Here is a 121,896-nt window from a genome sequence, read left to right as displayed (position 1 = left end):
GAATACAATGACTAGTAGTACAGTTTGGCATCATTACCGTGATTCCTGCTTGAAGGGCCAGCAGTTTTACCCACGCTTGCTTTTCCATCAGTGCAAATGTCAGTTTTGTGAAAAGGGCAAAATAATGCCTTCATATTAGTATGGCGATAGTTTTGGCGTTGAAAGGGTGTCGGCGACCCTTAGGAGAACCAGTGGTCAATATCAGTGGTTCCCAATGGGGCAGGGTAGGGGGACAATTTTTCTCCCAGGGTATATTTCACCGAGGAAACAACTGGTTGCCACAATTAGTGATGGTGGTGGCGGATGATAATGACATCTGCTGTGTAGAGACTAGACATGCCGCCAAGCACCTTACTGTGCACAGGATGCCCTCTTCCCCCTCAAAGAATTAGCCAGTTCAAAATGTTAATAATGCTGAGGTTGGGAAAGCCTGATCTCCAAATATGGGTCTCCTTTTGCACAAGATATTAATAGCTACATGGATAAACTGACAATATTAGTTGCCCGTGTTATATTTGCCCACTTATTTATATTCAGGACATGACCCACAGATACATTCCGGCCATAATTCTCTCATCTGGGTTCAACTTACTTGTTCCTTCCGAGGTGAAGCCCACAATTCAGCTATGACCCTCCCTGATACGCACCCAATGAGTCCTTTCTAATCGTTTTGTCTCTCTGTTCTCTGCGTCTAGGAGGCCCGATCAGCTAGGTTGCAAACCCCTTTAGGGTAGGCCCGTATCTTAAGCCTCTGAATTCCCCTCAGAATCGTTTTCCCGGCCCCTTGCTTGCTCTACCTGCCGCCTGGAAGCGCCGCGGTACAGCGGCGACGGCTCTTTCCCGCGCTCCTCCGCCGGCGCAGGCGCGTTTGCCCGCTCCTGCTGCCGCTAGAGGGCGCTCCCGGCCGAGTGGCCGCGACTACAAATCCCAGAAGGTAACGCGGTGGGGCGGCCGCAGTGACTTCTGGGATTTGTGGTCCTGGAGGAGGGCTTGGCGGACGAGAAAGCCTGAGAGTCTTTCCTTTGCACGATCTAGCGGACTGCTGCCCCAGGTGTGGGCCAAATCCGCACCTTGGAAACCAGGCATCAAAGGCAGGCAGGTAGGCAGTCGTGCGTGCTAATTTCCGCTTCCGGTGGGCAGTGATGTAAACACGGGACCACGGGAGTGATTATTAGGTAGCTGGGGCTGCCGAGTCGGCGGTGGAAGCGGAGGAAGAAGAGGAAAACGAGGCGAGTGGGTGTTGTGTTAGGGAAGAAAGGAGCTTGAGCAGTCATAATTGAAACTCGACAGGGTCTGGCACAGCCGGGACCCTAAGGTTGGTCCCTAGGGACAAGCTGGTCTGGGGTCGGGCCCTCCCTCGCAGCGCCGCCCGGGAGGCGGACGGGACCCTGTGGCTTTGACCTTCCCTGCGCGCCGGGCGGGGCGGGCCGGAGCCTGCCTGCTCCCCGGCGTTTGTGGTGTCGGAGGCCGAGCGCGGGGCGGGGAACTCGCAGGTGGCGTCCGGCAGCCCTTAGGGGTTTCTTTTTATGAACATCTTTATTATTGTTGGCCAATGAAGGGAAAGTCGCTAATACTGGTTTCTCTCATGCGGTGGTATTTTTGGGCAAATTGTTCGTTGAATTCCTCACCTCCGAATGTATCCCTTTACCCGGAAGGATGGTGCTGTGATTTCCCGATCGTGTTCATCCAGGGGTTTTTCGCCTGCGGTGCTGCATCCTCGGACGCAGTTCAGATAAACATTCTCGGGTTTGTGGCTGGGGAAAATGTCAACAGTTATCGAGCGCCTACTATAGGAATCATTGTACTAGTACACGAATGTAGAACACGGTGTCGTTGTTTAGAATTTTTAATGGCATTCTTTAAATAAAATTCTGTATAAAATGTTGAATTTGTCTGGTTTCATGAGTTTAACATGAAGCCTGTATGATTGTGACTTATCCCTATGGTTTCCTAACCTGGTGAAAAAAAAGTTAAGTCTAGGATGTTGGTGCCTGTGCATCTAACTATAGATTCAGGAAAGCCTCCTTTATAACAATTTTTAATTTCATGTTCAGATAGCCACAGAGGAACAATAAACTTGTACTATTTACGATATCTGAATCAACTCAGTGTTAAATTTTCCAAGGCAGGAAGTGTGGCATATCTTTCAGGATTCTCACCTCTTTTTAAGCTTGGCTAACTTTTATCTTTCAAAAGTTCTCCAGGGGCTGGGCTGTAATCCTAGCACCCTGGGAGGCCGAGGCAGGTGGATCGTTTGGGCTCAGGAGTTCGAGACCAGCCTGAGCAAGAGCGAGACCCCATCTCTACTAAAAAGTAGAAAGAAATTAGCTGGACAACTAAAAATATATATATAAAAAATTAGCCGGGCATGGTGGCGCATGCCTGTAGTCCCAGCTACTCGGGAGGCTGAGGCAGTAGGATCGCTTAAGCTCAGGAGTTTGAGGTTGCTGTGAGCTAGGCTGATGCCACGGCACTCACTCTAGCCTGGGCGACAGAGCAAGACTCTGTCTCAAAAAAAAAAAGTTCTCCAGGAAGCCTGACGTGAGTGTCCCTTCTCTGACATCATAGCATCCTTTGCTTATTGTCTTGTAGCACTTATCCTGTATTGTAATTGACTGTACTCTTGTGGTCTTCAGACAGTTTTGAAGAAAATATCGAAATGTGCCAATGCCCTTGGTAACAGAGTCATGCTTTTTAACCTCAGTGAGCCTTTGATACTGTTTGATACCTCTTCTCATCCTTTATTGTTTCTTTTCCTAATCTCCACAGTGTCTATTTCACATCTTTTCCATTTTTCTCAAGTGCTGAGATCCATTTATGTTCTGTTTACTTTGAACAGATGAATAGCCTCCTATTTCTTGCAGAAATGTGAAGTTTGGGGCATGAAATCCCTCATTTTCCTTTCCTTCCACCCCTGAACTTTCCTATACTTTTTAGTCAGTATTAACTTCTTTTTTGTCTGAGAGGAATGTGTTTTTGTCCCTCTCTTCAAGGCTAAACTTCTCAATTGCTAGTGTCATCAGGCCTCCTTAAATCCTCCTTCTGTCCTTCTAGAGCCTCTGGGCTCTAGAAGATCTCAAGGGATTTGTGGGGGAGACTGGTACAAACAAACACCTGAGATGATGGTGTGTGTGGCTTTTTCATATATGGTTGAGAACCACCACCTGGGTGGGGCCTTAACATACGTTTGTTCTCAGAAGTTATAACAGTGGTTTGGGTTGGAAGATGGGAAGGGTAATGGGAGTCTGAATGACCTATTTTTAAAAACCTGTTCATCTGTCTCTCCTCTTTTCCTTTCCTCCCCACTCTATCCTCTGCCCCTAATAATCTACAGACCTGAACGATGATTTTTAATATAATTTGCCTTCAGTAAACACCAGATTTCTGTTAGTAGTAACAGGGTTCCCACGCTGTCTGATGCCTCATGTTATTATTGTGGAAAAAAAGTTCCATTTGGAACTTAAAGCCAGAAAACTTAATCATTCTTGTTACAGTTAGGGACAGTCATAAATACAAGACTTTCTTATCTTGTCTAGATGGCATCAGAGGTCTTCCTAACAATCCATTCTCCCAGGCTGTCCTCACTCTGTGCTTCTGAACTTCTGTGCCATAGTATCCACACTATGCACACTTACATTTTCAGCAGTTTCCTGGTTCGTCCCCCAAGATATTTGCAGTCATATTTAAACATAGGGAATTCATTCACCTATATTGTAATGAATCTGGGAGAAGTTTTTTTAAAAATCGCTTCTGTGGAAAGCATGTGGTTCACCTATATCAGCCTGTATATTTCTTTCTTTCTCTTTTTCAGGGGTCGGGGAGGCAAGACAGGGTTTTGCTATATTGCCCAGGCTGGTCTCAAGACTCCTGGCCTCAAGCTATCCTCCCACCTTGGCCTCCCAAAGTGCTGGGTACAGGCATGAGCCACCAAGCCCAGCCTTAAATTTTTAAATTATTGTTATTTTTTAAGAGAGCCTGTACGTTTCTTGATTGCTGTGATTTATTGGTGCTTCCTCACATTCATTAAGAACTTAAGTGAATGACTCACAATATTTTTACCCCTCCAAATTGTGCCATTATTGTGGCCCTTTCTATGTGAATGACCTCACAGCCACCCTCTCTTTCTTTGTCTCCTTCTCCTAGAGGTTTGTTTTATTGTGCGCTGCTTTATTGCGCTTGCAAATATTGCTTTTTAACATGATGAAAGTTTGTGTCAACCCTGCCTCAAGCATGTCTTTCAGCACCATTTGTCCAACTCCATGTACTCACTCATGTCTTTGTATCACATTTTGGCAAATCTTGCAATATTTCAAACTTTTTCATTATTATCATATCTCTTATGATGATCTGTGATTAGTAATGTTTGATGTTACACTTGTAAATTATTTTGGGACGCCATGAACTGCACTCATATGTGATGGTGGACTTAATAAATGTTGTGTGTGTTCTAACTTCTCCACTGACCGGCCATTCCCCCATCTCTCTTCCTCTCTTCGGGCCTCTCTATTACCTGAGACACAACAATGTTGAAATTAAGGCAATTACCAACCATACAATGGCCTGTAAGTGTTCTAGTGAAAGGAAGAGTTGCAATCTCTTACTTTAAATCAAAATAGAAATGATTAAACTTAGTGAGGAAGGCATGTCAAAAGCCAAGATAGGCTGAAAGCTAGGCCTCTTGTTAGCCAGGTTGCAAATGCAATGGAAAAGTTTTTGAAGGACTTTAAAAGTGCTACTCCAGTGAGTACAGGAATGATAGGAAAGCAAAACAGCTTTATTGCTGATATGAAGCAAGTTTTAGCAGTATGGATAGATGATCAAACCAGCCACATTTCCTTAAGCAAAAGTCTAATCTAGAGCAAGGCTCCAATTCTCTTCATTTCTGTGAAGGCTGCGAGAGATGAGGAAGCTGCAGAAGAAAAGTTTCAAACTAGCAGAGGTTTGTTTGTGAGGTTTAAGGAAAGAAACTGTCTCCATAACATTAAAGTGCAAGGTGAAGCAGCAAATGCTGATGTAGAAGCTGCAGTAAGTTATCCGTAAGATCTAGCTAAGGTAATTGATGAAGGTGGCTACATTAAACAACAGATATTTAATGTAGATGAATCAGCCTTCCATTGGAGGAAGATGCCATCTAGGACTTTTATATCTATAGCTTTTATAGCTAGTCAGTGCCTGACTTCAGAGCTTCAAAGGATAGGCTTACTCTCTTATTAGGGGCTGTTGCAGCTAGGGACTTTAAGTTGAGCCAGTGCTCATTTACCATTCCAAAAGTCCTAGGGCCTTTAAGAATTATACTAAGTCTACTCTGCCTGTGTTCTGTAAATGGAATAACAAAACCTGGATGACAGCATATCTGTTTACATCATGGTTTATTGAATATTTTAAGCACACTGTTGAGACCTACTGCTCAGGAAAAAAGATTCCTTTCAAAATATTATTGCTCACCGATAGTGTACCTGGTCACCCAAGAGCTCTGATGGAGATGTACAAGGATATTCATGTTGTTTTAATGCCTGCTAATATAACATCCATTCTGTAGTCCATGGATCATGAGTACTTTTGACTTTCAAGTGTTATTTTTTAAGAAATACATTTTGTAAGGCTATAGTTGCAGTAGATAGTGATTCCTCTGATGGATCTGGTCAATGTAAATTGAAAACCTTCTGGAAAGGATTCACCATTCTGAATGCCATTAATTGGTATGAATGTTATTAAAAGAAATGTGAAGAATAAAAAAGAGAGAGGAAATAATGCTAAGAGCAAAAAATAAAAAAAATAGATGCCATCGAGAACATTTGTGATTCATAGGAGGTGGTCAAAATAGCAACATTAGTAGGAGTTTAGAAGAAGTTAATTCCAACCCTCATGGATGACTTTGAGAGATTCAAGACTTCAGTGGAGGAAGGAACTGCAGATGTGGTGTGGAAATAGCAAGAGAACTAGAATTAGAAGTGGCACTTGAAGATGTGAGTAAATTACTGCAGTCTTATGATAAAACTTTAATGGATAAGGAGTTATTTCTTATGGATGAGCAAAGAAAGTAGTTTCTTGAGATGGAATCTACTCCTAGTGAAGATGCTGTGAACACTGTTGAAACAACAACAAAGACTTTATACTGCGTAAATTTAGTTGATAAATTAGTGGCAGGGTTTGAGAGGATTGACTCTAATTTTGAAAGAAGTTCTACTGTGGGTAAAATGCTATGAAATAGCATTACATGCTATAGTGAAATTTTGTGAAAGGAAGAGTCAGTTAGTACTACGGACTTCATTGTTGCCTTATTTTAAGAAATTACCACAGCTACTCGAGCCTTTGTCAAACACCATCCTGATCAGTCAGCGGCCATCAATATCCAGGAAGGGCCCTCCACCAGCAAAAAGATTAGGACTTGCTAAAGGCTCAGATGATCGTTGGCATTTTTTTTAGTGATAAATTATTTTTAAATTGAGGCAAATACATTGCTTTTTTAGACATAATGCTATTGCATACTTAATAGACTACAGTGTGCTATAAACATAACTTTTGTATGTACTGGGAAACCAAAAAGTTTGTGTGACTCGTTTTATTTCGATACTCGCTTTATTGAAGTTACCTGGTACTGAACCCATGCTGTCTCTGAGGTAGGCCTGTGCTTATGCTTCACTTGAGCTATGTGCATCAGTGATGAAGACCGTGATATCTGCTAAAACTTATTTACTATTTCATTTCTCTCCCTCCCTTATTCCCACGATGTCCATTCTTTGGTAGTTTGATAAAGACCTCTGGTTCATTGCTTTAACCTGTTTCTCTAGTTCATCAGTAGATCGTAATCTGCTTGGAGTCACAGACTGCTTTAAGGAGGTCATGAAAGCTTAGATGCTCTTCTCCCGAATGCATACAGGCATAAAAAATTTACATATGGGCTTACATAGCATGGCCGGCGACATTAGATAGTGCTTGCTTTACTTTCTCTAACGGGGAAGCAGTGGATAACAAGAAACTTAACTGTCTCTGCCTCTATTTCTAACAAACTTAAGTTCAACCTTTCCTTACAAAAAAAGGAAAATTTTATTAGTCCTTTTTTAAAAAAATTTAATGTAAAATTATAGCAAAAAAAGGAACTTGAGCTATAGTAACTCAGCTGGAATAGTCTGTGGCAGCAGCAGCAGAGAAGAGGTTTAATTTAGTTGATTTTCTGTGGTTCTTGGTTGTTTGCTAGTCTCAGGGTGATGGAAGCTGTACATTTTTTCGAAGAGAACAAGAAGCTGCTGGAGGTTGGTTTTCCTGGCAGCAACCCTTGCAAACAAAGGATCTGAGATCTTTTCACTATCCCAAGATTTCAGTGGGACTTACTTTTGAACGATGTACAATGTTCAGTCATAAGTGTGACAAAAATTGACAAGCCGGAAGTTTATGTACTCAATGAGAGTAGCATGTTTGTTTTCAAGAGATGTTTTATTTTAAAGACATATATTAATAGTACCACCCTTTTGCCAAAAGCACTGGTTCCCCTGTTGAAGCTTGCTAGGGATTACAGTGGGTTTGACTCAATTCAGAGCTTTTATTTTCATAAGAATTTCGTGAAGGCTTCTCACCAAGAGTACCCATATCAGAATTTACAGGAAGAAATAGAGTTTCTTAATGTAATTTTCCCAAATGGAGCAACATTGTATGGGACATATGAATTCTGATTCTTGGTAATTATGTACTCTGGATTTCCCAGAGGGTTGGGTAGTTAGCCAGATCAAACCCTGGAAATTCTGATGAGTGAGTTTGAACCAACAGTTATGGACAATTTCTACACGAAAGATGGTGTTATTGCAAAGGATGTCACGTATGAGTGGAATTAGTGACCTGATACCAGGTTCTGTCGTTGATGCTGTACTGTTTAATCCTTATGGATATTCAGTGAATGGAATGAAATTGGATGGAACTTATCGCTCTGATCAAAACCAGAATTTTCTTATGTTAGCTTTGGAACAAACTTAATTCATACCTCCTATGGTGACTTGGTCAGCAAAGTTTGTGACCACCTTGTTTGTTAATCAGAGTTCTAAGTGTTATACAGTGCTTCTTTCTTCACCCCAGAAGATTGAAGGTTTTACACATCTTGATTGTCAGAGTGCTATATTCAGTGATTACAATTTTGTTTTTACCAGTTTTGGTAAGAAGCAGCAACAGCAGAGTTGATTAAGAAAAATGAAGAAAAAACACTAAAGGAGAACACACATGGAAGATGGTGGCTGCTTTCCAGACATTGACACCAGGGGCCATGCTTTCCATAACTACCACCTTGTAGTTGAGAAAAGCCCCAGATGTAATGATACTGTAATCATTTTGAATTATATGTACTATTATATCAAGGAGTTAGATATCTTGCATGAATGCTCTTTTTTGTGTTTAGGTATTGTGTGCCACTCTTGCTGTGAAATTGAAGTGTGCATGTAGAAAATAACCTTTTACTGTATGAAACTTTGCAATACTTTGCAAAACAGTTCAGTTTGGTTTATGCACAGTGTAATATTTCTGCAAGTATTGTCCAAAATTCCCCAAGACAAGGCTTTCATTCTCATTGGATGTTGGCCTCAGCCTAACCATCTGGGACTGTTCTATTAAATTGCTGCCAGAATTTTACATGCAGTTACCTCCACTTTCTAAAGTGTATTCTTTACTAGTGTTATTGAAACCAATTTCTACTTCATATAGACTTTTTTTGCAACAGCAGTTAAAGTTTTTCTTCCACAAAATTTACATATAATTTATATACAATTTCAGGAATTTCTCAGTATCTTAAAGCTCATCTATGCGCCTAGTAAATTCTTAGATCATTCAGTTAATCCCTTTTCTAAATAACTGTTGAATTCTTCCAGGATTTTCTTTAACTTTGTTCTATTAATTATTCTCTCTTTTTATCCTTTACATTTGTATATCATTGCAAATTTACAAAGCAGTTCAACATCTGTTATCTTATTTTTTGTTTACCCGATAATTCGGTGACTTAAGTCATTTAGCAAGTTTGAATCTTTTAAAACCTTTTTATTATGGAAAATCTCAACATATATGAAAGGAGAGAGAAAAGTACACTGATCCCTATGTATTCACCACCCAACCTCATCAGTCATCACTTCAAAGCAATCATATTTCATCTTTACTGCATTCCTCACCCCGACTGATTACTTTGAAACAATTCCTAGATATCATATAATTTCATATGAAATATTTTAGTATATATTTTTAAAAGATAAGTATTATTTTTATAAACATAATCACAATACTATTATTGCACCTAAAGAAATATAGCAGTAATTCCTTAATGTCATCAATTATCAAATCTGATATCTCCTATTGTTCTCTCCCCATTGGTTTTTATTTCTTGAAGAAACCAGTTTTATTTTTCTTTAGTTTTCTGCTGTCTGCATCTCTGATGTGTTATTGAGCATGTTTAACTCTATCCCATGTTTCTTATAAACTGGTAGAGGCCTGATCTGATTTAGGCTTAATTTTTACAAGAGTACCTTGTAAGTGGTGTGCCAGTTCCATAAGGAGGTGCATAAAGTCAAGTTGTTTTTCTTAGTGGTGTTAGCAGCCATTTGGTGATTATTGCCTAGATCCACTAATTAGGGATTAAAAAATGGTGATAGTCTAATCCTGTTATTTCTTCTTTACCTATTAGTTAGAATACTTCTATAAAAGGCCAAGTTTGTTTTAAAGCTGTTTCTTTGTAATTTTCCAGAATGGCTTCTTTTGGGTGGAAGAGGAAGATTGGTGAGAAGGTCTCAAAGGTCACTTCCCAGCAGTTTGAAGCAGAAGCTGCTGATGAGAAGGATGTGGCTGAGAATGATGAAGGTAACTGGCTTCATGCCGTTAAACGTAGGAAAGAAATTCTCCTTGAAGGCTCTGCTGAGAAAAGTAAACAGCTGAAGGATGAAGGAGCCAATTTGGCTGAAAATAAAAGGTATGTTTTTAGAATTTTCTCATGGAGAACAGTTTATATTTTCTAGCTCACTGTCAGTAATGGGATGAAGAGTCATGAATCTGATAAACCCATAGTTTTAAAACCTGATCTAGGTGCTAAACTAATCAAAGAAATAAGGTGTCTGAAAATCACATGAAAATTGTCATTTTCAGGGATTGTTTATAAAATAGTTTTCAGGATGCTTATGTCTCTGCTTTACTATCATTTTTTTTTTTTTTTTTTTTTTGTCTAGAGAAGAGTAAATGCTAAGTCAAATATAACCCAACTCATTGGTTAGTAGAAGATGGTCTAATGTCTGGAAGTTTTCTCCTTGTAATATTATGTACCAGATGAATTAGGCATTTCCTGAACAGCTTTGAGAGCATACCTATATTTTTAAAAAATAGGTATTCAGTTATTCTTTGCCAATTACTTCTTAATTATTTTAGTAAATATGATTTGGTGCACAGGAATTTGTAGTAGCTTCATTTATTCATAGCCCTTCTTTAGCTAAGCTCTAATACTGCCCTTATATGCACCCATTTCTTTTTTCCTTTCTTCTTTTTCTTGCTTTTTTTATTTCTTTTCCCCTTCCTCTGCTTAGATCTTTAAGTGGGACCAAAAATCATTCTTCTACAAATTAGTGGGGAGAAGACAAAGTTTTTAGTAGATTGTGTTAACAAAACTGGATTACTATGTAGTGGAAAATAAAACTGAATCTGTATCTAATACTACACACAGAGATGGACCTTAGAGGGATTAAAATCTAAATGTGAAAGGTAAAACTATATAGTTAATAGAAGAAAATATTAACCTAGGGTAGAAAAGGACATTTTTTATTTTGAAAAATTTCAAATCTGTATTAAAGACTAGTACAGTCCCATATTCCCTTTATCTAGACACAGAAATTCTTATATTTGCTCTGTCTTCCTACACACGTTCATGTGCACGCGAACAATTGTATATTTACAGGGTTTTTTGCTGGTCTATTTGAAAGTACGTTGCAGGCATTATGATACCTACCCCTGATTCAGCATGTTTCTGCTAAGAATAAAGATATTCTGTCACCTAAAATACCATTATTAAACTTATGAAAATGAATAATTCCATAATCTAATACCAGTTTATATTTAGGTTTTTCCAGTTTTCTCCCAAATGTCTTTTAGAGTATATAGTTTTTAAAACTAGGATCTAAAAAGAGTTCACACATTGTATTTGGTTATTATGTCTCTTTAGTGTCTTTTAATCTACTTGTGGCCCCTACTTTTATCCCCCATGATATTGACTTTTTGAAGAGTCCAGACCAATTTTCTATTTCATTGTTTCCTTGATATGTCATTTAATTTGTTCATCTTATACTTCTTGTAAACAGAAAATTAGGTGTGGAGATGAGATTTAGAGTCTAAATGTTTTTGGGAAGAATATGCCATAGATAATGTTTGTGCTTTATAGTGCATCATATTGGGAGGTAAATAATATCGGGTTGCCCTGTATTAGTGCAGCCATTGCAAAGACATTGTGCCTGTGTCTGTCTGTTTGCTGTGTTTGATGTCTTTTGAGAGCCATATTTCTATAGAAATCTTAAAGCATTTGTTCTTGGTAAAGAAAATATGTTAGGAAGATTTGCACTATGTGTATGTATGATTTTTAGAAGATGATATGACCAGCAGGGAGTAGTATCTTTGGTTGGGATAAAGTACTCTTCAGATGATCCAGAGATCTAAAATCAGGCCTGTGTGCCTTTGACTGGTAGCTTACATGTGTTATTGAAGAGTTTGAGAAATTAAAAAAAAAATGAAGTAGTGTTAAGCAAGAAGCACTTTTGCTTTGTTCTTTTTTCTCTTCTTTCTTTTATTTTAAACTAGTGAAGTAGTTATAAGATTCCTTGTTAAAAATTCTTTTCATAAATGAGTCAAAATTGAGGAACTGACATATAGTTTCTAGGTCTGTTTTTGATTCCCGGATATTCTTTTATTTTTAATAGAATGGTTTTATTTTAAAACTATAATATTAGTTAGCATCTCAAATTGGGAGTGGAGGGTAGAAAATAACAATCAAGATCAATTAATCATAGCAGCCCAATGTGAGATTGTGAATTTTAGGCATAAAGATTTTTCTCTTGAAGAACTTTGCAAGATTGACCATTCTGTCTTAGTCAGAAGAAAACCAACTATAAATTTTCCCCATTTATGAAATCACTTTCAGAACATTCATAAAACGTCTTTAGAAATTCCTGTAAATGCCTGTTAAGAGTTCATTAACTTTGTTGTTTTTCTAGACCACACTAGTGTGTAGAAGGGAAAAGCTATTCAGTTATTGCCATGGGATTCCCTCTGAATTTCCTGTGGTAAAGGAGAGAGATCAACTTTGTAGACAAACAAAATAACTCATGTTTTCTGCCTGCATGTCAAAACATTGAGTCATGTCACTAGCATCAGCTGGATTGGATGATTTATTTTGGATGGATAACACTGTGAGATGATTAAGTTTTTTGCCCTTCAGCATTTGTTTTGGTGTTATGTATACATAGCTTTAGAAAATAACTAAACAGAATTAAAGGAATCTAATGGAACTGAGTAGTTTGGCTACTCTAAGTCAAACAAAAATAGATATAATAGTTTAAAAATATCTAAGAGAATATTAAACTTGGTTGAAAGAAATATAGGGAAGAATAGTGAAGTTAAATTAAAAAAATAAAACTCACTTCCTATCTACCAAATCAATGTCATCTTAAACCACTCTCATTTTCACTACATTTTAGCCACATTGGCCTTCCTTGTTTTTTTGAACACAGTTATATAATTTTGTGTTATAACTCTTTGTCTGAAAAGCTTTCCTTTCCTGATTGGTTTTTTTTTTTTTTAATTAGAGACAGAGTCTCACTCTGTTTCCCAAGCTAGAGTGCAGTGGCAGACTGGCATGATTACAGCTCACTTCGGCCTCAAACTTATGGGCTCAAGCTATCCGCCTGCCTCATCCTCCCGAGTAGCTGGGACTATAGATGCATACCACGACACCTTGCTAACTTTAAAAATTTTTTTGTAGAGATGGGGTCTTGCTATGTTACCCACACTGGTCTTGAACTCCTGGCCTGAAGCTATTCTCCTTGCTTGACCTCCCACAGTGCTGGGATTGCAGGCATGAGTCATCACTCCTGGCCTATCCTATTTTCCAATACTTGTTGTCTTGTCCTTCAAACTTTTGCTATCCTATTGTCTTCTCAGTGAGCCCCTCTTTTAATTACCTAGTCTGAAGTAACATCCCTGTACTCTTTTCAAATCACATCATGTTTTATTTTCTTTTAGTATTTCTCCCTTTTTGAAGTTACCTTGTATACTTAGTTATTTGTTTATAGTTGTTTCTCTTCTGTAGAAAGGTAAGCTCTAGGACAGTAAAGAATTTATCTGACTTGTACTATATCTTCAGGTTTTAGAATAATTTTTGGCACTTACTAGGCCCGCAATGAATATTTATAAAATGGCCATATTTTTTGCTATGTTATGGCTAAATAGGTTTTTGTGGGCTAGCTACCGCTTGCTGCATTTTATCTATAGAATATAAATTTTTAAACTTCCAATTAGAATAGCTGTAGTTTACTGCATTATACCTATAGAATACACACTTTTAAATTCCAAATTAGAATATGATATTCTGAGAATATATTTTATTTCATACCTTAACCACTAGGTGCCTTTGGAATAGAATTTTCCTACCCTACCCCTGCATGAGAATATGGCGCTTAAGAATTTCTCTATTCTGAGTCTCATTCCTTTAGCCATAACCTGTACTCTCCCCATTCCCCCATTGTTTTGTGTAAAAAGGCTTTATTTATAAATGAGAAAACAACAACAGATTTTATAATATAATGATTAAGGGCTTGGGCTTTAGAGCAGGTGGCCTTGTTCCTTATCCTAGCTCTTCCATTTACTAGCTTTGTAATATTAGGCAAATTATTTAGCCTCTCTGTGTTTAGGTTTCCTCTTCTGAAAAAAATATTTACCATAATGTTGTGGTAATGAATTGAACTTACATGTGTTATATACTTAATATGGTACCTGCCACATAGTAAATACTCAATAAATGTTAGCTATTATTATTATTACTACTAGTATAATCTCAATTGTTCCTTGATTGGTTATATATTTTTTCACTTGTAATATTACTTGCCTCATGGAATTCTTATGAGGCTGAAATCCAATGATGGATAAAAAATACTTTAAAAAATTAGGTGTGGATTTCCACTTGTAGCCATGAGAGAGTATTTAGAGCTAGACCTCGACAGCAAGAAAGTGTGGACCAGCTTTGAATTTGGAATTGGTAATAATCCTTAGAGAGGTAGAAAAGAAAGATCCTCTGGATGAAATGCTAGAGAAGGAGAGAGGGAGGGAGGTTGATGAAGAGGAGGGGACGTCTTTTACTTTCTGGGATATGTTGTTTTCCCTCCTTGTGATTTTCTTCTTCTTTTTTTAAAACCCTTAATATTTCTTCATTTAGTTTTATTGAGCACTTAGATGTTGAACACATTAAGTGTAGCATGATCCAAATGTGCTGATAGCATCTTTCCTCCAAAGGAGGCACAGTTCTTTACTATGACTATTTACTTCATCAGTAAGGAATTATAATTATTCTTGGAAAAATTGGTTTGCAATTGAGTGGTTTTTAAATTCAGAAGTTTTACCTTTTAGTATTCATAATTCTTTATAACAAAAGACTTTTTTACTCTCCTACCCAACCCCTAACTCTATGCTTTATAAAGATACTATAAGATGAGTATAGTGGTTAAGAATGTGGATTTTGAAGGCAGATCACCTCCATTTAAATCCTGGATTTATCATTTATACCTGTTTTGGGCAGGGTATTAATTCTTTCAGTAATAGAATATTGGAGGATTAAAGAGCAAGTACATGTAAAAGAGCATAGCGTGCCGCCTAGCACCTAATAAGCACTAAGTAAATGTACTTTAGCTATTATATTTTAAGATTTTATATGTTATTGGTATATTTCCTATGGTATTAAGATTTTTTTATAAGTTATTTTGTTCGTATATCTTTTTCTAGAATTATTACTACACACACAGTGACTCTGAAGAATCAAGTGTGAGTTCTAATATTAATATGTTGGCTTTTAAGATTTCAGCCACTAGATGGTGCCATTTGATTGTCTAGCTAAGTGGTCTAATTTTCGTCTGTTAGTGTTTATGTGTGTGAAGCAGGAATATAATTAGAATTTACCACGAATTTTTGCTCTTGTCTAGAAAAGTATACTTAGCAAAGTAAATTTGAGAGTGATGTAGCTGTGTGACACACATTGTACACATTGCCAGCATCAATGTATTTAATGACAGGGATTTTGCCTCATATTCTGTGGAAAAAACCAGATGTAATTAGTGTAGAATGCCTTTATTTTCTCATCAGCACATCTTCCAACCTGACTGTATCCGTACCATACTAGTTGTCTTCACTCTGTTGTAAGGAGGTGCCCTGCTCTTATCAAAGGCCCGGCCCTCTGCTCTGTTCTAGACCCCATCCCATCTTGCCTGATCAGAAACATTGTTTTCAAAATTATCCCTTTTACATCATCTGTTTCTCCCTCTCTCGGCTCCTAGTCACTAGTATGCAAACATACACTGAGATCATCCATTTAAAAAGGTTCCTTGACTCACGTGCTCTACCATTTCTCTGTTCCCACTTTACTACAAACTCCATTTCTTTAGGAATCATCATCTCAGACCATTCTAATCAGGTTTCTGTTCCTACAATCCCTTGAAACTGCTTTTAAAGGTTATCAGTGATCTCTATGTTGTCAAATCATTCACCAGTTCTCTGTTCTAATTTACCGTACTTCTCATCATTCAGCATAGTTGACCACTCTCTTCCTAAATACATTCCTCTCTAATTGTCTGTATCACCACTCTCATGCTTTTCCTTTTGTTTCAGTGTCCACTCCTTTTTATTCTTTGCTTGTTCCTTTTCTATTGCTTATTTTCTAAATGTTTATAGGCTACACTGTTTAAAAAGTACTTCTCTTTTCCATAAGCTTTCTTTCCCTTCTTAAGTTTATGTAATTTCCTTTATTCAATACCATCTCTATACTGATGACTACCAAATATATGCTTATAGTACTGCCCTTCCACCTGAACTCCAGCTTCTTAAATTTCAAAATACTTGCTTTATACCCACTTGGATGTCTAATTAGTATCTTAGACTTAGCATGTACAGAGCAGAACGCCTGATTTTTCTCCCAAACATCTGGTGCTTTCCAGTCTTCCTCATGCCAGTAAAAAGCACCACCATTTACCCAGTTAAGCCCCCAAACCATGAGTCAACTCTGCTGGTTTATGTGCCATAAACCAGAGATAATCCAGAGGTAATCAGCCTCATTCGCCTCCATCTTCCTGCCCTTGAGACAGCACACATTGTCCTTGTGGCTGTAAAGCCCCAGCTGCTGCTGCTGTCACAGACCGGAGAGCCCCATGATATGATGCTGACTGACAATGAAAGACCGTCACACCTTGACGCTGGCCGGTAGATTGGACCTGTAGAGGCTCTGGAATGACTGAGTCACACACTCAGATTGTAAGTGGGTTAAAAGCCTTGTGGGACAGACTTTGACTGGTAGGAGACAGGGTATGGGAGGGAGCCTGCAGAAAAATTATTTTTCCTTTTTCCCCTCAGTGGACGGTTTCCAAGACACAGTGGTTTCACATGATCTCTCTGAAGAAGTTCTACAGAATCAACAGTGATCTGTGTTTGTTTTTGGAGCTATTGCCAGCTTAACACAACCTTTGTATTTCTTCTTCTTCTTTCCTGCCTTATTTCTCTTTTTTTCTCGCTCTTGCTTCCTTGGGATCAGACCCCCCAACAATTAGCTAGTAAACTTTGGCCTCAGGGTCTGTTTTCCAGGTAACTCAAGATAAGTCATCATCCTAAATCCGTTTCTTGTTTCCACTGTCCAGATCCAGTCCAAGTTGTGTCAACTTTACCTTTTCAGCATATTCGAAATCTCTTTTTTCCCACCTTCTGTTTTCACTGCTGTTATCCTAGTCTAATCTGTGGTCATCTCTTACCAAAATTACTTTGGTAGTCTCATAACTGGTTTCTCTGTACACATTTTTATACTCTTAACAGTCTATTCTTTTTCCATGGACATGCCCAATCGTTCCAGAATGTAAATCAGTTCATGTCTCACTATTGCATAAAACTCTACAGATTCTCCATCACACATCCAGTTAAATCCACACCCATAACCATGGCCTGGTACATTCTCTGTGATCATGGCTTTGGCCCACCTCTCTGATTTCTTACTTCCCTTCCTCACTCTACTGGTAGCTACTCTGGTTTAATTCCTTTTCTCAACATGTTGTTTGGTCCTGCCTTAGGCTCTTGACCTTTGTCTGGAATGGAGTTTCTCCAGATTTTCAGTTGGCTGACCACTTTTTGTCATTCAAGTCTCAGCTCGAATGCCTTCTTAGAGAGACCTTTACTGATGACGCATTCTTAGTAGCCACTTGATCACTCCCTATCACATTCCTCCATTTGTTTTTTATCATGGCACTCATATTTCAACTTAGTTTGTTGTCTTTCTCTCCCTGTCCCCTTCCCACTTGCATATGCTCTAGAAAGTAAGATCTAGAAGAATTATAGGGACCTTTTATATCTTATTGAATGCTGTATCCTCAGTACCTTGTATGCTACCTGGCCCAGAGTAGCTGCCCAGTAAATATTTATTAAATGAATAAGCTGTTAACTATATAGCTCATTGAATTTGAAGCTACAATAAATTAGAAATCTAATTGGGAGCAAAGTAGCTAAACACTCTGACGTTTCTATCTGGTTAATGAGTGTGCTATCTAACTTCTTTGGCTTGGACACCAGCTGTTCTTTACCTCAGTGTATGGTATTATCTCACCCTGCCCTTTTGTAATCCCTGGAACTGTTCACTTTGCTTCCTTCCTTGTGCTGGTTCAGTTGCATACTGTTAAGGTTGTCCTTAAACTGGCTGAATCAGACCTTGGTCATTTATTAACCGAGTGACTTTAAACCAAGTTTTTTATCTTTTAATACTTCCTATCCAACAGCTGCAGTAGGGCTATGTCTGTTTAGTCTGTTCCAAACTGAAGTTGAATTAAGAGATAGGCTGTAGAAGGCATTAGAGACCTTTGATTTATTAGGTGCCAAGTTTCCTATGATCCAAAAATGGAGGACCTAAGTGGTGGCACCTTTATTTGTAGGCCAAGAGAAGTAAACCGAGAAGAGAAATGAGAAATGGGGTGGGGGAGGAATTCAGTAAGCTGATGATAGTGAAGTAAATGCCCGCCATTTCTTACTTTACTTTAGCTGGTGGAAAACACCTCATTTGTCCCTTTAAACTTTGTATGCCCTGTGGGCAACAAAGCATGTTTCATCTAGCGATGCCTCTGCTAGCAGAAATGGTTATGTTTTCAAAGTAAAAGTAGTGAATTGGAGAAGAGAGGATGTTTTCCTTTTTTCCTCAAATCTGTGTTCCTTTGTTTGTCCATGTGTGTATATTTGCATGTTTGTGCATGCATGCATGCCTGCCTAATGAAAAAAGGAAACTAGTAATGGTCAGTGTCATCTTAAACCTCTTAGTTTGTTTTGTACTTTGGGACAACTTAAGTTCAGGTACATAAGCAGCTTTGTGCGGCAGGAATGGGGTAAGTTTTCCTATTTCTCAGCAGTAGTGCTAGTGGTATTTTGGTCAGGACAGCTCTTTATTGTGCAGGATTGCTCTTTGCCTTGTAGGATATTAACATTCCTGACCCACTGCCACTAGTGCCTCTAAATCACAGTGGCAACAAAAAATGTCTCCGTAAATTTCCATAAATGCCTTCTATGGGGTAACTGTCTCTGGTTGAGATAGAAAATAGGACTGGAAGTAAAAAGGATGTTTGACAGATATGACAAGCTTGTAACAGTGGTTGGGCCAAGTAGATCAGGAGTTGGCAAACCACAACCTATGTTTGTAAATAAAGTTTTATTGGGACAAAGCTATGCACATTTGGTTATGGGCTGACTTTATACTACAGTGGTTATGACAGACTGTATGGCCCACAAAGTCTAAAATATTTTCTATATGTACCTTTACTATGTCAACCCTTGCTCTAGAGACCAAAGACCCTCAGCCTTCCTCAAAAGCCACAAAGACTCTTGAGACCTTAAACATCCAAGGTCTTAAGTATCCTCTGCTATACCTAGAATTCTAATCTCTTTCAACCCATATTCACCTTCCCCTAGTCTTGGGATTTCTTATAATTTTTATACCTGAACTGATGGTATGAAACAAAGTAAGAATTGAGGTGTTTGCTACTCTTTTAGGATAGGATAGAATTTGTTTTTACTTATATATATATTTTTTCTAATACATTATCAGCATGCTATCTCCTTTTCCCTCTTTTCATGTCTTCCATGCGTCTCTCTGCTGCTTTCCAGGACTTATCTTACAGAAGGTAGGAAAAATAGATAGATAGGTAGAATTTGTACCCAGAAATGTTCTGGGTGCTATAGAGAATATAAACAAATCTACCCTTTGGTTCCTGAACTCATTAGTGAAGACAAGACAAAAAAATACATGGAAGAATTAGAGAAAAGTTAAATGGGGAAACATCATTGGGGTTTTTGGAAAAAGCATTGTCTTATATTTATAAGAGCTAGCTTTAAATCCTGGCTTTTGCAAGATTAATACCATGTGCCTTTGAACTAACTAGTCCTGTAGCAATTCTCAAACTTTGTTTCTTCATCCATAAAATGAGAACAGGTAATGCCAATCTTAATAGGCTTTGAGTCCTAAGTGGATTAACTTTTTGTGAAAATAATTCTGTGTTAAATAATTTTATCGAAAATGCTTTGTAAAACATAAAATGCTTTAGATACATTAATATAAGTGTTACTATGTGGTCACTTGAAAGGTACTCACCATTAGTGGGCTGGAGACACTGGAAGAGGTTTTCATGAAGAATGGAACATTTAGAGGATAAAAAGCCTTTGAATAGATGAAGAGGGGGAGGAAGGCAATGCTAGAGGTGCCTATGTATGTGCACTAGGGGATCCATCAACAAAGGCATGATAAGTGGGTAGGAACAAAGGATAAAGACCCTGCTGAGTAGAACAAAGGCGTGATAAAAAAAAAGATTGGACAGATAAGCTAATGCTGAAAGAAATATATTTTTTACTATTAAGTCTTGCAGAATTAACTTCTGTTATATTTGTTAGAAAATTATGAGTGGAAGGATTATTCTGAATGAGTAAGTTAATTTACCAAAGAAGGTAGACCATGGGAAATTTCCAAAATTTTTCATGTTGTGTCTATAACATTTGGAAATATTGTTTTGAGAGGCTTGAAATCACCCACAACAAGAAACATAAACACTTTCTTCTTTGGTGACATAGTTACTGCTTTTAGAGGTTTTCATTAAAGCTTAGTAGATAATGGCACCAAAGGACTAAATTTCTTTGCTGTTGTATATATTTTTTGTTAAGAATGATAAAGAAAATAGCTATAAATCAGAAATGGGTATTAAACTATAGTAAATATTAATATTATTGATTGACATGTACTTTTTTTACCATTATCTGTTACATATTAACCCATTTGTCCTGTTTCCCTAAGTGTACCCTACATGGTCATGTTTGTAGTAAGTTGTTGGACTTAATTTGCTAATTCTTTAGAATTTTTCATTTATCTTAGGAACTAGAATGTCTTTAGTGATCAGTGGGGTTGATTCTCATTTAGGACAAAAGTATGCTTTATTTTTATTCCTAAATTCTCCAAATATGCTGAAATGCCCAAGACTCTTAAGATTACATTTCTAATTGTGGAATTTAAAATTTTGGGTTAGGCAGTGGTAGCTGTTTTCTGGACAGGGCCTCTTCTGTATTGTCCCAATCCATCACACAAAGACTGTGGACTACTCCTGGTGTCTGTCTTATTCCTTCAGAAATTATTATGTTAGGTGCTATTGTGTTAGTGCTATTGCTGTGTATATGTACCGTGGTAAGCAAAATACCCATCACACTGTATACATAGAACTTTTAGTTTTATCAAATACAGAAATAAATACAAAGTTTAAAATTATTCTATAAAGAAAAATAACAGGGTACCAGGAGCCAGTATTCACCAGAATAACTTGATGCCTCACAGGCTTCTCTAGGGATGCAAGTGATTGGGTTTTTCCAAGCGAGGGGAAGGAGTCCCATGTATTCTTTTGTCTTTTGCATTCTTTGTGATTTTATAATATATTTATCATTAAAATGAGGTAGCTTGCTATAGTCATGCTGTTTATTTTTAATGTTTTGTAGTACAAATTATTCCATGATATTGAATTTAATTCTTGGTGAATTCAATTTTCTAATATTTATGTGTATGCTAAATGGAACAAGTAATATAAGTGATAAGGTATTTTAAATTATCCCTGTATCTGAAGTCAAAATAAGGAGATTAAAATTATGACTTCTTACTTGTTCCAGAAAATTAACTGTCTGGTAGGTATAGTAAGGAATAGAACTGGATAATTGCTTTCAGTACACTAACACCTAAGAAATGTCCTGCACTAGGCAGAAGTTGCATCATTATTTTAATTTGCTTTGGAAAATGACCTTTATTCAATGTGTGTCACCTTCATGTAACGTCAGAGCTCCTTCTTCTTGTTTCCAGAGTTAATTACTCTGCCCTAAATGGTTTCTTCTTGTCTGTGATAAGAAACTTTTATGTTTCTTTTGTATGAGTAAACAGTTTAAATTATTACTGAAAGTGGAATTATGACTTAACCAACAAGTGATAGCTATCAAAACTCCGAGCAGTTTAGGTTTTATTTTAAAGTATATTTATATTTTTTCCCTCACCTAGTAAAGACATACTGGAACTTGCCAGTCTGAGCTTTATCTCAACACTTCTTCCTGATACAATTCCCTAAATATGACTGTCTTCAGAAAATATTCTGTTAGGAAGCATATTTTTTCTCTTTCATTGATTTTGCTTCTTTTTTCTTTCTGAGCCTGTTAAACTATAGGAAATTAGGTTCTTTATGATGAATGCTTATTGTAACTGCACGTTATATTGTCTCTGCTTTCTTTAGAATGTTACTCCAGATTCTACACAGAGAGATGCAAAATAATGTAGAGATTTTCTTTTGGTTTAATTCAGGAAATTGATTATTGTTAAAAGTTGGAAATTGATCTAACTGCACTACAAATCGGATGGTTTTCAGTCAAATTAGATCTATCTGAAACTACTTTCAGTATCATAATATTTATATGAAATCTTCCACAAAATCAAGAAAGTAAACTAAACTTTTAATTTCAAATATTGTATCCTAAGAAAAATCGCTTCCAATAACAGAATTTAAACTGAATTAACTAGAAAGTTATTTCTGTCATTTAGCATTTTGGGGCATAATTCTTATAAATATTATTAGAAAACACTATAAAGTAAAATGAAAACTTTCAAGTTCTTGACAACATAGTTTTCAATAAAGTAGTAAAATAATGGATCTTAATATTAGCTACTGATTTCTTAAAAACATAGCTGTGTAGGGATAGCTTTTAAATTTTTTTGTTATTTCCACATAAAATTATGTGTTACAAATAAACAGTAGAAATGCATTATGAGATTACTGGAAAGTGATAATTATTTGTGGTTAGTTACATTTTGTTTGACATAGGACACTCATGGTATGGTTATCTAGGGAAAGAACATTCCAGGCAGAGGGAACAGCGGTACAAAGGCTCTAGGGCAGAAGTATGCCTCGTGTTTCTAAGGAATAGGAAGGAGGCCAGTATGGCTCAAGCAGGGAAGAAAGGGGCCTAACTAAGGATGAGGTCACAGAGAGAAAAGGGAGCCAGATCTTGTAGGGCTTTGTAGGTCATGGTAAGAACTCTGGCTTTTGTTCTGAGTGAGATGGAGAACCACTGGAAGATTTTGCAGCCTGATGACTTCCTCTCTTGTGCCCTTGGCAAACCTCTGGCACACTATAGTCCCTCCTGTTACCTAACTTACACGTCTTCTCTGTTGAGCTCTGCACAGCTGTGTCCCCACTCTGTCAATTTCCCACTTTCCAATTCCACAGAAAGAAATCTGATTGACTCAGCTTGGTTGAGCCAGGCCATGAAAATTATAAATTGCCAACCAGACAGTGGATTGGCTGATCTTTGGTTATATGTTTGTCTTTAGCCCAGTCAGCTGTGTTCTGGGTGGAAGATCATGTGGTCTACTACCCGACTCAGGAGGGAGTGTGGTTGGGGCATTTAATGACAGCAATGTCAAGTGTTGTCTCATATATTGTACTTGTAGTCTAGTGCTTTGGAATACCTTGAAACATGATCATCCCCCTTTCATTCTCTATATCTTCTCCACTCACCACTTCACCCCAAACACACAAACACCAAAGTGTGAGAAGGAGATGTAGGAATTTTTTTCTTTTTATTCATTAATTCATTGTATACTTATTGAGTGTCCACAGTATGCCAGTCAATATGGGGACAAAGCAGTGAATGAAGTGAACTAGATAGTCTTGCTCTCATGGAACCTACATTCTCCATCCGTGCTCTAGATGGAGAGAGAGGTAATAAAGGAGTAAATAAATTAACAAGAGTTTTGGTAGTTGTTATAAAGAGAGGGCCTTCTGAAGAGATATTTGAGCTGAGACTTGTTTGCCCATTTAATTATCAGTAGCCTTAAATTCTTAAAGCTGATGGTGCCACACTTAAGATTATAATATTGTTTACAACATTTTATAACAGTTTCTAGAAATGTTTACTCATTTGTATTGTTTAGAGGTTTGTTTTTAGTTCTAAATTTTTGAAGGGAAAAAATTCTATTTTTTCCTTAGAAAGATTTTGAGGATAATTAGTGTTCATGTACATGTTCTCTTATTACTTACATAGTTTAAATTAAAAGTAATTATTCATTTTAAATAGAGCTTTTAAAAGAGAGAAATTGAGTGTGCCCATGCATGTGTGTGTGTGTATATTTGAATAGTAGATGAGGATTGATGATGAAGGACATAGGAGGCTACTGCTTTATTTGTGTTTCAGTCTAAGAATTTTCCCCATTTTCTATAAGACTAAAAATAAAATTTTAAAATCATAATAATTGTTGTTAAACATCTAGGCTAGTTACTAGAGGACTAAACAGCCCACATAGGATTTGTATTTTACATATAATGTTATTGTATTAAATGGTGTTAGTGTCATAATGTGATTAGATTTTTTTTTTTTTAAGAAACAGGCATCTCGCTGTGTTGCCCAGGTTGGACTTGAACTCCTGGGTCCAAGCGATCCTCCCACCTCAGCCTCCCAAGTAGCTGGACTACAGGCATGAGCCACCATGCCTAGCTTGAATTTTTGATTAGAAATTGCTAATTCTAAGAAACAAGCCAACTGGAAACTGTAAATTGCGTTCCTTGTAAATTTGGTAGATTATGTTAATAGATAGTCTGAAGGGGCGTAATATAGACAAGTAAATGTGTTTATTTCTTCCCTCTTTCGCAATTAAAGGAAATCAGTGAGAATGATATCTTGAGTTAAACAACCTTCCTTCTAAGATGATCTCATTTCTAGTCAGTTTTTTATCAATATAATATGCAGATTATACTTAACTACTAAACACAGTTTTTTCCTTCAATAATTATTATTCATGGCCCACTTCCTTCTAAAAGGGCAGTGTAGTGGCCAAAAGACAGTTTTTAGTGTCTAACAATAGAAGATTCATTGAATAAGTTATGCGATAACTGTGCGTTGGAATGGTAGTATTCAGCCTTACGCTATAGGGAGAAGCATTTAATGATTTAAAGACATGGGTAAAATGTCTTGTGTATGTGTGTGTGAGATGTACAATACTTTAAATATATATATAAAATATATATATAATTACATAATAAAATGTTAACTATATTAATTGTGGTTGTCATCTTTAGGTGGTAAAATGGAGTGTCTTTTATTTGTGTGTGTGTGTGTGTGTGTGTGTGTGTGTGTGTGTGTGCGTGCTTTCTCTATTTTCTGATTCTTCTCAATTTGTATATCCAGGAAATGATTTTTATATCAAAACAACTGTCATTTACTCAGGCACAGAATACAAGGAAGAAATGATTTAATGACATTTTGTGTTTAGAAAAAAGAATTGAATACACAGTATTAGCTAACAGTGTGTTTTAATTTCCAACATAGATTTTCAGTCTTAGGCTGCCTTAATAGATACAAATATGCAGATCAGAGAAGGAGGAAGTCCACTGGAACCTGTGCAAATCCTGTTTTCCTCCTTTATTGCTTTGTCTCTTACCCATAAGCTGTGGTTTTATCTTTTTGAGTCTACCAGGATCATTCACCCTTTCCCATTCCTTCTCTATAGGCTCCTTTTCATCTTCTCCTTTGTTAACTTTAGTAACAGATGATGTCCTTGCATCTTTTTTTCTATCATCTCTGTTTTTAAAAAAGTACCTTTCGCTTAAAGAAGGCTGCATTATTTGGGAGGCAAGGGAAGCACATTAGGAAAAAAAGGGCTGTAAGAATGGGACGCTTGAGAGGTTAGTATAAGAATCCAAGCAGTATGATCTGATAAGTGGTAATCATACAGAAGCAACTAGTCAATGCATTTTTTATAATCTACAGTATTTTAATAGAGTAATTGGAATTCATAAATATTTTTACGCCCCCATCTTGGATGACATAAATAATTTTATGGTACTAAAACTTTAATAGCACCTGAAAAGATAACTTTAAATGGCGTACTTTAAAGTGTACTAGACAGGTTCTAAACTACCATTAACATGTGAATTATCTACAAATAACTGTGAGCCTCAGATTCCCACTCTGAATAAATAGGAGCTAACAATTGGACACAGTGGTTTAGGCAACTCATGCCTGCTACCTCCTAAGCACAGAGTTCACGTGTGCCATCTGCTTGTGCCTGTGAAGGCCAGGCTAATGGACGTAGTCTGATACTTTGCAGATGTGTTCAAGTACATGGAAAGTAGACTAATAGAGGTAGCACATAAAAGCCATCGCTAACTCAGAGGGAAGGAAGAGAACTAACAGATAACCGCTAATGAGACTGCATGTCTCCACCATTACTTCCCACTTTGGGGAGCCTGGCTCTACACAGGTGCTTGAGTTTGGCAATAATCCTTCATGGAGAAATAATTTCGGTGCAGCTCTTAGAGATTTGATTTGTGACTTACGAGAACATTATTGATGCAGGCAGAGCCAGGGAAAGTACACAGAATGGTGGTAGCACCTCATAAAAATGACATGAATAATGCAATAGCATGACTAATGACACGAAAGATGTTCATACTGTGTTCAGATCATTGGAAGTTGTTCCTGAAGTTTGAGTAGTCTTTCACTCAGAGTTAAATAGAGTGTTCAAGCAGATGTGTCCTCAGGACTCAGCAGAGCCCTCTGTTAAGAAAAAAAGATATTTACAGTTGTCCAGGTGACAGTTCTAACAGACACCTCTGCATATTCAGGTATGATTTGCCTGGAAACAAAAGCTGCCAGCCTTTGTGTGGTGAACATTTAGCTTACATTTGTGTATAGCCTGCTACTACAAAATAGCCTTATTCATCGTCACAACCTATAATGGCAGTCAAGGCAGGCTTTGTAAAGCTCACTTCCACCATGCCTGCTCTCACCCCTGCTGCTAGCCATGGAGTTGGCAAACTTATTCTAAGGTGCCATTGTCAAGTGATACAAAACCTCAGAAATGATATTGCCCATTTGTACTGTTTACTAGTAAAGGAACTCAATGGCAAGGTGAAAACACAGGGAGAGAATGTGCTTTTTTTATGTACTTTAAATTTGTATTTTACCTCAAGTTCTGTCTTTATTTCTTTTCTTTTTTTTTTTTTTTTTTTTGAGACAGAGTCTCACTTTGTTGCCCGGGCTAGAGTGAGTGCCGTGGCGTCAGCCTTGCTCACAGCAACCTCAGATTCCTGGGCTTAAGCAATCCTACTGCCTCAGCGTCTCAGGTAGCTGGGACTACAGGCATGTGCCACCATGCCCGGCTAATTTTTTCTATATATATTTTTAGTTGTCCAGATAATTTTTATTTCTACTTTTAGTAGAGACGGGGTCTCGCTCAGGCTGGTCTCAAACTCCTGACCTCCAGCAATCCACCCACCTTGGCCTCCCAGAGGGCTAGGATTACAGGTGTGAGCTACCACTCCTGGCCTGTCTTTATGTCTTTAGTTCTCTGGTCCCTGCTTAAATAGTAATCTATACAGATCAGCCCACATTTTGGTTTTTATATTTGGTTTAGATCTTTACATATTAGGTAGGAAATTATGCACAAAAACACATACATGGGAAATGAAATGTCTGGAAAACAAATAACAGGAAGTGATTTAAGAGAAGACAGTACATGATAGGATTGACTTAATATACTATGACAGAACCAGTGTTCACGACCCTGGTTTCTTATTAGCATAATCTGGGGAGCTTTTAAAACATACATATGCCTGGGAAGCAGTGGGTCCTGCCTGTAATCCCAGCACTCTGGGAGGCCAAGGTGGGAGGATTGCTTGAGGCCAGGAGTTTGAGACAAGCCTGAGCAAGAGCGAGACCCCCATCTCTACAAAAAATAGAAAAATTAGCTAGATGTGGTAGTGCGTGCCTGTAGTCCCAGCTACTCAGGATGCTGAGACAGGCGAATCACTTGAGCCCAGGAGTTTGAGGTTACAGTGAGCTATAATTACACCACTGCACTCTCGCCCGGGTGACAGAGCAAAACTCTGTCACAATTAAAAAAAAAAATGCCTGGGACCCACCCCAAAAGTTTCTATTTTAATTGGTTTGAGTCAGTGACTAGGGGTGTGTGTATTTGTGTGTGTGTTTGTGTGTGTGTGTGTGTGTTTGTATGTGTGTTAACCCCTCATAATCTCCCTAGACCATTCAACATGCAGCTAGGAATGAAAACTGGTGGATTATATATTTTCTGTTTACCTCTAGGGAACAGAAATAGCATTGAGGGAAAGGTACAGAGCAGAAAATTTGAACTTATTATAATGAAGAATGTTCTAGTAATTAGAACCTTCTCCTTATAGAAATATTCACATATACATGGATTAACCACTTGTGAAGGATGCTTTGAAGATGACTGCTTTGCATAACATGTAGGACTTGGTTGTTCCTTAATTTAAAAAAATGCTGCTGTGCTTCTGCATATTTGGCATCAAGCGTGCTAAGCTCAACTTTGGTCATACTGACTTTGAGCTGTCTGTGGTGCATCCTAGGTGGAGATGTTAGTTGACTAAATGGCTCTGGAGCTCAGAGAGAGACCTGACTGGGAGAACATCAGTAAAAGAATGGTAGTGGAAATTATCATCTCCATATTGTTTTTTGTTCATTTCATCCATTTCTTATAAGCTTACCATGTTATTACTAGTGATGAACAAAACAGATACAGTTCTTGCCCTTACAACCAAAGATTCTTCAGCCCTCATAAACTGAAGAATCTTTACAAAATTACCTGGCAACTTCTTAAACTGTCATCTGTGTCAGCTAGATTGCTGTAGCAGGGCCATGGTTGCAACTGGATTGTAAATTTCTCAAGAAAAGTTTTTCCTAATTCATCTAAAATGAATGAGAATATTTGCAGACACTGAGAGAATGAAAGAAAGAGAAAATCTGGTGGGGATTTCTAAGCCCATAAAATAAAATAAAATCTTAGAGAAGGATCTCTAAGATCTGTTTTATTTATAATTTGCTTTTTTCTCTTTCGCTGTTTTTTTCCCTTTATCTCTTTAATTTTTCCTGCTTTTGTAACATCATTATTATCAGTTCCTGAGTAGAGAGATTCTTTTTTTTTCATTTTTTTTTTATTTCAGCATATTATAGGGGTACAAAAGTTTAGGTTATGTATATTGCCTATGTCCCCCCACCCCCTGAGAGATTCTTGATAAACAATTTTTTCCTAGTACCAAATTTTTAAATTTGGTCATATACTCTCAAAGACTTATTGAAAAAATGATATTAATGTCATTTTAACAACTACAGATACCGGGAAGCAATTCAGAAGTGGGATGAAGCATTACAGTTAACCCCAAATGATGCTACCCTGTATGAGATGAAATCACAGGTAATAATTATGAAGAATTTCACTTTCATTATGAAATTGCACTATGTTTGTTCGGGGAGCAATGGATGAACCCAAATAGCGTTTCCTCCCACTTTCTTCTTCAAATACTATTTATTTGGGAAAAAGTACTTCATTGTTATTTATGGCTCTGCTTTAGGCACACAATTAGAAATTAATTTGCCTTCACAATGAAGTTTTATTTCAACCTAACTATTGTAAGGTATGAGCAGATGGATATCTTTTAAAAAGTCACAGTAATCTCTTAAATAATGAAAAGTATCTGTTTTCCTTGTGATTTAATTGTGGTAGACTTAGCATTAGCTCAGTTTTCTTTAAAATGGGAACGGGTTGGTTTCTGGATGAGGTTTCTCTAAAAATGGCTTAGTCCTTAGCAAAAGGTCAGAATAGATGCAATTTATTAATAGTTTAAAAATAACATTTGTACCTTAAAAGTACATTTCTAATATTTTGTGGGAAATCCATAAAGAAAACCTCTGAGCATTTGAATTAGGTTATCTAAGAGACTTTAAAAGTCTAAAACATATTTTAACATTGAACATATTTTTGCCAGGGAATGGTTACAATTCAGTCTTGATCTGCACACCTAACAAATATTTTTCAAATGATGATCTAAAACATTTGACATGCCCTTTATCGCTTTGACATTAGTTTATCCAGGAAAAACCCAAATAAATTATGTCTGATTAATCAAGTGCTATGAGGTCCTTCATTTGGATTCCTTTAATTTTTAATCTTACATTATATATATTAACAGGGTTTGTAGTGAACTGTATGAAGAGTTATTTAATTTGGAACCTGATAATTATGTTTGTGTCACAAATTTTTAAAAATGTTAATGGTCCCAAATATTACAGATAAAATTCAGAACCTTTCCCACAAACTAAAGTGGAGGGTACTAGAACTGTCTAATTTTTATGATTTATATGGTTTGAAAAGCCTAGTGGTGAGTAGGCCTGTGGAGTGTTTGAATGATTTTTATAGCAGAAAGATTGTTTGTTAGTGACGGGATGGCTGGTTGAACAAATTAATTTGCCTAGTTTAACAGCAAGTCTTGGGGTTCCCTAAAAATTGGATCGCGTAAATAGAGTAAGCAATGGAATTGAGAGTTCATAAGCTCTGACCCACCATGGCTAGAGTATGACCACTTGGTTTTGACCAGATGGACATAGGATTCAATGACTGGGAAGGAAATAGTTTATATTTTTATAGTTATTTCAGGAGTGAAAAGAGGACTATGTAATTCTTGACCCTGAATGGCAAAGGAAGGGGGTAAAAACCACTAAAATGCTGTTTACCAGACTAAAAATATATTTTAAACAATGAAAAGGGTTGTTTATATATGGTTATCCATCAGTACTTTGCTAGTTTATGAATGTTACTGACAGGATTTTACCTCCTTTCTGGCTTATAGGTCCTCATGTCTCTTCATGAAATGTTCCCAGCAGTACATGCAGCCGAAATGGCTGTTCAGCGAAATCCACATTCATGGGAGTCTTGGCAAACTTTGGGGCGTGCTCAGCTTGGATTGGGAGAGATAATCCTGGTAAGGAAGCCAGATTATTATCGTGCTGAAATTTTAAGTTTATTTTGATATTTTTTTGATCAACTGAACAAAAAAGTAAATAGCCATTTATCAAATCTTTGTGAAAAATAGGCCGGGCGCGGTGTCTCACGCCTGTAATCCTAGCACTCTGGGAGGCCGAGGTGGGTGGATTGCTCAAGGTCAGGAGTTCGAGACCAGTCTGAGCAAGAGCGAGACCCCGTCTCTACTAAAAATAGAAAGAAATTATCTGGCCAACTAAAATACATATAGAAAAAATTAGCCGGGCATGGTGGCACATGCCTGTAGCCCCAGCTACCCGGGAGGCTGAGGCAGTAGGATCACTTGAGCCCAAGAGTTTGAGGTTGCTGTGAGCTAGGCTGACACCACGGCACTCTAGCCCGGGCAACAAAGCGAGACTCTGTCTCAAATAAATAAATAAATAAATAAATAGCAAATTACCTCTTAAAGGTATTATTTATCCATAAACACAGATTAAAGCTGTTACCAAACATCTTTTCTTTATTATAAACATCAGTTATATCAGGATCAGAATATTTGTCATCATGGGAAAAAATTGACAAAAAACATTGTCATTTGGTAAACCAAATACAAATAATGTAATTTAAAAATGGGTAAAGGATCTGAATAGATATTTTTCCAAAGAAGTTATACTAATGGCCAAAAAGTACATGAAAAGATGCTCAACATCATTTACCCATCAGGGAAATGCAAATCAAACCACATAGAGCTATTACTTCACATCTCCTAGGATGGCTGCCATAAAAAACATGGACAATATCAAATGTTGATGAGGGTGTGGAGACATTGGAGCCCTCGTACATTCCTGGTGGTAATATAAAATGTTACAGCTATTTTGGAAAACAGTCTGGCAGTTCCTCAAAAAAATAAAACATACAGTTACCATATGACAGCAATTTCACTCTTAGGTTCATACCTGAGAGAAATGAAAACATATCTTCGTATAAAAACTTGTACACAAATGTTCATGGCAGCATTATTTATAATGGCCAGTAAGTGGAAACAACACAAATGCCATCAACTGATGATTGGATAAGCATAATGTGGTGTATGCATACAGTGGAATATTATTCAGCAATAAAAAGAATTGAAGTATTGATACATGTTACAACATGGATGAACCTTGAAAACAATATGGTATGTGAAAGCAACCAGACACAAATTGCATGATTTCATTTATATGATATATACAGAATGGGCAAATTTATAGAGATAGCAAGTAAATTAATGGTTGGCTAGGACAGGGGTCTTGGGGAAAAATGGGAATGACTGCCAGTAGGTATGGGATTTTCTGGTGGGGTGATGAAAATGTTCTAGAATTGATTGTGGTGATGGCAAGTATTTAGTAAATATGAATAAAATTACCTTTTAATATTTCATTAGGTATTACCTTTATACCATGAGGAAGTATTTATTTTTAACTCTTTTTCATATTCCTAGGACAATTTTTTTTTTCAAAGAACACATAAGGCACAATGCCCCTGGTACCTTATGGGCTAAGCAAATATTTCCGTGCCCAGTCACACTTTCTGATTAATGTACTGATTTTTGTCTTTGAACAAAATTATCAAGATTTCATTATATTTTTGATTGTTTGAAGATACCCAATTATAAAGGTATACCACTGAAAGTTTGATAGCTTTTAAAAAAATTTAACAAATATTATACTCCAAACTTGCAATGATTTCCCATTATGTAAACTTCACACTTTTTGGCCTGGCATTCTTGCTGCAATTTAAAAACCCATCTCCCATTTTTCATTGACATTGTACTCTGCTCATACAACTTATATGTACCTATCTCTATATATCTTTCTCTTTATAATGCTGTGTAAAGGGCCTAGAATAGATTGTAAATCTGTAGATTATGTGAAATCCTAAAACTACTGCTTGCATGACGATCTTCTGTCCAGAGAGTAAGTATACTCAGAGCAACACGCAATAGATTTAGACCAATGATTGTCAACTGGAGGCAGTTTTGCCTCCCAGGGGATATTTGTCAATGTCTGGAGACTTTTTTGTTTGTCACAACTAGGAGAGGGAGCTGTAGTGGATCTATAGGTCAGGGATGTTGCTGAACATCCTACAGTAGACAGGACAGCCCTTTCAAAATAAAGAGTATATCCAGTCCAAAATGCCTACAGTGCTGAGGTTGACCTTTGTCCAGACAGAAGTGGAGTTCTTTTAACTAAGCAGTATTATGTAGTGAACAAGAGCATGGACTCTGCATCCAGACTGCCTGAGTTTGCATCCCTGTTGTGCCACTTCCTAGCTCATACCTTTGGTAACGAATCTCTGTCCTTCTGTAAAGTAGGACTAAAAACAATAATCATGCCTACCTTATAGGATTATTGTGAAGAAAAATGAGTTAATATATGTAAATCTTTAGTGCCTGGAACGTAGTAAACACTCAACAAGTGTTAGCATTGTACTAACAGATCCAAACTCTTGGCTTCAAAGGTATGCATTCTTGGTACCTTCCTGATTATGAGTTAGCCCAGGAAATCCCTAGGTTTATATATATTTGCTGGTCTGCAGAAGCTGAATAGTGTATTTGCTTTGTCTTAATAATAGTACTAATATCAGTACTTATATTTTAATAGATTTTAGTCCATCAGCATATTGTAAGTCTCTTTCATACTTTTGTAATATTTTTGTAATTTTTAAAAAATTTTAATTTTTTGTAATTGTTTTTATAATGTTTTTTCACCATAATCATCATCCAATGGTTAGGGCAAAGCTCTAACTTCTATCCTTTATGTTCTAATACATTAAAATAATACATTAGAGTATGTGTGCGATAAATACACACACACACACACACACACACACACGATTGTATTAAACACAAAACAAACAAAAAACTGTGACCTTTTTTCCCCAGGCTATTAGAAGTTTTCAAGTGGCTCTTCATATCTATCCAATGAACCCTGAAATATGGAAAGAAGACCTCTCTTGGGCAAGAACGCTCCAGGAACAGCAGAAAGTAGCACAGAAGATTAAAAAAAGTGAAGCGCCAGCTGAAGTAGCACATTTTTCACCAAAGTCAATTCCAGACTATGACTTTGAAAGTGATGAGATTGTTGCTGTCTGTGCTGCTATTGCTGAAAAACAGAAGACAGTTTCAGCAAATAAAACAATGGTTATTGTGTCTGCTTCTGGGACTGTAGAGACCGTAACTGAGAAGGAAGATGGTGCTACACCACCAGATGGCTCTGTTTTTATCAAAGCCCGATGAAGCAGTGTGCATAATAGAGGAATTATTTGAATCTTTTTGATTGCCACTTAAAATTTAGATATAGGGACATTTACTGTGGAGATAGAGGGCAAAACTCCTGTTTGTAAAAATAAGTTTATCAGATGAGGCATACAAAAACTAAATGGTAGAATTACCGTTTGGACTATGTCTTGATAGCTTATGATTTATACTTCTTAAGATTAGAATTCTAAGTAAAATCATCACTTTTGATTAATAAACTTAATGTAATCTGAATATATAAGTGAGTATGTTTTAAAGGTAACTTGAAAAGTATATTCTTAAATAGTGGATAAATTGATGGCAACTTGAAAGACAACTTGAAAAATATATTCTTAAATGGTGAATAACTGGATGGCTAACGTTATTAAAATGTTGGCTCAACTTTTGTTTTATGGTAAAGGAAGTGTGTGATTTCTTTTCTTCCTAAAAATATACTGTTGTTACTATTCATTCTTTCGTTTTTCTTGCTTCATTAGAGTAAGTCTGTCACAAAGCTTGAATATTTTTAATATTTCATTTTGATTCAAAGTTGTCATTTGGTTTTATGTGAAATCCTTGAAAGTCTGGCTGAAAAATGCATGCAAATGTATACATTCTGAACATTTTCTGAAGTTTCTCTTAATTCTGATTTGTGTTTCTATTTTGACTTTAAAGTTATAACAATAATAGTTTTCTCCTTCAGTATTTGTTAGATGTGTGAAGTATGCAGAATGATTTTTTTAATTGTTATAGTAGGTAGAGTAGTCCTTACCACAAATGAGTCATTTTTAAAATGTGCATTTTTATTTTTATTTTTTTTATTTCAGCATATTATAGGGGTACAAAAGTTTAGGTTATGTATATTGCCCTTGCCCCCTCCCCCAAGATGTGCATTTTTAAAATGAATGGCTTTTACAGATAGGTCATGATAAATTGTTCTGCTGTATCATCCCAGTCAAAAGCAGTATTTTCCTTCCTTTAATTTTAAAAGCTTAAAAAACCCTGAAGACAACTTGTTTCTTGCTTGTAACTGTCCAGGTGATGATTCGGAATTACTTTTCTAGATAACTTTTTTGGAAATAGTGAAATGAAAAATAATTGCAATTTTAAATAGCTAAATGATATCTTTCTAAAAATAAAAAAGTAAAGATGTTATTAGAAGTGTCAATGAGTGAGTAACTGAAACACAAAATACATAGAAACTGGAATGTGATTTACAGTACAATCCTGCGTTTAAGAGAAGGCAATGTTAAATATTTTGTTGAAGCCACAATCGCATTCACAAATCAATACTGTTGTTGCTAATTTATTTTTATAACTATATATTGTAGTGCAGTTATAAAGAACTGTGGATACTGTAATTTCTGACACTCAGGAGGATATTATTGGTGGAAAATTAATTTTATCTTTGTTAGGGATGAAAGTAGGCTACTTTATGTTAAGGATCTTACCTAACACGATTGGAGCATGTAAGTAATGGTCTACATTTTTGTGAGGATGAGTTTTCAAAATTATGTTTTATTGCAATGCATACCTCTTTCTTTTCAGAGTTGGAGAAATCCGCAGTTGCCTTGAAAAGTATATTTTTACCCTAAATTATATCATGAGAAAGTTAGCTCTGGTTAAAGAGGTCAGTTTCAGAGTGATCCAAAAAAACAAATATTAATTATTTTATTTTGTTTAATAAGGAAAATTCTCAAAAGGTAGATAGTTATCTAGAGAATTGAATACTCAACATTTGATATGTTGTTTTGAGTAATGGATGGTTGTTTTTTGTGTAATTTGTGAATAAATAGTTTTTTCTGCATTGCGGAGACTTTCTTATTTTGTCTTGTTAGCTTTTGAAAAGTTAGATTGATCTACTTAATTTCTTATGTGAACATAATATACGTAAAGTTCCTTGCATGGTGCCTTGCACAGGAAGTGCTTAGTAAATGCTATTTCTATGAAGAACTTGAATTAATCTGGAGATACTTAACCTCAATGTCTTCTGACTTTAAGAAAGGAGAACTTTTTTGTAATCCTTTCCTTATTTGAAAGCGAGAGGTCACGACTTCTGATACTATCAGTTGGGGATTATTCTTAGTGGAAGGTCTGTGCCTCAACCCCCAAAAAGGCAAGACCCAGGATGTAGTACATGTGGCCACTAAACCCTGTTAAAGAACCTAGTGTTTCCTCTGTATTGGCATTGGTGGGCCAGGTTAGTCTCTTCCTTACCCAGATTAAGTTATAAATAGACATAAGGTTGAGGAGAAAAAGGAATAGAGAGTTATGTGAAGGAAGGCAGCTCATTTCTTCAGGCGCCAAAAGATGCTTATTTTAGCTAACACTTTCCTATGCATGGGGAGAAAAATGCATTTTTATTTTACAAGGATGTGAATATCAACATACAAATGTTTACTATGCTTAATTATAATAAATCTTTGTGAATCTGAAGAAAAATAATTGATGTTCATGACAGTGATATGGGTATTATTATAAATGTTTAATATATTTCTTGAAATAGCACTGCTTAGTGTTTGAGTTATATTGAATATAATTTATATTATTCTTGTTTGAAAATTATATGGCATAGACACTCGTTAGAACACTACACATTCAGACCATGCCTGATAACCTGAGAATCATATTATTCTCTAGGAAACAAGCTCTTTGATTATAGAGTATTTATCTTAAATATGTTAACAAATGCTAACTAAAACATTGAAGAACAGTCATGCAGGTTATAGGTCAGAGAACCCAGATCTGCAACTGGGACCTACATGCAAAATTTAATGGAAGTGGTTGAAGTATGAAAACATTTTAGATTGGTGCCCTATGGTAAAACTATACTGGACACTTAAAAAATCTTTTGTCTCCGAAAGCTACAGTTTCCATGATTATAACTGAACAGTAGCCTCTTCAGTTTGAAAATTATGCTTTACAAAATGATTTGAAAACTTATTTAACTGCCTTTTCCAGCAGTAAGAAAATTATTAATCATTTCTTTTCATTTCCTTGAGTCAGATGCCCTTCTAAATTGACTCTGAATCAGCTATTCTGAGCTGTGATTTCATGACATATGTATCTAAATGAGTTGTGAGTTGACACAAGAACCATTGTTTCATGACAATTATCTTCAATGAGTATCTTAAATATGTTTTTTTGTTCCTGAGAGGTTATTATTTAAACCGATGGTATATTTTATAATTTTGAGATTGAGAAAATAAGATTTTTAAACCAATAATAAAACATGGAAATTTGTAAATTACCTCCTTACCAAAGTAAATTAAAATGAAATAAAGGAGGTTATCCCTAATGTCGTGTACCTTAGTCACTTGCAATTAAATATGGCCACTTTGGAAGAGAAAGGGTGGCCCTATAGTTAGTGTACCATGAATTGTGCCTTAATGTGTGATATATGTGAACTTCACCTGTTGTATATGTCAAGATGGAAGAAAGGTTGAGAAATGCTGATCTATACTTTGGTGGGAAAGCAGGGGATGGAGATGGCTTCTTTTCATAGAGCTTTTTAGGACATCCATTAACCAAGGAATCCTGATATCTCCCTCCCACATGCCCAGTAAAGAAAGGCGTTTAAGACACAGAACTGGGCATGCCATGCCCTTTCTCCTCTTCCTTTGGATTTGTCATGCCTGCAGAGAGCCCTGTGTTATGGTCTCTTGCCAGCCACATTGTGTGCCTTGCAGTGAAGGTTCTCTGCCTCTGTGAGGGGAGACCTGTGCTTGTGCAAAACTGCCCATGCCTTGGTGAGCAAGTCTTTTGAATTCTGGGTTTGATATTAGGTGGCCATTGTTGGCACAAACCTAATTTACATCCTCTAACGTAGACTTTTCCAGTAATTCATCTGATATATTGAAGCTGTCTGTCTCTCAAGTGGTTCAGAGGTCAGGAAGGGACAATGGGTATTATTTTATGACTCCCTCAAACCCCAACAAAAATTAGTGCAGATTATATTTCAACGTAAGCATGAGATATATTTTTAATGTGGGAATTTTTTTCTGATTTTAGAATTTCTATCATGGAAATTCTATTGAAAATGAATATTATTAATTATAAGGCAACATGTAAAAATTTGTTCAGGATATTAAAAGGTCTACTAACTTGGATATGTGATAGACCACATTGTTGACTCTAGATTTAATTGGAAGGGAAGAATATGAGACTAATTATGATCCTCTGCCCACCTCTAGTATAATTTAGATATAATAAAATGCAAGTATTTTAAGTTTATAGTTTGGAGAGTTTTGACAAATGTGGACTGGATCCACTTGACCACTACAAAGATGGAATGTATGTCCATTACCCAAAGTTCTCTAAAGCCCTTTTGCAGTCAATTCCCCTACACCCCAATAGCCATCCTTATTCAACTACCTGTCTGCTTTCTGTGGTTATAAATTAGATGTGACTTTTATAGAATTTCAAATAAATAAACTATACAATATGTACTCTTTTGTGTCTGACATTTTTTGCTCAGCATGATGCTTTTGCAATCCATCCATGTTGATATTCACCCATGTTATTGTGTATATCAGTAATATGTTCTGTTTTATTGTTGAATAGTAGTCTAGCATATGGATATACCACAATTTGTTTAGCTATTAACCTATTGATGGACATTTAGTTTGTTTCAGTTTTTGACCTATTATAAATAAAGCTGCTATGTACATACGTCACAATTCTGTGTGTGGACATATCTTTTCATTTCTCTTGAGTAAATGCCTAGGGACTAAATACCTGAGTAATTACTCAGTCTTATGACAAGTATATGTGTAACTTTAGAGGAAACTGCTGAACTGCTTTCTGAGTATCTGTACCATTTTGCCTTCCTACCAGTAATGTATTGAAGAAGTTTCAGTTGCTCAATATTCTTGTCAATGCGTAGTATTGTCAGTCTGTAATTTTAGCCACTTTAGTGGGTATATAGTAGTATTTCATTGTGGTTTTAATATGCATTTCCCTAATGATATTGAACATCCTTTCTTAACCTTATCTGACATTTGTATATATCTTTGTTTGGAAAGTACTTGTTCAAATATTTTGCCTATTTTTTATTTGGGTTATCTCATTGAGTTGTAAGAATTTTTCCTTTATACTGGATTAAAGGCCTTTGTGAGATATGTGTGTTGTGAATTTTTTTCTCCCCATTTGTGGCTCGCTTCTTTGTTTTCTTAATGATAATTTTTAAATAGAAGTTTTTAGTTTTCATGATGTCTAATTTATAAGCTTTTTTTTCTTTTATGTTTGTGCTTTTGTATGCTAAGAAATCTGTGCTTACTCCCAAATCAAAAGATTTTCTGTTTTCTGCTAGAAGTTTTATAATTTTAGCTGTTGTGATTAAGTCTGTGATCTATTTAAAATTAATTTTTCTGTATGGTATAAGGTAAATGTTGAAGTTCATTTCTAGTTCTTCAAACGCTATTTGTTGAAAAAACTGTCCTTTCCCATTGAAATATTTTGGCATCCTTGTTGAAAATCAATTCACCATGTATTAGAGGGCCTGTCTGAGCTCTGTATTCTGTTATACTGATTTGTCTATATGTCTGTTCTTATACCAGTACCACACTGTCTTGGTTACTGTAGCTTTACAGTAAGTTTTAAAAATCAGTGTGATTCCTTCAATTTTGTCTCCTTCGTCCCCAACTGTTTAGCTGTTTTGGTTTCTTGGCCTTTCCATATACACTTTAGAATCAACTTGTCTGTATCTACATGAAAGCCTGCTAGGATTTTGATTGGGATTGTGTTGAATCTATAGATCAGTTTGGAAAGTATTGCCATCTTATCAATGTTATGTCTTTCAATCCATGACTGTGGCATAACACTCATTGTTTTAGGTTTCCTTTAATTTCTTTTAGTAATGCTTTTTAGTTTTTAGTAAATCACTCTTGCCCATATTTTAAGTTCATCCCTAAGTATTTCATGTTTTTTTTGATATTATACAGAATGTTTCTAAAATTTCATTTTTCAATTTTGGTAACTATTACATAGAAGTACCATTAATTTTTATATATTGACCTTGTAGCCTATAACCTTGACAAATTCATTTAATATTATTAGGTTGTTACATATGAAATGCCTGATTCCTTTAAGTACTAAGTTTGACAGTTGATATCTCTGACATTTCACTTTTACACTTCTTGTTTTATTTTTATTGTGAAGATACATCCTCGTTCTTTCAAATGCATGGTTTGGTTTGTAATTATCTTTCAAAGTTTTTTTTAGAGCAATTTTTGTGAAACCACGGATAAGTCAAAAATTTGTGTTATTTTCATATGGGTTTTGTTATGGAACCAGTGCTGCACAGACAGCTTGAAATATGAACAAAGTGTTTGGGAAGGATGTGGCTAATGAATGCACAGTACATTGATGGTTTGAGAAGTTCTGTTCTGATTGTTTTAATCTTAAAAATGAGCCATGTGGGCGAACTGAGACCAAGGTGAATAATGATGAGCTGAAAGCTGTAGTGGAAGCAAATCCACTTCAACCTATGGGTGAATTAGCAGCAAGGTTTGATGTTACTATTCCAATAATATTGGATCATTTGAGACAAATCGGCAAGTTAAATAAGGTGGATAGATGGGTTGCACATGAATTAAACGAGCGTCAAAAGAGAAATCATCTCAGAGCTTCCCTATCTTTGCTGTCATGACATAAAGGTGAACCATTTCTATACCATAGTGTTATTTGTGATGAAAAATGGATTCTTTTTGACACTCGCAATCGTTTGGCACAATGGTTGGATAAATATGAAGTGCCGAAACACAGTCCAAAACAGAATATTCATCAAAAAAAGCTAATGATGTCTGTTTGGTGGTCCAGCACTGGTATTAGCCACTACAGCTTCATGAAACCTGGTCAGTCGATTACAGCGGATGTCTACTGCAAACAGTTGGATGAAAAGATGAGGATGCTTGTGATTAAGCAGCTGAGATTGGTCAATAGAGATAGGCCAATCCTCTTGCAAGACAATACTTGACCACATGTTGCACAAACAATGCTGCTCAAACTTCAGAGGCTGGACTTGGAAACTCTCTGTCATTCATAGTATTCCCCAGACCTTGTACCAACTGACTACCACTTCTTCCAGGCTTTGGACCACTTCTTACAAGCAAAAATATTCAATTCTCAACAAGCTGTGGAAAACGCCTTTCGTGATTTCATCACCACTTGCTCTCCAGGCTTCTTCGCTGCTGGCATAAATGAGCTAATGCTAAGACGGTAAAACTATGTCGACAGTTTAGGCACATACTTTGATTAATTGTGCTGCTTCTTGTTTGAGAGAAAATAAACTTTTAATGTGAAATTGAACATTTCATATTTAATGACCTTAACCGTTGCATTAGCATTTTTGTAGATTCCTTAGGATGTTCTACAAAATTATCATGTCTTTGTGGATAAAGACAACTTTCCTGCTTTCTTAACAGACAATATTCATTTTATATCCTTCTTTTGCCTGTTTGCAATTGCTAGAACCCCCAGTACAATGTTAAACAGAAATTTTGAGAATGAACATTTTGCCTTGTTTGTAATCTTTTAGTCTTTCACCATTAAGAATGATGGTTGCTGCTGGGCGCGGTGGCTCACGCCTGTAATCCTAGCACTTTGGGAGGCCGAGGCGGGTGGATCACTCGAGGTCAGGAGTTCGAGACCAACCTGAGCAAGAGCAAGACCCCATCTCTACTAAAAATAGAAAGTAATTATCTGGCCAACTAAAAAATCTATATAGAAAAAATTAGCCGGGCATGGTGGCGCATGCTTGTAGTCCCAGCTACTTGGGAGGCTGAGGCAGTAGGATCACTTAAGCCCGGGAGTTTGAGGTTGCTGTGAGCTAGGCTGATGCCACGGCACTCACTCTAGCCCAGGCAACAAAGTGAGACTGTGTCTCAAAAAAAAAAAAAGAATGATGGTTGCTGCAGATTTCTAATACATGTTCTTTATTATATTGAGGAAGTTCCCTTCCTAGTCTGTTGAACACTTTATTGTGTGTGGGTGTTGAATTTTGTTAATTGTATTTCTGCATCCATCAGATGATTACATGACTTTTTTATTCTCTTACGGGGTCTCACTCTTGCTCAGGCTGGTCTCGAACTCCTGAGCTCAAACGATCCTCCCGCCTTGGCCTCCCAGAGTGCTAGGATTACAGGCGTGAGCCACTATGCCCGGCCTACATTTATTTTTTAAAAGTTAATTCAACAGCACTTCTGGAATAAACCCTACTAAGTCATGATGTATTATCCTTTTAAAATATTGCTTGATTCTATTTGGTAACATTAAGGATTTTTGTGTTTGTGTTAATGAAGGATATTGGTCTATATTTTTCTTTTCTTGTGGTATCTTTGTCTAGTTCTCAAATCATGATAATGGAGCTAACCCCCCAAAAAAGTTGATAAGTATTTCCACCTACTCTTTTCAAAGAGTTTCTATAAATTTGGTATATTTTTTCTATAATGTTTAATAGAACTCACAAATGAAATCATTTAGGCCCAGGGTTTTCTTTTGGGTAAGGTTTTTAATTACAAATTCAGTTTTAAAAATAGCTGTAGTGTAGATATTATCAATTATGTCATGCTAAATGAGAGTGTGGTTTAATTAAATCAGGATCCAAAAAAATTGCATTCACTATATCTGTTGATATGTTTTTTTCATCCTTTATAATCTGTGGGTTCCCTTTCCTCTTTTTTTGGCCAATTTATTTTTAAAAGAACTGGATCATTTGTCCTTTAGAATTTTTCACATTTTACATCTTGCTTATTGCATCACCTCTGACGTCATTAATTTTCCTCTGTACCATGTTTTCTATAAATTGGTACTTAGATCTAGAGGCTTGATCAATTCATTCAAGTTTTTGCCAAGAATACAGCATGGGTGGCCTTGGGTATTTCCACTACGAGTTAAATATTTCTGGCTATCTCTTTGTAATGTCAGCAGCTATTGACTACCATTGCCTAGATCCAGTATTTCATTAGAGGCTGCAAAATGGTGGTCATTCTGTTAGCCTTGTGGTACAAGAAAACTTTAAAGAGAAACTTTCTCTAATCAACTATTAATATTTTCTTATGCCGGAAAACTATTTATATAGTAAAGGCAGTTCATGTGATAAAGGCTTGGTTCTTTCTCTTTATCACTTTTGAAAATAATGTGTTATTTTCCCTAGTGTTCTCCAAACATGACCAATGAGGTGTTTTGTTGTGTCTTTATAATAAAGTGATGCACTGAGGCATATTTGTTTTAATCCCTGTTCTTATTCTTATTGATGGTGTATACATCCTATTCCTTCCCTTTCCCTTTCCCTCTCCCTCTCCCTCTCCTCTCTTCTTTCTCTTCTCCTCTCTTTTTTCTTTCTTTCATCTCAGAGACATTCTAGAGCCTCCTCTCCTGCCTTCTTGTGAAATTTTCTGCAGAGCTGTTGTCTTGAGCTCTCTTTCCCAGTTGGTCTTGGAATTCTCTTTGCTTCTTCTTTGTATTGAATCCTATTTCACCTTTTCTCAAGAAGGAGAAATACCTAGGTGTTCAGGTTTTAGTGTATGGAGTTGCTGCAGTTAAGAGTTCTTAGGATATAGGTATGTTTGGTGTTTTCTCTCTTCTTCTTCTATGGTGGGAAATGGAGTGGATGGCCTGGGATGGTAATGAATGCATGAACAGTAAAGATGTTGATACTAAGGACCAGAGGCCCAGCTATCTTCCCCTCTTTCTTTCTCCCAAGGTGGTTCCAGCCTGGGGCCCAGGGAACCTCCACATGAAGCAATAGGGTCAAATGTTCTCTTTTGTTCTGAGTCCATTTTTTCTCTGGTTCTGTTTCTCTGGAGGACAATCATGTTAAACTCAGGCTTGGATGTGATGGGAGGAGGACATGAGGTGTGAGGAGTGGTGAAAGAAAGCAAACATCATGGCTTTGTTCTGAGACTAGTACAAGTAGTTTAGGAAAAATGAATGTTTTATAAATTGCATATTTTTCTGCATTAACATTTGAGGCCAGAAGGTATAGCTAACAGTAAATATTACTGTGCTGGAATTTTTCCTTGGCCCTTTGTATTTGTGGCCCTAGAAAGCTTGTAGAGAGGGCTGGCTGTGACTTGGGAAAGTACTCTTGCATTCTATGGTCTCCTGGTCAAAGCACCATTTTAATAACACCACTGATCTCACTATCTTTTCTAACACACTTGACTTAGTTGATTAGATTGTCTCAAAGATTATAAGATGGTGTTAAAACAGGTAGAGTTTAATACTGGCCAAGTGGACAATCAGAACTTTCTTTCCTGTGTAGAAAATTTGGAACTCTCTAAGTGGTCTAGAACAAGTGTCTCATAAGAAGAAACAAAAAATCTTTGCATTGTGTAGCTATTAAGTCTTACAAATAAATATGGAAGAGATGACTGGAACTATGCTGAGATTCTTTTTTCCTTGGCTTCTAGTTTAAGATAAGCCAGACTCAACAATCAGATATGTACCCCCCAACTCATTTGTCGAAGCCCTAACCTCCAGTATGACTGGTGTCCTAATAAGGAGAGAGAAATACCAGGGATGTGCACATCTAGAGAAAAGACCATGTGAGCACACCATCTGCAAGCCAAGGAGAAATGTCTCAAGAGAAACCAACCCTGATGTCACCTTGGTCTTGGACCTCCAGCCTCCACAACTATGAGAAAATAAATTTCTGTTGTTTAAGTCACCCAGCTGCTGTGGTATTTTGTCATAGCAGCCTTAGCCAACTAATGCAAGCATATAACCCAATTAAATATGAACAAAAATTAGGATTTAAAAATTCAAAAATAGCAAATTTTAAAATTAGCATAAATACATTAGCATTTATGTTAATTTTTGATAATTATTTAGGTCCTTTATATGGAGCAAGCTAAGCATAATAGTGTTTTGCACCACTCATACAAACTGGAGACTTTGAGTAAATACTATTTCCCACTAAGTGGATCCAAGACTTTGTACTATTTTTGCAACTTTTCTTTAAATTTAAAATTATTTCAAAATAAATTAAAAAAAAATTCAATTTAAAAGGATATAAATGATGACTTGAAACAAACAATAACCACACAAGTTTTCTTAAACTGAGGATATGGAACTCAGATTCAATGTATTTATTTATTATAATCTCCAAAATAATTTCAGTTGGTACAACTGCTTAAAACCATATCAATATCAGGCTCAGAATTTAATTACAACCAAGCAATTCACACAAACACTTTGAGCAACAAAACATGCTTAATATTTCTTTGAGAAAGTTCCTTCAAATATGTGTACAGTATCACTGGGTGTTACACAAAACTGTTAGGAGGTGACCCTTAAGTGCCCAAATTCTGCACTCTTGACATACATGAAAGGCTAATTTAACTACCATTTGAGATCCTTCCACATTTCAAAATAAAGGTCTCTATTGTGCAACTTGCCTTACTGTTAAATTTTAAAGGATATTCTAGGTCATTCATTAAGTAAGTAAAACTATGCACACTTTTGGAGGGAAAACAAGCTGCTTAGACTTTTTATATTATACACTTCAATTAAGGGTTGTTTATGAAAGACTTTTTAAAAGTTTATGTTTTAAAAAGTACCAGTTAGTGGGGGAAAAAGTTGAAAATATTTACCAGCATGTTAGGTTCTCCTGAAATCACAGTTTTCTGGATAAATAAATGTACTATCACTAAAAAATTTTCACTATGTATTTTATACATAGCTTGGAAAGAACTTTAATATTTTGGACTATAATTTTCACATCTTAAATAGTATTTTTTCTTTATTCCTTTGATAATACTAAACTCTTTAAAAAATTTATATCTATTTTATAGATACTAATCATATTGTGAATTTTCAACACCTTGGCCTGAACTTGTTTATGAAAAATATCTAACATCTGCAACTTCAGCTGGTTATACTGGGAGGAGAGGGATTACCGTAATTTTATTATACCTTGTATTAACAATAAACCTTCTCATAGAGAAGAACATACTTTAAATACCTTAAATCATATTTACAGCAATAAAAATTCACATTTCATGCTTTAGTGAGACACTTAAATCATCCATAAGGTAGTCCTCATAGTTTATTGGAATTAGAGCCCTTCCAGTATCTGGGCCTCGGCCGTGTGCCAGATATAAAGCTCTTGATGTTATGACAATAGCCAAACTTCTGCCATCCTCCTATCCAGTAGCAAAACTGAGAGTAGATCTTCCCAGCCATCAAGTTGTGACCACAATCCTGTGTCATAGCAGGGTAGCAACCAATGCGCTTCAATCCTCGGGACCCATGTGAATCAACTTGATTGTTTGAAAAGTGCTCAAAAGCCAGGATGTTCTCTAATGTGAGTTGTGGGATGGAGATAGCCCTTCTGAGCACAGCTACATGCATCACTTATGCGTCTATTGCACAGGGTTTTATAAGGTTCCAGAAACAGTGCTGTATTTCTTTCCTTAGCTACTATATACATTTTTCTGATAAGTTCAGTGTTTCACTGGGAAATGTGACTTGCAGGGAGCTCCCTTTCGGGGCAGGCCCAGCCTGGCTACTCCCATTAACTTCATCCACTAGTAAGACACTCTCAGAGTCCTGACCTTGTGAGGAGTCTGAGGTCTCTGATATTCGCAAAGTCCTCAGTGAGGTGGTGTCTGTTTCGGCCAGGCCTGTGCCAGGCACACCTGGAAGCAAATTCCTGCCTCCAAGGCCATTTTCACTGAGGTCTGGCAGCGACAGGTCTGGCAGGAGGGTCTGAGATGTGCTGCTGATCTCCCTCAGCTCCCGGGAGAGGAAGGAGCGAGAGTGGCCAGACATGGCAGAAGATGTCCTTCGACTGTCTGAGCAGGGTTGTCCTGAACGGTCTCTGCGGGACCCACCAATGCGGCAGAAGAGGCATTTGATCTTCTCTATTGCTTTACTGAGCACTGTCTTCCGCAGGAGGATGTATATCCAGGGGTCCAGGATGGGGTTCACAGAAGCAATTCGGATGGCCTGCAAATCTGGATTTTTACTGATTTCTCGCTCCAAACTTGGCTGATATAACTGGTTGATGAACACTCGCACCTGTATAAATAAGATCCCCAAATTTAGATTTTATCATTAATTGACTGGGAAAACATAAATGCTATGTCTACCTTAGCAACATTAGGTAGCTGCCCTCTCTTTCGGTAAATAAGTTTCAAGAAAAAAGCAGCCTACATAATAAGCCTCAGAAAAATGAGTAATTGCAAAAATATACTTACATGTTTTGAGTTTGTATAACTTTAAATATTTTTGGAACTCTCTTATGAATATCTTACCTAGATCAAAGATGGTGTACAAAAATGCAATGTGAGTAGAGGTAACATGTGCATAAAGTCTCCTTGAGAAGCAGTTTATTAACTTCATTTCTGCAAGTGCTTTGAAGTTTTTACAATTATTTTTCTTTCTTTTCTCTTTTCTTTTGAGACAGAATCTTGCTCTCTCTCTCTGGGTAGAGTGCAGTGGCATCATCATAGCTAACTGCAACCTCAAACTCCTGGGCTCAAGCGATCCTCCTGCCTCAGCCTCCCGAGTAGCTGGGACTACAGATGCACACCACCACTCTGGCTAATTTTTCTATTTTTAGTAGAGACAGGGTGATGCCTTTATTTTAGAGTCTAGAAAAAACATCCTGGAAACTTTTAAACCAATATCAGGATTTCCTATCATACAGCATAACCAGAGAATAGTTTTCATTTTCTCTATGACTCTGTTCCCCAGTTGTAATAATCATAGTGGATGAGTGGGAGTTTGATGGATGAGTGAGAGTTTGCTAAATTTAGAAGGAAGGACATAACATTTCAAACAGAGGTAACTCCATGTGCAAAGTCATGGAAGAATGGAATGATATGTCAATATCCAGGAACTTCAAATGATTCAGCAATGACAGCATGAATTTGTATAAACTAAAGGAAGACTATTATTTTATAGTGTAAAGGAAAATACACTTGATAAATGCATACTCATCTGTAATTCATATAGAAATAGAGGTTTTAAGATAATTGCCATCTTTCTTTAGTAATTATTTAGTAATTATTTTAGGTTAGGGAGAAGTAAGAGGTTGAGTCTCACAGCCAAGGAAGATGCACAAAAACCACAAAAAAGAGCAAGCAAGAACTCAGAAAAGCATAGCTGGCACCATTTAACCGGGGGCAAATGTCTCTAAAAAGATTTGAGGACATCACTACCATACAGTGTTACCAGGCAATGTAACAATGAATGATTTGTGGTGTATGAATCACGAAGAAAAGGTAGGGATAGTTGAGGATGGTAAGTGGCAATTCATAATGGAAAGGGTGATTTGTTGACCAATTATATGCATTCTTTTGGCACTCATCAGATGTGGCCATATTTAGGAAGGGATATTTTAGAAAGATTTACAACAATCGGGATAAAAGAAGAAAGTTTAAAGAAGTAAGTTTCATTATCTGCAAAATTCAACTTATATGAAACTTATTCCCAGATGATGCTGGATCAGTGAGGTGTATAACTGTGTTTCTATTTCTTCCTTAATTTAGATGTTAATTAGCTATAGGTCCATGATCCTCTATCAAAAGATTTTCGTTGTTTTCATTTGTTATTGTTTTGTTGTTATTCACTAATTTTGGAACTTATTTGGTTGCTAAGCCTGAACTAAACTTATTTTAGGCAGCAAAACCTGAACTACTATGATGCTATTCATAGTTTTGTTTATTCTACTTAGAGTGAATATTCCTGTGTTTTGCTCCAGGGGTACTGTCCCAGTTCTGATGAGGATATTACATATTTTACAGTGTATTAATGATTATTTTTCTAACAGCCAAGAAATGCTGAATTCTGAAACACATCTGCTCCTAAATGTTTTGAATAGGGATAACGGACCTGTAAATCTCACAGGATAAAGTGGGCAAATGGCTCTAATTCAGATGAAATGAATATCTTGATCTCTGGGAGACAGCTAAATAATGAACTAGAATGAACAGCAACATATGATGTCTTAAAATACTTTCAGAAACTATGCTGGGATAAATGATAATTTCAAGACAAAGCATGATTTTAAAGAAATCTTTACAAAAACTAGTAAAATGAAGCATCTTATTAAATAGTTTCTTCTTTCATCAGCTTTATTGTCCTCAGCTATGCCTGGAACTGGGCAATTCCCTCGAATCTGTGGTCCTTTTCTCAGATGAAGCGTTTGTTACTGAGACCCAAACGTTTTGTGGAACTATTCAAGGTCTCTGTTGGTGGCCAAGTCTAATCTGGGCCCAGGTTCCAAGTTACCTCCAGGTTGCTTTTTCTGTTTTACTAGGCTGGATTTCTGTTTAAGAATTATTTCCTGACAAGTTAATTATTGGTAAAAAGCGTGAGGTCTCTATTTTACTCACATCACAAACTAAGTTTCTACGGGTAGAAGAAACGATGGATTTAAATCAGTATCAAGTCCTGTGTGTCCCCTGTGGAAACGACCTATGGCAGTGTGAACTTGAGACTTCAAGCCTCTAGGTGGCAGTGTTGCTCCACTTGGGAATTTTTCATACTAAATTATCTCCCTAAGCAGCATTTTTCTTTTTTGGCCCAACTTATTTTTTTTTTTTTTTAATTTAAAAAATTTTTATGTGTACGTAAGAGTTGTATATCTTTATAGGTTACATGAGATATTTAGATATAGGCATACAATGTAAATTAATCAAATCAGGGTGATTGGGGCATCTACCCACCACCTCAGGCATTTAACATTTCTTTGTGTTAAGAATATTCCAATTCCACTCTTTTAGTTATTTTAAAGTATACCCTAATTTATTGTTGATTAGAGTCACTTGTTGTGCTATCAAATATCGTTCATTCTCTCTAACTATCTATAGTTTTGCATCCATTAACCATCTCCACTTTATTGCTCCCCTCCCTGCAATCCTACCCAGCCTCTGGTAACCATCATTCTACTCTCTGTCTCCGTGAGATCAATTGTTTCAATTGTTTTTAATATTTGGCTCCCACAAATCTCGCAGGTTCTCACTCATGTGTGGGACTTAAGAAGCATTTTGAGCAGCCATCTTCCAAGATTCTCAGAACAGAATCTTGATTAAGTCTGAACTTTGCATTTCTGAGATTTTTAACATCGAAATATTTTGTTACTGGTTGTTTCTCACACCACTACCTTGAAGTAAACATGGTTACTACTGAAAGGAAGAAAATTTTTGAACAGTTAAAATGGAATAAAACTTGTAGCTATTTAAAGAAACATATTGGGGGGTTAGCATTTTATTTTTAAATTTCTGTGGCCTTTTTGAAAAGTCAGAGTGTTGTGAAAAAATCAATAATGGGGTTTCATAACCAAAGGTGCTGAGAAGCAGGGAAAGAATTGTCCCTGTACCTCACTTCATCCACAGCAGCAATTAATTTTGACTACTACAGAAAGGAATGAAAGGAAGCTGTATTACAAGTACGCTCTATTTTAGAGTCCCACCTAGGAAAAGCTTACAATTACTATAAGCTACTGAACCTGGTCATTCAATGTCTTTTCAATGAAGGGGAGTTCACAGGTTAGCAAAATTATAAAAAGCAAGATTCCAAATTCTAATACATTCTTAAAAGTTGGCCAAATTATTTGAAAAGAATCAGTACTAGTTTTACTGTGCATCATATTCCCAATGGAGATTTACTTCAAGTAGAGAAAGAAAAACAATAAAACAAAAACTACATTCACTTTGTAACTTTTGTTGTTGTTTTTGAGAAAGGCCTCACTCTGTCACCCAGGCTAGAGTGCAGTGGCATTGTCATAGCTTACTTCAACCTCAAACTCCTGTGCTCAAGTGCTCCTCCTGCCTCAGCCTGGGTAGCTGGGACTACAGGTGTGCAACGCCACACCCAGCTAATTTTTTCCTACTTTCTGTAGAGATGGGGGTCTTACTATGTTGCTCAGCATGGTCTCAAACTCTGGGCCTCAAGCGATCCTCCCCAAGTGGTAGGATTACAGACATGAGCCACCACGCCCAGCCTCTCATTTTGTAATGTTTGAAGACATATAGCAATGTCTGTTTCACTTTAAAGGCTGCTTGATTTGCTCTCTCCAAAGGGGGAAAACCCAAATTAAGGTGGAATATCCAGAGCAGTACTTCAAAGTCCTGTTGGGAGGTGAAAGAACTTTTCTGAAATTCTTGTCTAACAGGCCCTATATGTTACACAAATGAACAAGTTCAGGCAGCTTTCAGTGTCGGAAGAGTGTACTGCTGATAAAAACAGAACCTCTGAGTCAGGAGGAAAAAAAAATCTTCAAAACGTCACTGAATATAAACAATATATTTTCTTTCTTCCAATTTTAAAAGTTAGTCTTTCTCTTAGTAGCTGCTGATTTATGCAAGTGGTTTATTGTTAATATTGGCATATGTTACAATATTCTAAACTTTTTGAGGATGATTAGAGATTAGGGTTCAGGAACACTGGAACATAACTTGGAGAGAATGCCAAAACTTCAAAAAAAGGTATGGTGACAAGAAAACTATAAGGAAGCTATATGTTGTAGAGGTAAATGCCCAAGCTTTGGAATCAAACAGACCTCTATTCAAATTCCAGATTTGCTCCTTATAATTTATGTACAAATTATTAAAGTGCTTAGTACAGTGCCTCGTATATAACATATAAATGTTGGCTCTCCTTACTTTTTGTAACCCATATGTGGAAACTTGGCCACTGTAGAATATATCAATAATTTGAAAAATTTAGCTTAAAGGTAGCTTTGGGATATGGTTAATGATATGCTATCAAAAACATGTACTTCTCACTTAAGAATAACCTGTTTGCAGGGAATGTTGAATTGAAGAAAGAACGTTGAAATGTTGATTAGATAGGTTTAGTAACGACTGTCAAAATAGTGATGCTTTCCAATAAATGCCACAATCTGTAATTGGATTAGTGTGTGCGTGCTACTTGTTCTGTTCCAAGCACATAAAAGGAATTATCTGTGTGTGCTTGGTTATCTCACTGCCTTGTGAAGAGTCCAAAATTGACACAGCTGTTACTAGAAGTTCTTAACACTGTTTTTTTGTTGTTGTTATTTTTTTAAGTAAAGGAAAGTGGAAAGCGTTCTTGATTGGGTGGTGGTGTAAGAGAGTTTGGTTCTCATTCCTTCTGGGTCACTAACTGACTGTTTGCTGTAGGCAAGTTACTTAATCTCTATAGGCCAATCTCTACAGTGAAAATTTATTTCTGAAGTTGTGGGGTTTTTTTTTTAAATTCTCATTTTGAATATTCTTATAGGAGACTAAAGAATCACTTTAGCTCTGAGGAAAAAAAAATCTTGTTCATAGATATTCAACACAATCAAAGCTTGACAGGTCAACAAAGCATGGAGAAAGGAGCATTAGGCTAGGACTCACCTATAGCTGCCCAAGAAGTTGCAGAATGATCTATATTCTTTATCTGCAGCTGGGGAAACTGAGATGTAAACACAGCAAAAATAATGGTCTGCCCTACTGTCTTCCTAGAGTTTTTTCAAGATTCAGTTAAGATGCCGGATGTGGAAATACCTTACTTTTATGCGTTACTCAACAGTCTTCAAGGTACTATTACTGGGTCTACAATTTCATGTTATGACTAAAAAATTGTTTCTAGGAATTCCTATTTTTTCTAACTTAGCCAAATTTATTTGAAAAAAAAAATAGTCAAATCCTTTAGATTGTGCTATAATCATACCCAAATTTATGGCATTACTCTTGTACCTATAGATGGGATTTTTACTCATCCGACAACCCATCAGTTGTTTTATGACTCCACTTCCAGTTTGCCCACAATCAACAAAAGTACATCTATTTATATAGTTTTCATACGTCCTTATAAACTTCTGCTCATCAAATGCTGGTGAAGGATTTAGAGAGACAACTAGTTTATAGTAAGCAACCAAATAAATACTCACAGGAAGCTATTTTCCTAAGGACCTAAGTTTTACCCAACCAAGGCAGAAGATTAATCAAATTGGCCATTCTACCCCTAACAAAGATGAATACTTCTCACTTTAGAGTAAGAAGAAAGAAAGAAAATGAAAAAAACAAGCATAAATACAGCCTCAGCTTGCCTATGCATGGGGGAAAATGCCTTTCTAAATCTTATAGTGTAAGTATTTAGGCCTGAGACAAAAGATTTAATTGTAATCATTATCTTAACATCTATTAGTAACAGCAAAATTAGGCACCAGAAATTGATCTAGCTGCAGCATTTAACGCCAGGACCTTAGGAGGCTGTCTTGCTTGAATATTTCTAAAGAATGCAATGCCTTTTATTTATCTTAAGCATAGACTCTTTCATTTCTTCAGCTTCTCCTATGTTTAAAAAAAATCTGAGACTGGTTATAAATAGAAGAATGGACAAAATGAAAACAATCACCTACCCACTAAATCTTGTCATGTGATGTTGTTCCTTGTAGATTGTACTCAAACCTTCTCTGTTCATTGATTATGATCCACTTCAAAAAATTTTGAAAGTTAAGCACAGTTCCTTATATACACAACTAATCTCCCAACCTTTGTCCAATCTCTATTCCAAGCTTAGTGTATTTCTGAGACATATATATTTTGGATAACAAGTTAAAATTTACCTTTTATACCAAACTCAAACCACTCTCTAAGAGCTACTATACCTTTTTCTTCCCTGGTGTCCAAAAGACAAAAACTTGGCTGCTTTTCACTGGCTGCTTGTTTTCCTTATATATTGTGTAGAGCTTTCAGAAATTCCAAGCAAACTATATTGGCTCTGTGAGCCTTTCCAAAGCATTTTAAATGATTCCAAGGGTTTGATTTTCCTCAAATGGGATTACAAACCAACTTGATTTGATAAAGTTAAAATTAGATGCTTCATTAGTTTCTTTGGATCTGAAGATAAGCCCAACTGCTTTAAGTGTCAGAGAGCTCAGAAGCTTTAATCTTAAATTACAATATCAATATGAGAAACATGAATAAAGAAAGTTGAAAAAGTAAGCCAAGAAAGCCTATACTGTGAGTAAGTTTCCCTTTTGATTCTTTCAGTAATTGCTGAATTGTGGGTGGGTGGGTAATATCATGACCCTGTTACTTATCACTAATTTACAGTTAAACTGATTCTGAAATTAGACTTCAGTAGCCAAAACTAAACGCTAAAAACTGAAGCCACTGCTACTTGTATGATTCCTTATTTCTCACAAAGGTATGTAAGTGTTTGATTAATCTGATTACTACTTAACTGAGCTATTTCCAATTTTCAGGCTGAGATTACTTAATATCTACCACACGTTACTGACTTTATACAAAGTGGAAAGTCTATCTTGTTAGTTAGAATGTGGTTAATTTGCAAACCATAAATATTGCTCCTATAATTCCTTGCCTCTGGGTCCTTGAATAATTTCAAAGGCTTTGTGATAAATGGCCCTGAACCCTAGGGCCAGGTCTACCACTTTAGCCCACAAGATGAATTAAGCCTTGTATCCCTGTCTAGATGCTGGAAGAAAACACTTCATCTGTGGCAGTGCAGGAATCCATAGCTTTACATCTCACCTCCAACCAAAACATGTTTATAAAGTATGTGCATGTTGCTAGCCTTCTAGCTCTAATTCCTCTGTTCCTTAAAGTGGATGTTCTGTAAATAATAACCATTCACTTTGTCATTTACTGTTCTGTAAAACATAAGCGAGAGACCAGGGAACTGGGGCCCCAGCAGAAGCAGCGTTGTTTCTTCCAAAATCTCACTTTATTTCGAGTTGCCATTACAGATAGTAAAATATATTTATGTGGCTCAAGTGTGACTTAACCATGTAAATTATATTGGGTTCTGGAATGGCTTAAAGGTTGTTCTAGCCAATTATATTTACTCCTGTTTATAAAGATTGGCAAGAAGCTACTGTATGATGGCTCTCAGCCACTACTGAGTTCCTTCCATTTACAGTCACTTTTATCAGAGATATAATATTTTTGCATCAGCTATCTCTAGACGGTATTAATAAGGGAAAGGAAGGAATAATAGCCCATTATATTTATTTTCTCTTGCTCCCAATAAGCATACAAAAGAGGAGTCATCTCTTTTCTAGTTGGTAGTTTAGAATTTACAGGAATGCAGTGTTTTGAGAGATGAAAGACTAGTTGCTTTCAAGAGAAACTCTAGATAAAGTATATGTTCTTTTGCCTATCTGTTTCTGGTCCATTCCATGTTAACCACAGGCAAAGTAGAGAACTAGGTAGTTTGAGCCCTTCCGTTAATAATATTTTAAAAGTTAATCCAAAGGCAATTTTAAAGATGCTATCCTTAAAATGAAGTGTACCAAAACTCAAACCCACATTGTACAAAGGCCAGAATAGAAGCGTTCTAGGAGGGAGACATGATGTAATGTTACATGAGTAAGGTTTGGTGTCAGATGGCCTAAGGCCCATCACAAGCTGTAGGGCTTTGGCCAGAGGTTAACCAGACAACTATCTCTAAACTTCGGTTTCTCTATCACAGCACTGTACCTCTCATGGTTGCTGAGAATTCAAATTCAATATCCCATGTAAGTCAGTCCATAATTAGCCACCCCCCCCCACCCGAAAAATCTTGCTTTTCTGGCCTCTAGACAGAATGAAGGAACCTGAGTCTGGCCCATGCCCTGTGCAGGAATTGTAACTCGCCTGGATTAAGCCGTTCTCCCAGGGCACGCAGTGGTAAAGAGCAGGAAACCTAGCCTGACAGAGTCGTTTCTGCTGGATTCTTTTAAGCAACCCATTCACTCCCTCCGTATAGTGAGGGAGTTAGACTAGACTAAAAAGCACCTGATATTTCTTCTAGCTCTAAAATTCTACATAATCTATGCGGGGGGGGAACCCCCCAAACCCTGCATAAATCAAAACACCAAAACTCCCACTCCCCTAAGGAATGGTTTACAACACAAAGATCACCATCCCCGACGTTTCAGGCTCTGCAGTTCACAGTTCACAGTATGGAGGACGGGGTTCCCTCCACGTCTCACAGAGAGAGGGGCGGGGTGTTCCTGGAAGGCTCAAGGCCAGTGTCAGGCAGCAAGAGGTAAGGGCTGTCCCGCGAGAGAAAGGAAGCCAGGCTTTCGGGGAAAGAAACTTGGGGAAACAGGGGGAAAGCACCTGCTAAATCTCGTTAGGGTCGGGCCTGCTCTGAGAAGCCACGTGTGGGAATCCCAGCCCCGACCTGGGGAACACAAGTTCACTGACAAAGAATCAGAGGGAAAGAGGGAAGCGGGAGGTGGAGGGGGAAAGGCGGATGCGGGAGAAGCGCCGACGGGGGCCCCCGGCCCGGGTCACTCACCACGAGCGGGATGGAGCAGATGAGCACCACGAGGGAAGTGGCGATGAGTAAGATGACCATCTGGATCTCGGCGCCCGCTATGCGGCGGAAGCTCCGGCGGCGGCGAAAGTCGCTGAGGCGCGGCAGGACAGGGGAGGCGGCGGGGTTGCCCCGGCAGGCGACCGAGGAGGCCACCGCGGCGGCGGCCGAGTGGTGCTGCTCGGTGCCCAGCGAGGTGCGGCGCATGAATTGTCGGTGCATGCGGAGCAGCGCGCCGCACACGAGCACGTTGCAGAGCACGGTGGCGAGAATGAGGAAGGAGCTGAAGCCGGCATACATGTAGGAGAAGGCGGCGTGCGCCGTCACGTTGGTGGTCCAGTCGATGAAGCACCAGGTGTCCGGGTACTGCAGCCGGGAGCTCCCGAGGCCCATGTTAGGCAGCGCACAGAAGAGCACATTGGACGCATAGACGGCAAAGAGCGTGAGGCCGGCCAACCGCTTGTCCACGTAGTGGCTGTAGAAGTAGGCGTGGTTGATGGCCAGGTAGCGCTCGATACTCATCGCACAGATGATGCTGAGGCCGGACAGGCCGAAGAAGAGCAGGATGAAGGTGCTGTACTCGCACAGCGCCTGGCCCCCGGGCCAATGGCCCTTCATGTACGTAGCGATGGTCACCGGGCTCACCAGCAACGTGCCCAACAGGTCGGTGACAGCCAGCCCGCACACCAGGGTGTAGAAGGTTGTCTCCTTCTGCTCCTTGCGCGACTTGCACAGTACCACGATGGCCACCAGGTTGCCCACCACCCCGAAGATGAACATCACTGCGGGGATGGTCACCGGGCTGTTCAGCCGGCTGGGGATTAAGGAGGCGGACGCATTGACCTCGGGAGTGGACATGATGGTGGCTGGCGGTGCGCAGCCTTGGTGCTGGAGGCTGGGTCTGGGGGAGGTAGAAGAGGGAAAAAGGCGCCGTGAGCGGAAATTACCACTTGAGAGGTGTTAGTCCCACACCCAAGAAACGATATGCTGATGAGACAAGGGGAGCAACTTGACTCTACTTTCTGGACCGGCTACTGCAATCTCTAGGTTCCCGACGCGTCTTGCCAGCAGCTCCACTCTGCTGACATTAATATTTAAAAGCGATACTGCCGTTCCCTACCCCGCCCCACTCAACTCACCCCACTGCCAAGATGAACAAGACCCATCTCAAGGGAAAAGTAGCTCAAAAGTGTTATTCCCGACAGATTCTGAGTCAATAAAATTCTCACTGAAAACAAGTTAGGGAAGGCAATTTGGAAAGTGCACTCTCCCTTCCTCGGCTCCCCTAGAGGAGCCCCCGACCTCCGCGCTCTCTGCCGGATGACCCCGGCCCCATCTTACCTGTAGCGGCCGCGGCGGTGGCAGCTCCGTGAGCCCCCAGGGTCAGGCCTCAGATGTCCCGGACCCGCCTCTAACTTGCCTTCACCCTTGTCCCGCTCAGTCTGAGACTTGCCAAGTCGTCGGCTTCTCCGAGTCAGGTCCCTGTGACTGCCAGTCTTTCAGAGCTGAGGTCCGAGTGGCCAGCTTTCAAAAGCTTGGAAAAAAGAGGCAGCGGGATCTGTCCGTGAAGACAGGTCTTAGATTTCCTTGTTTGATTTTCTTTCCTTCCTTCAAAGGCGAGTCCCAGCTTTAACGAGCCCGCAGGTCTCGTCCGCGGGAGGACAGCGCCCAGGTGTGCGGCCGCGCGCGCAGGTGGCACGGAGCCCGGGTCCCGACTCCCGCCGCCCTCGTCCCCCGCCGCGGGCAGCGCAGGCGGCTATCGCGGTTGGTGGCTGCCGCGGAGGCCGCTCCTGGCGCCCTGGGGGCGGTTCGGGGTCCACTCGGCCTGGGGGTTTGACTTGGGGTTGTTCATCTTCTTCTCCGGCTGCCGGGTTTCGAGCCTCCCTCCCGCCCTTCCACCCTCTGTACAAACTTTTCTCCTCCTTCAAGTTTCCCTGGCGGAGGCGGAGTCGTCAGCTCGCGGCCCGGACGCCCATTGGCCGGGCTGGGGGGGGCGGAGCGTGTCCTCCCTCCGCGCCCGGGAACCGCGGTGGGGGCGGGGCCTGCGCTGCGGGGGGCGGCTGCCCTGGCTTTCCCGCCCTCCGAGGTGCGGGGCAAGAGCGGCCTGCGGAGACCCTGGGAACCGCGGTGCTTTCCTGGGCAGCCTCTTAGCCGCTCCCGTGGGGCCACACTGAAACGAGCGAGTCTTTGCCCTCACTGCCTGCCAACCTGCGTGAGCTGTTTCCCGCACTTTCTGCCCGCGGGCCTCAGTATCAGGGTCCAGGGGAAGGAGGGCACCTGCTTTGCACCCTCCCTGCGAGCGGCCTCCGAGGCAAGGTGGGCGTGCGCGCGAGCGCCTTTGCCCCTGGGGCAGACCTGCTGGCGTGCCGCGGACATGGGGGGTGGGTACCCGGCGTGGGCGGGGAAGCAACGAAGAATCCATCCTCTCACCATAAAAGGAGCGAGTTGGCAGTGCCCGGGCTGCGAGCTGCGCTTGGTAGGGCACTCAGACAGGAGAGAGAGACAGAGAGAGAGAGTGAGAGAGAGAGACAGAGAGAGAGAGGGAGAGAGGAGACTGCAGCCTCTCTCCGCGCAGGTGGCAGAGCCTTGCGGCTTTGGAGAGAGCTGGCCCGTCTGTGCGAGGGAGGGTTGCTGGGGATGGGAGGTCTCTCCGTCTAAATGCTGAGACCTTTCTGTCCCTCCCGGGAACTTCTCCGCGGTGAAACAACGGGTAGACTGGCCTTCGTGTTAGACACCTTCACCACAAATCCTCTGAAAGGGTAATGGAGGGTGAGAAGAGAGTGAAGGGATTCCCTAGGCAGCACCTCATGGTTAAGCCTCTTGGCTCTTCCCTTTGCTTTGACTTAGCCGTTTGTTTGGCTTCTTGTCTGGTGGGTAACAGTTTTTCTGTGTATTCATTATTCACTTCTACTCTATTTCCTAAAATCGGAACTAAAAACTAAGAAAAAGAAAAGTTTTAAGACTTTATGGTGTCATTAAAATCACTTCATTTTTTTTTTTAAAGTAATTGTGTGGGCCTTTGCCCAATTTAAATTCCTGGAAAAACTACATCTGCAGTACACATTCATTTTAACATATTACTTCTCCTCACAGGGTAAGTAAATGACTCGGTTCATTTATATGAGAATGAGGTACTCATTTTTTAAATGTTATTTCATGAATGAACAAACCTCCTAACTGGTTCTTTAGTTAGTCTCAGTAACAAATGAGTAATAAGAGAAACAAAAGAGGGCATTGCAGATTTCAACTAATTACAGGTCATAAAATATCTAGAATCACATTTACTTGCATAAGGCACCATATGGATATATTAATATAGCACCATTCTGTTATCTATACTGTTTACTCATAAATATCAGAGGGAAAAAAACATACTTGTTAGCCAGTATAAAAAGAATCGGTGGTGGTTGGTCATTTTCTCACAGTCTTTTCTTAGTCACTACTCTAACCACTTCTGTTGTCTCTACTTCCTTTGAGCAGTAACTTCCAGGATTATGTCAGCATAGAAAACAAATCAACACTACACGCTTTGCCCCACTCCTCACTAAACACATTGATTTACTATCACTCTTGTCAGTTGGTCAGTAAATATATGAAGGGGAAGTGGGAAGTTCCTCATACTCACTTTCTGCTAATAAAAATATTTTTTCCATTTTCTTTGCTTTTGAAGCTACAGAATGGAAAACAATTATATTGGTACTTGTTAATTTATCACAATGAAGAGTATATTAAATATGAAAACTGAGGCACACTGCTAACTAATTACACCTGTAATTAGTAGCTATTACAGGTGTTAACATTTCATGGATAACATGGGTATCAATTGAGCTGTTTTTCTTACTTGTCCTTTAAATTTTCTTTCCACAGTAGCTTTAGGAAGATGGAAAATAAACAAGAATCCAATATTCAAGACTAAAAAAATGTAATGAGATTTATCTGTACTCTCTTTTGTTGCATGATTGTTAAAACCTAAATTTAGCCTTCAGAAGTAGAAGTTGAAAATTTAAGAAACATAATTATTTTGTTTTCTTAGTTTGAAAAACTGGGACAGTGGAGTTTAATTTCCCTCACAATCTGCCAGGAATCTGCATTGCAAAAGGAAAGGAAGAATTGCCATAATTATCTGGGCAATTCTTGTCATTGTTTATATATTTCAATGAAGAGATTTTTATTGTAAACATTGTTTTCTATTCTCATTTGCAGTTTCTGCCACAATCCCTACTTCTCTGCACTGGAGGACCTAGGTTTAGTTCTTTAAAACTGTTATAAATCCTTTCTGAAGATTTGAATTAGTCTAAGAACTGCCTGACTGATTGATCAATTTGATTGCTCTGTTCTAGCTAATTATTTGACTACTCTTTTGAATAAACACTTTAAGGTGGGAACCCATTTAAAAGCAAAAGCTGCTTGGGGGCTACTAACCACGTTCACTTTGACTAGGTTGGATTTTCCTTGGATCAAAGGAAATATGGCACAGAGAGAACCTGGGATCAACTATCAGGAATGGGGAGGAATAAAGGGGATGATTCCTGGGAGGAAGGCAGCAGAGTGAATCAGATCTGGCCTACCCCTAACTGTGCTACAAGATCTCTTAGAGCATTCCTGAAGCACTAACATTCATGTAGCAAAGCCTGTGCAAATTGTGTTTGCTTTTGTCTTTCATGACAGGCCATGCGGAGACTCAAAACAGTGTAAAAGGCATCTATCTGGTACAAATAACACAGTGCCCTTGGACACATTTGCCTTCCACACACTCATCTAGTTGGTTCAGTGAATTACAAACATGGCATTAACTTGACCCTGAGCATGCAAAGAGGCCCACGATTGTGGTTGTGGCCCCAATGACAGCCTCCCTTTTTAGTGGTACATTTCAAATGTGTGGTCTCCTAATTATTTTCATTTTCTAAGCATGAATTTCTTGCTGAGTCTAGTGCCTGGAGTTGTTACACATGTCAGTGCTGTGATTAACTCCCTAACATCTTCATGTGGCAACAAATTACTTCTGTGAATGCTGGTCGCCGCCAAGTGATGACTTCAGGCTGCCTCCTGCTCCAACAATTACACTCCTGAAAGCAATGGCTTTCTGCTCTTTTATTTTTCCCCTCTTTTTACCCCAAATAGTTCTGCCATACCCCTCCCCCCCCATTTTGGATTGGACCAATGGGTGGAAAGAGGAAATTATTTACTGACGTGGCCCATTTTTGAAGAAACAAGTGGAGAGATAAAGCCTTACTAGTTTAGGAGTCTATTCTACAGGACAGAGGACCTTCTGATTATATTTCAGTTTCTTCTCATACTTGAATTGCTGTATGTTTTAGCACTTCAGAGGAGTGCTGAAACACTACCTGGTCTAATCATCAACACCAGCATCATGTGTAGCTTTCCTTAGTTTATCACTTTCTCTGGCACTTTCACATGTGATCTTATTAGCAACCCCCTGAGGAGATGAGGTAGGTGTTAAAGACACTGCCGTGTTCCACCAAATCCTGTTTCTATTTGCTTTGGGATGCATAGCTGGATGATGTTTCCAAGACTGACTTCTTGTGGTTAGGTGCAGCCCATGTGAGTGAATTGTGGCCACTGGAATAGAGGTAGAATAGATATATGCCACTTACAGGCCTGGTCCCTATAAGACCCTGATCCTCAGTGTTCTCTATCTTTCCTGTTCTGCCTGGTGTATAGCAGAGTCAGTACATAGAAGGTGAATGAGTCCCTGAATACCTGCATGGAATGGGGACCTCACTGCAATCTTAACACACCTTGTTGGACAATGAAGTGAATGAGAAATAACCCACTGAGATATGAGGGGCTCCTTGTTTCAGCAGTTAGTCTCTGCTGGCTAATATAGTATGGTTGGCATCATCTCTCTTCAGTGATTGAGAATGTGAGCACAGAGACACTATGTGATGTGCTTAGAGTGACAAGAATTAGTGAGAATAGCTTAAATATATCCATTGTTTAGTCTGTGTGAGGCACTAAGCTAAATGCTATAATGCATCAACTGTCTAATTCTCAAAACAAACTTACAAGGTACTAGGCAATCAGATGCCCATTTTACAGATGAGCAAACCAAAGTTTGGTTAAGGAATGTGGGGCACATTGTCATTTTTAAAAGGCTGCCCAGCATCTGAACCCATTTCCTATTTGTGGAAATTCTCCACTGTGTAATACTGTTTGGAGGCAAGACTCAGCCTGCCATGATAGAAGCTACATGGGTTGGATTCTTTCTTTTTCCATCCCCTGCCAGAGTTTGAGCATGTAACCTTTGTTTGGCTAAACAGATATCATCCTCTAGAAATCTCATTTTGAGGGAATGGCACAAAGACAAAAGAACAATTCTAGAAGTCATTCACAGTGGCACTGAGTCTGGGGCTGGTCATGCCGAGGGTCCCGCAGTGGCATGGCTATTGGTTGAGGCCTCCCAACTACTAGGTTAGGATGGTGTGACCTTGGTTGAATTTCCTGCTGTCAGCCTTCCTGTTTTCTCTTTGCTTGACTGGTTGTCTTTCCAATAAATTGCTTTCCTACTTACATTGACCATACTCAGTTTTAGTTGCTTTCCAATAATAACCCTACCTAGTATAGAGGTCGAGTAAATTATCTAAGATGACAGTGCTGATAAATGGCAGAGCAAGGATTTTAATCTAGGTCTCTCTGATCCCCTAACCTCTATAGTTCTTAGCTCCAACAGGACCTTCAACCACATAACTCTTAGTTTTCTTTTTTTTTCCCTCAGCATTATTGACTTTGGGATAAAGACAATCTGGATTCAAGGCCATAGTCGGTAAGTTGCCTAAGGCTTGGTAAAAAGGAGTTTTAACTAAGTAGGTTCTTTTAAAGGATAAGTAATATAATCATAGAAATAAGATGTCTGGTATATATTAAAAATGTAATAAATATTAGCCTATTATTATTATAGTTATGATTACATACAGTTATGTTCCCAAAATTCACTTCTAATGATTATATGATTAGCTGTTGGGTTTAGAGGGGTTTGTAATAAGTTGACTTTGATAGAACTTATTTTTTTCTGGGCCTAATCCCAAATATCCAAAAAACTGGTTGTGTACATAATCACAAAGAATTAAGGTACTTATTCAGATAATTTAGACAATCCCTTCCTTTCCTTTTGATCAGAGGAAAGAATTACTGTCAATGAGATGATTTCTATTGCCTACTTATTGCTGCTTAAATTCACTAAGGCAATTGCTCAGGGGTACATTTAGCATTGAATATGTAATTAAAGTATAGCTATTACAGAGGAAAAGTAGTGAATTTTGTCCCAGACATAGAATTCACCTGGCTTTCTTCCAGAATAAGTTTTTGATTTTGAGATATCTGTAAGAAAAACTGAGGAAAATTTATTTGGGAGAGATGAACACAAATCTCTCTGGAAGCAAGGAGCGAATGTGATGACCCTGAGGTGTGGTGGGAGTAGAAATTGAGAGGAAGACTTTTCCAGTCAGAAGCGGAAAGGAAAAGAGCAAGTGTCTTTGTGAGCAAAGATGTGTCAAGAAAAGAAGCTGTTCTCTGACAGCCACAAGGACTCTGCCTGTCCTATCAGATACTAGCTGGGAAGGTTATTGCCCTGGCATCACTTCATTCTGGGCACAACTGGGACCTTGTCCTGCAAAAACTTCTAGTGCTCTAGCACAATGTTTGTCACATCCAGGGTAGCATGAGTGTTCAAGGTATTAACTCCTTGATCTTTGTGATCCATATATGTTTCATTTTGCATCTGGTCTCACAAAAATCTCTGCTTCCAATACCTGCATACATGTAGATACACATTCAACCTAAACGGGCATGTACACAAAGTCACTGCTCCCATCCCACCAATAGACACTTCCGCGTGCATTCTCAGACATAGCTCTCTCCAGCTGACCCAGAACACAGGGACATGTTGTGTTCATTCTCCAGTGAGCGGGGGACATTTGCCTGATGTACTCATTGTGCTTTAACTGGCTCACCACAGACATTACTTTTTTCATCCTCTGTTCATTCATCCATTCAACAAGTGCTTATGGAGAATCGACTATGTCTAACTCTGTGCTAGCCTCTGAGTCCACTCTTTGAACAAAATAAACAGTTCCTGACCTCACGCTGCTTACTGTGTAATGGGAAAGTTTACTGTCCAGAAAGGGAAACACACATTAAATGTATAGACAAGCACGTACAAATATACATTTACACACTGTGATCAATGCTATGAAAGAAAAAGACATGACAAACTTTCTTCAGTTTTGAGATCAGGAATGGCCACCCTGAAGAAGTGGTACATTCTAATGAGGCTATTGTTTGTTCCTCTTCAAAATTCCTCTCTAGTTAATAAGAACAGGTTATCTTCCACCCGAAGTACAGGAAGCCTTAAGCACATTCTGGCTCAGAGCTTCATATTTACTCTGTCCAATGCTTCAGCGAAGACAGGCTGAGATCCTACAGGCCAAGAACTAGAGCACAGAAGGTTTCTGGAAATTTAGAAAATGGATCTTGAGGAAACTAGTAACTGAATAAATATGAGGAGTATTGAAATATGGAAAAACATCAAAGTTTGAAAAAAGGAACCCATGACTTGAGAGAATCTGTCATTTAACTATGATGCATAGCAAACCCCTGCAACAGAAGTTTAATTGGGAGGTCGGTGGGTGGGGAGGATGAAGTAGAATTGTTTTCTGATAATAATACCAACTTCAACGTCTGTTGAAGTTTGATCCAAGAATTAGTTTTAGGCCTGGTCTACTCCTTGCCTTTCAGGTTAATGGGTATAGATCACAAAGGAATGCAAGGTATAAGTTAAAACTCTGCTGTAGTTTAAGAAGATTTGAAGGTATGAAAATCTAAGGAAGGTCAGCCCCTTTAAAATAAATGAATTAGATGTGCTGTTTGTTTTATAGGAAAACTTACTCTTTTTTTAAAAAATAAATAGCTACAGTGCTTGATCTATTAATAACAAAAAATGAGATTTGATTCTTCACATAAGCAGCAATTTTGTTAATTTTATACTTTCTTATGCCAAACTATTTTGAGCATATGTTGTCCTATAAAATTATTGATTATGTATTAAAAGAGTCATAAAGTAGGTCTGCAGAAAGATTCTTTTGTTTAACAGAAGAAAAGCAAGGGCCTTTTGAAGATATCTAGTTTGAGGGCTGAGACATCAAATATGGATTTTTTTCTCTTAGTCCTGAATTAGTGTAAAAGTGTCAATTGGTAAGAACCAAAAAATTTGTGAAATTTTAGTAGCCAAAAGAACAGTATGCACTCAGTGTTGTAATGCTGTCTTAATGATGTCTTCATTTCTGATCTACCCTACCACTGCTGCAAGGATTTGGGAAGACGTGCTGGTAATACATTGTCTAAAATGTGATTCACTCTGAAAGTAATTGAACTCTGTTCAACTTAAACTTTGATAGCAGTCAGTTCTTATGTAAGTATTTTACCTGTGGATCAAAGAACTTTTTAAAATAACCAAACAAACTATAAAAAGAAAAAATATTATTTAGTTTTATTTTTCTTTTCCTGGCTTGTATCTCATTTTTAATTGTTTCCCAAATTGAACATTTAAAAAAATACTTCCAAGAGAATTGAAATAAAATATATTTTCCTCTTGAGGAGGTTATATGCTAGGTGAGGTTTTACCTAGGCTCACATAATTTTAGAGATCCTGTTTTATAGACTCCTTTAGGTTCTAACCTGCTGCATAGTCGCTTGAACTTCAAGGTGTGGCACTAGAAACGCCCATTTCATGAAGTGCCCTTGATTGTCAAAGTATGTCCAAGGGTGACAGACCATTCAGCTTTTAATTCCAAACAAATCTTTTAGTCCTTGCCAAAGGCTAGGTCCTAAGGGAGGAAAGATTTAACAATCCATCTTTTAAAAATTTAGTAATTTCTATATTTTAAAGATTTTCCCTTGACATTTTATAAGGGTTAGGTTACTCTCTTAGGAATTGGCAAAATGTGTTTTTGCATTTGACTTCTTTCCTGTTTTTCTGAGATGAGATTTGTACAAGAGGGTTAGAGGATCAAGTTTGCTGTTTACAGATTTGCACAAGTATATTCACTTTTAGGGAAGGACATCTGAGATTTCTGTAGCTGCATGAAAGCTATGTTTATCACAAAGCATTCAGTTCTATCCAGATAATCCCTAGATTGCTATGTGAAGGTTGGGGGTTGATGGTTGTTCTTTGTTTTTAGAGGATTAGGGGAATCATTTCTTTTACAGAGCTAGTATCAACACTTTTTTTTTCATTTGACTGCATGGCTTTTTTTTTTTATTCAGGATATTATGGGGGTTCAAACATTTTGGTTGCATGCAATGCGTTTGCCCCGCCTAAGCCAGGGGTACAAGCATGTCCCTCTTGTATCAACTCTTTTATACTTGAGCTACTGTGTTAACTGTAGTGACATTTTAAGCTTGAGGCAGATACTGACATCTCATTTTCCCTTCCGTCCATAATAATGATAAAAGATTTCCTAGAATTCATATTAAGGGTCACTATTGGGAGTTCCCCTTTTATGCAACCTCTTCCTTAAAAACTGCTCTGCAACCATCCCACCACTCTTCCTTGGAACAGCAGTCAGGTATTGAGCCCTGAATCAGCAAATCTAGAAATCTAGACAACCAACATTCTAGACACCTGTCCAAAATGATTTGCAGCGCTATGCCAAGCAGAGCTTCACTCCTTTTTTTCTTCTACTTCTCTTTCCCTGTCTCTTTCCGTTGTTTCCTTCATTTCTCACTCTTTATCAACAACCTCAATAACTAACATTTATTAAGCACTTGTTACATTCTAGGCAATGTGCAAAGTGCTTTTAGTGAATTATTTTCTCTGTCTTACAAATGAGGATACTGAGACAGAGAAAAGTTAAGTAATGGCAGAGAGTATGTCACTGACTACTGAATTATCTGTCTCACTCCTAAACACCTCACCCCATCCTTAAAAAACAAGGGGACAAAAACAGCCATATTTCAACAAAGTAATAAAAGTCAAACTCCTCTCAATGATAATGGCATATTCAGCTAGCCACTGAGTGCCCATCTTTGTGCCCCCAGGAAGCAGGTTCCAGAAGCAGAAAAATCTTCACAGTGTTTCTGATTTGATGTTATAGCCACTTATTTTAATTTTCTGTTTTATGTGGGGATAATTTACCACTTCTGCAACTGCCAAGGCAATTGATGATGATTTCTATGATGTTTAAATGATTGAATACTTCCTTGTGAAGTATTCTGTTCACAAACATTGCAGAAATCAACTTTCCTGCTTAGGTTGAGCCGGTGCCTAGTGATTAAGTGGAGACTTGTGTCAATAACATGAAAAAACACAGAACGAGTGCAAGGTACGTGCCAGGGATTGTAATAATCCTTACTATTTGCTAAGTTAAGCCTATGGTAAACTTATGGGGGCAGGAGTAGCATTATTGCCCCATTTTACAGAGGAGTGAATTGAGCCCTTCAGTATGTCAGTGGGAGGAGAAGGGCAAGAGAGTGATTGCCTAATTACTCAGTTACTGGGGGATGGTCTAGCACAATGAGTGGGAGATCAGGCTTTAGCCATCTTTAGCTGTGTGCTTTTGGGCAAATTAGCTTCCTGAAAGTCTCTTTTCCTTGTACTGTTACAACTTACTGGGACTATCTGGTTTCCCAGCTCTGTCAACAGATGTCGCTGCCAGGATCACCTCTAATAGTGCAAATCTCTGCTCTCTTTCGTCACTAAACAGCTCGCACATGCTTATTCATGGCTTCGACATGGACAGGTAATAGTACTCACATCATGAGGCTTCTTTAAGCTCCATAGGAATACAGGCTTTATCAACCGTTAGGTGTATGAGGATGTAAAATCAGGAAGAAAATCTGCATTCAGTTTGGTGTATCTCTTTTCTGGGAGAGTGGTGGGAATAGGTACAGGAGAGAAGGATTAGCATTAATTCAGGGATGAAAAATGGAGGGAGGGAGAGATACATCATCTATATCTCTTCTGCTTCCTATACACATTACAGACATTGCTAATCAACAACCTCACTGCTTTCTTCAAGGGCCCACCATTGATCTACTATTTATTTGCCATATTTAACTCATATAGATGTGTATAGAATCGATTCTAAGAGACCCTAACAGACTGTGGTTTTGAAAACCTGTGAAAGTATGAAGTTCTCTTTGTCTATGTGATTATGGAAGGACTATGAAGATCTTTAATCAGAATTTTTTGCTTTGGAAGGCAAACTTTGTGCCAAGAGAATATGAAAGGGGTATAGAGGAGAGTGATTGTGATCATTAAATATGTAACTATAAAAATAATCGCACCTATCATAGAGGGTCCTGCAAAGCATATTCACCTATAAAAATGATACTTTTTTATGAGTGTCCAGAATGTATCCTAATCAATGCTTTTTATGCAAAGCGCCCATATTTGCCATTTGGGAAGCAGCAGGACACAAACTGAAGAGGCCAGGAACCAATCACATTTGGGTCAAACTGTGACATTTAAGACTGAGGGTTTTCAGCTGTTATGAACTAGCTAAACCATCTAATATCTAAAATAGAATTTTGGGAGCTAAGTAGAAAGTAAATTACTGGAAAAAAAGGTGAATTTCAATAATTAAAACCTAATTTTAGGCCGGGCGCGGTGGCTCACACCTATAATCCTAGCACTCTGGGAGGCCGAGGCAGGTGGATTGTTTGAGCTCAGGAGTTCGAGACCAGCCTGAGCAAGAGCGAGACCCCGTCTCTACTAAACATAGAAAGAAATACGGACAGCTAAAAATATATATAGAAAAAATTAGCCAGGCATGGTGGCACATGCCTGTAGTCCCAGCTACTCGGGAGGCTGAGGCAGGAGGATTGCCTGAGCCCAGGAGTCTGAGGTTGCTGTGAGCAAGGCTGACACCACGGCACTCACTCTAGCCCAGGCAACAAAGTGAGACTCTGTCTCAAAAAAAAAAAACAAAAAAAAAACCCTAATTTTACTTTATTCAGGACATATCTTATGATATTTAAACATACACAAAAATGAATATTTGGAAAATTGAATCACTTAAAACTTATGGCTTAGATGTTTCCTACGTATTTGAGCCCTTTGAGGGATATTTTCCTGAAAGATTGAACATTTGTTAATGATATCTACTTTATCTTTTGGTTTTGATGCATGCATATTTTAATAATTCTTATTTTTTTAAAGTAGAATACATATTTTAAATTATATTTATACAAATTGAACTCTTGTTCACCTCCCATACTAAAAGGGCAAAATGCTATTTATTTCCTTATTATAAATTCAGTGCAGTGCACAATTGACTCTAGAACCAGAGAGAAGACAAAGCTCAATTTTTAGTCTCAGTTTGTACTTGCCTTGACTATTTCAGAAAATCAAGCTTACTCGGCTGTTCTGTTTCACTGCACTTGTAGGAGCTGAACCATTTCCCCAAATGTCTAACTGACTTCTGGGGATTGGTGGGGCACCTCAGAAAAACACAACTTTCTAATTAAAAAATGTTTGTGAATTAGAGAATAAAAAGCATTCTTTAGAATAAAAATCCACTCTATAATTTGATAACCTCTGTAAGGCTTGGAGGAAGAATGTATTGAAACTTTGGTTGCTGGAAAAAAAATAAGTATTTAAGAGTAACATACTCAAGATGGCCTGTGAATTGGTGTATGGCCGGATGATGAAACACTTTGTCCTTAACACATCACCATTCTTCCTTCCTTATTAGTATAATACTGTAGTTAATTTCATTAACATGAATACTGAATGAAGAGTAGTACAGCATTTTCTTTGCCTTGAATCTTAGTTCTTAATTTTAATTGAAAATGCAGAAGAAAGCATTAGTTTAGTAACTATGGGATGTTTTTCCTATGATAACACAAATACTTAAAAATAAAAATGCAATAAATATCCCTCTCAGTTTTTTATATCAAAGCACTTGAAGAAACAGAAAAGGAGAGAGAGGGTGAGAGAATAGGAGGGAGGGAGGAAGGGAAGGGAGAAAAAAAGGAAGGAGAGACAGGAAAAGAGAAAGAAAGAGGAAACTGATGGGTGGTAAATCAGTGACACATTTTCTCACAGTCACACCCACAGATCAAATGTGATGTTATGGGCATGCCACTCTTGAAATTCCACCTACACTTTAGAAGTCTCCAAGGCAACAAAAACAAACACAAATGGAAAGCCTTAATAATGTAGGGGTTACCCTCTGAGTGTTGTGTTTTCCTCAGAAATGCTTCAAAAAATAGAAGTCAAGTTTTCTCCTAGTTTTTTAAAAAAAAACCTTATTAAAATATTCTTTTAGAAGGCCCAAGTTTACTGCTGATATTTCATTCTGAACAAGGTGCATCACCTTTCTCCAAGAGACTCACCTTTTGGAAATAACAAGAGGGAACATTATGCTTTCCTACCCATTCCTTTTTTCCCACCACAAAAATATTCTGAATATGCCAGTATGGATGCAGTGTAGGTTATTATGCACATTATCTATTTTTATCATTTATGGGCTCAGGAAGAAAAAGTGTAACCTTTTGGAAATTAATACAGCTTAGAACATGTTATCAATACTGATATTGCCTTAAAAAAGGATTTCATAGTCAAATAAATTTTGCAAGTGCTGTACTTGTTAGAAAAATATCATTGCAAATGTTTTGAAAGGCCCTGAGATGTTTAATAATAATTTTTATTTTTAAAATTTTTTTCCCTTGGTTTTTCTGATATCTAAGAACAAAATAATTTAAAAAAATCAACAGTGTTTAACTTTGTTTTAGTTAGCATCCCTCAGAATTATTAAATCAAGCACTTCCTCATCAATAACACCTGCTAACATGAAACAGATTAGAATTCCTTGGAACACATGTAGAGAATCTTTCCAAATATGGCAAAGGATGGTTTATTTTTCAGAAGAGTGGTTCAGAGACAAACACTGTAACTTTAGTAGATACATATTTGTCTTAATTTGTTAGGAAAATTACACATCTCATTCATGATTTTACGGACATTGTTGCTTAAGATGAAGCGAAGTTAATTTATATAAAAAAGTGTGTAGATTTAAAAAATACATAATGTGAATAATGGTAGAGATAATATATAAATATGACAAAATCATGAAGGTGTTAAGTGAATGTCTGATGGTTGGGAAATTCTGGTTTAGACTATAGATAGAAATGCAATCCCATGTGCTTATATAGGTGCAGTAATTTGGTTGTCAGGAAACATGGGGAAGGTGGGGTGATTAGTCAGCTCTCTGATTCTGCGTTAAAGTAATTTTGTGAGATGGGAGGAGAAGCCTGTTCTAGACCTCAGTTTCCTTATCTGTAAATAGGGAGAGTTGGGTTGGAGCATATCTACAGTCGACTTCAGCTTAACAACTTTGATGTGAATGGAAGGTTACAGCAGTGGTCTGATCTGGCTACCTTCCTCAGGCACTCTAGGACTCAGGGAATGCTGTTTTATTTCTGCATAGCTGGAGAACTGTGACCTGTATCTCTGTCTTTACCAGGAAAACAGTAGCCAAAGGTTGCATTGACCGCACCTGAGAGTGATCAGGCTGTCACATGGATGCTTTGATTCCTGGGTGACAGCTGATGCAGAACTCTTCATTCCCTGGTATACCATTCATTGTTTGGGGTTCCTGGTTAACCCCCTCTCTTCTTTAAGCTCTTTTCTCGAAGTAGCTGAACCAGATTCCTGAACCTGAGCTACGTTTGTATAACTGGAGTACCACGGGCAGTTCCAGAGAATTTCCTAAGTGCTGAGTGGCCAAAAGACCAGACTATCTGGAGGGCAAGGTTTACTTTTCACCCATCCACCCTCAAGATTTTTTGTTTTTGTTTTCTTTTTGAAAATTCATATTCATATAATTTTGAGCCTTCTAATTTGGTCTTGTTTTAAGTTTTTAAAAATTATTACTCTTTTTTGTTAGATTATACCTAGTATTTTTTGTTTTTGTTTGGTTTTTGTTTGTTTGTTTTAATGGTATTTGATAGTGTTATAAATGGGATCCTGTGACCTATTAGATTTTCTGACTGCTTATTGTTGGGACAATATAATGTGATGATTATGTGCACAAACTCTGCCAGGCTCTGTCACTTACTAGCTGTGTGACCTCACATAAGTTATTTAACCTCTCTGTTTCTTAGGATTTTTTAAATTTTAAAAATCAGGATAATACTCTACTAAATTCCTGGCTGGGTATGGTGGCTCATGCCTGTAATCCCGGCACTTTGGGAGGCTAAAGTGGGAGGATTGCTTGAGGCCAGGAGTTTGAAACCAGTCTGGGCAACATAGCAAGACTCAGGAGTCTGAAGCAGGAGGATCACTTGAGACTTGAGGTTGCAGTGAGGTATGATGATCGTGCCAATCCAGCCTGGGTGACAGAGCAAGATCTTGTCTCAAAAATAAATAAATAAATAATAACTTCCTTTAGGATTAAATGAGTTAATGCATAAAAAGTACTTATTCAGTGCTTAGTATATAGCCCTCAAAAATGGTTAGCTGTTATTTCCCCTGGTATCTAGGACAATTCTTTGCCAGATTACTAGACTCTTTTTAGTGTTAGTACATTGTCAGTTGATTGTCTTGAATGTTCTGGGTGCACAGTTATATAAAGAGAATATAAATTAGGTGTGTTCTTTCATTCTTTTGTTTTTTGAGAGGAATTTTTGACTGAGATCTTCAGCACAATGTCAAGTAGTAGTTGAGATGGGTATCTGTGTCTTTGTGCTGACTATTTCAATCTCCTCTACATGATCTATATGCCATAATTTATAACCTATTTAGTGACTTATTTTTTTAAATTCAGCATAGCTATTAATAGCATAATAATAGACTATTACTAGATACTCAAGAATCCCTCATGCCCTTCCCCAGATAAATTGAAGATTTTGTATCAATCATTTCCTTGATTTTGTTTTTAGTTTTACCACCAATGTATACAAATTACCATATAGATATACTGAAATTATTCTTGATAATTTCTTTATTGTGATTATTTAGATGGGTTTATATTTTTTGATATTAGGAATAGAGCTTCCTCATACTGAAGATTGTTTCCTTGGGATAGATTCTGAGAAATGGAATTACTAGGTCAACAGATATGACTGTTTAATTTTAATTTTTTAAAATTTTATAGGGATAAAAACATGTTGGTTATATGAATTACTTTTATACAGTTTGAGTCAAAGTCATAAGTGTTTCCATCACCCAGATAGCGTGCACTGTACCCGTTAGGTGTGAATTTACTCATCCCCTCTCCCACCTCCCACTTGCTTGATTTCTGTTGAATTTTACTACTATATGTACACATGAGTGTTGATCATTTAGTTCCAGTTTAATAGTGAGTACATGTGGTATTTGTTTTTCCATTCTTGCAATACTTCACTTAGGAGGATGGACTCCAGTTCCATCCAGGTTGTTACAAAAGGTATTCGTTAATTTTTTATGGCTGAGTAATACTCCATGGTTTACATACACCACAATTTATTAATCCACTCATGTATTAATGAGCACTTGGGTTGTTTCCACATCTTTGTGATTATGAATTGTGCTGCTATGAACATTCCAGTGCAAGTGTCTTTTTTATTCTTTTTTTCCCCCCACCCTTTCAATGATTGACAACAAGTGTCTTTTTTATAAAATGCCTTTTTTTCCTTGGGTAAATACCCAGTAGTGGGATTGCTGGATCAAATGGTAGTTCTACTTTTAGCTCTTTGAGGTATCTCCATGCTACTTCCCATAGTGGTTGAACTAGTTTGCTGTCCCACCAAGTGTGTAAATGTTCCTTTCTCTCTGCATCCACACAAGCATCTGTTGTTTTGGGACTTTTTGATAAAAACTGTTCTCATTGGAGTTAGGTGATACCTCATTGTGGTTTTGATTTGCATTTCCCTGATGATTAGAGACGTTGAGCATTTTTTCATATGTTTGTTGGTCATTAGTCTATCTTCTTTTGAAAAGCTTCTGTTCATGTCTTTTACCCACATTTTAATGGGGTTGTTTGAAGTTTTCTTCCTGATTTGCTTGAGTTATTTGTAGATTCTGATTATTAGCTGGTTATTTATCAGATGTATAGCATGCAAATATTTTTTCCCATTCTGTAGGTTGTCTGTTTGCTCTATTGATTGTTTCCTGGGCTGTGCAGAAGCTTTTAAATTTAATCAAGTCCCATTTATTTATTTTTGTTGTTGCTGTGATTGCCTTGGGAATCTTCTTAATAACTTCTTTGCGTAGGCCAATATCTAGGAGAATTTTTCCAACCTCTTCTTCTAGAATTCTAATAGTTTCATGCCTTAGGTTTAAGTATGTTATCCATCATATATTAATTTTTGTGAGTAGGTATGACTGTTTTAAGAACTTTGGACAAGTCTTGATTGTCAAATTGCTTTCTAAAAGGCTTACATCAATTTATATTTGCAAAAGGCAGTGCATATGAGAATGCCCATTTCAGTTCAGAAGTCCTCAACACTGAGAGTTAACTTGAAAGTCAGAAATACCACTTAAAATGTTTTAGCATAACTGCTAATGAGGTTGGATTTTTTAAAAGACCAATTATATTTTTGAAGGACAATCTGCATGCAGAAGTGTTCACCTATCACAATTGTTTAGCTTGAGGAGTTTTCATAAATAGAACTCAGCTTCATAACTAACACCTAGATCAAGAAATATTATCTGTACCCCAGAAGCTGTCCATGTGCTCCCTTTCCATTTAAAGATTCTTTTTTATTGTATGCTAAAACCTCTGAAGAAAGAAAATTGAATTTTCTTTGATCAATTTAGTTTTAACAGTCAGCAGTAAGTTTTCTGATTATGAAGGCTGGAAGCTTTGGAGAGTTTTATATATGTTTAAGATTATTACTCTCCTCACTAAGTATAATAGTGAATTTATAATTCTGGCCAAAAATCTCCCTTTCTTTTAAAATAGTGTGATGTCATGTGCCCTATCAAACCAGACAACTTTGCATTTACTCAGAGTTCTTATACAAGTCATAATAGTACATCTCTCTAGTGCAGGTACGCTAGTGAATATAAATAGGGATTGCCTCGATGCTTATTTAAAACACAAATCCAAGGGTCCCAGCTAAGACGCACTAAATAAATATTTGCATTTTCATAAGCATCTCAAGTGATGCATACGCTTTGAGGAATGTTGCTCTAGAGGATAAATGTGTTTTCTTGGAAAAAATGTAAAAATATATGTATATATGTATGCTAAAAATATGAATGTTGGTAATTGAAACAGTTACCTAAGATAATCCTTCTACATTGCATGACTTCAATTTTAAATATAATGCAATCAAAGAAGTATATGTTTGGTCCTTTATTTCTTTCTAGCCTTTCCTACTGTAAACCTAGACACGTGGTATAGTTTGTGTAACCAGAACAGGAAATGTCTAGCTCAAAACACACCCCTTGATTTTGACATCTTTGAAACAGACCTGGTATAATGAGTCTAGCTTTTCAAAGGATCACCCTTACCTTATTTATCTAAATAATCTTACAGATCTGTCATCTGTATTATTGTGGTAGCTAGGTAAAACGTATAATTTAAGAGTTTACCTGGCTATACAAGTAGCAATAAAATGGCAATGAACAAACAACTGACTCCCTCCAAAATAGTATTCTCTTTAACCTAAGTTCACCAATTTGGTGCTGCAGCTATGGAACTGGATCACTTTATGCAAGGCTTGCAATTCAAATTTTTGTCAGAAGAATAGTTCTCTGTTTCCTTTCTCTATACATTGAGTAACACTATAGTTCATATGTTTTTGGAGAGTTATTTTAGAAATAGCAGAATGGTTATTAAACAGTCAAATATTAGGTAATAACCCCAGAAAAATTCTTATGGGGCATGGCTTTTGCTTTGAATGATCTTAATTAGAGGTTTTGTTTATTCTGCTGGGCTTCACAGATTGAAATATGGTTGACTAAGTCCCCCCAATATTGCTTGAATCCATCCACTTCTCTCCATCTCTGCCATCACCTGCAGTCATTTTGCCTTATTTTAGCTCCTGGTCTACAGCCAGAGGCTCGTAACTGGTTTCCCTTTTCTACTCTTGCTATCCTCTAATCAGTTCTGCATGTGACTTTCAGAGCCATCTTTTTAAAAAAATAAATAGATTCTCATTATTCTTCTGCTTAAAACCTTCAGAGGCTTCCCTCAGCTAGAAAATCTTCATCAGGGCCCACAAGTTCCTGCATGACCTGCTTCTGGCCTCTCTTTCCAACCTTGACTCTGTCCTATCTCCCTGCTGTTCATTAAGTTCAAGTATTAATAGCATTGCCTCCCCACCCACCATTGTTCCCTTTTGTTTGGTGGCCTGTTCAAGCTCTTCCCTAACTCAGAGGCTTTGTGCAGGCTGTTCCTTCTGCCTGGAAGTCTCTTCCTATAGTTTTCACTGGCTAAATTCTGTCTCTCTTTTAGATCTGTGCTTAAATGTGACATCCTTAGAAAGATCCTCCAAATCTAAATTATGTCTCTTCTGTTTTTCTCCCATGGCACATGCTTCTCTCTCAGCACTTATCTCAACCTGTAAATACGGGTTCATGTGTCTGTTGGTTTAATATCTGCCTTTCCCACTAGCCTACCTGAGAGAAGAGATTATGGCTTTGTGATTTATCACTTGATCCCTAGTGCCTAGCATAGCACCTCGTACTGACTGAATAAAACTAAAGATTTGTAATTACCCAATGTATTATAATAGTTATCTTTTGCTGTATAACAAGTTAACTGTACAAACTTGGGCATCTACTTAAAACATTTGCTTAAAACAACAGTTTTATCTCATAGTTCAGCAAGCCAAGAATTTGAAGTTACTTGTCTGGGTGGTTCTGATTCTGGGTCTCTTATTAGGTTGCAGTCAAGATGTCAGCCAGAGCTGTCATAATCTGAGGGCTTGAGAGTGGCTGGCAGATCTATTTCCAAGAGGGCTCACTCGCAAGCCTATTTGAATCCTCAGTTCCATGCCACATGGCCCCTCCATAGGGCTGCTTGAGTGTTCTCACGTCGTGGCAGCTGGCATCCCCCAGAGCACATGACCAAGGGAGAGAGAGACACTAAGGAGGAGGCCACAATACCAGTGTTAGTGTCCTAACTTCAAATATCACATTTTGTCACTTTAACCACATTTTATTTGTTAAAAGCAAGCCACTAAGTACACATTGCACTTAAAGGGAGAGGAAATTGGCTCCCTCTTTTGAAAAGAGGAGTATCAAAGAATTTGCGGACATATTTGAAAATCACAGTGTTGCAAATTGTGGTTCTGTCTGGCCCTGGCATTGGGGGAGCTGGGGAATAAATAGTGAGAGAGGGAAAGGTCTGCCTGGCCAGGTCGTGAGGACTTTCTGTGTTAGGATAAAGGAGGTTGGATTTCTTTTGAGTTTATAAACAGACCCTGAAGACTTTTGGCTAGATAAATTATTTGAGATTTAGAGGGTTTGAGTTGTACTAGGTGGAATAAGGGAGGGCAAGAGTGGAATTAGATCAGTGAGACAGCTACTAAGAAGAGATCAAAGAGGATTTGAAGACCTCATAGGCAGGTTAAGGAGGTAAGGTGGGCTACATAGGTTGACCAGACGTAGGTGTAGGAATCATCTTCATATAGATGGCAGCTGAAATGGTAGAAGTAGGTAAGTTTGGTTTAGTCAGTGGTTCTTGGTCTTGGACTCTTCTCCAGAAAAATACATTTATACACACTCACAATTTTGTACATTTGGATTGGAACCTGGGTAATAAGCTCTAATCTTGGGGCAGATATAGAGTAAAAATTATGATAAAAGCCTGTAGGAAAAAAAAAAAAGAAAATCACCACAATTCTTCCTCTGGCCACAAATCATATATATCACCTCCATGTGAAAACTGTACTAAACTTCTCCCACTACCCTACACACTCTCATCCATTTACATTATAAGCTCAAAATCCAGGATATTGGCTTCAAAATCAAGTCCAAGTGTGGATGAGGCTGTTTGGGTATAGTGCCTTAAGTATCTTCCCAACACCATTCCTCTCAATCTGAAGACCTAGGAAGTGAAGAGACAAGCTAGTTACTCTCCTCAAAGGCATCCTACAATGGTGGGATGGGCCTAGCATAACCACAATAGACAATCCTATTTAGAAAGGGGGAAAATGGAAAATACAGAGGAGTCATTGGTTCATAGCAATTCTGAAATCAAACTGGGCACAGATTGGCGGTTCTTAATTAGGAATCAGCGCCTAGGAATAACTCTTCCTGGCTCATGACTCCACCCTCTGCTCTTGTTTTCAGCCTCTGAGCTGTTCCTGCTTTTTCATGGCAGGTGACATCCATTTGCAGCTGGGTAGTTTGTCGCAGCTTACTTTCTGCTTATAGAAGTTTTAGGGTCTAAAGGCCTCTTTTCATTTTGTACTCTCTCTTCCAGTTCAAGCTGGTGGTGTCTCTGCCAATGTGATATAGGTAAAAATATAAGTATTCACAAGATACAGAAATAATGTGGAGGAAGTGATTAATTTTGTTATGGGCAAAGAAGGACTGGGAATTTTCCAAGATAGATGATGCCTAAGCAGCATTTTCGAGAATGAATAGAAATCTATCAGGTCGACTATGCAGAGAAGAGCAATCTGGATACAGAGAAGAGCACATACAGAATAAAACAGGCTCAAACTGTAGCATATATACAGAATAACACACATAGTCTGATATTGACAGAACTGATGGCATACCAAGATGTTTGGATTTTATCCTGTAACTTAGCATTTCTCAAAATGTGGTCTACCCACCTCGTACATGCAAACTGTTTGGAGACTTGTTAAAACTGCAGTTTCATTGACCCTACTCAAGACTTACTTAAACTCTCTGGAGGAGGAACTCACAGGTCCCTGAGTTTTAAGATTAGTTGCCCTAAACCATGTATGTTAGAAGCTCTCCAGTGGGAGGTGGGTACCACAGCAAGATTTACCTTTTAAATAAGTTACTGTATGTAGAGGATGGCAAGATGGTCAGAAAAGAAAGATCAGTATGCAGGCTTTGCAATAATTCAGGTAGGAGATATTAAAGGCCTATGGAGATAAAAAAAATTTGTTTTAAAAATAATGAGAAGCTAATGTAAACAAAAGAGCATGACACAATGAGGTTTTATGTATATCATATAGATATATAAAATTCAAAAGGCATAAATGTGTGAAGTTTTGTGTGAACACAATAAAGGCAGAAAGTAACACCAGTAGTCAGGTAAATGAGAGGTGGGAAAGAGTGGGAGTGATATTAGAACTGGGACTTGAAGCATGAATAGTATTTCACAAAAAAAGAAGGGACTTTACATGTAGCAAACAGTATGCTCAAGGCAAAGTGAAGATCTGATATGCTTTGGAATAATAGGAAGTTGGCTTGTACTTGAATATAGTTGCTTAAGGGAAAGTGATGAAATCCAAAGCAGAAAAGAGATGTTAAGGCCTCACTAGAAAGTGGTTAGCTGCTTATCAAGCTGTTTCCTCTTCTTCTTCCGCACACACATTTCCCAGCCTCCCTTCTTAGTTAGTGAGGCCATGTGATTGAGTTCTCACAATCGCAATGTGCATGGATGTGATCTACACCATTCTAGATCTGGCCCATAAAAATCTCCTATATACTAATCTCCATCTCACCGTAAATATGTATGGCAACCTGAGAAGCCAATTGTTGAAGATGGCAAAGCCACACCATGGATAGAGCCTGGATTCCTGAATCACCTATTGGAACACAGGTGATTGATAGGAGCCTGTTGATGAGGCCCACCCAATTTGGATTTAACATAAGTGTGAAATATACTTCTACTGTATTTGAGTCATGGCATACGCATGCCATCCAAAGGAATTTAGACATCATCTTATAGGCAAAGAGAAATCGACAGAGGTTGCAGATAATGAGTGATGTGATCTGGTTTGTTTTTAGGGGGAAGTCTCTTTCAGTATATAGTAAAGAGAAGTCTCATTGATAATGTGAAAGTCTTCCACAAACATTCCAAAGCTGTCTTGTGAATGGGCAGATTAGCCCTGCTAGGGCAAGGGTGCAGACCAAACACTGTGTGCATAAGCAAAATTATAGGTGAAATGAATTCAGCTCAATTTAGAAGGAAGAAGTTTCTAAAAGAGCTGTTAAAATAGAAATTTCTTCTGTGAACTTTTTCTTCCCAAAGAGATATCCAGAGGGAGGCTGGAGGACTTCCTGTTCAAATGGTGGAGGACTGACATAGGATACCTTTAAGTCAGTATCATTTCCAGCAAGTCATTAAATAGGCTCAGATATCACATAATTATGAGAATGAGAACAGAGATTTCTCCCTCTCTCTCTCTCTCTCTCTCACACACACACACACACACACACACACACACACACACACACACACTTATGTGCACACACAGGCACCTGCCATTGTCATGAAAAAATAACCCATAAATTATTATTTCTTTTTAGAAAGAGACAGAACTTAATTTACTTAATGCTTTTGCATCTTTTTCCTGAGGCCTGTCTTGATTTCTTTTAGTTCCTGTTAGTACAGCCTATCAATTATCAATTAGCTTGACTGTATCACAGATCCTTAAAGAAACCAAATAGATTATAACACAGTAGTCTTTTGATTCCTAGGAATATAACTCTTGGCCATAAAAAAGGTGATTAACATGGTATCTATTACTTCCTACCTATTTTCTGTGATCTGGTTGGCCACCTTGGCTTAAAGAAGACTAAACTTGACCTGCGCTGTTGAGAGTCAAGGCAAAGTTTATTAGCCTTACCTTAATTAAACCAGTGCCATGTAGCAGGACTGGGGATATCTGCCCCTTTGTTACTCTTGGCAATACTCCCATTTCTCTTTTATAATAAATTACCACCCTTTGGCCTCTGATTATCCACTGGGGAAACAGCTATTGCTTTGTGGAGCAGAAGGGGAAGTATATTATCATTTAATTTTCAACTACAAGGGTTGGCATACTGCGTCATGAACAAATAAATCTGAACAGTTACTCATCTAATGTTTAAGCAATTCTGGGCTTCTTTTATTAGGACTTTATGAAAAACTATCTGCAAAGGCTGAAATTCTGCTTTGGCTGGCAGATACCAAGGTTACCAAGCCATGACTGGGTGTCCAGCTCCAGAAGTGAAGGAGGTATCTTTTTTCCCAGGTGTGAGACATTTGCTGGAGCAGTGCTCATTAAGTCAGGAGGTAGCCTATAGAGCATTGCAAATGTGTTTTAAAAGAGATACCTTTATTTATTTTTAAAACTATTTTATTGGGATAGAATTGACATACAAAAAGCTGTACATATTTAAGGTATGAAACTTGGTGGATTTGGAGATAAGTATACACCGTGGAACTACCACCACAATCTATGCCATAAATATATCCATCATCTGCAAAAGTTTCCTCTCAACTTCTTTATTTATTATCATTATTATTATTATTTGTGATAAGAACACTTAACATAAAATCTACTCCCTTAGTAAATTTTTAAAGTATACAATATACTATTTTATTTTTATTTTTTTGAGACAGAGTCTCACTCTGTTGCCCAGGCTAGAGTGCCATGGCATCAGCCTTGCTCACAGCAACCTCAAACTCCTGGGCTCAAGCAATCCTACTGCCTCAGCCTCCTGAGTAGCTGGGACTATAGGCATGTACCACCATGCCCGGCTAATTTTTTCTATATAGATTTTTAGTTTTCCAGCTAATTTCTTTCTATTTTTTTTAGTAGAGGCAGGGTCTCGCTCTTACTCAGGCTGGTCTCGAACTCTGAGCTCAAATGATCCGCCCACCTCGGGCTCCCTACCATATAGTATTGATAACTATGGGCATTATGCTGTACAGTAGATCTGTAGGATTTATTCATCTTGCATAGTGGAAAATTTGCACCTTTTTAGTAATAACTTCCTGTTTCCTTCTCCCCCCCCCCAGATTCCTCTATTTAAAACAAGGGTTTTGCACACCAAATTGTCAACAGTGAATATTTCTTGGGGAGGATTTGGTGGGTGGTCTGTGAGTAGATGTATCTTTCATTTTTAACTTTGTATATACCTGTATTGTTTGATTTAAAAACATAATTAGTGTAAACTACATTTGTAATAAAAATGATCAAGACAAAAGTAGTGGCTCTTGGATGTTTTTAATTTTGGAGAGATCTAATCCTGAGATAGTGTCCTTACTAAAAATAAAAAAGGTCAGCATTTCTGTATTTTAGAAGTCATTTTCTTGCTAGAGCTATAGCTTGTATTTCTAAATCTGGCATGTTTGAGTGGAGAAGAGAAGAAATATGACATGGAGGGGAAGTCAGACAATGAGATAACATAGATAAGCCATTGAATTCTTGAAGCTCTGCCTCTAAGGACTTGGCTTTGTGAAAGAGGAAAGGAAATCTCTCCATGAGTATATTAGTCTATGGTTGACCCTTGAGCAATGTGGGGTTTAGGGGTGCCAAGCCTACACAGTCAAAAATCTGAATATAATGACTCTCCCAAAACTTAACTACTGATAGCCTACTGTTGACCAGGAGGCTTACCGATAATGCAATCAATGAACATATTTTGTAGGTTATGTGTATTATACACTATATTCTTACAATAAAGTAAGTTGGAGAAAAGAAAATGTTAATAAGGAAGAGACATACATTTACGGTACTGTACTATATTTATCGATATTGTAAGTTTACATCTTCCATTAAATGGTGGGCAACCACAGCTGCAGATCTCAATATACGATACATATCAAGCGGTTCAACTTGTAACATCATGACTTTGCTTCATGGGAGCATTTTCAGCATCACTAGTGGCACTTCATATGGCTCCCATGATGTTATTCAAGGTTTGCCGTATTGCACTAAAAAAATACATGAGATCTGCAAGAGATCACTCTTCACAGCAATATGCAATTTACTGGAGGGATGAACTACTCAGGTGGAGATGATTAGCATCTCAGCATTTTAAGTGGATATCGGCAATACTGAGCTTTCTGCAACAGCAACAGGAGGTGGCTCTGAAATTATTACAGTAATACAGTAGGTGTGACAGTTAATTTTATGCAGTTATGATTTAATACTGCATCTTTATGTTTGTTTACATTTCTCTTGACTGCAAATGGTGCTATGTACTGTCTGTGTTTGTATGTGTAAGTTTTGATAAATTTTAACTTTTTAATAATAGATTTGCATATATTTTACGGTAGTAAATGATAAAATAGACTAGTATCTACATATATTTTGTGCATTTATGACATGCCTTTTTCTTAATTTTTAAAAATATTTTTAAGCTATGTAGCTTGCCTGTGAGTTTTTTCAAATTGTTACAAATCTTCAAAATATTTTCCAACATATTTATTGAAAAAAAATCTGCATATAAGTGGACTCACACAGTTCAAACCCATGTTTTTCAAGAGTCAACTGTACTTGGGCTGCCATAGTAAAATACCACAGAGTGGGTGTCTTAAACAACCAAAATTTATTTTCTCACAGTTCTGAAGGCTGGAAATCCAAGGTCAAGGTGCCAGCAGGGTTGGTTTCTCCTGATGCCTTTCTCCTTGGCTTGCCGCCTTCTTGCTATGTCCTCACAGTCTTTCCTCTGTGCTCCTGTGCCCCTGGAGTCCCTCTGTGCGTCCAAATTTCTTTATCTCATCAGGATACCAGTCAGATTGGGTTAGTCAACACCCTAGTGCGGTGCCTACGCATTAACTTAATACCTTTATCTCTTTATCTCTAAATGGAGACACACTCTGAGGTTAGGGCTGCAACAGATGAATTTGAGGGTAGGTGGACACAAATCAGTCCATAACAATGGGTAAATTCTTACAGAGAGCTTTGTATTATTCTTATAGATTTCAGTGAGAATGAATTGGGAACAGAAATGACGATAAAGATAAACATTTAGATTAAAAATAACTGATATTAGTTTATTGATGAAAAACAGATAATTGCTAATACATTATGCAGAATAAAGAAAATCAAAATGGAAGATCAACTTGAGAGGTAAGCAGATTTATGCTACACATTTAATACATGAGAATAATTTAAAAATTATACATTTATGGTTATAGATATTAACATAAGAATGCTTGCATTTCTGATGTTTGTATGTGGTTTGTTTTGAAATCTTTCTACAATTATAGTCAAAGAGACTTACGCTACTTCATTATAATTTTTTAGAAAAAATTAACATGAAAAAAGAGCATAAATATTAAACTAAACCTTAATAGAAGTTGTTATTCAGTAACAAAGGAAATATTCATCTGCTATCCAATTAACAATCCTTTTAAAAGCATAATTAAAGTGTTTAATCAGAGTAGATATCTGGTAAAATGTTTGAGTATATCAAGATTTGGAAAGTAATTTTGTCACAACTATAACAGAAAATATAAAAATCTTCACAATTTTCTAACTTTTAGTTATTCTAAGAGATTGTTGTATTTTTTTAGTATTTGGCATGCTGAATGTTCAAATTATTTCTAGAAGAATTTTATTTTTTACCTGTACTGTAAGCCTTCCAATTTGACACAAACCATGTATTTTTATGGTTTGCTACATTTTACATGTTGCTACTATTTTTTCCTGTGTCCAAATCTTGTCTCTACCAACAAAATGGAGCGTCTGAGAACAGCCATATCTAACTCATGGTATTGTTCCAGAGTCTGGCTCATAGTAGGTAGCTAGTGAATTATTTTATCAAAGTTAAATGGTGTAGAAATTTTCTCATACATTTGCCTCTATTTTGTAAAACTGTGAAGCTGTGAACTGAATTATAAAAATCGTCAGATGATTATATAACTGAATCTTTAGCTATTGGGTCAGTTGTACAAATAATTTCCTCAGACCTTAAAGTACTTTAACCTGAAACATTTAGAAAATGGAGACTATAAGGTTGTTTTAATTTCTTTTCTCAAATTACCTGCATTAGGTATAGCATAGTGGTAAAAACATGATCTCCTGGGTTCACATTCTCGGCCTTATCACTTATTAGCTACAATGACTTTGGGCAAGTTACCTAATGTGTCTTGTGCCTCGGTTCCTTGTTTATAAAATGGAATTATATTAATACCTACCTTTTAGAGGTTTTATCAAAATTAAGTGAGTTACTCAGTTAAAGCTTTTAGAAGAGTGCCTGGCTATCATAAATGCTGCGTTTTCTTTTTGCAATATCCTTTATGGGTTTGCTGAAATAGGTGTTGACACTCCCACATCCCCACCCCAGCTTGTGATGTTACTTAAGTAAATAAACAAACAAAACAAAACTATTTCATTGTTAAATGGAATTCCACAAGCAAAATAAGTTTTAACCAGGGAAATTAAGACTTATGCTTTTCAAGCCAAATTTGCATTTAGCAGCTGAGGGATGATGGCATCCTTCGGAACCCACCTAGGGTTGTCTTCGATCTTTTACAGTGAATGCTTTCTGTGATGAATGCTCAACAAATGAGCTGTTTAAAGTGAAACGCAGACAGAAATGATTGTAGTTCCCTAGAAATGAATCACTTCAGACATTCAATTAGTACAGAATGAACTTTTCTGAGAATTCCACAGGTGTGGCCTCAAGTCTGTGAATTGCTTAACAGAAAGGATTGAACTTGGACTCAGTAGGCAACCTTTCTAGAGTCACCAGGGCAACTTCAGCAATTAGGAGTATATTCCTTGGGAAAAACTCTTATAGACATTGGCCTAGGCAAAGAACTTATGAAGAAGACCCCAAAGGCAATCACAGCAACAACAAAAATAAATAAATGGGATCTGATTAAATTAAAAAGCTTCTGCACAGCCAAAGAAACTGTCACGAGAGCAAACAGACAACCTACAGAATGGGAAAAAATTTTCGCATGCTACACATCCGATAAAGGACTGATAACTAGAATCTATTTAGAACTCAGGAAAATCATCAAGAAAAAAATCAAAGAACTCTATCAAAAAGTGGGCAAAGGACATTAACAGAAACTTTTCAAAAGAAGGCAGAACAATGGCCAACAAAGATGTGAAAAAATGCTCAACATCTCTAATCATCAGGGAAATGCAAATCAAAACCACAATGAGATATCACTTAACTCCAGTGAGAATAGCCTTTATCAAAAAGTCCCAAAACAATAAATGTTGGCGTGGATGTGGAGAGACAGGAACACTCATACACTGCTGGTGGGACTGCAAACTAGTGCAACCTCTGTGGAAAGCAATATGGAGATACCTTAAACCGATACAAGCAGACTTACCATTTGATACAGCAATTCCATTATTGGGCATCTACCCAAAAGAACAAAAGACATTCTATAAAAAAGACATCTGCACTCAAATGTTTATAGCAGCACAATTCACAATTGCAAAGATGTGGAAACAACCCAAGTGCCCATCAATACATGAGTGGATTAATAAAATGTGGTATATGTATACCATGGAGTACTACTCAGCTATAAGAAACAATGGTGATATAGCACCTCTTGTACTTTCCTGGATAGAGCTGGAACCCATTCAACTAAGTGAAGTATCCCAAGAACAGAAAAATAAGCACCACATGTACTCACCATCAAATTGGTTTCACTGATCATCACCTAAGAGCACATTTAGGAATAACATTAATCGGGTGTCGGGCAGATGTTGGGGGAAAGGGATGAGTGTATACATATGTATATAATCAGTGCAATGCGCACTGTCTAGGGGTTGGACATGCTTGAAGCTCTGATTCGGGGGGGGCAAGGGCAATATACGTCAGCTAAACTTTTGTACCCCCATAATATGCTGAAATAAAAATAAATAAATAAAAGGTGAGATACAGGGCAAAAAGGAAAAGGTACACCAAGTAAAGCAAGTTATGAGCACAGTACTCTGGTTGGCACTGATGCCTAGAAGCTGCTTTCAAACAAGTTTGGGATGGATTGGTTAGGAGTCTAGTGGGCCCCAGGGTCAATCAGTAGGTGCACTCTCATGCTCATACTCTCATGCTCCATATCTAATAACGTTTTCCATTAATAGATATCATATTACCCATGTTGAGGTCATAAGATTGGACCATATCTTTGTAGTTGAATATGTGTTTGCACTTAGAAAGCATGTCATTCACCCTTTTGATCATCCTGCAAAGACATTAATTTGACATATGAAATGAGGACTGGTCAGGTGACCATTATGGTGGAGTAGGGAACCTTAGTCTTTCTGGAACCTAGGATCAGGGTGATACATGAAGAAGCCTCATGAGCTTCTAGTAGCAAGAGGTGAGCTGCCCTGTGGTTGCTGGCTGGGAGCAGAGCTGAGAACCCACCCCCTGAAGGACCCTAAAGATGAGTATTTATTTGGGCACTGCTATCAAACTATTTTGTTTTTACTTTTTATTCTATTACTGTAGCTTTATAGAAAAGTCTTGTGAAAAGGCATAGCCTGGTTTGTGACATGCTGACATGAGATTTCGAGGAGGGTATATCCCATAGAGCTGGGATCCAGTTCAGAATGTTCCTTAGCAGTGGTGGCAGCAGGATGGCCACATGACAGGGAAGCTGGTGTGGGATAGTATTTCCCAGCATGTGTGAGTTGTACCCTGGAATCTCTGACATGGCTAGTGGAAGACACTTGGCAATAAAGATATACAGGCACATGATCCCAATAGTTCCATAGAAGAGTGTGATTTCTAAGGGGTGTGTGTGTGTGTGTGTGTGTGTGTGTGTGTGTGTGTGTGTGTGCAGATCATGAGAAAAAAAGTGAAGGGGAAATTGAGAGCAAGCAATTTGGAAGGATGTTCAAATGTTCAAATCCTTAACTATGATGTGACTTCAACTGATGTTTAATTTCTTCTTTGTACTTTTCTGATTCTTTGACTTTTCTTCTTAAATAATAAGAATATGTCATTAAAATATTTTTACATGGGAAAAAAAAGAGTACATTCTTACAAACAGGTGCATGGAATCACAAGGAAGCCGTGCATGTGGGTCTTGATTGACAGCAATTGTATCCTGGGGGAGGTTGCCCCCTCTGGCAACTGGGATGCCTTTGGTCATAGTCCTGAAGTGAAATATAGGGATTTTATTAGAGGTCCTAATACTAACTAGCTGTGTGGCTTCAGGCTTACCATGTAATTTTTTTGGACTTCAGTTCTCTCATTGGTAAGTGAAGGGATAGGGTGAGGAGTTCTTTTAAGTTCTCTTTCAAATCCAATATTCTATAACTCTGCAATGGAAATGGAAGCACAGTCAATAAAGATATATTTGAGTAACTCACTAATACCTTTTAATCAAAGCAAAATCAGAGTTTCTGCAATGATATAGTTATATATATATATCTATGTATGTATGTATATTTGAGACAGAGTCTCACTCTGTCACCCTAGGTAGAATTCAAGTGGTATCACTGTAGCTCACTGCAACCTCAAACTCCTGGGCTCAAGTGATCCTCTTGCCTCAGCCTCCCGAGTGGCTGGGACTACAGGCACACCATGACACCTGGCTAATTTTTTTCTATTTTTAGCTCAGGCTGGCCTCGAACTCCTGAGCTCCAGCAATCCTCCAACCTTGGCCTCCCAGAGTGCTAGGCTTATAGGCGTGAGCCACTGTGCCTGACATGCAATGATATAGTTAATTCAGATATTTTTAAAAATTCTATTCTGTGATTATAAAATGAGAACTGGAAATCAGCTAATTTGGATTTGTAATTTAATTTCTTTTAAAACATTTGACTTTTAGGAGAAAGAAGCAAATCCCAAGAAATAAATTATAAAAATGAAATAGCCCCAAATTCATTGTAAGGGCCTACCTAATTCTGTTCTAGCTCCCATAATTTTCACATCTTTAATATGCTACGGTTATAACAAAATGTGGTATATGTATACTATGGAATACTACTCAACCATGAAGAAGGATGATGTAATGCCTTTTGCAACAATTTGGATGGAACTGGAGACCATTATTGTAAGTGAAGTATCTAAAGAACGGAAAACCAAATACTACATATACTTGCTATTAAATTGGAGCTAACTGATAGGCACACATGTGCATAGAGAGAAGTAAAACTTAACGGAAATCAAGTGGCAGGGGGAGGGGATGGGTGAAAGCCTACTTAACAGGTACAATGAACACTATCTGGGTGATGGGCACATTTATAACCATGACTCGAGCATTATAAAAATGATCCATGTAACCAAAAATATTTGTACCCCTATAATACTTTGAAATTAAAAAATATATATGCTATGGTTTTAACTGATGCTCAGTAATATGTCCTTAAATATCAAAGACAGATCAAATTACTTTAACTAGGCTAGACTTAGAAGTAAAATGTCTCAATATATTGTATATCTTGCTCATATATTTTAGAAAGCTTTTTGATCTGGGCTAAAAATCAAATGGATTTCTTGTAAAATTTTAATGAGAAAATTCAATTTACCAGACCAGAGTTTGATGAGCAGTGTTTAATTGTACTTTCACTAATAATCTGTGTGCATTTAGGCAAGTTATTTCACTTCTCTAATCATTAATTTCCTCCCATAAACACAGGGTAAGAAAAGAGTCAATGTCTAAGATGCTTTTTTATCTCTAAGTCAAGTCCTTCACTTTCTTCTTCTCCTATTTAAAAGATCCTTCCAGTTATTTTTATTCTATGTCTCTCCAAAAAACTCCCTCAGTCTGATGACAGTCTCTGTATCACACAGGGATACTATTATATGCTTTCATTCACAGTGACTGGCAAAGAAATGTTGACTGCTCTTCCCCTATGCTGCTTGCAGAGACCTATTCATCACCCCCATAAGCCCTGATCAGAGAACAGACACGGAGATTAGCGGATAAGACATGCAGATGACTGAACCTGAGTTAGTTGCCTAACACATGGCTGAAATTTTCTGTAACTTTAATTGATCAAATACTTAGCAAATATGTGACAGGCTAGAGGTAAGACACATCCCTTGGCCCTAAGCAATGAATACTCTTAACAAAGGAGGCTAGTGTTGATATATCTAAAATATTCAGAGAATTCTTAAATGCCAAACTGTATGGTGCTAACTGTAATTGTGTTAGAAATGCATGGAAGGGAGAGATGTGGGTTTGAAATAGCAGAGTTTAATGGCAAAAATTTTGACCTGCAGAGCATCGTTAAGAAAGAATACTATGTATGATTCTTTTTTTTATTTCAGCTGTATGATTCTTTAATGCACTAATTCCTTCAACAGATATTTATTTTATTTATTTATTTTTGAATCAGGGTCTTGCTCTGTTGCCTAGGCTAGAGTGCAGCAGGATGATCATAGCTCACTGCAGCTTCAAACTCCTGGGCTCAAGTGACCCTCCTGGCCTCAGCCTCCTGAGTAGCTGGGAGTACAGGTGCATGCCACCATGCCTGGCTAATTGTTTGTTTGCTTTTTTTGTAGAGACAGGATCTTGCTATGTTACCCAGGCTGATCTTGAACTCCTTGACTCAAGTGATCCTCCCACCTTGGCCTCTCAAAGTGTTTGATTATAGGTGTGAGCCACTATGTGTGGCCAACAAATATTTTTTTAGTGACTATGATGCAATGACTTTTTTAAAATTCTGAGAATACAGCAGTGAATGAAATGGGAAGAAATCTTTGCCCACATAGATTGTATTCTAGTAGAGGGAGGTAAGAAAGAGTAGATAAATAAAATACATGTTACATTAAATGATGATAACTACTATGTAATTAAAAGAATATTTTGGTTAGTAATGTAGCCATAGAGAATACTCCGAGAAGTGTATAATCAGACAGTATCAAGCTAACCCTCTCATGTTGTAAATGAGGAAACTGAGGCTCAGAGAGGCTAAGTAACATACAAAGTTCAGCCAGTTTATTAGCAAGAAAGTAATAAAATCCAGACTTCCATCTCCCAGTCTAGGCTTCTTTCCAACATGCACACACCTCTGAGCGAGCCAAGTCACACCGTTACAGAAATGGGAGTGAGCAGAGGTTTTGTGGGACACAATGGGGCAGACAGTTTGTTTTGGGAGAAGCGTAAGGTATCATTAGATGGAAAAGATAGTGCCAAATCCTAAAAGTCAGAGAAATTTGGATTGGATTTGGCAATGGGAAAGACAAGAATAAAATGATCTTTAGACAATTTTGCAAATGGTGTGGTTGCTGTCATCTCCCTTTCCTCTTCCCCTCATCTCCCCCACCCCATAGTTCTCTGAGAAATAACTCCTTTGGCTAATGCTACTTACCATCAGGTAGAGCAGGCTTGTTTTCTGAGGCTATCAAAGATACTATGCTACAGTTTATCTTGACACTAGAAATGAGGCATTTTGGATAAACACAAATATTTTATTATAGCTCCACATTTAGAGAGTAAAATGCTGGTGAAATGAATATTGAGTGAGAACTAAATCTAGACATTAGATTTGTATAAAAGGAGCAAGTGGAATCAGATACAAATTGAGGGATGATGTTCCTCAGACTTTCATCATAAATTGGAAGTTAAGTACTTAAGCTCCTTGAGGACCCAATACATAAATTATAAGCCAGATCATACATTTCCTTAAGTGCAGCAGTCATTGTTGCTGATTCATTTTCATTTCAAGTTTCCAAGGGAGAGAAAGAGAGAAGAAAAGAGAAAGAGAAAAACCACCAAAAAATGCACAAGGATTTACTTGCAGATAGAAAGATGCCATAACCATGATGCAGATGTTGAAACAGCTTTGTTTTTTTACTTTTCTTTTTTATTCTTTTTTCTTTGTTTCTCTTTTTTTAAATTTATTTTTTATTTCATTTGAGAATACTATGGGGGTACAAACACTTTGGTTACATATATTGCCTTTGCCCCACCCAAGTCAGAGCTTCAAGCATGTCCATCCCCCAGATGGTGCGCACCACACCAATTAGGTGTGATTTACCCATCCCCTCTCCCCCCCCACCTGCCCGACACCTGATGACTGTCACTACTATATGTGCACTTAAGTGTTGATCAGTTAATACCAATTTGATGGTGAGTACATGTGGTGCTTGGTTTTCCATTCTTGTGATACTTCACTTCAGAGAATGGGCTCCAGCTCCATCCAGGATAATATAAGAGGTATTAGTTCACCATTGTTTTTTGTGGCTGAGTAGAACTCCATGGTATACATATACCACATTTCATTAACCCACTCATGGATTGATGGGCACTTGGGTTGTTTTCACATCTTTGCAATTATGAATTGTGTTGCTCTAAACATTCAAGTGCAAGTGTCTTTACTATAGAATGTCTTTTTTTCCTTTGGGTAAATACCCAGTAGTGGGATCAAATGGTAGTTTCTACTTTTAGTTCTTTGAGGTATCACCATATTACTTTCCATAGAGGTTGTACTAATTTGCAGTCCCATCAGCAGTATATGAGTGTTCCTATCTCTCCGCATCCATGCCAACATTTGTTGTTTTGGGACTTTTTGATAAAAACTATTCTCACTGGAATCATTCTTTGATTTGCATGTCCTTAATGATTAGAGATGTTGAGCAATTTTTCCTATGTTTGTTGGCCATTGTTCTGCCTTCTTTTGAAAAGTTTCTGTTCATGTTCTTTGCCCACTTTTTAATGGGGTTGTTTGTTTTTTTCTTGTTAATTTTTTCTTTATTCTTTTTTTATTCATCACTATACAAACAAGGTGGTTTTGTACTTTTCTTTGAGAAAGAACAATAGCTGCAAGTAGGAAGAAAATATATACATTAGAATACTTACCATGATTCCAATAATCGGAAAATTACCAAAGAGAACAAATAAATATTAGTGGGAGCATAGTAAGAAAATCTTCCTTAAGAAAACTGTAAATCTGAGTAGAATGGGGCCAACAAAAGAGTGGGAACAAGACCCCAAGCAAGGTTGGGGAAGGGCCTGTGGGAAAACCTAGAGCTAGAAGGATTAGCCATGGCTGGAGATCCTGAGTATACGAGGAGCTACAGAAGTAGTCAGAGGTAGTCAGGCAAATATTGGCTGTTGTTGATAACATGATAACCTACTAGATACGCATGCTTGCTTTGGCCTAAATCTAAAGCATGTCTTATTTGGGGATGTAATAGGTATTTTGGAAAGGCTCCAGGAGTTGTGTATAAGGTTATAATCAAGGGATTATGACTCTTTATCATCAGGGGCCATGGAATACCTTCAAGAACCTAGGTATGCATTTTGGGCCCCAAGCAGAGTTTTCAGAAATGTTCTCAGCCCATGACTCTGTTAATTCCAGACAGATATTCAGTGCAATTACAAAAGCTACTTAGATATTTACATTTTATGGTTGGGGTTGGAGTGGGGATATTAGCTCTAATATTCCCTTGTAGGTCATTGCCTATTGCAAATTTCCTACCAAAGACCAGAATCACTTTCATAATTAATGCAAAAAAACTGTTCCCCAACAAGAAGGTCCCTCCTACACATTTACTTTATTTCAGGCTTCTGGTCACCTTAGGGTTAATGATCTATGAAACGAAGATGCCTCTAAGCAGTCACTGAATTTAAGTATGCTATTGGAGGCCTTGGTCCAGAATACACAAAATATATACCAATGAGGTTTATGTGTGTGGTCACATGGGAGTGTGTACGCCTGCATGTTTAGGCAAGGGGTAGATGGTCATTACTTTGTCAATCTTCAAAGTTTTTCCTCTCCTCAGTTATTCAAGCCAAGTGTTTATGTCTGAGATAATTGAATATGTATGGGGGAAATGTTTAGACACTTGAAAAACTCTCTCAGGGTCTATATGATGCTACATAGCTTTCTTGATGTCTCATGATAATGGTCCTGAGTGGTCAAGAAATGATTTCAATCCATTTACTCTGTTCAGTAAGGTAAGAAGGGGTGTAATAAAATGATTAAGACAAACAAATTGTATATTTAAAGAGATAAACTTTGGCTATTTAGAAAATCCATTTATGTTAAGTGCTTCATTCCAAGATGAGGAGAGAAATGTCCTATATACTCAGCAGAGTGGTGGGCACTACGAGTGGTAGTGGTGGGGGCTCCAGTAGGTGCCTCAGGATGTGGAAGCCAATACCAGCGCCTTGAACAACTTGTCCTGTGTCTGCCAGCATGTGAAATATTGGGGAAATTAAATTCCTTGCTCCTATAGAATGGGAAAGGCAGTAAGAACAGGCAGGGTTGTGTTCTTGGTGGACCATCCATTTTGGAAACCTGAATACACTTTCCTAATGGTCATTAGGTTCTTCAATAAGAGTAGAATTACTTTCCCATACATATAATTTTATAAATGGTGATTAGTTTCCAAGACTGGTTCACTTTGGTCCTTTTAGTCCATAATATACCTGAGTTCTAAAACTTCCATGTAGCGTGAAGCTTTTCTGTTGCTGAAACAACTGATTCAAACCATTCATACTCTAAAGGTTTTGAGAAAGGTGGATCTAGAGGGTCAGGAGTAGACAAGGACAGTCTGAATTGTTGTACCGACAAGGACAGACAGAGAAGGAAGGGATGGAGGGAAGAGAATAGGCAGGGAAACAGCAGGCAGAATGCATAGAGAGTGGTTCTCAACTTTGACCACACATTCCAATCACCTGACATGCTTAAAAAAGTACTGACGACTGAGGTCCTCTCCAGAGTGTCCAGGGGTGGGCATAAGCACGGGTATTTTAAGCACTTTTCAGGAGATTACAGTGGACTCCAGGGTTGAGAACTGGCTGAGGGGGGAATGAGTCTCATGTATTCGGAGGATGCAAGGAGATCAGTTTGGAGAGAATGGAGGTTACTCGCCAGCACACAGACCAGCCCCTGGATAGGCAGGGAAAGTCTCGAAGGACTCTGCAAACCGGTGTCATCTGTTGACGGGAGGCCACTATTTATTTATTTTTTTTGAGCAGTGACAAACACAAATAAAGTAGTATTTTGTGGTGGTTGATCTGTGGGTGGGCGGGGCTTCTTAAAATTGATAAAGAACAGAGATAAGGCTGTCAGTTAAAAGGCTACTGCAGTAACTCAGGCATGAGATTATAAGGCCTTGGGTGAAAACTTTGGGAGTAGAAACAAGAGCACAGGGTGGAAAAAACTCTTAAACGTTGAAATGCTGGATTATGTCTTTTGAGCACAAAAGGTACTTAAAACTTGTAGAGTAATCGAATGGAAGGGCTAACGGGAGAAAAATACCAAGGAGGACTTCAAAATATGGGTATCAGCAAAATGACCTTACCTTGGCAACCAGATGGGGAAGGCAGGAGGGAGGAAATGATTTCTGCGAAAGGGTAGGTTCCATTTTGGATATGTTACATATGTCGGGACAGTAATAATGACAACAGCCAACATTTGTCTGACTACTCTGCCTACCTCTGCCTACTTCTCTAGCCCCTCCTGCACTCAGGGTCTCCAGCTACGGCCACTCGTTCTAGCTCTAGGTTTTCCCACAAGCCCTTTCCCAACCTTGCTTGGGGTCTTGTTCTCTTTTCTTGGCCCCATTCTGCTCAGATTTACAGTTTTCTTAAGGTGGATTTTCTTACCATGCTCCCACCAAGATTAATATCCCTGTTACACTGGTCAAGATTCTGTCCCTGGACGGTTCTTTCATAGCATATATCACAGTTGGATTTTAGCAATGACTTGTTCAAGAGCTTGTTCCTCACTAGATGGTAACCTCCATGTAGGCAAAGACCTTACCTGTTTTGCTCATCGCTGTATTCCCAGGGTCTAGCACCATGCCCGTCACATAGTAGGTGCTTGAATAACTAAATGAATATGTATCAAGCATTCTGCACACAGTATCTCTACAACCCTATGAGGTAGACACTATTATTAATCTCATTTTACAGATAAGGCAAGGTAACTTACCTGAAGTTACACAGATGGTATGTAGCAGGATTAAACCTTGAATTCTGGTTTCTCTGATGCCAAAGGCTATGCTTTGAAATCTCTGAGCTATTATGCTTCTGCCAGATGATTATAAATATAGGAGCTTGGGAGAGTAAACACAACCATAAGAAGACAGAAGGGAGGGGAAGTAAAAGAAACAGTAAAAAGTTTTAGGAAATTAGAGATGTTTGAATAGGAAAGGATCTTAAAGTTCATGGAGACCAAATGCTTCCTTGTGTAGAAAATTAGTCCAGGAGGTTAAATGACTGTGCCAAGTTCACAGAGTTGGTTATTGTTTGGGATGGTGCTAGATCCCAGGCTCCTGATTCCTGGACCTCCTTTTCTGTAGGCATGGTGGATGAGGGCAAGTGGTTGGGGACGCTAAGTGAGTAATTCTCTTTGACCCCCATAGTTCCCAATTGAAGACAAAGGGAAAAGAAACTAGGAAGGAACTGAAAATGAGTATTATGGGTAAATGAAGTGTTTTATGAAAGCTTGTATGGCTCTGATTACACCATAACAATCTTTTGTTATAGCAACAGAATTAGATTGCCTTTGATGTCAGTGACTTAGATTCCTTTCACTTTGGTCACCACACTTTGCCAGGATGATTAGGTGTAGGGAGATGGTAGCTATACCTTTGCTTCATGAAGAAATATGGGACTTCTCTGGAGTGGTTGTTGCCTAAAGTTAGTCTCTATCCCTATTCCAACTGCCCCACCAATTTTACCAGTAAGGAAACTAGGTTAAATGATTTATCCCTTTCGGGTAAGAAAGAGGGGTAGCTAAGAAATATGAAGTATGAAGGAAGGAGGAAGAAAGGGAAATAGGTATGTTAACCTGTCACCAGAATTAAAATGGGGATGTATGTTCTATAAGTCCAGGGTGACATAAACTTGTCCCTGAGAGTAATTTGAGTGGGCACCTAGCTTCAGACTTTCTAGGGTCAGACTAATGCCTCTAGAACTCTTTTTATCTAATTTTGGATTTTTAGGACTGGGCAGGAATTAACTTTATCTTAGGAAGAAGGGAGGCAGTGCTTCCTTTTCTGGCACCTTCCCCTTAGGGATCTGGTACATCGTCGGGGCTGCTACCTAACTGCGTATACCCCTGCCAGGCCCAGAGCAGAAGGATTAGAAATCAGAAGTCCATGGCTCAGAGCTCTCATCTGAACTTTATTTACATATATACAAATGATGTAGGCTGCTTTTACTTTACTTATCTTCAAGGTTATTCTTCATGCTCAAAACTTGGCCATTCCTACCTGCATACCAGTCATATATATGCTGTCTGCTGCCGTTTTCCCTGAGGCCTTGCCTACCCATCCATTTTCACAGAGTTGTTGTGAAAGAGCAGACGGGTAAAGACAAAGGGTGGCTCCTGTATTATTATTATTATTATTATTATTATTATTATTATTATTATTATTATTATTATTATTATTATGTGTGTCTGATGGAAGCAGAACTCTAGATTGGGATAATTTCCCTGAAGTTATAACGAGAAAGAAATTGTCCTAATGTCTGGCCTTTGCAACATCCCTCCAACAATGTCAGGAATTTCTCTGGCATCCGTTTCTATGAAACTCAAAGCATTTAACAGATGTGATCCAATTATCCTCCTAAATCCCTGGATATAAAAGGCAGTAGGGTTTATCCACCTAATAGTTGTTTAGAATCGCCAGGATTGAGGTGAAGTTTCCCTCCAGCTCATATCTTTATTTGTGGGGGGAAACTTGATACTTCTTGCCTTTTTGTCAAGTTTTGTGGTGGCCTTGTCTTCCTAGGGCAAGGTGTGCTTGTGGTTTAGCTCAGTCTCTTAAAGACATACTCTCTCCCTGAGGGATTGTAAGTCCTCATAGGTCCTGCCCTGAGGGTGGGACAGGAACATGTTTCTCAAGCTCTGCACTTATTTTACTTGGCCATAGAGTAAAATAAAATAAGAAACTGAGCCAGAATGTTCTAGAATTCCTCACCTTAAAAGTAATAGCAAAGCAGAATGAATGTGACTGAAGCTTATGATTAGGGCAGGCACATGATTTATCTTGCAAAACATGACACTTTTGAGAATGAAAGGAAGCACTGTTACCATTACTAATTATCCTACAACAGGCTTAAACTGGAACTGTCCTGGATAACTTAGTGTCATCTAATCACTCTACTTACCACGTTGGTGGAAGTGGAGTATTATCTCCCAGAGTTGAGTGCTTGGCATGTTTCATTCATTAAACAAATGTGTAATAAAGTCCCGTTGTAGGCTGGGTATGGTGGCTCGTGCCTGTAACCCCAGCACTTTGAGGCCAAGAGTTTGAGACCAGCCTGAGCAACAGAGTGAGGCCCTGTCTCTACAAAAAAAAAAAAAAAACAAAAACCCAAACCAAAAAAAAAAATAGCCAGTGTGGTGGCACATGCCTGTAGTCCCAGCTACTCAGGAGGCTGAGGCAGGAAGATCACTTGAGCCCAGCAGTTTGAGGTTGCAGTGAGCTATGATTAATGTCATTGCACTCTAGCCTGGGCAACAGAGCAAGATCCTGTCTCAAAACAAAACAAAACAAAACAAAACAAAAAGTCCTATTGTAGGTGCTATGAAAGAACTATATCTGTTAATAGCTACATGTCTTCTGCCCTCAAGAAGTTTATAGTGTGGTAAAGAGATGACTATTAAGGAGCCAGATTAATACGGGTATGTTCTTAGTTATATTCAGTCTCTGATCTCATGATTTTAATCTCACAGATTATCAGCACTTCCTTATTTGAAAGGAAATGCTGTAATATCTCTGTTAACCTCATTTAGTGACATATATTTTACAGAAATTCAGTTCTCTTTACAAAATGTTTTTCTTTTCCAGTTAATTAAATAGATGTTCTCAGCTTTAGTCTTCTTATTGGCTATACCAATACTAGATCTGACAGAAATATTTTAATGATAACATAAAAAATGTTTACAAAATTGTATCCACTTAATGTAAGTAAACATGTTACCTTGTGTAGTGTTTTCAGTATACAAAAATTACTTTCACATAAATATTCACTCGAATATACACTAGGGCAGGGGGCTTCTCTGTCTTGTTTACAAGGAGAACTCCAGCACCTAGAACAGCATCTGACACTAGGGGCTACTTGACAAATATTTGAAATGAATCAATTGTCTATAATATTTTAATTTATTTATTTTGTCCAGGGAATCCCTTATTCAAATGAAACCTTACATGGATTTAACAAGCAAAACTTAATATAGTAGAACTTTTACAGCTAAAAGAAAGGCATGGTTTTCTGGTCCATACCCCACCTTATATAATCCCCATCTTTTTAAGCAGACATGAAAACTATTCATCAGAGATATGGGATCATGGAGCTAGGTAGAGCATTCAGAGAGCTCATTTTGTCTACAGATGAAGAAAATGGAGCCCATTGAGTCCGAGTAAAATGCCTAAGATCACTTGTGTGACATGGCCAGGACAGGCACTCAAATCTCCTGGCCTCAGGGTGGTTTTCCCATTATAGCCAGAGCTAGATTAAGAGGATTAGGATATAGGTTAGCCAGGCAATTCTGGAGGAAACCAGGTTTCCAGGAAGCTGAACATTACTGGAATTGTAACAGAGATGGAAGAAATTTCATGTACCAGAACGCTTTCCTGAAAGACTAACAAATTTGATTGGAAGAAATATTTTGATGAGTCCTATTCATGAGTGGTGAGGTCCCACCAAGTGATGCGTTTGAGAAACTACAAATACGCAGTCCTAGAACTGCTTTCCAGGGAGGTTGGGTCTGGTCATTTCCAGAGTCTTTGTGTCATTGGTTTGAGTTTGCAGATTTGAGGTTGGCAGACTTACTGATTGAAGAATTGAGGAGACGGCTTTCCTTAAAGAAAGGGTGACTATTATTTAAAGAATCTCAGTTTAAAAGGGTTCTAAATAACTAGCCTCCCCAGGACTCTAAGCTCTGGGTCTGGTTCAGACTGCAGAAGTCTGATATTCTCATTTGCAAGTCAGGAATTGAAACTCCTCCCCCTAGAAACAGAACTAAGATAGATTGTGATATGGTAATTACACAGATAAACAGAGTTTGCAAGGGGTTTTCCAATATTGTACTCACTGAAAGAAAGTAAACGTAGGGGGGCAAGGGCAATATACATAACCTAAACTTTTGTACCCCTATAATATGCTGAAATAAAAAAAAAAAAAAGTAAATGTATACTATCCTGATAATAAATTTTGAAGACTTGGACCAAAATTTTAGGGTATTTTGAAAGTTTAAAATTGACTTAGTCTGCAAAAATCAATCAGTATTATTGAATACTTTCAATGTCAATATAGTAATATCTTTCAAACATTTTTGATTATGATGTGCTTTAAAAATACATTTGATATCAGAACCAGTACACACCTATTAATTAAATATAACTAACAAAACCAAAAGTATTATGGAATGTTTCTTACCCTTACTATGTATTGCACTCATATTTTTTATTCTATTTTGTTTAAAAAGTGCTGGTCATGACCATTAAAATGATTTCATGACTGTCTAATGGATTATTATACAAAATTTGAAAGACAGTACTGTAAAAAATATGAGAGGAGTCAAAGCAAAATTTCTGAATGGGAGGAACTTGTGGTCAACTGAGAACAGAAGACTAACTTACAAACCGTTGGAACATATTTTATGACTGTGATTACTTGCCAAATTGTCTGATGCAGTTTAGAAATAATGGAAGTGCAGCTTTTATCAGTGTTTTTGCTATATTGAAACACACAGATCTAAGAGAAAGACAACTTTAAAAGGCATGCTTATTTTACACTATATTTTATGTTTCTAAGATGTACCTTTTTACATATTCTTCTGAAACTGAGGTATATCTTGCAATTCTTCCTTTTTGCTGTTTTGTTTGTTTGTTTGCTTGTTTTTGAGACAAGGTCTCACTCTGTTGCCCAGGCTAGAGTGTGGTGGTGTCATCATAGATCCCTACAACCTCAAATTCCTGGGTTTAAGCAATCCTCCTGCCTCAGCCTCCCAAATATCTAGGACTATAGCTAATTTTTCTATTTTTTGTAGAGACAGGGTCTCACTATGTTGCTCAGGCTGGTCTCTAACTCCTGGTGTCAAATGATCCTCCTGCCTTGGCCTCCCAAAGTGCTAGGATTACAGGCATGAGCCACCTTGCCCAGGCTTACAATTGTTCTTTACAATCTTTACAGCTTTACAATGTGTCTTTGTGATATCTACTTTTAGGCAGCAGTCTTGATTCCATTGTCATTGCTTGTTCATGTTCACTCTTGCTTGTTGTTGCTGATAGCATGACTGACTGCACAACTGAAACCCTTCCCTAGTTCAGGTCTATAAACCATATGAAGAAAGAATATGAATCTTTTCTGTTAAAGAATTCAGTTCAGTCTGGTAAGATCAAATAAATGTCAGCATCAAAACTTGCAGAATGTTTGTTCATGGCTTGGAGAAAAAGCTCAGAAACAACAATGGCGCATACTCCAAAATAAAATGCTTACTCCACTGCCACTGCTGACACAGAAGATGATGTTACGTGGTATGAACTAAAATAAAATCTTAAGCTCTCCAGCGGAATGAATGAACCCCCTTTTGGCCAAGGGGACCCCCAAAAACCTTAAGGCTGAGTTGCTGACCATGAGAAGGGAGGTCAGGCATGCCTTATTATGCACGCTCCCTGTTGGAGTTACTCTTTGTAACAAGATACTGAATCATTAACAGGCCTGAGGCCATGCAAGTAAAAGCTTAAACCACACCTGCAGGCCGTCAATTTACTTAACAGATCACTTGAGTAAATGTCTGATGTCTTGTCTCTGATTAACAGACATTTTTAACTTAAAACATTCCAAGCATTTAGACAAAGCTTCATTTCCTTAACCAATTACAAATCAAAGAGTCTTTAAACCCACTTACAACCTTTAAACACCCCCTCCCTCCCAAGATGTCCTGCCTTTTCTGGCCAAACCATGTATTGATTTAGGATCGTATGTGTAATTCTTGTCTCCACGAATGTATAAAACCAAACTGTAACCCAGCTACAGTGGGCATATTTTCTAAGAACCTCTTGAAAACATGTGCTCTGGGCTGTCGGTCACACACACTCGGGTCAGAATTAACCTCTCTAAATTATTTTGCAGAGTTTGAATTTTTTTCCATTAACAGTGGAAAACATTAATGTTGGTAACTGTGACAAAAGGTGATTTAGAAGAGTAGAACTTTAAATTTGAAGAAGTTTTAGGATTTTCTTCACCAATTAATTTTGCTTATATATTCCTTATTTATTTATACATGAGGGATATATTAAAAAAGTCTGTCTAAATAAGGCTAAGACAACTTTTTAAAGTAGCTATGAAATAGCTAAGTGTTAAGAAAACCTTGTGCATTGTTTCATTAACTGCATTTTTTCTTTTTGGTAGCACATTAAATATCAATGGCATCTTATACTTATGATCAGTCATAAGCAAATGCAAATTAAAACTACAATATGATTTCTACTAGAATGGCTAAAATTAAAAACACTGAAAAAAAATTGTTGGTAAGGGTATGGAACAATTGAAACTCTTGTTGTTGCCTGACTGGTTTGTGTTGCCCACTGTACAGAGAAGAGCCAATACATTGAGACAGTTGGGATTGCAATGGAGAAAGGGTTTAATTCCGCAGAGTGCTAAGCAAGGAGATGGGAGGAATTTCTCAAATCTCCCTCCCAGAGAATTTGGGAGACAAAGTTTTTAAAGACAGTTTGGAGGGCAAAGGATTAGGCAATCAGGGCAAAATGACAGGGGTGTAGAAATCATCTCTTGTGTTGAATTTGTTCCTGGGTTGGGGTCACAATTCCAGCTGAGTCAGTTTCTTGGTGTGGGCCTCTGGTCTGGGTAGGTCAGCCAATCCTCCCAGTACAGTTTCTCTTGCAACCTTCAAACCAGTTAGGATCAAAAATTTGCTCAAACTCAGAGAGCTTAAGACACATATCTTTGGAACTTCAGAATCCCAGAGAGAACTTAGCAACGAGCCCCAGTTGTGTTGAGAGGATAATGGACACAACCTGGTGGGTACCTTGCTTGTCCACTTGGTGCCCCTGGGGGGTCTCTGGGAGCTCTATTTTGTAATCCACTTCTGACAAATTAAATTTAACAGAGTTTCATTGAGCAAAGAACAATTCACAAGTCGGGCAGCTGAACCAGAACAAGTTCAGAGAGACTCCAGCACAGCCACGTGGTTAACAAACATTCATGGACAGTGCCGTTCAGCACTGGCCTTAAACAGTTTGAACAACTGGAAGCCTTTGCTTGGCCAAGACTCTGTGATTAGCAAAGAGGAAAGAGTCGGGAAGAGTGACAGTAAATGCAGCCAACGGTGGCCGGGACAAACAGTTGACATTTTTGCTTTTGAACGTTTTAACTAAAGTACCCTTTTAAGTGAAACCAATGTCTTAACCCAGGTTATAACTTAATTAAGGAAGCAAGAGGTGTCTCCAAAGAGGTGAAAAACAGGTTTTATGAGATCCAAAAAAAGGCATGAAAATGGCTCAAAGAAAGTTTCACTAGCATCAACAAATGGCACAGGTTACACAAACACCAAACCAGAACAAGTTCATTCCCTGCCCAAGAGTGGAACGTAGGCTGCCAAGGTGAAAGCACAGGACTTTAATCATTAGGCTACAAGGTAAACTGGCCTCTGTCATCCTTCTCACAGGGGCAGTGTTCAAAGGATTTTTCTTTTCGTTTTAGGTCAGATACTTGCTCTTCAGTTTTTTCAAGAGAATTTTTAAGGCTAGCCATGAAACTGTTACATGTTCTTTTAGTTCTGATCTTTTCATAAATACAGATAAGGCAATTGTTTAGAATAAGTGCTCTCTAAAATCTATTCTGTTTTAAGTTGAGAAGTTTTTAATATAAAGGATCCACTTTTTGCCATTAATTTTTGACAATGTACTTATTTTAAAGCTACACAAATACCAAACCAGAATATCAAAGCAAAAAGTCCTTCCAAAAGAAGTCAAACCAAAAATTTAAGAGTATTCTTCTAGACAGATTCTCTATTTTCTGTCCAACTGGGGAGAAGTCTCCCCAAGACAAGACTTTTCCTATTACATAGGGAAAGCCAACCAAGACCCACGAAGGAGCCATAATGTATCCAGAGAGGTCAAACAATCTGGAGAAGGAAGCCGGGTGCTGTGCGCGCTTCGAATTCTTACCAGACCATCTGCTAGTTCCAGAAACTGTTTCTCCTCCTCAAACAGATCCAAGCACCATGGATCAACAATGTCCCATAGGTAGGAACAGTTCAAGAGAGCTGGGCGGCCGCTAGGGCGCACCTCTAAATTCGTGCCACTGGCCAGAGGTCACCGAATCTGGGGGCAAGCAGAAATGAAAGTATGTCTAAACAAAGACTTGTGTGCATATGTTCATAGTAGCCCCAAACTAGAAATAACCCAAAAGTCCATTAACTGTGAGTGGATAAACAAACTGTAGTGTGTCCATTTCATAAATTCAGCAGCAAAAAAGAATAAACTATGGATACATACAACATCGTGGATCAATCTCAAAAGTGAAAGAAACTGGATGCAAATGTTTTCATACAATATAATTTCAATTCTATGAAATTCTAGGAAAGGCAAAACTGTAGTGATAGAAATCTAGGGCCATGGGTGAAGAGACTCTACAAAGGAGTAGGAGAGAACTTTTTGAGACGATGGAAAAGTTCTTTGTCATGATTGTGGTGCTCATTACACAACTGATTGCATTTGTCTAAGCCCACTGAATTGTGTACTTAAAATCGGTGATTTTTATTGTACATAAAGTATACGTAACTGAAGTTGACTAACAAATAATACAAGACAGTGCCTTAGATTTTATGAGATATGGAATTTTCTCTATTTAAAAACTAACATAGAGGAAAACAAAAACAGAGGGAGAAATCACTTATATTAGTATTTGTACCACACAAAAATAACTATTTAAAATGTTAGAAATTTTTTCCTGTGTATTTTATTTTACATTTTCCCCTCTATGTGTGAACATAGTAGAAGCAGTCTTCCTTACTTCTCCCCACGTGGAGTTAAAGTTAGACACTCTGCAACCTGAATGGGAGATTTCCTGGGTATTGATCTTATCTATAGTCATATGTCCAAAAGACTCTTCATGTTTAGGTTCCTGTAACATCTCTCTGTGAGATGTGAACCAAAGAATTGAAAATATTTATAAATATTTTAAATTATGTTTTTCAAGGAAATTGGATTTTTATCATTTAGAAAAAACCCTAGTATATGACTAAAATATATTATTTAGAGGGAATTTTAGGACTAAGATAATTGGATAAGACACAAAAGATAGGAATCATTAGATACTGAGAAAAAAAGAAAAAGTTACCTAACTGATTCTATAGGCTTTTCTCAGCCATAAGAGGATTTAAAGTGACATAAACAGAATTATTCCCTATCTTCTTTTCTGCTCATGCCTACCTCATAGAACCATATAAGGGAGATGGCTGTTTGCATACAGCTTAGTGGTTATCAGCTCAGGGCTTGCAAATAACTATTTGAAGAAACTTGAGCAGTTACTTTACTTCTCCAAGTCTCAGTTTCTCTATCTGTAAAGTGGGGATAAAAATATTACTGATCTCATATGGCTGTTGTGGAAATTAGATGGAGATAATATGTGTAAAGCTTTGAACGCAGTCAAGAGTTCCAGATTGTTATTATTATGATCATTGTATTCAGAGAATTTTTTTCACATTCAAAGGGAAGTAGGGATGGAAGCTTGGATGTGAAATATTTTCTCTTACTTAACCTAAATGACCAGAGAACTTGAGGTATGGTATTTTTGACCTGAAAAAAAATTTTTTTTTAACTTCCTTACTTTCTGTTTTAGGAAACTGAATTTAGAAAAAAATTCTGTAACCATGAAGATTACTGACTGAAGGTGCTATGGAAAATGTGTTCAGTTTTCTTTCAATCTGATTTGGCTAGAAAGTAAAAGGAAATCTTTTTGCTGTCATTCCATCTTGATATAGAAATTAGAATTAGAATTTTGAAGTATGAAAGGTGTTAATATTTACATGTATCTAAATTAAAATACTTTCTTTTTTTGTTAAATAGAAGAGGGATAATTGCCATTTGCCGTACAGTTTTTATTTGTATTAGAATAAGAAGGAAAGGCTGGGACAGTTAAATATCACTTAATAAAATAACAAATTTCTGGACTAGTATTCACATTATTGACATCTGTTATTTGAATACTATAAACAAAACACTAGGCTTAAAATATGACATTCTAACAACCAATTTGCTGCTCAGAACTCCAACAAAGCAGTTATTAAAACTAGTTTGCATTTATATAAATAGATCTTCTCACTGGTATATTTGTAATTAAAAGACCTATATTAATGGCACAGCCTACAATTAGAATTTTTAATTCAATGAGCATTTATTGCAGAGCATTGTATTGCAGTGGTATAAAGATAACTAAAAACATAGTATCTGTGCAAAGTAGCAATTTAAAGGAGGAAAAAGAAAGAAGAATATCATGTATGCAAAACTGATTGGGAAAATCTGGGCCATATGAGGAGCAAAAAGCTTTGCATATTATGGGCTTCCCATGGCAGTTAGCTCCGCTTCAGCCTCTTCTTGGTATTCAGGGTGGATGTCACTGGGACCCTCGCAGGATTGCCTTCTGGCCGTGCTTTCAAACATACTTTCCGTTCAACGAACCAAATTTTGGCAGAGGGCTTTGCCTGTCTTTGTGGTGTTTTTATTCAACTGGGGTTTGGTGGTTTTAACTGTGGCAACTTGTTTTATGGTTTGAGTTCTGCCTTTGATTATGCAATCTTTGAGCTATTTTATCATCATTCACTTCCCTTTTATCAGTCATTTTGAAATGAAGAATAAGATACAGAGCATATAGTGATGAGAGAGTTAGGAGAGAAAATGGTGAGTCATAGAATTTACAGTTATTACATAAGATGACAGCTCATGTCTCCAGCAGAGATCTTGATCTTTTTCTGAGTGGCCCTCCATAGCTGGCCTATGGAGAAGCCGGGAATTTGCATCCAGTGAATTAGGAAGACCCTTCCAAACCCAAAGTACCCTTTCAAGTGGTAAGTTTCCCTGGCAGAGGCAGTTAGCTAGTTCTAAAGATAGTTCAAGGAAATTTCTGGATAATGCTGCTTTCTTACTTCCAGAACAATTCAGAGACTTTGTCACAGGAGCCTTGTTGAGTATCCCCAGTGCACTGTCCGAGACAAATGCAAAGCTGCCAACTACAACATTGCAGCTTGAATGCCAAAAACAAATGATGTTTATAGTAGAGTCATTCATGGATCCCAGGAAGGAAGAATAAGCCAGAAAGAGGAACATTAAAGTCTTATATTTAAAAAATATGAGCAAACCTTGTTAGTAGACAAAAGAATGTTTCAGAGAGTAGCTGCTGAGCCTGAGCTGAAAAGCTTAGTAGTGAATTTAAGCTTTTCAAGTGATAAGGTTGTTAATGTAAAAAGGAAGTAACATGGAAAATGTGTAAAGGTTATATGATTTTTGTGGTTACAGTTACAAAGTTGAAATGTTTTAAGGATAGAAGAATTCAGCTGTGTTTCCAGTTGGCAATATATTGCAAATTGTTGTTCACACTAAATTGGCTTCGGTTATACCCAAACACAGAGCTTCTCAAAAGATCCAGTTTCTGGTTTCCCAAAGAATCATGAAACAATTAATGTGCTTAACTTGTTTATGTCAATATTGCTGAATGCTAATAGGGTGGTTTCCCATTTTTCCTTCTTGGAGTGGCTAAGTTTTTCTTTTTGCATTGAGGGATTTTACTTATCCTTGAGTAGAGGGTGATATTACTTAAAATGTCCTCAGTTTTACTTTTTAAACAGATTTACTGTTTAGAGTATCTGGTTCTCCTGTAGTTCCCCAAATAAGGTCATCCAGTGCAGCCTTTTAAGGTCAATCACAATATTTAATACATGAGTATGAGAAGCCCTCTTCAGTTTATTAGTTTCTTATTTCAATTCCTATATAATCTCACTATTTTAGCCAGTACATGGCATCATATAGAGATTTCTTTTCATACAAGAAAGGATAAAAGGAAAAATTTCCTTAAATGTGAAAAGAGAAACGATAGATGATGAAAAATTTCTCCTAAATTATAAAGCAATTTTATTACCTATTGCAAAACAAGGTGCAATGGGACATGTTTTCTTTTCTAGTACATTTCTAATAAAATCCTATGTGAGAGAAGACAAAGCAATAGAAATTATTTTCCAGAAACACCAGTTGTTGACCCACCTGTCTGATTACTGTTAAGAGTTCTAATCTTGTAGTTAGGTAAATATCTAAATTAAATCACATGCTATTTCTTCACTGTTAGAGTAGGTCCAAAGCTGGAACTCTGCTCAGAAATTTGAGCCTGTGTTGGTTTGTATGGTGTTTGTTCATATACATGTAGGCATCCACCAAGAGGAACTACTGGCTGAACACCAGAATCATTTGGGAGAATTTTCTTAAGTACATTAATGCCTGTGCCCTATGCAGATCAATTAAGTCAGATGAATCTCTGGGGGTATGTTTACAAAGCTCCCAGGTGCCATCGGGGTTGGGAATCATTAGGCTAGAGTCAAGCCAGACTCAACTTCCTGGCCTTATTTTAGATGTTACTTTTTTGTTTCGCTTTCATTGAGCACCCCCTTCCTCAGTCTGTTCTCTGTCAATGTCCCTCACTAACTTAAGCATGAAGTTGCAAATACACATTTCCAGGGAAACTTCTATGATTCACACCCTAGATTATGCTCCCTGTTTTGTGTGGTGCCTCCTACTCATTTTCCCATTTGGATTTATTGGACAAGTGAAATTCATAAAAGCTTTCTTTACTTACTTCTTTTGTGTGTTTTGTGCCCACATTACGGAAGTGTGTAAATTTCTTGTGGAAGAGATCGAATGTTTTATATTTTGTGTACCATTGTATAGTGCCTTTTACACTGCTTCTGACCACAGTGGGCACTCAACAAATGATCATGGCCAACTGACTCACTTCTGGTAAGCTGACTTCTTTCTCCAACCTATTTTGGTATTAGCAGCTGTAGGATATCAACATGAATTAATGCGCTTTTATCTTGACTTTCTAACTCCAAATTTTAATTTTTCATCAGTCAGTTCCTTGGAATTTAATTTTCCTTCTTTTCTACTAGTCCAAATGAAATATTTTAAAATTTCTTATCTTTAAGCAATTTTTGGAGGGTACTTGCATTAATTAAATCCAGATACAATAACAGCTACAACACTGAACTGTATTTTTCTTAGCTTCTTGAAGTCAGGGACCATGTCATATTTATTTTTGTGTCCCTGGCACATGGACAAATACCTGGCATATAATAGGTGCTCAGTAAAGATTCATTGAATTAATTAATTGAGTTCTTTAGGTAAGTCAAGTTTCATTAGCAGAGATATTATGAATTTATTTATCGCGCAGATTATTCTGAAAATCAGATGCATTTCTAATGACAGTTTTTCTCTGCATTTATCTTTTTATTACTCACAAGTTCTGGGAATCTAACTTTCCTGTTTTGTATCACTGAGTCTCCCTTAGCTCTTCAGTTTGCTGACATCCTCTGGGATTTTGTGTTGGCTCATGTAAGTCATTGATCTGTCTGGCTGTCTGTGGATCTATGAATAACACCATCCTCAATAGGGCTATTCTGAATTATTGCATACAATACATTTAATTTTTTTCCCTGAATCTCATTAGAGAAAACAAGAAAAATATTAAAAAGTCAATTTATTTCACTCAAAGGTAATCGCTGGAAATTTTTTGGTATATTTCCTGCCAATCTTTTTTCTATGAATTTTTTTTTAAAAAAGCATGATTATATCTAAAATCCAATTGGTTATTTAATTTTGTGTTCTGTTTTAATTCATTAATATTGTAAACTAAGTGTTTTCGAATGTTTTATAAACCCTTTAAAGTTCTACTTAACGGATTTCTTATATACTGTATATTATAAAATGAATGTGCAATAATTTTAATAAGCCATCTTCTTATTGCTGAACTTTTAGATTATACTATACTTTTTATTACCATAAGCAATCCTGTGATAATAATCTTCATGCATAATGATTTTTCTATAAATTGGATTATGTCCCAGAAAAAGTGTCTAGGAGTATGAACATTTTTGAGTTCTTGAGACATGTGAATAAATTACTTCCCAAAGGATTATAATCTTCTATAGCCCTGCCCACAATGCATCAGTGTCCTCCCTTTCAATGAACTCTTGTCAGCCTTGAGGACTTATTTTTTCACGTATAAAGGATAATTTTTATGGTATCTAACATCCCCCTGGAGGGTTCCATTGTGCATGTCTGTAAGATTTTACCCCATTCAGTTTAGCATATTGCTTCACCAACTTGTGAATCTCTCCACACCAAGATTACCCTGGTACAGTGGTTGATGTGAAGAATTCAGGTCACTTGCTTGGTTTGACTGAGTGCTACTAGAGGCTAGTTGGAGCGCATAGCTCCGGCCGTGTCCGTAGAGGCTGGTTGGAGTACATTGCTATGGATGTGCTGACAGAGATGCTTGAACCACCACATCACTATATGGGTCAATATATGTTCTTATAGGTTGAGAATGTTCCCAAAGAGAAATCAAAGCTTAATTTTTTGGTTAGAATTTCTTATACAGGAGTTTGAGTATCTAAGGCAAGAAGAAGCTGTAAAATCACAGGGCTTCTATAGACTTCTCAAAATAGAGTATTTTTATGAGAGATGGGAACTGTGAGCAATTTGGATGGCTTCAGTTGACTCTATTTATATCTTTAGGACATTTCCATATTCCATTCTGTTTAATCTTTTAGATCCATTGTCACACCAAAAAGAGAGAGGAAACGTCGTTTTTATTTTGGCAATTGGCTTGCTGCTATATTGTCAGAGGGAAATATTATTAGGGCCATGGTCAAGTTGGCTGGTGTACTGGTTTTTAACGTATCATGAAAGAAGACCAAATATCTATAAAGTAGTGGTAGTACAGAGAAAGAGAGACAATATGCAAAAATATGAAGTAGTCATCTTTCACGGCACTAATAAATGTCACATCATCTCTGAATCCTTTTCTGACTTGCCCTGTTTGTTCTCCTACCGCACTTGGACCCTCACTCCATTATTACATTGTATTAGTTGCTTGTTTACATGGCTGTTTTCCCACTCAATTAATGGTCTTGTAGAACAGTGGTCCCCAACATTTTTGGCACCAGGGATCAGTTTCGTGGCAGACAACTTTTTCGTGGCCCAGGATTGAGGGGGAATTGAGGGGGATGGCAAGTGATGGGGAGCAGCTGTAAATCAGATGAAGCTTTTCTCGCACTCCCACCACTCAACTCCTTCTCTGTGGCCCGGTTCCTAAAAGCCCATGGACTGCTACCAGTCCGTGGCCCTGGGGTAGGGACCACAGTTGTAGAAGACAGAGTTAATGTTTTATTTATCGTATCCCTAGTACTTAGCATGATCTCATCTCACACACAGTAGATGACTGCTCATTGATTATTTGATGATGGAAAGACAGAGGCATAAGAGAAATCAACAGTATTCTTGGATGATCAATAGCATGAATCTTAAATTAGCTTTCTCAGTCAAAACAGGCAATATAGAAATGTGTTCCTTATTTTACAGAAGAAGAAGTGGGTCCTTGACAGATTAAGTGACTTCCTTAAGTGACACAGCTGGCTAAGACAAAGCCAGGTTCAGCACGCAGGCTTTCCGGTTCTCAGTCCCATGTTCTTTTCAATCTACCTAAATGTAATTCACCTTAGATCAATGGATGAAAATAAGTTATTTTCTGATTACGTGGAGAAGACACCCAGCAAAATAATCTTTATATTATTTTATATTGTAGTGCATGTTGATTCTTTGTGGTATAACATATTTTAGAATAATGCAAATGGAGAAATGCCTTTGCATGCAATGTGAGATTCCTGGTATTATGGAGTTTCATGAAGAAGATTAAAGAACTGGATCTTCTCAGAGGAAGACTTTATTAAAAAGATAATGTTTTAATGATAGTGTCAAATAATAACTTTTATTAGGTGACCGTTTTTGGACAAATGTCACACTTATTCCATAAGTTTTTGTGAGTTAATTAAATGAGTGAACTCATATAATACAAATAAAACTGTATTTGATTGATAATGAGCAAGTTCTCAGTATTCTTGTTTTTGTTCTTCTTTTTCTTAATGTAACATTATTTAACCATATATTTTTTTCTTTGCCCTGAGACCTTTAGAGGAAGCAACTGAAATGCTTGTTATGGTAGCTGGAGAAGTCAGCTGGCAACTTAAAAGAAGTTATTCTGAGTAAATGAAAGTCCCAGCAGGAGGGAGTGGGCTTAACATAAGACAATCAGTTCATACCCTTGAGAGATTCCTATATCAGGCTTTGATAATTACGATTCCACTGGGTCTTAGAGGGGGAAGATCATTAAGCAAGTTGTTCTATTTTTCTCTCTTTTTTCCTTTCAAAAACAGACATTTGGGAGAGGTCAATGGAAGAGCCACAAGAGAACCAGGCAGTGCACCTGGTTTCCCAGCAACTCAAAGGCAACAGATAGATGCCATGGAAGCAAAAGAAGCAAAAACAAAAAAACAAAACCAAAGTAACCTTTTTATCTCCTGAGACCTGGGAAGTGACATCGTAGAATGCCAGTGGAAAGGGACAAAGGGAAGGAGCATGAGGATTGAGGGGGCACAGGCCCACAAACAAACTCAGTGGTCCACAGGGGTTTCAGACTAGTCTGTCTTCCATCTTTTCTTCCAGATCACTTCCATGTCCCTCAGTTTTCCCATTAGTAAAAGAAGGTGAATGACAAAAGAAGGTTCCCTGGTCTTTTGGAATAAGGTATAGGAATGTACCATTGGCTGAGATGTCCATTAATCTAACCATTGCCCTAGTTCTAGCTTATGTTTTTTTTTAAATAAAAATATTTTATTTAAATGGTACAGAAGAAATTATGCATACTTAAAAATGATTAAAAGTTCATGTTAGAAAATGCAAAAAAACCAATAATTTATACAATGATAAAATCTAAAGTGATGGGAAAACATAAAATACTGTCATTTGGTCCTCTCACCTAACAAAACTATTATAAAAAGGAGCTATAACCTTACTGAAGCTAGATTAAAGGCACATTACAACATAATTCCTTTATACACATTCAGTCATTCTATACAGTGAACTGCTAGCCCTTAAGTGGGAGAGTAAGCAATTTATTTAACATTATGCACCTATAATGGAATTACTACTTTCTCCAAGGATTCAAACAGATTAACATTCCAAAATAGTTATTTCTATATAATGCAGACTTCTGAAAAATTCAATAATCATTTGAGTTTAAGAATATGCAAATGAAATATAATTTATCCTGATTTCAACAATAGACCTACAAAGTCACAATTTTTCCCAGGAAACTTTTCACTCCTAGATGAAAAACACATTGTAGCTTTTCTGTTATCTGTTTGTGATACTTTCAGCTAGTTGGATGTTTAATCATTCACTTTAAATTTACGTGTCCAGTTGGGCACAGTGGCATGTAGTCCCAGCTACTCAGGAGGCTGAGGAGGGAAGATCTCTTGAGCCTAGGAGTTCAAGGTCAACCTGGGCAACATAGCAAGAACCCATCTCTTCGGATCATCCAAGGAGTGAGATAAACATTACAACCACCATAAATTGTGTAAACAGCAACAATGAGTGAAAAATGATCGCACATGCCATAAAACAACTTTGAAGCAGATACCCACGCTGGATACTTGACATCATATTCTCCAGCCCCACAGTACCATTCCAGACAGACTATATAGTGAAACAATCGATAAACTAACAAGCAACAAGGCACCACCAAAAGAAAAACCAACTACTAGTGTGAAAGTTTTCCTTAAAGGGTTTTAAAAAAATCAACATAATAGGTCACAACAATGGATGCCAAAATCCAGAATGGATATTAAATCTTGAAAAAGGTTTCTCCTTTTTCTCAACAGCTGCTGAGGTCTCTGGCCTGGTGTCACCCTCATGGTCTCGTGGGTACAGGAATCCCAGACTGAGCTACTTCTGGCTCTCGAAGCCCCTATCTTGGCCCAGCCCCAAATGAACTTAAGGTTTTAATTAGAATTTTTTTCTTTGATTATGTTTCATTACTCTTATAGCCTCCCCTTTGGCAAGGGTATGGTGGAGAAAGTTATTATAAACCAAATTATACATTTTATTGCTCTAATTGGAGTTGAAACCCATGGCATCAATTAAATCCTCATTTCTCATTCCCTTTGTTTGTGTGACCATCATTCTAGGCATGATAAAACCTTGACGTGGCATAATTATGTAAGTGCTTAAGCAACCCAGGCGCAGTGCATTCGTAACACCCTGATTAGGGGAGACGGGAGCCTAGAACCTTACTGGGAATATCCTGAGCATAGCGAGAGCTTAAACTGTGTCTTTTCCATTCTTGTCCGTCCACGTCATGCCCAGGCTGGGGCATATAGAAGGAGTTTAATAAGTGTTTCCTATGGAGACACTGATGCCTGAACTGCCCTGTTGCCTCTATCTTCAATTGCTGATTGGTTGTCCAGCCAGTACTGAATGGTCTATGCAATGTGGCAGGAAGTTTCAAGTCCATAAAGCTTGAAATGTCATTGAAGTAGTCGTAGCGTATTCTGTAGGGATGACAGCTCCAAGGTGTATTAGACAGAAAAATGAACCCTAGCTGCCACACAAATAAAATCTTGAAATCTCAGGGATTTAACACAATGAATGGTTATCATTTGCTTATTTCCCATTTCATCTTGCAGCTATAGAATCTGGAACATGTGTTCTTTGCAATTGTTGTGGCATGAGAAGCGAGAGATGGCAGAGGTGCACTGGCTTTCGCCTGCCTTAGCTTAGAAATGACACATCATACCAGCAGAGTCCTTTAGCTACATTTAGTCATGTGACCCCAAAGTACCTGCAACAGAGGCTGTGAAATGTGGCAGTGCTCCCAGAATTTGATGAGCACTGTCTTTGACGCATTAGGATTCCTCTGGGCCCTGGAGATTCCACTGTAGCTCTAGGTACTAAGCTGTGAGTGCCAAATAATGTAAACATACAGATGAGCCAGACAGATAGTTCTGTGGGGAATTCTTTTATTAAAATAAGTTAAACATACAAGGCAATTAAAAAAAAATCTAATTTGTTCTTTTGCCATGTCATGGCCCTCCAGAATCTTTAACTGAGCTCTTCTGCGAAAGCCCAGCTGATAAAATGTAAAAAGCAAGTTCAGTTGCAGATTTCAAGTAGCAAGTACTTCTTATTGTATGGTTCTCATAAAACCAGTAAAAAATTTTCTTTTTAATTTGGTGTCTAAGGATTCCTCATAGGAGATGAGGAGATGATTAGTTTGGATTATTTTTATTTTTGTTCAGGGCATTGAAATAAGTAAGTCTTAAGGAGGTGGGTACAGATTTGTTTGTTTTTAGGGCTCATTCTTCTGTCAAAAGATTTGTGGGCTGAATTTCATCTTTCTTTCTCAGTGGCTTTGAGAGTTAGCTTCTTGAATGTTGCTGGTGGTCAAATTTCTGTACAGAATACCATTTGGTTTGGATTACCCTTGGGTATCTTTCAGCTCTAGGAACCCAAGAAGGGCCTCATGTATTTCTCTAGTCAGTTTCAAAGTTGTGCGCTTGAGATACCATGTTTTCGTGCCAACAATGATCACTTGGAAATTCTTAAGGGAAATGTTCAAATATAGAGACATGCTATATTATTTAACTATGAGAATATTTTACAATAAAACAGTAGATGAAATCAGCCACCATTCCATATAAAAGCTGACACAGAACTAGGGAGATGTTATTTAGTCACCTGAAGCTCTTCGTTAGGTGGTGGAGGGCTAGTTGGCAGCAAATTCATGTGTGTTTATCCTCAGTTTAGTCTTTATTCAGTGTGAGGTCAACTCCCATATAATAGTTCACTGGGATTTCAGCCCTCCTTTTCATCACATACCATACCATCATAATTGATGGAAGCCACATTTTAAAATAGCAAATTGTACGGCTGAGGGAAGATCTTATCAAAACAAGTGTTGTGAGTGGCAAGGCCAAGAGATGGAAAGATTTCCACAAATTCTCAGCCTTTGTTCTCACTGTACTTTCTGCTCCATCCTTATCATGCTCGGGAGGTGGCTTCCCCCCAAACGAGAGTGAGACCCCCTGTGCTATCAGGCAAGAGTCAGGATTGCTTTTCCTAAGTAAGACACTCTGACTCCCACAGCTTAAAAGATATTTACTGTTACTATACCTTAAAACCCCAATTAGTTAATAGTTGTAATGATCTTTGAGAAGGAAGAGTACCCACGATATGAGTTTAAAGGGTTATTATCTTTTTGCTATTTATAAAACCCTCTAAGTGCAATTATCATTGTTTTAAAAATATTTTTATTTGAACTCTACAGGATGTTGTTGTTATCTTCTGAGTTAGTGAGGCTTCTGAGAGCTATAATTAGACTAGAATAATCCAAGGGGTATGGAACAGACCAGAGGCTTGGCCAAGGGCCAGGGCTTGAGAAGGTACATGCGAGAGAGAAACCGGTTTGATGAGCAAATGACTGACATGGCCTTCTTTCTGCCGCTGCCTCTAGATGGCAAGAATATGGCAGAGAAAAAGGAGTTTTACTCACAAATCAGCTAATTCTATAACTTTGTCATAAGTACAGCATCTCTTGGCCCCAAGTATTATAAGCACAGTATAGAGGAAGTGTGGGCTTTGACAGCTCTGGTTGCAATCTTGCCTTTGTTTCTTAGGAGCTATGCAAACTTGGGCAAATTATTTAACCTCATTGGATCTCAGTTCCTTAATCCATTAAATGGGGAAAGTAGTACATGGTAGCATTGTGTCAGCACTAGAAATGTGTGGCAGTGCTAACTACTGGGCGCTCATTATGGGTGCTCAACAAATTTGATAGATAATCGTGCTCATCTGTGTTGACAGCAACATGAGACAAAGCTGGGGAAAGTAAGCCTGATCAGCAGTGACCATTATTTGGAGTTGAGCTTTGCATTGTAATAGTTTAATTAGGTAAAACTGTTGATTCTGACAGATTAACTGATTACTTCTCTAAGAAAACCACTATTTGTATTTAAAAGGTGTCTCCTCCCATAGGCATTAAAATTTAACCCAAAGACTGACTTTGGCAGAAATTTCAAGCAGAGTGAAGCCCGTAAAGAAGAGTTTAGGGAGCAAGGCTAACTTTTAACTTTTAGGTCACATTACATGGGGGACAGTTCACATTAAAAACAGACACTGGCATTTTACATGGTTCAGAGTTTAAGAGTTTCATGTTGGACGTGGGGATTAATGCAGTGCCGGTAGGAAAGGACATGATGCAGTAAGAATGCATTTATAAGCTAATCGTTGTTGCATTAAGATAAGGCATGACGTGAATCTTAAATTCAGCTGATCAGAAAACAAAAACAAAACAAACAAGGAGAAAGCACAACAATATTTGTCCTTTGTTGACATGTATAACAGGTCTCTCTACCTTCATTATATGCCTCACAGTTTCCTGACTTATGCTATGCCTGTTCCAGAAAGAATGAAAAGAAATTAATACAAAATTTTATACATCATTTAATTCTATATTCTCTGCTGATCATACTTTTTTCAAAAAATTACTGAAATAGTGCATATTTATTCTTTAAAAAGCCCAGTGATTCAGACATATATAGAACAAAAATTCAATATTCTTTACCTCAAAGAAATTCATACTATTTTAACTCTGAAAATTTTATGAAAAAATTAAATCAATATTTCACTTTTTTTTTTTCTTTTGATTTAGGAAAGATGCCAAGGGGCCTAGTGGAGTTCTGATGCAGGTTTGCAAACTTTAAGCTCTTGAAACAAGCACACTGTAATCTCTGTTATCCATGGATTCTTTCAGAATGTCTCCTCAGCTTAGGGTGGCAAGGCAGGAACATAACCTTCTGGCTTAGAAGTCTCCACACAGGTGTCAGGAATTTGTCACACATGAAGGCATGGGAGAGGAATTTAAAGTTTCATTTTAGGAATAACCAAGCTCATAACCAAACCGATAAAAAATGCTCCTGTAGAATAATCCTGTGGCCAAATTATAATGTATTTTGTTGTGAGAAGAACACTGAGGGGGCTATGGTTTCAATGCTCTTTAAAGTCAAAGAGATGACCTTGGCTTTAAAGGTGGGACTTCTCTCTGAGGTTCCATTTCTAGATTTCTCAGTGCAGAAAAGTAGCAAGGCTTATAGGAAACAGCACTGATGGTTGCTGAAGGCCTTGACTAAAGTTATTGCTAAAAAGCCTTTCTGAAAGATCTATTGGGGTTTCTGGCTCCTGGCCAGCAGGAGCTTACAATTTATGACTTCACGAATGGCAACAGATATTAAAGACAAGTGTATAGCTGAGAAAGTGTTGAATGGGTTTATGGAGGTGCCACTGTAAGAGTAAGTGTATGCTGGAGGATGAAATGACTATGATAATAGATTAGAAACTTTATTTTTAAAATTCTTTTATATGTTATTGATTCCTTCTTCGTTCAAAGAAAGGATTAATCCAGCTTGTAGGGAGGTGCTTCAGTTATCCATTGCAGTATAGCAGCCACTCTGAAGTTTTTTTTTTTTTAAATTATGATTGGGGCCATGCGTATCTTCTCTGTATGGTTCCAATTTTTAGTATATGTGCTGCCGAAGCAAGTGCCACTCTGAAGTTTAGTAGCTTAAAATAATAACAACCTTCTGCGGGATGAGCTCAAGCGAGTGGTTTTTCTGCTGGCCTTGTCTGAGGTTATTCATGCAGCTACAGTTGTCTGGAGGTTTTCTAGGGCTAGGAATCTCAAATGGCTTTACTCACATCTGGCATCTTAGTTGAGATGCCTGAAACAGCTGGGGGCTGGCCAGAAATCTTTCTTTCTTTCTTTTTTGCACATAGTTCTCTGCCCCAGAGTTTTTGAACGTCTTCACTTTTCTACAGTGGCTTAGGGTTCCAAAGAGGGTGAAAACAGAGGCTTCCATGCCCATTGAGACCTAGGTCATAACTGGCAAAGTGTCACTTTTCTATTGAATAATAAACTCACTAGGCCAGCCTAATTCCGTGTTGGAGGGAAAATAGACTCACTCTTGGATGGGAGGAAAAGCAAAAAATTTTGGTCATCTTCAATTCATCATAGGATATAGAGTATTCAACAAGACATGCAATAATAACCTCAAAAAATTGCCATTAAACCTTTGATTGAGGGTCAGCTAGCAGATGTGGCATGTTTACACCCAATAGCAACAACACAAATGGTCTAATTTCAAGGACCCCAAAAGGTCAATTTACTAATTAGCTTAATCCAAGGTTTATTATTTTTTTTCTGATCAGAATTACTCATATAATTTTATACTGTTAGAATTGGGAGAGAATTTGAAGGTCACCTAGTCTAGTCAAATGTCTTTTGACAAAAATAAGCATTTAAACAAGATTACAGACATTTTTCTAGGCTAGAGGTGTGGCAAAAGGGCTAATGTGTTTATATGACTAATTCATTGTGACTTTGGTTGAAGGAAATAGAACATAGGATGAGTACATTTAACATGGAGGGAAAGGTAGGAGAATATGCAGGGGATAAGGCGTGTTCACACCCTAGTAAGGTCCTAGGGATGGAGACGTATATTGTAGCCATAGCAAACTCAAAGCACTTAGAATCGAGGAAGGAGGCGAAAGCCTGTAAGATGTATTTTACCGTTTTACAATTTTGCCTGAGGGAAGAACTTCAGAAGTGATTTGCTACAGGTCTCTTCGCATTAGTCAGAGAGAAGACTTCTTGGAAAAAGTGTTTCAACATCGTTGGAAATGAGAAGTAGCTTTCTCATGAACTGCTCAGTTAGTATATAAGAATGCTTAAGTTTTCTTCTAGATATTGTCTTTTACATATCATCGTACAAACTCAAGGTTTGCCAAAAGATATATACTTGGCTGATTACCACCGGTGTCTTTTTGTAGCTCCTCTTCCCTGTCTTTCTAGGAGAGGAGGGTGTTTATGGACTGATCTGAGGTTGTGTTGCTCACTGGCCTCTGTTATTTTTGGAATGTATGTTTTTGGTGTGGGTTAGCATTCTAGTGCATCTGTTTATACTAACAGAGCCCTTCGAAGCCCAGCCTGCTGGCCTTTGGACTCAGGGCTTGTTGAAACACATTTCCTATTTCATTTTGCAGTTGATGTCTTTGCAAGGTGGGCTTAACAGCTTTGGTCTTTCCATTTTCTGAAAATAATGGGAATTCTTTGAGTTACCAACATGTCTCAGCATGTTTTCATGGAGGCTTCAAGAGGAGTTGGGGTTGTTGTGAAGACAGTAAATTTTAATGGGAGAAGGAAAACTCTGTAAAAGAGAGTGATGGGAGGGCCATTTCCCCCCTTCCCCCTGAACTGACTGGTGGCCTTGCTGTTACTTCTTCTCTTAGTCTCCTTGTGGACCAGCCCAGTGTCCATAGCAGGGACTGTTTCCATCTGTGGTTTCTAAATGGGATAGAGCTCCTTTTTGTAAAATATGCTAGGTTCCTTTTGGACCTGAGTCTTTTTTTTTTTCTCTTATCAATATACTAGCTCTGCAACCCCTTCACTTAGTAAGAGAGACTTTGTGAATACAGTGGTTATATAACATGTCTGATCCAATGGAACATGATTTTTCTTAGATATAGAATAATTTAAAATGATCCTGGAGTCTTTAAAAATGTCTTAGTATTTTGGGGCAAAACAGTCAGGTCTAGCCTGTTTCTCAATGTAAAAGATTTATGGGTTTTAGGGCTAGTTTGCAACTCTAGGTTTTGCTTCAATTGGTGCACTTGTTATTGAATTAGTTGGGATATTAACTATTGAATGAGTTGAAAGACAAATTTCCTGCTCTCACATGTTACATGGGCAAAGACTTTAGATTTCTATTTCAATAAAGGTTAAACAGAAGTATCTCTGCTATCAATTTTAGGCAATTTATTTGTGGGACTCTTGGTTGGTCTCCCAGAAAAGCTGGCTGCTGCTATGTGCCTCCACGCAGGTATATTTTTCCCTTCAAAACATCATTAAAGCATAACAGGGGTAAATCAATACCTACCGGCTCACACTTGTGGTTGCTCATTTGCTCCACTGATCTGATGAGATGGCTTTTTAACCCATTTACCATTATCAGAAAAGACCCCTCTGGCCAGAAATGTTCCTGGCTGTTTGCAGTATCTGTAAATTTGCCTTTTTTCTTCATTCATCCTCCCTTTTTCTTTCTGGTCCCCAGAGGATAGATTTTCTGAGACACGTTCTAATTTGATCAATACCAGAAAATCTAGGTGGTCATCAGAAAAAGCAGTGTCTTAGGGTTCTGAACCTGAAAGAAATGTCAGTGACTCTCAAACAATTTAGCTGGAGGGCCAGAATACATCTAGCAAGGCCTGCCTTTAAAGCTCCGTGGCGACCTAGCTGTGCTAGCTGAATCTGCAATAAGTGTTTTCACTGCTTGCCTGACATGGACCTAAGCAGGCTGGGAAGGGAGGGGGCGGCAATGGTAAAATAACTGAGACACCTTCTCACACACACACTTTTCACTTGGGGAAAGTGAGAGAGGGGGTGACCTCTTCCACCCCCAGCTTGGCCTTCAGACCTGGAGTCCCTGTCTGTGGTTACCTTGTTTGCAGAGGTCATATTTCAGTGACCGCTATGGAGACTGGTGAAACAGTCCAGGACAGAGGGAAGAGTTGTCAACCAACTTTGCTCCAACCCAGGCTTGGTTTAGATGTCTTGGGAGAAAGACAGTAATTTTGCCTAGAGTTATTTCTGGGATGGGTTACAGGCTGACAGGGTCTAAGGGGTCTAGCTCCTGACCTAGAATAGCTTGTTAGCTTCTTACAGGTGGTTTGCAGAGGAGTGGAGGTGGTGGGGAGATATGTAATCAGTTGTGTAATCAGAGGGCCTACATAAGGAAAGACAAAGGAGAAGTGAGGGAGGGACATAAGATTTCAGTGATGGAGATTTTCCAAGGGAGTAGAAGTAAAGGATTAGGATGCTAAAAAGAGAGCCTTAGGGGACTT

The 121,896-nt window shown here is 37.8% G+C and overlaps 2 protein-coding genes, 1 long non-coding RNA gene and 1 pseudogene across 4 annotated transcripts; 3 read left to right on the top strand and 1 right to left on the bottom strand.

Moving 5' to 3' along the window:
• The first annotated feature begins 964 nt into the window (after positions 1–964).
• TTC33 (tetratricopeptide repeat domain 33) lies at positions 965–38,980 on the top strand. Of its 2 annotated transcripts, none has more exons than XM_045566511.1 (5): positions 965–1,099; positions 9,713–9,934; positions 28,939–29,020; positions 30,453–30,584; positions 33,507–38,980. In XM_045566511.1, the coding sequence occupies exons 2-5, from the start codon at positions 9,714–9,716 to the stop codon at positions 33,858–33,860; spliced, it is 789 nt and encodes a 262-aa protein (XP_045422467.1). In that variant the 5' UTR covers positions 965–1,099; position 9,713; the 3' UTR covers positions 33,861–38,980. The 2 variants fall into 2 exon arrangements, with proteins under 2 accessions (XP_045422467.1, XP_045422468.1); XM_045566512.1 differs by lacking the exon at positions 965–1,099 and adding an exon at positions 1,166–1,315.
• On the top strand, positions 7,209–8,169 carry LOC123648603 (annotated as a pseudogene).
• A 5,930-nt stretch (positions 38,981–44,910) lies between the features above and the next one.
• On the bottom strand, positions 44,911–58,014 carry PTGER4 (prostaglandin E receptor 4). The gene is made up of 3 exons (XM_045565939.1): positions 57,450–58,014; positions 56,091–57,009; positions 44,911–46,883 (listed from the first exon to the last, which is right to left on the bottom strand). Exons 2-3 carry the CDS (start codon positions 56,964–56,966, stop codon positions 46,284–46,286), a joined length of 1,476 nt encoding a protein of 491 aa, XP_045421895.1. The 5' UTR covers positions 56,967–57,009; positions 57,450–58,014; the 3' UTR covers positions 44,911–46,283.
• Positions 58,015–58,159: 145 nt separating this feature from the next.
• LOC123648627 lies at positions 58,160–112,399 on the top strand. Its single transcript, XR_006738686.1, has 3 exons — positions 58,160–58,424; positions 62,845–62,892; positions 112,320–112,399. It is a non-coding gene; the product is annotated as an uncharacterized LOC123648627 (long non-coding RNA).
• The last annotated feature ends 9,497 nt before the right edge of the window (positions 112,400–121,896 follow it).

Source organism: Lemur catta, chromosome 12, assembly GCF_020740605.2.
Source record: "Lemur catta isolate mLemCat1 chromosome 12, mLemCat1.pri, whole genome shotgun sequence".
In the NCBI taxonomy this organism is placed as follows: Eukaryota; Metazoa; Chordata; class Mammalia; order Primates; family Lemuridae; genus Lemur; species Lemur catta.
The sequence above is the reverse complement of the archived record's forward strand: the minus strand, read 5'-3'. Positions and strand labels throughout refer to the sequence as shown.

Coding starts and splice junctions, on each gene's coding strand:
- PTGER4 (XM_045565939.1), bottom strand. CDS start 56,966: ATGTCCACTCCCGAGGTCAATGCGTCCGCCTCCTTAATCCCCAGCCGG. Junction 46,884..56,090: donor TCTGCTCCATCCCGCTCGTG/GTGAGTGACCCG, acceptor TTATTTATACAG/GTGCGAGTGTTCATCAACCA.
- TTC33 (XM_045566511.1), top strand. CDS start 9,714: ATGGCTTCTTTTGGGTGGAAGAGGAAGATTGGTGAGAAGGTCTCAAAG. Junction 29,021..30,452: donor TGTATGAGATGAAATCACAG/GTAATAATTATG, acceptor TCTGGCTTATAG/GTCCTCATGTCTCTTCATGA. Junction 30,585..33,506: donor GATTGGGAGAGATAATCCTG/GTAAGGAAGCCA, acceptor TTTTTTCCCCAG/GCTATTAGAAGTTTTCAAGT.